The sequence below is a fragment of the Megascapheus bottae genome, chromosome 7 (genome assembly GCF_031878675.1).
Source record: "Megascapheus bottae isolate mThoBot1 chromosome 7, mThoBot2.hap1, whole genome shotgun sequence".
In the NCBI taxonomy this organism is placed as follows: domain Eukaryota; kingdom Metazoa; phylum Chordata; class Mammalia; order Rodentia; family Geomyidae; genus Megascapheus; species Megascapheus bottae.
In genome coordinates this window covers 13,289,078-13,433,256 of record NC_143515.1, presented here as the reverse complement: position 1 = coordinate 13,433,256, position 144,179 = coordinate 13,289,078, and the positions used below count along the sequence as shown (strand labels likewise).

At 44.4% G+C, this 144,179-nt stretch overlaps 1 pseudogene; it reads right to left on the bottom strand.

Moving 5' to 3' along the window:
- Positions 1-79,319: 79,319 nt before the first annotated feature.
- Positions 79,320-135,176, bottom strand: LOC150060343 (ubl carboxyl-terminal hydrolase 18-like; annotated as a pseudogene).
- Between the last annotated feature and the right edge of the window lie 9,003 nt (positions 135,177-144,179).

The window sequence follows — 144,179 nt, the reverse complement described above, 5'->3', positions numbered from 1 at the left end:
AGTTTTAGGTTAACGGTTAGGGTTAGGGTTAGGGTTTTAGGGTTAGGGTTATTGTTAGGGATAAGGTTAGAATTGTAGGGTTAGTGTTAGGGTTAGTGTTATGGTTAGGGTTAGGGTTAGTGTTAGGGTTAAGAGATAGGGTTGGGGTTAGGGACCCTTAGGGTCACGGTTAGGATAAGGGATAGGGTTAGTGTTAGGGACTCTTAGGCTTAGGGTTAGGATTAGGGTCAGGGTTAGGGTGAGGGTGAAGTAGAGGATAAGGTTTAGTGTTAGGGTTAGGCTCAGTTTTAGGTTCATGGTTAGGGTTACGGTTAGGGTTTTAGGGTTAAGGTTAGTGTTAGGGATAGGGTTAGAGTTGTAGGGTTAGTGTTAGGGTTAGGATTAGGGTTAGGGTTAAGAGATATGGTTGGGGTTAGGGACCCTTAGGGTTAGGGTTAGGGTTAGGGTTAGGGTTAGGAGGAGGGATAGGGTTAGAGTTGTAAAGTTACTGTTAGGGTTAGGGTTAGGGGGAGGGCTGAGGGTGAAGTAGAAGATAAGGGTTAGCATTAGGGTTAGGCTCAGTTTAAGGTTTATGTTTAAGGTTAGGGTGATGGTTTTAGGGTTAGGGTTAGGGTTAGGGATAGGGTTAGAGATGTAGCGTTAGGGTTAGGATAAGGGTTTGTGTTAGTGTTAGTGTCAGGGTTAGGGTTAGGGTGAAGTAGAGGATAAGGTTAAGGGTTAGGGTTAGGCTCAGTTTTGGATTTATGGTTAGGGTTAGGGTTAGGGTTTTAGGGTTAGGGTTAGTGTTAGAGATAGGGTTAGGGTTGTAGGGTTAATGTTCGTGTTCGTGTTAGTGTTAGGGTTAGGGTTAGTGTTAAGAGATAGTGTTGGGGTTAGGGACCCTTAGGGTTAGGATTAGGATTAGGATTAGGGTTAGTGTTAGGGTTTGGGTGTGGTTAAAGTAGAGGGTAATGTTTAGGGTTATGGTTAGGCTCAGTTTTAGGTTTATGGTTAGAGTTAGGGTTAGGGATTTAGGGTTGTTCTTAGTGTTAGGGATAGGGTTAGAGTTGGAGGGTTAGTGTTAGGGGTAGGGTTAGGGTTAGGGTTAAGAGTTAGGGTTAGGGTTAGGGTTACTGACCCTTACTGTTAGGGTTAGTGTTGGTGTTAGGGTTAGGGTTCGCGTTAGGGTTAGGTTAAGGGTCAATAATATGGTTAGGGTTAGGGCTAGGGCTAGGGTTAGGGTTCGGGTTAGGTTTAGGTTTATGGACCCTTAGGGTTAGAGTTAGGGTTAGTGACCCTTAACGTTAGTGTTAGTGTTAGGGTTAGGTTTAGGGACCCTTAGGGTTAGCGTTAGGGTTAGGGATCCTTAGGGTTAGGGTGAGAGTTATGGTTAGGATTAGGGACCCTTAGAGTTAGGGTTAGGTTTTGTGTTCGGTTCATGGTCAGAGTCAGGGTCAGGGTCAGGGTTAGCGTCAGGGTCAGGGTTAGGTTCAGGGTCAGGGTCAGGGTCAGGGTTAGGGTGAGCGTCAAGGTTAGGGTTAGGGTTAGGGTTAGGGTTAGTGTCAGGGTCAGGGTCCTGGTCAGGGTTAGGGTTATAGTTAGTGTTAGGGTCAGGGTCAGGGTCAGTGTCAAGGTAAGTGTTAGGGTTAGGGTTAGGTTTAGGGACCCTTAGGGTTAGGGTTATGGTTAGGGTTAGGGTTAAGGCCCTTAAGGCTAAGATTCGTGGTAGGGAACCTTAGGGTTAGGGTTAGGGTCAGGGTTAGTGTTAGGGTTAGGGTGAGGGTTAGGATGAAGTAGAGGATAAGGTTAGGTTTAGAGTTATGGTTAGGGTTAGGGATATGGTTAGAATTGTAGGGTTAGTGTTATTGTTAGTGTTATGTTTAGGGTTAGGTTTAGGTTTAGGGTAAAGGATTAGGGTTAAGGTTAGAGTCAGGGACCCTTAGGGTTAGGGTTTGGTGTTAGGGTTAGGGTTAGGGTTAGGTTTAGGGTTAGCGTTAGGGTTAGGGTTAGGGTCAGGGTTATGGTTAGGGCTAGGACTAGGTTTAGGGTTAGGGTTGGGGTTAGGATTAGGGACTCTTATGGTTAGGGTTAGGTTTATGGACCCTAACGTTATGGTTAGGGTTAGGGTTAGGGGTTAGTGGTTAGGGTTAGGATTAGGGTTAAGGGTTAGGGTTAGCGTTATTGTTAGGGTTAGGGTTATCGTCCTTTAAGGTTAGTGTTAGGGTTAGTGTTAGGGTTAGGATTAGGTTTAGGTTTACAGACCCTTACGGTTAGGATTAGTGCTAGGGACCCTTAGGATTAGCGTTAGGGTTAGGGTTAGTGTCAGGGTCGGGGTCAGGCTCAGGGTTAGCGTCAGGATCAGTGTTAGGTTCAGGGTCAGGGTCAGGTCAGGGTTAGGGTTAAGGTCAGTGTCAGGGTCAGGGTCAGGGTCAGGGTCTGGGTGAAGGTTAGAGTTAGGGTTAGAGTTAGGGTCAGGATCAGGGTCAGGATAAGGTTTAGGGTTAGATTTAGGGTTAGGGTCATGTCAGGGTCAGGGTCAGGGTTAGGGTTAGGGTTAGAGTTAGGGTTAGGGTTAGGGTTAGGGACCCTTAGTGTTAGTGTTTGATTAAGGGTCAGGGATAGGGTTAGGCATTAGGGTTAGCGTTAGGGTGAGGGTTAGGGTTAGGGTTAGGGTTATGATTAAGGTTTGGGTTACGGTTAGGGTGAGGGTGAAATAGAGAATAATGATTAGTATTAGGCTCTGTTTTGGGTTTATGGTTAGGGTTAGGGTTACAGTTTTAGGGTTAGGAATATGGTTAGAGATGTATGGTTAGTGTTATGGTTAGGAGTAGAGTTAGGGTTAGGGTTAGGGCGAGGGTGAGGGTGAAGTAGAGGATAAGGTTTAGGCTCAGTTTTCGGTTTATGGTTAGGGTAAGGATTAGGGTTTTAAGGTTAGGTTTAGGGTTAGGGATATTGTTAGAGTTGTAGTTTTCAGGTTAGGGTTTGGGTTAGGATTAGGTTTAGGGTTAGAGTTAGGGTTAGGGACCCTTAGGGTTAGGATTAGGGTTAGGGTTAGGGACCCTTAGGATTAGGGTTAGGGTTAAGGTTAGGGAACCTTAGGGATAGGGTTATGGTTAGCGCTGCGGTTAGGTTTAGGGCTATGGATAGGGCTAGGTTTAGGGTTAGGTTTAGGATTAGGATTTTTGTTCTGATTAGGGTTAGGGTTAGGGTGAAGATGAGGGTGAGGTTGAATGTGAGTTTGAGGGTTATGGTGAGGGTGAGAGTTTTTGTTAGGGTTAAATTTAAGGTTAGGTTTAGGGTTTAATTGAGGGTTAGGGTTAGGGTGAGTTTAGGGTTAGGGTTAGTGTTAGGGTTGGCCTTAGGTTTAGGTTTAGGTTAAGGGTTAGTGTTAGGATTAGGGTTAGGGTGAGGGATAAGGTTTAGGATTGGGGTTTTAGGATTAGGTTTAGAGTTAGCCTTTGGGTTATTGTTAGGGTTAGAGTTAGGGTGAGGATGTGGTGAGACTGAGGCTCGGGTTGATGTATAGTGTTAGGGTAAGGCTTAGACTTATGGATAGGGTGAGGTTGAGTGTGAGCATGAGGGTGAGGATTAGGGTTATGTTTATTATTATGGTTAGGTTTAGGGTGAGTTTGAGGGTTAGGATGTATATGAGAGTTAGGGTGAGGGTTAGTGTTAGGGTTAGTGTTATGTTTAGACTTAGGGTTAGGTTTAGGATGAGAGTGAGGTTGAGAGTTAATGATAGGGTTACAGTGCCTGTGAGGGTGAGTGTGAAGGTGACGATTAGGGTGGGGGTTCAGGTAAATTTTAGACTTAGGGTAAGGGTTAGTGGGAGGTTGAGTGTGAGGGTGAGGGTGAGGGTTAGGATTAAGGTTAAGGCTTGGTTTAGTGTGAGCATGAGGGTAAGGGTAGGGTTATGGTTAGGTTTAGGGTGATGTTGAGGGTGAGTGTTACAGTGATGATTAGGTTTAGGGTGAGGGTGACTGTGATGGTGAGGGTGAGATTTAGGGTTACATTTAGGGTTAGGCTTAAGTTTTGGGTGAGGGTGAGAGTTAGGGTTAGGGTTAGGGTTATTTTGAGGGTGAAGGTTAGGGTTAGAGTTAGAGTTAGGGTTAGGGTTAGGGTTGGTTAGAGTTAGAGTTAGGGTTAGGGTTAAGATTAGTGGGAGGGTGAGTGTTAGGGTTGGGTTACGGTTATGGTTAAGGTCGGGATAGGTTTAGGGTTATGGTTTGCATTAAGGATAGGTTTAGGGTTAGGTTTAGGTATACGGTTACGGTTAGGTTTAGTAATTCAAAGTTAGGGGTTTAGGATTAGGGTTAGGTTAGGGGTTAGGCTTAGGATTACTGTTAGAGTTAGGGTTAGTGAGGGAATTGGGTTAGTCTTAGAGATTGGTTAGTGTTCGTATCAGGGTTAGGGTTGGTTTTAGGGTTAGGGTTAGGGTGAGGGTGAAGTAGAGGATAAGTTTTAGGTTTAGGGTTAGGGTAAGGGTTAGCATTAGGATTAGAGTTAGCGTGAGGGTGAAGTAGAGGATAATGTTTAGGGTTAGTGTTGGGCTAAGTATTTGGTTTATGGTTAGGGTTAGGGTTAGAGTTGTAGGGTTAGTGTTAGGGTTTGTGTTAGGGTTAGTGTTAGGGTTAGTGTTAGGTTTAGGGTTAAGGGTTAGGGTTAGGGTTAGAGTTAAGGTTAGGGTTAGGGACCTTTAGGGTTAGTTTAGGGTTAGGGTTAGGGTAAGGTTTAGATTTCGTTTTAGGGTTAGGGTTAGGGTTAAGTTTACAGTTAGGGTTAGTGCTATGGCTATGGCTAGGGCTCGAGTTAGGGTTAAGGTGAGGGTTAGGGTTCGGGCTAGGGTTAGGGTTAGGGTTAGTGTTAGGTTTAGGGACACTTACGATTAGGGTTAGGGTTAGGGTTAGGGACTCTTAGGATTAGCTTTAGGGTTGGGGTTATGGTCAGGGTCAGGGTCAGGTTCAGGGTTAGCGTCAGGATCAGGGTTAGGTTCAGGGCCAGGGTCAGGGTCAGGGTTAGGGTTAGGGTCAGGGTCAGTGTCAAGGTCAGGGTTAGAGTTAGGGTCAGGGTCAGGGTCATGATAAGGTTAGGGTTAGATTTAGGGTTAGGGTCAGGGTCAGGGTTAGGGTTAGGTTTAGGGTTAGGGTTAGGGTTAGGGACCCTTAGTGTTAGTGTTAGGTTAAGGGTCAGGGATAGGGTTAGGGGTTAGGATTAGTGTTAGTGTTAGGGTTAGGGTTAGGGTTATGGTTATGATTAAGGTTAGGGTTATGGTTAGGGTGAGGGTGAAGTAGAGGATGATGTTTAGTGTTAGGCTCTGTTTTGGGTTTATGGTTAGGGTTAGGGTTACGGTTTTAGGGTTAGGGTTAGGGTTAGGGATATGGTTAGAGATGTAGGGTTAGTGTTAGGGTTAGGAGTAGAGTTAGGGTTAGGGTGTGGGTGAGGGTGAAGTAGAGGATAAGGTTTATGGTTAGGGTTAGGCTCAGTTTTAGGTTTATGGTTAAGATAAGTGTTAGGGTTTTAGGGTTAGGGTTAGGGTTAGGGATATGATTAGAGTTGTAGTTTTCAGGTTAGGGTTTGGGTTCGGGTTCGGGTTAGGGTTAGGCTGAGGGTGAGGGTGAGGGTGAGGGTGAGGGTGAAGTAGAAGATAAGGTTTAGGGTTAGGGTTAGGCTAAGTTTTAGGTTTATGGTTAGGGTAAGGATTAGGGTTTTAGGGTTAGGGTTAGGGTTAGGGTTAGGGTTGGGGTTAGGTTTAGGGTTAGGTTTAGGGTTAGGGTTAGGGTTAGGGCTAGAGCTAGGGTTAGGGTTAGGGTTAGGGTTAGGGACCCTTAGGATTAGGGTTAGGATTAGGGTTAGGGTTAGGGTTAGGTTGAGGGTGAAGTAGAGGATAAGGTTTAGGGATAGGGTTAGACTCAGTTTCAGGTTTATGGTTAGGGTTCGGTTTAGGGTTTTAGAGTTAGGATTAGGATTAGGGATAGGGTTAGAGTTGTAGGGTTAGGATTAATATTATGGTTATGTTTAAGGTGAGGGTGAAGTAGAAGATAAATTTTAGGGTTAGGATTAGGCTCAGTTTAAGGTTTTTGGTTAGGGTTATGTTTTTAGGGTTAGGTTTAGGGTTAGGGGTAGATTTGTACGGATAGGGTTAGGGTTAGGGTGAGGGTGAAGTAGAAGATAAGGTTTAGGGTTAGGGTTAGGCTAAGTTTTAGGTTTATGGTTAGGGTAAGGATTAGGGTTTTAGGGTTAGGGTTAGGGTTAGGGTTAGGGTTGGGGTTAGGTTTAGGGTTAGGTTTAGGGTTAGGGTTAGGGTTAGGGCTAGAGCTAGGGTTAGGATTAGGGTTAGGGTTAGGGACCCTTAGGATTAGGGTTAGGATTAGGGTTAGGGTTAGGGTTAAGTTGAGGGTGAAGTAGAGGATAAGGTTTAGGGATAGGGTTAGACTCAGTTTCAGGTTTATGGTTAGGGTTCGGTTTAGGGTTTTAGAGTTAGGATTAGGATTAGGGATAGGGTTAGAGTTGTAGGGTTAGGATTAATATTATGGTTATGTTTAAGGTGAGGGTGAAGTAGAAGATAAATTTTAGGGTTAGGATTAGGCTCAGTTTAAGGTTTTTGGTTAGGGTTATGTTTTTAGGGTTAGGTTTAGGGTTAGGGGTAGATTTGTACGGATAGGGTTAGGGTTAGGGTTAGCGTTAGTGTTTGGGTCAGGGTTAGGGTGAGGGTGAAGTAGAGGATAAGGTTTAGGCTCAGTTTTAGATTTATGGTTATGGTTATGGTTAGGGTTTAGGGTTAGTGTTAGTGTTAGGGATAGGGTTAGAGTTGTACTGTTAGTGTTATTGTTAGTGTTGGGGTAGGGTTAGGTTTAGGGATTTAGGGTTGTTCTTAGGTTTAGGGATAGGGTCAGAATTGTAGGGTTAGTGTTAGGGTTAGGGTTAAGGGTTAGCGTTAGGGACCCTTAGGGTTAGTGTTAGGTTTGGGGTTAGCTTTAGGGTTAGGGTTATGGTTAGTCTTAGGGCTAGGGCTAGGGTTAGTGGTAGGGTTAGGGTTAGGGTTAGTGATCCTTAGGGTTAGTGTTAGGATTAGGGACCCTTAAGGTTAGGGTTAGGTTTAGGGCTAGGTTTAGGGTTAGGTTTAGGTTAGGGTTACTTTTACGGTTAGGGTTAGGGTTATGGTTTTGATTAGGGTTAGGTTTAGGTTAGGGTGAAGCTGAGGGTGAGGTTGAATGTGAGTTTGAGGGTTATGGTGAGGGTGAGAGTTTTTGTTAGGGTTAAATTTAATGTTAGGTTTAGGGTTATATTTAGGGTTAGGGTTAGGGTGAGTTTAGGGTTAGGGTGAGTTTAGGGTTAGGGTTAGTGTTAGGGTTAGCCTTAGGTTTAGGGTTAAGTTAAGGGTTAGTTTTATGGTTAGAGTTAGGTGAGGAATAAGGGTTAGGATTGGCGTTTAAGGATTAGGTTTAGAGTTAGCCTTATGGTTATTGTTAGGGTTAGAGTTAGGGTGAGGATGAGGTGAGACTGAGGCTGGGGTTGATGTATCGTGTTAGGGTAAGCCTTAGGCTTAGGGTTAGGGTGAGTTTGAGTGTGAGTGTGAGTGTGAGGGTTAAGGTTAAGGTTAAGGGTAGGTTTAGTGTGAGTATGAGGGTAAGAGTAGGGTTACGGTTAGGTTTAGGGTGATGTTGAGGTTGAGTGTTACAGTGATGGTTAGGGTTAGGACGACGGTGATTGTGATGGTGATGGTGAGATTTAGGGTTTTGGTTAGGGTTAGGGTTACGTTTTGTGTGAGAGTGAGAGTTAGGGTTAGGATTAGGGTTAGGGTTAGACTTTTATTGTTAAGGTTGAATTATGGTTATGGTTCAGTTCAGGATAGGTTCAGGGTTAGGGTTTGCATTAAGGTTAGGGTTAGGTATAGCGTTACATTTAGGTTTAGGGATTTAAATTTAGGGTTTTAAGATTAGGTTAGGGTTAGGGTTAGGTTTGGGGTTAGGCTTAGGATTAGTGTTAGAGTTAGTGTAAGGGTGGTGGTTAGGTTATTGTTAGAGATAGGGTAGTTTTCTGGTTAGGGATGGGGTTAGGGTTAGGGTGAGGGTGAAGTTTAGGTTTAGGGTTAGGGACCCTTAGGGTTAGGGTTTTGCTTAGGGTTAATATAGGGTTAGCATTAGGGTTAGGGTTAGGGTTAAGGTGAGGATGAAGTAGAAGATAAGGTTTAGGGTTAGTGTTAGGCTCAGTTTTAGGTTTATGGTTAGTGTTAGGGTTATGGTTTTAGGGTTAGGTTTAGGGTTAGGGATAGGGTTAGAGTTGCAGGATTAGTGTTAGGGTTAGGGCTAGTGTTAGTGTTAGGGTTCAGGTTAGGGTTAGGGTTAGGTTGAGGGTAAAGTAGAGGGTAAGTTTTAGGGTTAGGGTTAGGCTCAGTTTTAGGTTTATGGTTACGGTTAGAGTTAGGGTTTTATGTTAGGGTTAGGGTTAGGGATAGGGTTAGAGTTGTAGGGTTAGTGATAGGGTTAGGGTTAGGTTGAGGGTTAGGGATAGGGTTAAGGTTAAGAAATAGGGTTAGGGTTAGGGTAAGTGTTAGGGTTAGGGACCCTTAGGGTTAGAGTAAGGGTTAAGGTCAGCGTTACAGTTATGATTAGGGTTAGGGGTAGGACTAGGGTTAGGGTTAGGGTTAGGGACCCTTAGGGTTAGAGTTACGGTTAGGGACCCTTACGTTTAGGGTTAGGTTTAGGGTTAGCGTTAGGGTTAGGGTTAGGATTAGGGTTAGGGTTATATTTAGGGTTAGGGCTAGGGCTATTGCTATGTTTAGGGTTTGGGTTAGAGTTAGAGTTAGGGTTAGGGTCAGGGATAGGGTTAGGGGTTAGGGTTAGGGTTAGGTTTAGTATTAGGGTTAGGGTCCCTTAGCTTTAGGGTTAGGGTTAGGGCTAGGGTTAGGGTTAGGTTTAGGGTTAGGGTCAGGGTTAGCTTTATGGGTAGGATTAGGGTTAGGGTTAGGGTTAGGGCTAGAGCTAGGGTTAGGGTTAAGGTTAGGAATAGGGTTAGGGACCCTTAGGGTTAGGGATAGGTTTAGGGTTAGGGACCCTTATGGTTAGGGTTAGGGTTAGGGTTAGGTTTAGGGTTAGGGTTAGGTGAGGGTGAAGTAGAGGGTAAGATTTAGAGTTAGGGTTAGCCTCAGTTTTAGGTTTATGGTTAGGGTTATGTTATGATTTTAGGGTTAGGGTTTGGATTAGGGATAGGGTTAGAGTTGTACGGTTAGGGTTAGCGTTAGGGTTAGGGTTAGGGTTAGGGTTTAGAGTTAGGGTTAGGGTTAGGGTTAGCGTTAGTGTTAGTGTTAGAGTTAGGGTAAAATAGAGGATAATTTATGGTTATGGTTAGGCTCAGTTTTAGGTTTATGGTTAGGGTTAGGATTGGGGTGAGTTTAGGGTTAGGGTTAGTTTTAAGGTTAGCCTTAGGTTTAGGGTTAGGTTAAGGTTTAGATTTAGGGTTTGTGTTAGGGTGAGGGATAAGGGTTAGGATTGGCGTTTTAGGATTAGGTTTAGAGTTAGCCTTAGGGTTATTGTTAGTGTTACAGGTAGGGTGAGGATGTGGTGAGACTGAGGCAGGAGTTGATGTAAGTGTTAGGGTAAGGCTTAGGCTTATGGTTAGGGTGTGGTTGAGTTTGAGGGTTAGGGTGAGGGTTAGAGTTATGTTTATTATTATGGTTAGGTTTAGGGTGAGTTTGAGGGTTAGGGTGAAGGTGAGAGTTAGGATGAGGGTTAGTGTTAAGGTTAGTGTTATGGTTAGGGTTAGGTTTAGGATTAGGGTGAGATTGAGGTTGAGAGTAAAGGTTAGGTTACGGTGAGTGTGAGAGTGAGTGTGAATGTGAAAATTAGGGTGGGTGTTAGGGTAAATGTTAGGCTTAGGGTAAGGGTTACAGTGAGGTTGAGTGTGAGGGTGAGGGTGATGGTTAGGTTTAAGGTTAAGGCTAGGTTTAGTGTAAGGATGACCGTAAGGATAGGGTTACAGTTAGGTTTAGGGTGATGTTGAGGGTGAGTGTTACAGTGATGTTTAGGTTTAGGGTGAGGGTGACTGTGATGGTGAGGGTGAGATTTAGGGTTACCCTTATGGTTAGGGTTAGGTTTTAGGTGAGGGTGAGAGTTAGGCTTAGGGTTAGGTTAATGTGGGGGTGAGGGTTCGGGTTAGAGTTAGAGTTAGGGTTAGGGTTAGGGTTAGGGTTTTTGTGTTAGGGTTGGGTTATGATTATGGTTAGGGTGGGGATAAGTTTAGGAATGGGTTTGCATTAAGGTTAGGGTTAGGGTTCGGATTAGGTATAGGATTACGGTTAGGTTTAGGGATTTAAATTTAGGGTTTTACGATTAGGTTAGGATTAGGGTTAGGTTTGGGGTTAGGCTTAGGAGTAGTGTTTGGTTAGGGATAGGATGGGGTTTGGGTTAGGTTTAGAGATAGGGTAGTATTCCGATTAGGGATAGAGTTAGTGTTAGGGTGAGGGTGAGGGTTAGGTTTAGGTTTAGGGACCCTTAGGGTTAGGGTTGGATTAGGGTTAGGGTTAGGCTCAGTTTTACATTTATGGTTAGGGTCAGTGTTAAAGTTTTAGGGTTAAGGTTAGGGTTAGGGTTAGGGTTATAGTTGTAGGACTAGTGTTAGGGTTACGGTTAGCATTAGGGTTAGGGTTCGGGTTAGGGTTTGGGTTAGGGTGAGGGTGAAGTAGAGGATAAGTTTTAGGGTTAGGGATAGGCTCAGTTTTAGGTTTATGGTTACGGTTAGAGTTAGGGTATTAGGGTTCGCGATATGGTTAGGGATAGGGTTAGATTTGTAGGCTTAGGGTTAGGGATAGGGATAGGGTTAGGGTTAAAGTTAAGAATTAGGGTTAGGGTTAGGGTTAGCGTTAACATTAGGGTTAGGGTTAGGGACCCTTAGTGTTATAGTAAGGGTTAGGGTTAGCGTTACTGTTAGGGTTTGGGTTAGGGTTAGGGCTAGGGCTAGGCTTAGGGTTAGGGTTGTAGGGTTAGTGTTAGGGTTAGGGTTAGGGTTAGGTTTAGGGTTAAGTGTTAGGGTTAGGGTTATGGTTATGGTTAGGGATCCTTAGGGTTAGGTTTAGGGTTAGCGTTAGGGTTAGGTTTAGAGTTAGGGTTATGGTTAGGGTAAGGTCTAGGGCTAGGGTTAGGGTTAGGGTTATGGTCATGGTCAGGTTCAGGGTCAGGGTCAGGCTCAGGGTTAGGTTCAGGGTCAAGGTAAGGATCAGGGTCAGGGTAAAGGTTAGGGTTAGGTTTAGGTTTAGGATTAGAGTTAGGCCTAGATTTAGGCTTACGGTTAGGGCTAGGGTTAGGGTTAGGGTTAGGGTCAGAGTTAGGGTTTGGGTTTAGGGTTAGTGTTACAGTTAGGGTTAGGTTTATGGTTATGGTTATTATTAGGGTTAGGGTTAGGGTTAGGGTTAGGGTTAGGTTGAAGGTGAGGGTGAGGGTGAATATGAGTTTGAGGGTTATGGTGAGGGAGAGAGTTTTTGTTAGGGTGAAATTTAAGGTTAGGTTTAGGGCTTCATTGAGGGTTAGGGTTAGGGTGAGTTTAGAGTTAGGGTTAGTGTTAGGGTTAACCATAGTTTTAGGGTTAGGTTAAGGTTTAGAGTTAGGGTTTGGGTTAGGGTGAGGGATAAGGGTTAGGATTGGCATTTTAGGATTAGGTTTAGAGTTAGCCTTAGGGTTATTGTTAGGGTTAAAGTTATGGTGATGATGAGGTGAGAATGAGGCTGGGGTTGATGTATAGTGTTAGGGTAAGGCTTAGGCTTAGGGTTAAGGTGAGGTTGAGTGTGAGGGTGAGGGTGAAGGTTAGGGTTATGTTTATTATTTTGGTTAGGTTTAGGGTGAGTTTGAGGGTTAGGGTAAGGGTGAGAGTGAGGTTGAGAGTTAAGGTTAGGGTTATAGTGCATGTGAGGGTGTGTGAAGGTGACGATTAGGATGGGCGTTAGGGTAAATGTTAGGCTTAGGGTAAGGGTTACGGTGAGGTTGAGTGTGAGTGTGAGGGTGAGGGTTAGGGTTAAGTTTATGGGTAAGTTTAGTGTGAGGATGAGGGTAAGGGTAGGTTTACAGTTAGGTTTAGGGTGATGTTGAGGGTGTTACAATGGTGGTTAGGGTGAGGGTGAGGGTGAGATTTAGGGTTAGGGTTAGGGTTAGGGTTGGGTGAGGGTGAGGGTGAGAGTTAGGGTTAGGGTTAGGGTTAGTTTGAGGTTGAGTTAGGATTAGAGTTAGAGTTAGGGTTAAGTTTAGGGTTAGGTTTAGGGTTTTAGTGTTAGGGTTGGGTTAGGGTTATGTTTAAGGTCTGGATAGTTTTAGGGTTATGGTTTGCATTAAGGTTAGGTTTAGGGTTAGATTAGTTAGGGTTAAGTTTAGGGTTCGGCTTAGGATTATTGTTAGGGTAAGGGATAAGGTGGGGGTTGGGTTATGGTTAGAGATAGGGTAGTGTCCTAGTTAGGGTTAGGATTAGGGTGAGGGTGAGGGTGAGGGTGAGGGTTAGGGTTAGGGTGAGGGTGAAATAGAGGATAAAGTTTAGGGTTAGGGTTATTCTCAGTTTTAGGTTCATGGTTAGTGTTAGTGTTAGGGTTGGGTTAGGGATAGGGTTAGAGTTGTAGCATTAGGAGTAAGGTTAGTGTTAGGTTTAGGAGCAGGGTTAGGGTTAGGGACCCTTAGGGTTAGGGTTAGGTTAAGGGTCAGGTTTAGGGTTAGGGTTAGGTTTAGGGTTATGGTTAGGGTATGGGTTAGGGTTAGGGTTAGGGTGAGAGTGAAGTAGAGGATAAGGTTTAGGGTTTGAGTTAGACTCAGTTTTAGGTTTATGGTTAAGGTTAGCATTAGGGTTTTAGGGCTAGGGTTAGGATTAGGGTTAGGTTTAGTGTTAGAGTTAGGGTTAGGGTTAGGGTTAGGGTTAGGGCTAGGGTTAGGGTTAGGGTTAGGGTTAGGGTTAGGGTGAGGATGAAGTAAAGGATAAGGTTTAGGTTTAAGGTTAGTCTCAGTTTTAGGTTTATTGTTAGGGTTAAGATTAGGGTTTTAGGGTTAGGGTTATTGTTAGGGATAGGGTTAGAATTGTAGGATTAGTATTAGGGTTAAGGTTAGGGTTAGGGTTAGGGTAAAGTAGAGGATAAGTTTTACGGTTAGTGTTAGGCTCAGTTTTAGGTTTATGGTTAGGGTTAGGGTTAGGGTTTTAGGGTTAAGGTTAAGGTTAGGGATAGGGCTAGAGTTGTAGGGTTAGGGTTAGGGTTAGGGTTAGCCTTAGGGTTAGGGTTAGGGTTAGCATTAGGGTTAGGGTTAGGGTTAGGGCTAGAGCTAGGTTTAGGGTTAGGGTTATGGTTAGGGTTAAGGTTTGGGTTAGTGTTAGGGTTAGGGTTAGGTTTAGGGTTAGGGTTAGGGTGAGGTTGAGGGTGAGTGTTAGTGTGGCGGTGAATGTGAGGGTGAGGGTCAGGGTTAGGATGTGGATGAGGGTGTGGGTGAGGGTGAGGATTAGGTTTAGTTTTAGGTTTAGGTTGGGTTTAGATTTAGGATTAGGGGTAGGGTTAAGGTTAGGGTTAGGGTTACATTCAGGGTGAGAGTGCGGGTGACGGTTAGGTTGAGGCTGATGTTGTGGTTTAGGGTTACTGTTAGGGTTATGGTCAGTGTCAGGATTGGGTTTTGATTTAGGATTGTGCTTATTGGTTTAGGGTTAGGGTTAGGTTTGGGTAAGGATGAGCTTGAAAGTTAGATTTAGGATGAGGGTGAGGGTGAGTGTGAGGGTGAGTTGAGGGTTAGGGTTAGGATTAGGAAAAGGGTTACGATTTTGGTGAGGGCTAGGGTGAGTGTGAGGATTAGGGTTAGTGTTAGGGTTAGGGTTAGGATTAGGGTGAGGGTAAGCGTATGGCTCAGGTTTAGGGTTAGGGTAAGAGTTAGTGTGAGGCTGAGGGTGAGGTGTAGGTTTAGGGTTATGTTAGGGTGAGGATGAGGGTGAGGCTGATTGTGAGAGTGAGGGTGAGGCTTAGGGTTAGGCTTGGGCTTAGTGCAATGGTTAATATTAGGGTTAGGTTTACGATTAGGATAAGGGTTAGGAGTAGGGTAAGGGTTAGGGTGTATGTGAGGGTTAGTGTTAGTGTTAGGGTGAGGCTGAGGGTGCGTGAGTGGGTGAGCATGAGGGTGTGGATAATAGCATTAGGGTTCGTGTTAGAGTTAGAATTAGGAAAAGAGTTACTATTAGGATTTAGGTTAGGTTGAGTGTGAGGATTAGGGTTAGGGTTAGGGTCAGTGTTAGGGTTAGGATTGGGGTGAGGATGCTGAGGTTGAGTTTTAGGGTTAGGGTAAGGGGGAGCGGTGGATTGTTGTGAGGTTGAGGGTGAGGCCAAGGTTGAGGGTGAGTGTGAGGTTTATTTTTACGTTTAGGGGTAGGGTTAGGGTAAGGGATAGAGATAGTTTGAGGATGAGGTGAGGTGGAGGGCTAAGGTGAGGTTGAGGATTAGGGTTTGGGTTATGGTTAGGGTTAAGTTTAGGATTAGGGTTAGGGTTAGTTTTAGGGTTAGTATGAGGTTGAGCGTGAGGTTGACGATTAGGTTTAGGTTTATGGTTATGTTTAGGGTGAGGGTGAAGGTGATTGTGAAGGTGAGGGTTATGGTTGGGGTTAGGGTTAGGGTGACATTGAGGGTGTGTGTTAGGATTAGGGTGAGGGTGAAGGTGAGGGTGAGGGTGAGGTTTACGGTTAGTGTTAGTGTTAGGATTAGTGTTAGGATTAGGGTCAGGGTGAGGGTTACGTTTAATGTTACTTTTAGGGTTAGGTTTATGGTGAGGGTGAGGTGAGGTTGTGGATTAGGGTTAGGTTTAGGGTGTGTGTAAGTGTTAGGTTTAGGTTTAGGATTAATATTATGGTAAGGGTGAGGGTGAGGGTGAATGTGAGGGTTAAGGTTAGGGATAGGGTTAGGGTGAGGGTGAAATTGAGGGTGAGGGTGACCTTAGGGAGAGAGGGAGGGAGAGGGTTAGGTTTACGCTTAGTGTTAGGATTATGTTTAGGGTTAGGGTTAGGGTTAGGGTGAGGCTGAGGGTGAGGGTGAGAGTGAAGGTGAGGTTTAGGGTTAGGATTAGGGTTACTGTTAGCATTAGAGTTAGGGTTAGAATGAGGCTGAGGGTGAGGTTTAGGGTTAGAATTAGGCTTAAGGTTAGGGTTAGGGCGAGGGTTAGGGTTAGGGTTACTCTCAGGTTCAGAGTTAGGATTAAGATGATATTGAGAAGGAGGTTTAGGTTGAGCGTGAGTGTTATGTTTAGGGTTACTGTTAGGTTCAGGGTTAGGGTTAGGATGACATTGAGGGTGAGGTTAAGGGTTAGGGATAGGGTTAGGGTTAGTGTTATGGTTAGGGTTAAGGTGAGTGTGAGGTTTAGGGTTAGGGTTAGGGTTAGGTTGAGGGTGAGGTTGAAGTTAGCGTTAGTGTTAGGGTTAGTGTTAGGGTTAGGGTGAGGGTGAGGGTGAGGGTGAGGTTTAGGGTGAGGGTGAGGGTTAGTGGTAGGGTTAGGTTTAGTATTAGGGTGAGGGTGAGGGTTAGGGTTTGGAGTAGGTTTAGTGTTAGGGTAAGGTTTAGGGTTATGATTAGGGGGAAGAGTAGGGTGAGGTTTAGGGTTATGGTTAGGGTTATAGTGGGGGTAGGTTTTGGGTCAGGGTTAGGGTTAGTTTTAGGGTTAGGATTATGTTTAGGTTTAGTATTAGGGTTAGGGTTAGGGTCAAGGTTACAATTAGGATTAGGCTTAGTTTTAGGATTTGAGTTAGAGTTAGCGTGAGGGTAAGGGTGAGAGTCAGGGTGAGTGTGAGGATTAGGGTTAGGGTAACTTTAGGGTGAGGGTGAGGGTGAGGGTTAGTGTTACTGTTAAGGTTAGGGTTATGGTAAGTGTGTAAGACCCCCGACTCAACGGGACGTCTACAGAAGGAGACCCTTCCCAAGGAACAACGAGACCACGCAGTCGGATGCAAACAGCAAGAGGTTTATTCGGGTACACGGGCTCCCGGGGCGACAAAGTCTCCTAGAAGACTTGCGCGCCGAAGCTTGGGGAAGGGGAGTATTTATGGGTAGCAGAAGCACGGTTACAGAAGCAGAAGCATGGTTACAGTGTAGGGATTGGTTAATTCAAATAAGGCTGGGGGTTTACTCTGGGCAGAAGTGGAATTTTCCTTTTTGGCTAGAGAAGGGCTTACGTGTCCTTCTTCTGGTCACAAGATGTTTTTCACATACTCCTTATCCTACTCCTTATCCTGGAATTTCCCTGTTTATACAATTCCAGTTCTCGGTGACCCTGACCGCGAACATCTTGTTGGTTATTTTTCAATTTCTTTTTATAGCTAAACACCAGCTGCTACACAAAATGGAGGCACTTCTGCTATCCTGGTAATTACAGTTAAGGCTATACATTTCTCAAGTGTGAGGGTGAGGATGAAGGTGAGGTGAGGTTAGGGTTTTAATTAGGCTTTGGGTGAGGGTCAGTATGAAGTTTATGGTGAGGGTTAGGGTGAGGGGTGAGGGTTATTGTTATGGTTACTATTTGTTCGGGGTTAAGGTTAGGATGATGTTGAATGTGAGGGTTAGGGTTAGGGTTAGGTTTAGGGATAGGGTTAGGGTTAGGGTGAGGTTAGGGTGAGGGTTAGGTTTAATGTTAGGGTTAGGTTAAGTGTTAGGGTGATGGTGAGGGTGATGGTTAGGGTTACAATTATGTAACAGTTAGCCTTATGGTTATGGTTAGGGTAAGGGTGAGGGTGAGGGTGAAGGAGAGTGTGAGTGTTAAGGGTAGGATTAGGGTTAGGGTTAGGATTATTGTTAGGGATAAGGTGAGAGTGAGGAGGTGGTAGAGGGTTAGGGTTAGGATACGGTTAGGGTTAAGGTTAGGATTAGGGTGAGTGTGATGGTGAGGATGATGGTGAGTGTTAGGGTGACTGTGAGTGTTAGCGTTAGGGTTAGGTTTACAGTGTGGGTGAAGTGAGGGTGAGGGTGAGGTTGAAGTGGACTGTTAGGGTTAGGGTTAGTGTCAGTTTAGTTAGGGTTTGGGTGAGGGTTGGGGTGATGGTGAGGGTGAGGGTGAGGGACAGCATGAGGGTGAGGGTTAGGGTTAGGATTATGGTTAGGGTTAGGGTTAAGGTGAGGGTGAGAGTGAGGGCAATTGTTACGGTTGGTGTAAGGTTTTAGTTGAAGGTGAGTGTTAGGGTGAGGGTGAACCAGAAGGGTGAGTGTGAGGGTGAAGATTATGGTTAGGGTTAGTGTTAGGTTTAGGTTTAGTGTTAGGGTGAGTTAAGCTTAATGTTAGGGTGAAGGTGAAGTTGAGAGTAAGGGTTAGGGTGAGGGTGAGAGTTAGGGTGAGGATTAGGGTTAGTGTCAGGGTTAGGGATAGAGTGATGATTATGGTTAGGTTTAGGGTGAGGTTTGTTCTGAGGTTGAGGTGAGGGTGAGGTTGAGGTTGAGGATGAGGGTTAGGGCTAATGTTATGGTTAGGTTAAGGTTAGAGTTAGGGTGAGGGTTAGGGTGAGTGTGAGGTTGAGGATTAGGTTGAGGGTAAGGGTTAGTGTTAGGCTTAGGTTTAGGGTGAGGATTAGGAGTAGGGATAGGGTTTGGGTTAGTGTGAGGGTGAGGGTGAGGGTGTGTGTGAGGATGAGGGTTTGTGTTAGGATTAGTGTTAGGGGTATTGTGAGGGCAAGTGTTGGGGTAAGGGTAAGGTTTAGAGTTAGGGTTAGGGTTAGGGTTAAGGCTAGAATGAGGGTGAGGTTGAGGGTCAGGGTGAGGCTGAGTGTGAGGGTAAGAGTTCAGGCCAGGGTTAAGGTTATTTTTCGAATTAGCATTTGTTTAAGGTGTAGGGTTATTGTTAGAGGATTAGTGTTCTAGTTAGGATTTGGGTTAGTGTAAGGGTTAGGGAGAGGTTGAGTGGTGAGTAAGGGTGGGGGTTTGGGTGAGTGTGAAGTGAGTATGAGTGTGAGGTTTATGGTGAGGGTGAGGGTTAAGGTTAGGATGGGGGTGAGGGTGAGGATAAGGGTGAGAGTGAGGGTTAGGGTTAGGGTTAGATTTAGGTTAAGGTAAGGGTTAGAGTGAGGTTTAGAGTGATGGTGAAGGTGAGGATGAGTGTGAATGTGAGGGTTAGCGTTAGGATTAGGGATAGAGTTAGGGTTAGGGTTAATATTTGTGTGAGTGTTAAGGGTTGGGTTGTTTAGGATTAGGGTTAATGTTAGGGTGAAGTTGAGAGTGAGGGTGCGGGCGAGGTGAGGATTAGGTTGAGGGTGAGGGTGAGGCTGAGGGTTAGGGTCAGGGTTAGGGTTAGGGTAATGATAAGGGTTAGGGTTATGGTTAGGGTAGGGTGAGGATGAGGTTGATTTTGAGGGTGAGGGTTAGGGTTAGGGTAAGGTAGGGTGAGGGTGAGGGTTAAGGTTAGTGTTAGGATGAGGGTGAGGTTGAGCGTTAGAGTTAGTGTGAGGTTTAGCTGGAGGGTTAGGATTAGGGTTAGGCTAAGGGTTAGTGTGAAGGTGAGGTTGAGGGTGAGGGTTAGGGTTATGTTTAAATTTAGGGTGAGCGAGAGGGTGAATATGAGGGGGAGGATGAGTGTGACGGTGAGTTTGAGGTATAGTTTTAGGGTAGGCTTAGGCTCATGATTAGGGTTATGTTTAGGGTTATGGTTAGTGTTAGAATATTAGGGTTAGGTTTAGGGACAGTGTTAGGGTTAGGGTTACAGTTAGGGTTTTAGGGTAGGGTTTTAAGGTTAAGGTTATTGTTAGGGTGTGAGTGATGGTGAGTCTAGGGTGAGGGTGAGCATGAGTGTGAGGGTTAGGGTTAGGGTGAGGGTGAGGTTGAGGGTGAAATTTAGTATGAGGTTGAGGGTTAGGGGTAGGGTTAGAATTAAGGTCAGAGTTTGGGTTAGGTTTAGCTTTAGGGTTTTAGGGTTCACTTTAGTGTTAAGGAATGGGTTATGTTTTTAGGCATAGAGATTTAGGTTTACAGTCAGTATTAGGGTTAGGTTTAGGGTTAGGGTTAGGGTTTGGGTATTAGGGATAGTGTTGTGGTTTTGGTTAGGGTTAGGTTTATGGTTTTTGGTTTAGGGTTTTAGGGTTAGGGTTATTGTTAGGATGAAAGTTAGGGTGAAGGTGAGGTTGAGGGTGTCGGTGAGGGTTCGGATTTGGGTTAGGGAAGGGTGAGGGTTTGGGTTAGGTTTAGGGTGTGGTTGTGGGTGAGGGTTAGGGTTAAGTTGAGAGTGAGATGGTGGGGAAGGGGGAGGGGGAGATTTAGGTTTGGATGAGGCTTATGTTTAGGGTTACGTTTAGAGTTAGGCTTAGGGTGAGGGTGATTGTGAGGGTGCAAGTGAGGGTTTGGGTGAGAGTGAGGGTGAGAGTGAGGGTGAGGGTGAGGTTGAGGGGGAGATTTAGGTTTGGGTGAGGCTTAGGGTTAGGGTTCTTGTTAGGTTAGGTTTGTGTTATGGTTAGGATGAGGCTGAAGGTGAGGGTGTGGGTTAAGTTTAGGGTTAGGTTTAGTGTGAGGGTGAGGGTTAGGGTTAGGGTTAGGATTAGGGTTAGGTTAGGTTTAGGGTTCTTGTTGGGTTAGGTTTGGGTTAGGGTTAGGGTGAGGCTGAAGGTGAGGGTTTTGGTTAGGGTTTGGGTGCAGAGGAGGGTGAGGGTGAGGGTTAGGTTGAGGATTAGGTTAGGTTCAGGGTTAGGGTTACGATTATGGTTAGGGTTAGGTTTAGGTTTAGGGTTAGGTTTAGGTTTAGGGTTAAGCTGTGGGTGAAAGGAGGGTAAGAGTGAGGGTGAGGGTGTGGGTTAGGTTTAGTGTTAAGGTTACGCAAGGGTGAGGGTTAGCTTTAAGTTTAGGGTTAGGGTGAGGATTATGGTTAGGGTTAGAGAGAGGGTTAGTGTTAGTGTTAGAATGAGGATGAGGGTGATGTTAAGGGTGAGGGTTAAGGGTCAGGGTTAGGGTTAGGGTTAGGGTGGGGTTTGGGTTAGGGTTAGAGAAAGGGTAGTGTTCGGGTTAGGAATAGGGTTAGGGTTAGGGTAGGGTGAGGGTGAAGATTAAGGTTAGGGTTAGGGTTAGGGTTTGGGTTAGGGTTAAGTTTGGGGTTATGCTTAGGGTTTGTGTTAGGGTTAGTGTTAGGGTTAGGGTGGGGGTTGGGTTAGGGTTAGAGAAAGGGTAGTGTTTGGGTTTGGGATAGGGTTATGGTTAGGATAGGGTGAGGGTGACGATTAAGGTTGGGTTAGGGTTAGGGTTAGGGTGAAGGTGGAATTGAGGATAAGATTTAGGATTAGGGTTAGGCTCAGTTTTAGGTTTATGGTTAGGGTTAGGGTTTGGGTTTTAGGGTCAGGGTGAGGGTTAAGGATAGGGTTAGAGTTGTAGGGTTAGTTTTAGGGTTAGGGTTAAGGTTAGGATTAGGGACAGGGTCAGGGTCGGGGTTGGGGTTAGAGTTACGGTTACAGTTATGGTCAGCGTCAGGGTCAGGATCAGGGTTAGGGTTAGGGTTAGGTTTAAGGACCCTTAGGGTTAGGGTTAGGTTTAGGGACCCTTAGGTTTAGGGTTAGAGTTAGCGTTAGGGTTAGGGTTAGGCTTATGGTGAGGGTGAAATAGAGGATAAAGTTTAGGGTTAGGGTTAGGCTCAGTTTCAGGTTTAATGTTACGGTTTTAGGGTTAGGGTTAGGGTTAGGGTTAGGGTTAGCGTTAGGGTTAGGGTTAGGCTTAGGGTGAGGGTGAAGTAGAGGATAAGGTTTAGGGTTAGGCTTATGCTCAGTTTTAGGTTTACAGTTAGGGTTAGGTTTAGGCTTTTAAGGTAAGGGTTTGTGTTAGGGATAAGGTTAGACTAGTAGGGTTAGGCTTAGGTTTTGGGTTAGGTTTAGTGTTAAGGGTTAGGGTTCAGCTCAGTTTTAGGTTTGTGGTTAGTTATGGTTTTAGGGTTACGGTTAGGGTTAGGGATAAGGTTAGAGTTGTAGTTTTAGTGTTAGGGTTAGGGTTAGCGTTAGAGTTAGTGTTCGGATTAGGGTTAGAGCTAGGGTGAGCGTGAAGGTTTAGGGTTAGGGTTAGGCTCAATTTTAAGTTTATGGTTATAGTTATGGTTATGGTTTTAAAGTTGGAGTTAGGGTTAGGGATAGGGTTAGAGTTGTAGGGTTAGCGTTGTAGGGTTAGGATTAGGGTTAGGGTTAGGGTTAAGGGTTAGAATTAGTATTAGGGTTAGGGTTAGGTTTAGGGTTAGGGTTTGGGACCCTTACGTTTAGGGTTTGGAGCAGGGTTAGAGTTAGGGTTAGCGATAGGGTTAGGGTTAAGGTTAGTGTTAGGGTTAGGGTTAGGGTGAGCGTGAAGTAGAGGATAAGGTTTAGGGTTAGGCTCAGTTTTAGGTTTATGGTTAGGGTTAGGATTAGGGTTTTAGGGTTAAGGTTAGGGGTAGGGGTAGGGATAGGGTTAGGGTTATGGTTAGGGTTAGGGCTAGGATTAGGGTTATGCTTAGGGTTAGGGATAGGGTTAGGGAACCTTAGAGTTAGGGTTAGGGTCAGGGTTAAGTTTAGGCTTAGGGACCCTTAGGGTTAGGCTTAGGTTAGTGTTAGGTTTTGGGTGAGGGTGAGAGATAGGGTTAGGATTAGGGTTAGTGTGAGGGTGAGGGGTAGGGTCAGTGTTGGAGTAAGGGATAGGGTTATGGTTAGGGTTTGGGTTAGGTTTAAGGTTAGGTTTGCGTTAGGGTTAGGGTTAGGGACTCTTACAGTTAGGGTTAGGGTTAGGGACCCTTAGAGTTAGGGTTAGGGTTAGGGTTAGGTTTAGGCTTAGGGACCCTTAGGGTTAGTGTTAGGTTTTGGGTGAGGGAGAGATTTAGGGTTAGGGTTAGGGTTAGTGTGAGGGTGAGAGTTATGGTCAGTGTAGGATTTAGGGTTAGGGTTAGGGTGAGGGTAAGGGATAGGGTTAGAGTTGAAGCCTTAATGTTAAGGTTAAGTTAAGGGTTTTAGGGTTAGGGTTAGGGATAAGGTTAGAGTTCTAGGGTTCGTATTAGGGTTAGGGTTAGGGTTAGCGTTAGGGTTAGGGTTTGGGTTAGGGTTAGGGTTTGGGTGAGGGTGAAGTAGAAGATAAGGTTTAGGGTTAGGGTTCGGCTCAATTTTAGGTTTATGGTTAGGGTTAGGGTTAGAGTTATAGGGTTGGTGTTAGGGTTATAGGTAGGGTAAGGGTTAGGGTTAGGGTTAGGGTTAAGCGTTAGAATTAGTGTTAGGGTTAGGGTTAGGTTCAGGGTTAGGATTAGGGACCCTTAGAGTTAGGGTAAGGATTAGGGTTAGGATTAGTGTTAGCGTTAGGGTTAGAGTTTGGGTTAGGTTGAAGGTGAGGTAGAGGATAAGGTTTAGTGTTAGGGTTAGGTTCAGTTTTAGGTTTATGGTTAGGGTTAGAGTTAGGGTTAGGGTTTTAGGTTTAGGGTTAGGGTTAGGGATAGGGTTATAGTTGTAGGATAAGTGTTAGGGTTAGGGTTAGCATTATGGTTAGGGTTAGGTACCCTTAGGGTTAGGGTTAGGGTGAGGGTGAAGTAGAGGATAAGGTTTAGGGTTAGGGTTAGGTTCAGTTTTAGGTTTATGGTTAGGGTTAGGGTTTTAGGGTTAGGGTTAGGCATACAGATAGGGTTAGAATTGTAGGGTTAAGGTTAGGGTTAGGTTTAGGGTTAGGGACCCTTAGGGTTAGGGTTAGTGAGGGTTAGGGTTAGTGTTTGGGAACCTTAGCCTTAAGGTTAGGGTTAGGCTTAGGGTTAGGCTTAGGAACCCTTAGTGTTAGGGTTAGGGTTAGATTTATATTTTGGGTGAGGGTGAGAATTAAGGTTAGGATTAGGGTTAGTATGAGGGTGAGGGTTATAGTTAGTGTTAGAGTTAGGGTTCGGTTAGGGTTATGGTTAGGGTTAGGATTAGGGATCCACAGGTTTTGCGTTATGGTTATGGTTAGGGTTAGGGTTAGCATTAGGGTTAGGGTTAGGGTTAGGGTGAGGGTTAGGGTTAGGGTTAGGGACCCTTAGGGTTAGGGTTAGGGTTAAGGTTAGGTTTAGGCTTAGGGACCCTTGGGGTTAGGGTTAGGGTTAGGGTTAGGTTTTGGGTGAGGGTGAGATTTAGGCTTAGCGTTAGGGTTAGGGTTAGGGTTAGGGTTAGGTATTCTTAGGGTTAGGGTTAGGGTTAGGGTTAGCGTTAGGGTTAGGGTTACTGTTAGGGTTAGGGTTAAGGGTTACAGTTAGCGTTAGCATTAGCGTTAGGGTTAGGTTTAGGGTTAGGGCTAGGGCTAGGGTTATGGTTATGGTTATGGTTATGGTTAGGGTTAGGGTTAGGGTTATGGTTAGAGTCAGGGTCAGCGTCAGGGTCAGAGTCAGGGTTAGGGTCAGGGTCAGGGTTAGGGTCATGGATAGGGTAAGGGTCAGGGTAAGGGTCAGGGTAACGGTCAGGGTCAGGGTTAGGTTTAGGGCTAGAGTTAGGGCTAGGGCTAGTGTTACGGTTAAGGTTAGGGCTAGGATTAGGGTTAGGGTGAGGGTTAGGGTCAGGGTCAGGGTCAGGTTTTAGGTTAGGTTCAGTGTTAGGCTCAGGTTCAGGATTAGTGTCAGGGTCAGGGTTAGGGTCAGTGTCAGGGTCAGGTCAGGGTTAGGGTTAGGGTTAGGGTCAGGGTCAAGGTCAGGGTTAGTGTAGAGTTGGTGTTAGGTTCTGGGTCAGGATCAGGGTAAAGATCAGGGTTAATGTTAGGGTTAGGTTTAGGAACCTTAGGGTCAGGGTTAGGTTTAGGGAACCGTAGGGTTAGGATTAGGTTTAGGGATAGGGTTAGGGACCTTTAGGGTTAGGGTTAGGGTTATTGTTAGGGTTAGGGCTAGGGCTACGGCTAGGTTTAGGGTTTGGGGTACAGTTCGGGTTAGGGTTAGGGCTAGGGCTAGGTCTTGGGTTAGGGTTAGGGTTAGGGTTAGGGCTAGGGGTAGGGTTAGGTTTGGGGTTAGGGTTAGGGTTAGTGCTAGGGTTAGAATTAGGGTAAGGTTTAGTGTTAGGGTCAGGGTTATGATTAGTGGTTAGGTTTAGGGATACGGTTAGTGTTAGGGTTAGGTTTATTGGCATGATTAGAGTTAGGGTTAGGGTTAAGGTGAAGATAAGGGTGAGAGGTTTTGTTAGGGTTTAATTTAAGGTTAGGTTTAAGGTTACATTTAGTGTTAGGGTTAGGGTGAGTTTTGGGTTAAGGTTAGTGTTAAGGTTAGCCTTAGGTTTATCTTAGGTTAAGTGTTATTGTTATGGTTTGGGTTAAGTTGAGGGATAAGTGTTTGGGTTGGCGTTTTAGGATTAGGTTTAGAGTTAGCCTTAGGGTTATTGTTAGGGTTCGTGTTAGGGTGAGGATATGGTGAGACTGAGCCTGGGGTTGATGTATAGTGTTAGAGTAAGGCTTAGGATTAGGGTTAGGTTGAGGTGGAGTGTGAGTGTGAGGGTGAGGGTTAGGGTTATGTTTATTATTATGGTTAGGTTTAGGGTGAGTTTGTGGGTTAGGGTGTGTGTGAGGATGAGTGAGAAGGTGACGATTAGGGTGGGGGTTAGGGTAAATGTTAGGCTTAGGGTAAGGGTTATGGTGATGTTGAGTGTGAGTGTGAGGGTGAGGGTTGGGGTTAAGTTTATGGGTAAGTTTAGTGTGAGGATGAGGGTAAGGGTAGGTTTACAGTTAGGTTTAGGGTGATGTTGAGAGTGAGTGTTACAATGGTGGTTAGGGTGAGGGTGAGGGTGAGATTTAGGGTTACAGTTACAGTTAGGGTTAGGTTTTGGGTGAGGGTGAGAAATAGGGTTAGAGTTAGAGTTAGAGTTAGGGTTTGGGTTAGGTTTAGGATTTTAGGGTTAGGGTTGGGTTAGGGTTAGGGTTAGAGTTGTAGGATTAGTGTTAGGGTTAGCGTTAGAGTTAGGGTTAGGGACCCTTAGGTTTAGGGTTACGGTGAAGGTGAAGTAGAGGATAAGGTTTAGGGTTAGGTTTAGGTTCAGTTTTAGGTTTATGGTTAGGGTTTGGGTTAGGGTTAGTGATAGGGATAGGGTTACAGTTGTAAAGTTAGGGTTAGGGTTAGGGTTAAGGACCCTTAGGGTTAGGTTAGGGTTAGGGACCCTTAGAGTTAGGGTTAGGGTTAGGGTTAGGGTTAGGGTTAGACTTAGGGACCATTAGTGTTAGGGTTAAGGATAGGTTTAGGTTTTGGGTGAGAGTGAGAATTAGGGTTAGGGATAGGGTTAGTGTGAGGGGGAGGGTAAGGGTTAGTGTGAGTTAGGGTTAGGGTTAGGGCCAGGGTTAGGGTTAGGGTTAACGTTAGGGTTAGGGTTAGGGTTAGGGTCAGGGTTAGGGTTAGGGTTAGGGTTAGGGTTAGTGGGAGGATGAAGTAGAAAATAAGGTTTAGGCTCATTTTTAGGTTTATGGTTAAGGTTAGGTTTAGGGTTTTAGGGTTAGGGATAGGGTTAGAGTTGTAGGGTTAGGGTTAGGGTCAGGGTTAGGGTTAGGGTTAAGGGTTAGGGTTAGGGTTAGGGTTAGGATTAGGGTTAGGGTTAGCGTTAGGGTTAGGGTTTGGGTTTTAGGGTTGGTGTTAGGGTTAGGTATAGGGTTAGAGTTGTTGGGTTAGGGTTAGGGTTGAGGTTAGGGTTAGGGTTAGGGTTAAGGGTTAGAAGTAGTTTTAGGGTTTGTTTTAGGTTTAGGGTTAAGGTTAGGGACCCCTAGGGATATGGTTAGAATTAGGGTTTGGGTTAGGATTAGAGTTAGGGTTAGAGTTGTAGGGTTAGTGTTAGGGTTAGTGTTAGGTTTAGGGTAGAGTTAGGGTTAGTGTTAGGGTTAGGGTTAGTTTTATGGTGCGGGTGAAGTAGAGGATAATGTTTAGGGTTAGGGTTTGGCTGAGTTTTAGGTTTATGGTTAGGGTTAGGGTTAGGGTTTTAGGGTTAGGATTAGGGTTAGTGATAGGGTTAGAGTTGTAGGATTAGTGTTAGGGTTGGGTTAGTGTTAGGGTGAGGTTTAGGGTTAGGGTTAGGGTTAGGGTGATGGACCCTTAGTGTTAGTATTAGGGATAGGTTTAGGGTTAGCGTTAGGGTTAGGGTTAGTGTTTGGGTGAGGGTGAAGTAGAAGATAAGTTTTAGGGTTAGGGTTAGGCTCAGTTTTAGGTTTATGGTTAGGGTTAGGGTTAGGGTTTTTGGGTAAGCGTTAGGTTTAGGGATAGGGTTAGAGTTGTAGAATTAGTGTTAGGGTTAGGGTTAGCGTTAGGATTAGGGTTAGGGACCCTTAGGGTTAGGGTTAGGCTGAGGGTGAAATAGAGGAGAAGGTTTAGGGTTAGGTTTAGGTTCAGTTCTAGGTTTGTGGTTAGGGTTAGGCTTAGGGTTTTAGGGTTAGGGTTAGGGATAGGGATAGGGTTAGAGCTGTAAGTTTAGGGTTAGGGTTAGGGTTAGGGTTAGGGTTAGGGTTAGGATTATGGTTAAGTTTAGAGTTAGGGAACCTCAGGGTTAGGTTAAGGGTTAGGGTTAGGGTTAGGGTTAGCGTTAGGTTTAGGGTTAGGTTTAGGGTTAGGGTTGGGTTTAGGGAGAGGGTTATGGTTAGGGACCCTTAGGGTTAGGTTAGGGTTAGGGTTAGAGTTACTGTTAGAGTTAGGATTAGGTTGAGGGTGAAGTTGAGGATAAGGTTTAGGTTTGGGTTAGGCTAAGTTTTAGGGTTATGGTTCGGGTTAGGGTTACGGTTTTAGGGTTTGGGTTAGGGATAGGGATACAGTTAGAGCTGTAGGGTTAGTGTTAATGTTAGTGTTAGGGTTAGGGTTAGGGGTCGTGTTCGGGTTAGGGTTAGGATGAGGGTGAAGTAGAGGATAAGGTTTAGGGTTAGGGTTTGTAGGTAGCCAGAAAATCGCCATTACAAGATGGCGCCGATTTCTGCTGTTTGCCTTGTTGTTTTGAGTCTGTTGATCCGTGAAGTTAAGGAAGTGGAATGCCTAGTCACGCTCCTCCTGCGTGATCGGAAGTCTGCCTGCCGCCATATTAGGGTCTGCCCAAAGTGTGCTATATGATTGGCTTGTTTATAAGAGGAAGCAAAACTGATTGGTTAAGAGAGCCTTATAAGGCGAGGTTAAGAGGAAGTGGGAGGAGAAACGAAGGAGAAACGAGAGAGAGATGGGAGGAGAGAGAAACTGCGAGCTTGCTGAATAAAATGTTGCTTGAGAAGAAGTCCTAATTGTTGCGATTTTCCTTGCCGGCCGAGGGGATCGCAACAAGGGTTAGGCTCAGTTTTAGGTTTATTGTTATGGTTAGGGTTAGGGTTTCAGAGTTAGGTTTAGGGTTAGGGATAGGGTTAGAGTTGTATGGTTAGGGTTAGGGTTAGGGTGAGGGTTAGGGTAAAATAGAGGATAAGGTTTAGGATAAGGCTCATTTTTAGGTTTATGTTTAGGGTAAGGGTTAAGGTTTTAGGGTTAGGGTTACGGTTAGGGTTAGTGTTAGGTACCTTTAGGGTTAGGGTTAGGTTTAGGGTTAGGGTAAGCTTTAGGGTTAGGGTTAGGGTTGGGGCTACAGCTAGGGTTAGGTTTAGGATTAGCTTTAGGGTTAGGGTTAGGGAACCTTAGGGTTAGGGTTAGGGTTAGAGTTGTAGGGTTAGCGTTAGTGTTAGGGTTAGGGTTAGCGAGAGGGTGAAGTAGAGGATAAGGTTTAGTTTTAGGGTTAGGCTCAGTTTTAGGTTTATGGTTAGGGTTATGTTAGGGTTTTAGGGATAGGGTTAGCATTAGGGATAGGGTTAGAGTTGTAGGATTAGTTTTAGGGTTGGCTTAGCATTAGTGGTAGGTTTAGGGTTAGGGTTAGTGTGAGCGTGAAATAGAGGATAAAGTTTAGGTTTAGGGTTATGTTCAGTTTTAGGTTTATGGTTATGGTTAGGGTTAGGGTTTTAGGGTTAGGGATAGGTTTAGGGTTGTAGGGTTAGGGTTAGGGTTAGGGTTTACGGTTACGGTTAGGGTTAGGTTTAGGATTAGGTATCCTTAGGGATAGGGTTAGAGTTATGGTTAGTGTTAGCGTTAGGGTTAGGGTTAGGGTTAGGTTTAGGACTAGGGCTAGGGTTAAGGTTATGGATGTGCTTATGGTTTGGGTTAGGGTTAGGGACCCTTAGGGTTAGGGTTGTGGTTTGGTACCCTTAGGGTTAGGGTTATTGTTAAGGTTAGGTTTAGGTTCAGGGTCAGGGTCAGGGTCAGGGTTAGAGTCAGGGTCACTGTTAGGGTTATGGTTAGGGTCAGGGTCAGGGTCAGGGTCAGGGTTAGGGTTAGACAGGGCTAGGGCTAGGGCTCTGGGTAGGGTTAGGGTTAAGGTTAGGGCTAGGGTTAGGGTTATGGTTAGGTTTAGGTCAGGGTCAGGGTCAGGATTTAGGTTATGGTCAGCGTCAGGGTCAGGTTTATGGCTAGTGTCAGGGTCAGGTTTAGTGTCAGTGTCAGAGTCAGGGTCAGGGTTAGCGTTAGGGTCAGGGTCAGGGTCAAGTTTTGGTTTAGGGTTAGGGATAGGTTCAGGGTCAGGGTCAGGGTTAGTGTTAGAGTTATTGTTAGGGTCTGGGTCAGAATCAGGGTCAGGGTAAGGATCAGAGTTAGGGTTAGGGTTAGGTTTAGGGACCTTTAGGTTTAGGGTTAGGGTTAGGGTTAGGGAACCTTAGGGTTAGAGTTACGTTTAGGGTTAGGGTTAGGGTTAACCTTAGCTTTGGGGTTAGGTTAAGGGTTAGTGTTAGTGTTAGGGTTAGTGTGAGGGATACGGGTTAGGTTTGGCATTTCAGGATTAGGTTTAGAGATAGCCTTAGGTGTAGTGTGAGGTGAGGGTTAGGGTTTGAGTTAGGGTTAGGGTTACAGTTAGGGTTAAGTTTAGGGTTTTAGTGTTAGGGTTGGGTTATGGTTATGGTTAGGGTCAGGATAGGTTTAGGGTTATGGTTTGCATTAAGTTTAGGGTTAGGGTTATGTTTAGGTATAGAGGTACAGTTAGGTTTAGGGATTTATAGTTAGGGTTTTAGGGTTAGTTTAGGGTTAGGGTTAGGTTTGGGGTTAGGCTTAGGATTAATGTTATGGTTAGGGTTAGGGTTGGGGTTGGGTTAGGGTTAGAGATAGGGTAGTGTTCAGGTTAGGGATAGGGTTACGTTTAGGTTAGTGTGATGGTGAGGGTGAGGTTTAGGCTAAAGTTTAGCGTTAGGGTGAGGGTGAAGTAGAGGATAAGGTTTAGGGTTAGGGTTAGGCTCAGTTTTATGTTTATGGTTAGGATTAGGGTTAGGGTTTTAGGATTAGTGTTATGATTAGGGTTAGCATTAGGGTTATGGTGAGTTTGAGGGTAACCATGAGGGTGTGGGTGAATGTGAGTGTGAGGGTAAGGCTTAGGGTTAGTGTTATGTTTAGGGTTAGTGTTAGGGTGAGGTTGAGGTGAGTGTTATGTTTAAGGTGAGGGTGAGACTTAGGATTAGGTTTAGGGTTAGCTTAAGTTTGAGTGTGAGGGTGAGTTTTAGGTGTTTGGGTCAGCGTTATGATTATGATTAGGATTTGGTTTAGGGTTAGGGTGAGGGTGAGGTTGAGGGTCACTGAGATGGTGAGTGTGAGTGTACCTCTGAAATTTAGGTTTAGGGTTGAGGATAGAATGAGGATAATGGTGAGGGTGATGGTGAAGGTGAAGTTTAGTGTTATGTTGAGGGTGAGGTTGAGGGTTAGTGTTAATGTTAGGGTAAGTGTTAGGGTTCCGTTTACAGTTATGTTTAGGGTGAGGATTACCTTTAGGGTTAGGGTTAGGGTTAGGGTGAGAGTTAGGGTGCAGATTAGGGTGAGAGTCAAGGTGAGGGAGAGGGTGAGGCTGAGGGTGAAGTTTAGAGTTAGGGTGAGTTTGTGGGTGAGGTTTAGGGTTAGGGTTAGTGTTAGGTTTATGGTTAGATTGAGTGTTAGTGTTTTAGTGTTAGAGTTAGTTTTAGGTTTTGAGTTTTAGGGTTATGCTTAGTCTTAGGGTGAGAGTAGGGTGGGGTTAGGGTTAGGTTGTGTGTTAGGGTTAGGGTTACAGGTAGAGTAAGGGTTAGGGTTATTGTAAGGGATTTAGGGTTAGGGTTACGGTGAGGGTGAGGGTGAGATTTAGGGTTAGGGATAGGGTTGGGGTTAGTGTGAGGGTGAGTGTGAGGGTGAGGGTTAGGGTAGGGTTAGTATTAGAGTGAGGGTGAGGGTGCAGTTGAGGGTAAGGGTTTGGTTTAGGTTTAGTTTGGGTTTTAGGGTTAGAATTAGGGTTAGGGTTAGGGTTTTATGGTTAGGGTTATGGTTAGGATTAGTGTTAGGATTTTAGGGTTAGAGATAGTCTAAGCGTTAGTGTCAGGGTTAGGGTGAGGGTGAGGGTGGAGATGAGGGTGAAGGTGAGGATGAGGGTTAGGGTTAGTGTTAGGGTGAGGGTGTGGGTGATGATGAGAGTGCTGCTGAGGTTTCGGGTTAGGGTTAGGTTTAGGGCAAGGGTGAACGTTATGGTGAGGTTTAGTGTGAGGGTGAGGTTTTGGGTGAAGGTTAGGGTTAGGGTTATTATTATGGTTAGGATTAGGGTTAGGGCTACTTTTAGGGTTATGGTTAGCGTTAGTGTTCGGTTGGGGTTAGGGTTAGAGTTAGGTTTAGGATTAGGGTGTTAGGTTAAGGGTTAGGGTTAGGTTTATAGTTTGTGTTAGGGTTTTAGGGTTAGGGTTAGGGTTAGGATTAGCGTGAGGATGACCATGAATTTGACGGTGAGGGTTATCGTTAGGATTAGGGTTAGGTTTGGATTAATATTAAGGTTAGGGTTCGGTAGGATTAGGGTTAGGGTTATGGTTAGGTTTATGGTTATGGTTAAAGTTTAGGGTTATGGTTAGGGTCAGGGTTAGGGTTAGGTGTTGGGGACTGACTGTGGGGTCAGTGACCGTGACTGTGGGGTCAGTGACCTTGGACCCACACAATTGAGTACACAAGGAAGTAAGCTCTTATCATGATTTTGGGCTGTGTCAATAGCTTCTCATTTAACCTGTTTGGGACTTGATAGCTTCTCATTCAACCTATTTCAGACTTGACACTGTTTATACGAATGTAGCCCCTGGCAGTTTCCTAGTTTAAAGAAGTGTATTTAAGATTGAGAACTGGAAATAAACTGGGCTACGGTCTTGGGCTACAGGCTTCTTAAGCTGTGGTTCCTGATTTGGGCTGTAGCCCTCCTGAACCCCATCTTTTTGTCTCTCTTCTATTTTTTCCTAGTTCTTGCCCCCTATTTCAGGAATCCCAATCTGCGAACCCTGGTTTGCTGCCGGTTGGCCCCGGCATCTGGCGCCCGAACAGGGACCCTGAAAATCTGGGACGAAGGTGAAGGACCCCTCCGTGTGGTGAGTAACACATCGTAGGACTATTAAGAGAGGATCTTAAGAGAGTGTAGTCAGGAGTAAAAATTATGGGTCAAGTTAATAGCCATAGGTTATTTCTACCGATCTTAACAGGCCTACTTGAAGCCCACGGAACGTGGGTGGAAAAAGGGGTGCTTCAGAGCTTCCTACAGTTTGTCGAGGAGGCATGCCCGAGGTTTATAGAGGAGGAATTCCAAAAAACCTGGCAGCGGATAGGAAAAAGAATTCAAGATTATTATAATGTATATGGCCCCGAAAAGACCCCAGTAGAGGCTATTGATGTATGGAATTTAGTAAGTGAATGCATAGATCCTCAACATGAGAATGCTGAACTTAATCTTGAATTAAGGGAACTTTATGAATTAAAGGACCCTTCTGAAAACCCTGAGGCTGAGCCATATGCTGCAGCCCAAGAGAGTCTAAGTGAGATCTTGAAAAGGGAACAACAACCAGTAGATATTGAGTATCAGAATTCAGGTTTGAATATCAAGGAGGAAAGTTATGATGAGTCAATGGAGGGCCGGATGGCTACGGTGGAGAAGTTAGAAGAAATGCTACATTTTCTATCGAAAATGGGGATGGAGCAGAGAGCCCCCCCAGAAGTAGGAAAGAAAGATGACCCTCAGGCCACTATGGTGTCTGATTCTAAACCTTACCCCTCACACCCACCGCCACCGGCTGCAGCCTTACGGCCTCAATCCCTTTTTCAACCTTTAGGCAAGCCTAAAGGCCCTAGCAACAAGTCCCTTTTAACAGGCACTACAACCAGGCACAGTGCATGGCAATTAAACCTGACTCAGGCTGCTAGAGAGAGGGAAGATATTTCAGGGCCTCGATGCTTCCCTAGTTTAGTTGATCATGATGAACAAGTATACCATCAACCTGTTCCTGTTAAACTGTTACAGGATTTAAAGAGTGCCTGCTCCCAATATGGGCCAACTGCCCCTTTTACTCAAGTAATATTGGAGGCCGCGTGTGCTGGTATTGCATGCCCAAATGACTGGAAGCGGCTTGCCAGAGCATGCCTAAGTGCAGGAAAGTACTTATTATGGGAGACAGAGTTCACTGCACAGTGTCGGGCTAAAATTGAAACAAATAGGTCTAAGAACCTACCTTACACTGTTGATCAGTTGTTAGGAGAGGGAACCTATAAAAACACCGAAGATCAATTGGGTTATGCAAAGGAGGCCTATTTGCAAATAAATGCTGCGGCGAGAGAGGCTTGGAAAAGGTTACGCAATTCCAATCTTACAAAAAATCTAGTAGAAGTTAAAAAGGGATCGAATGAACCTTATCTAGAATTTTTGTCTCGATTAATGGAGACTGCAGACCGCCTACTACAAGATGAGAATGCAAGGAAGATTATAGTTAGACACATAGCCTATGGAAATGGAAACGCCGCCTGTCAGGCGGCTATCAGACCCCATAGGAATAAGGGAGGAATCATGGACTTTATTTCACTGTGTGCTGATATTGGACCCTCCCATGTACAAGGCCTTACCTTAGCCGCTGCTCCTCAAGGAAAGACTGTTACTGAGTTTCTAAAATATAGAGGTCAGCGGCATTCTCGGGATGCTAGACCCCCAGGGCGTTGCTTTTCTTGTGGACAAATAGGACATTGGATGACGCAATGCCCACGCCAGGCCAGGCAAAAGAGAGAAAAATCACCTGGCACATGTCCACGCTGTGGTAAAGGGAAGCACTGGGCTAAAGATTGCAAGTCAGCAACAAATCGCAATGGCTGCCCGTTTTTGGGAAACTGGAGAAGGGGCCAGCCCCTGGCCCCGCAAAACCATGGGGCAGTCCCTCCCTCTTCTTGGCCACAAGTGCATCTTCTAACAACCCCCCAAGATCAGTCTTCAGCCTCCTCCATGCCACCCCAGGCAGTGCAAGATTGGACCTCTGTTCCTCCACCTGCTCAGTATTGACCCCAGAGATGGGGACACAATCTCTCCCCACGGGAGTCTTCGGCCCCCTTCCCCCGGGAGTGGCTGGATTGCTGTTAGGGCAAAGTAGCTCAGCCCTTAAAGGGATACAGATTACACCTGGCAAAATTGACCAGGATTTTACTGGAGAAATCAAAGTTATGGCCTCTTCCCCGAAACACGTGGTATCGATTCCAGCCGGTCAAAAATTAGCACAACTAATAATTGTGCCTTTACCTCCCGGGGAGACTGCTAATTCCCCATGTGGACAGAGAGGATTTAGATCTTCTGATATCTAGTGGGTACAAAGAATAAAACAAGAGAGGCCTGAGATGACTATATTTATACAAGAAAAGCCCTTTAAAGGAATATTAGACACTGGAGCAGATGTGTCTGTGATATCTAAAAAACATTGGCCAGCCCAATGGCCCCTGACAACCTCTATGACTCCCTACAGGGGATTGGGCAAGCAACTGACCCACAGCAGAGCAGTGCGATCCTTGTTTGGAGAGATGAGGAAGGGCACTCTGGTCATTTTCAGCCATTTGTCCTGGATCATCTGCCAATTAATTTATGGGGTCGTGATATCATGGAAAAAATGGGAGTGTATATGTTTAGTCCTAGTGCTGCGGTCACTAAGCAGTTACTTGATCAAGGCCTACTCCCCTTTAGGGGACTAGGTCGAGCAGCACAGGGGGAGCTAGAGCCACTCCAACCCCAGTCTCACCCCCCGAGACAAGGATTAGGGTATTCTTTAACGGGGGCTGTAGTTTGTCCTGCCCCTCATGCTGATCCCATAAATTGGCTCTCTGAAGAACCGGTATGGGTCGAACAGTGGCCTCTTTCACTAGAAAAGATCATTGCAGTACAGCAGTTGGTACAGGAACAGCTGGACTTGGGACATGTGGCCCCTTCTAACTCTCCATGGAATTCTCCAATTTTTGTTATAAAGAAAAAGTCAGGTAAATGGAGGCTGTTACAGGATTTGAGGAAAGTCAAAGCCACTATGGAACTGATGGGGGCCCTACAGCCTGGTTTGCCTTCACCCATGGCAATCCCAAAGGATACTTATAAGATTATTATAGATTTGAAGGATTGTTTCTATACTATACCCCTGGCGCCTCAAGACTGTAAGCGCTTTGCCTTCAGCGTCCCCTCTGTTAATTTTAAAGAACCCATGAAGCGATATCACTGGCTTGTGTTTCCACAGGGCATGGCAAATAGCCCAACTTTATGTCAAAGTTTTGTAGCTAGAGCCATTTCTTCCACTCGTGAAAAATTTTCTTCTGTTTATATTGTTCATTATATGGATGACATCTTGTTGGCTTGTTCTGACCCTATCGTCGTACAACAAGCCTTTGGACAACTAAAGCAAGATCTGAGCCTTTTTGGCCTTATAATAGCAGCTGAAAAGGTTCAGGAACACCCCCCTTTTACATATCTAGGCCATATATTAGGCCCACACTATTTTAAAAGCCAAAAAATACAATTAAAAACTTCACACTTAAGAACTCTTCATGATTTTCAGCAATTCTTAGGAGATATAAATTGGCTTCGGCCTTATCTAAAGCTGTCCACAGGAGAGTTAAAACCCCTCTTTGATCTCTTAAAAGGAGATACCAACCCTACATCCTTGCGCGAATTAAACCCTGACTCCAGGAGGGCCATCCAAAATGTAGAAAAGGCAATTTCCCAGCAACAAGTGACCTATTGTGACTATTCTAAACCATGGGGAGTTTACATTTTAGCTACTTCTCACTCCCCAACTGCTGTATTGTGGCAGGATGGCCCACTTTTATGGCTTTATCTACCATCAACACCCGGCAAAGTGCTGACCCCCTACTACGAATTGGTAGCTAATCTGATACATATGTGCCGAGTGGATTCCCGTAAATATTTAGGTCAGGAACCTCATTTTATCTGTGTCCCATATAATTTACAACAACAAGATTGGCTATTCGCCCATTGCGATCCTTGGGCCATTGCTTGGGCCAATTATACGGGAAAAATTTTGCATCACTACCCGTCTAACAAACTTCTCCGATTTGCTGCATGTCATACGTTTCTATTTCCTTCCATAGTACAGGCCTCGCCTATATCTTCTGCCGCTTTGGTATTTACAGATGGATCCTCTAATGGAACGGCTGCTTTGACCATTAATGGGAAAACTCAATCTTGGGTTACGGGTTTTTCCTCCGCCCAAGAGGTGGAATTAGAGGCTGTTTTACAAGTACTCGTCCTGTTACAAGACGAGCCCTTTAACTTATACTCAGACAGTCAATATGTAATTCGTGCTCTTCAAGTCATAGAAACTGTTCCCTTTATTGGAACTACTAACTCCAATATTCAGACCCAATTTCGCCAAATACAAACTTTGCTTTGTTCTCGCAACCACCCTTGTTTTTTTGGCTTTGTTCGAGCTCACACTAATCTTCCTGGCCCTTTAAGTGAGGGCAATGCGGTTACTGACTCTGCCACCAGAGTTTACTTAACTCAGGTTGAACTTGCTAAGCAGTCACATGCCATCCACCATCAAAACAGTCGAGCCCTGCGCCGACAGTTTAAATTATCTAGAGAAGCAGCACGACAAATAGTTAAGACTTGCTCCAACTGTGTCCCTTTTTCACCAGCCCCCCATTTAGGTATAAATCCACGAGGACTGCTTTCTAATCACATTTGGCAGAGGGATGTCACGCATGTTCCATCATTTGGGCGATTAAAATATGTTCATGTTACTGTAGATACTTATTCTAATTTTATCTTGTCCACCCCCCTTGCTGGGGAAGCCACTAAACATTGTATTTCTCACTGCATTCGATGTTTTGCTGTGATGGGGATTCCCTCGCAAATAAAAACAGATAATGGCCCTGGCTATGCAGGCCGAGCATTTCAATCCTTCTGCCATTCCTATAATATCACTCATATTACAGGCATTCCTTACAATCCTCAAGGTCAAGGCATCGTGGAGAGAGCTAATGGATTATTAAAACATCAAATTGCTAAAATACAGAAAGGAGAGTCGTATCCCGCTACCCCTGTGAATATACTTAATCATGCTTTATTTGTTTTAAATTTTTTGAATTTGGATTCAGATAATTTATCTGCTGCTCAGCGATTCTGGGAAAAAAGAGAGCAGCATGCTTTTACCTTAGTAAAGTGGAAGGATCCCCTAACTGGTGTTGGCATGGACCCGATCCTGTTCTAACCTGGGGTCGAGGGCATGTATGTGTTTTTTCACAAGGAGAAAATGACGCCAGCTGGCTGCCTGAATGCTGCGTTCGGATCGTGGAGAGTGACAGTGGCCATCCAAGCAGCGACTCACTAGGCCTACACCCCCAACCCTCCAGTGGTGCATCCTGCGACGTGGGAAGGACCTGAGTTATTTGTGCATGTCAATCGGGACTGCTACTGATCCAATTGTTCCACACATTCATATGAGCTGTGTTTCTCCTCCTTTTACTATTATGTAGGGACCTTTTAACATATTCATTGACTCTACACAATTTAATATGTGACATTATTTTGTCTTTACCATCCCTCTTCTTAATAACCTTTTTTGTAAAAGATGCCCAGGTGAAAAGCAAAGGCCTCCAGAGGTAAGTAGACGTCGGCCGACCCCCCTGTATGTCTGCATTTTATTTTATTTTATTTTATTTTATTTTATTTTATTTTATTTTTGTTTGTTTGTTTGAAAAGGTGCACTGTGGGCCTAAAACAGAGGCCTGGGTGGTCAAGGGACGCCTTGACCCCCCCTCCCCTCCTGAGTTTCTTGTCAATAACAAGGCATACCTGAGAGTCCCACCAGCAAGACATGTCTAAATCTAAAAATAACTGTTTGGTGAAAACATTCATTTGAGCTCATGTTTTTTTTTGTGTTAAGTGTATCTGATTGAGTCTAATTTTCTTGTTATATGTCAATGTCTGATTATTTAAACGTCTCCGTTTCTCTGTCTTGTTCGTGTTACATATTTTTCCTTGTCCAGTTTTGTCTTTAAAATTGGTACCATTTCTAACTATGGATCCGTATGGTTTTTCTGTGCGTACTCAAGCACACATCCTTGTTATTTTTTTGAACATTTCTGGGCCTAGCATGGCCGCTCCCCCATGTCTGCAGTTGTAACAAGCCCTGGAAAAATAAATTCCAGCTAAGTTGCCTTGCAAAAAGTTTTGTTTTGAACCTGGTTCTCACCTGTAAGTAAAATTGGCAAAACTCTCTTGACACAAACTTCCGGAAATTGAACAGCCGATATTAATTTTGCCTGCTTTATGATCTTTGAGTATGAATGTGTGTGAATGAGTGAGTGAACATGTTCAAGGTTAAATTGTCAGCATGCTGTATAAAACAATGGATAAATTTATACTTAAACACAAAGACAATTGGGTAAATCTAAGCTTAAAACTTCAACAAAAATATTAGGTTTGAATGTTTACTATGTCTCAAAGGATTATTGCATTGTCTTAAAGAAAAACTGGTAAATATTTTTCTAGATCCTGAAATCTGCATTTTGTTGCAAGGCATACAGCTGTTTACATTGTAAACATTGTATCCTGTTTAGCACAGAGGTGTTAGGAAATTTGGGATTTATTACTTTAAGTTAAAGCTTGGAGACATGTATTAGAGATTTAAATGTAAAATTGTTCTTTAACGTAAGGAACTTTGTCTGTCTGTCTTTTCTTGCAAACTGACACTAGAAATCTAATGGTAAAATGTGGATAATGTGATTAGTATTTTAAAGGAATGTTAAAAGGTTTATCTCTGTATGATTTGGTTTCATGTTACTGGATTGCAATTGGATGTATCTTAGAAAAAGGAGGAAACTAAGTTCAGACTTAGATTTTTGGTGCACTGATGATGTTTGTAGTTCTTGCATTAAGGAAAAACATATTTGGGTTTAAACTGTGGGAGTTCTAGGCAGCATTCTTAACTGAAGGAAAAAAAATGCCTCTTCTAAAAGGAGGCCTGAAGGCAAAGGGCGTTCCTTGAGCCCAAGGAGACCGGGAGAAAAGGGAGTACCTTGAGCCCTTAAAGGTTTCTCAAATGCAAATGAAGACTAAAATGTTAACTGTTTAAGTTAAAAAGTGTAAATGTTTTAAAGAACATTAGAAATGGGTTTCTGAATAATATTTGAAAGTGAAGTTGTCTTAAATGTTTTAAGAAAGAGAAAAAAGGAAAATCAGGACTACCAAAGTAACTTCCAGCTAGCCCATGGAGAAGAACAGCAATCCTTATTCAGATGTAACTTTGGCTTTTACCAGGTTCTAGGTAAGCTCATGCTTAGAGACTATTTCTGTGTTGACCACCTTGTTGCTTTAATTGGAGTAACGTGGGCTTTTGTAGGACTCACTGATCTGAAAACTGCAGTTCTGAGCCAAGCCCGGGCAAAGCAAAGTCCCTGTGAGACTGTGGTGTCTAATCTGGCAGCAGAGTGCTAATTGAGGCAGAGTTGCTTTGGAGCTCAAAGTGGCAGAGTGCTAGCCTTGAGCTGGAGAAATGAGGGACAGTACCCAGACCCCGAGTTCAAGTCCAGCAACCAAGCAAGTGAAATGCCCATGGGATGTTTATCCCTGTGTGGAGAGACCCTACTGGGACAATGAAGTATCCAGATGCAGAAAGCCTCTGCGTGGATGGCAGAGATGGTGTCAGATCCTAGAGTCACTCGTGCTTGGCCATTCAATATTAATCAGAGCCGGGAGGTCATAGAATAGTTTGTAAGCATGCCTTACTAATGCCCGTGCCTTTCATAACTGGGCAGGAACTTGTCTATCTTCTGTGATAGTGGGTAATTTAAAGTCCTAATTGAGTGAAATTTTTATTTTTTATTTTTGACACCAGCCACAAATTCAGGAAAAGTTTGTGGATCTGAGGCTTGTGTCTCTATTAATCTGTTTAGATCTGACAACTGAAGCATTGTTAAGGTTGCAGAAATTTAGTTCCCCAGACAATCAAGAAAAAGCCTTTGCAAATGGGTGCCATGTAAGCTACACTATTGTAGCCAAAGATGGTTTGTGCAGTTGTTAAATGTCAAATGTGATCTCTAGTTTGGAGTAATTATTGTTCCTAATATTTAATCCTTGCAACCCCTTGATAAAACAGGCTCTGCTTCTTAAGGTCCCTGGTCAAGCACAGAGACAACACCCCTGAGTCAGCTTGAAGAAGTCACAGAAGTTGAATCTCTGCCCATCAATCCCCGTTAGACCATGGGACCAAAGTCATTTTTGGAAAATGTGACAGGATAAATTAGGGGTATAGAAAAGAGTAAAAAATTGCACTTGTGTTTCTTTTAAAATAAAGACGGGGGAGATGTTGGGGACTGACTGTGGGGTCAGTGACCGTGACTGTGGGGTCAGTGACCTTGGACCTGCACAATTGAGTACACAAGGAAGTAAGCTCTTATCATGATTTTGGGCTGTGTCAATAGCTTCTCATTTAACCTGTTTAGGACTTGATAGCTTCTCATTCAACCTATTTCAGACTTGATACTGTTTGTATGAATGTAGCCCCTGGCAGTTCCCTAGTTTAAAGAAGTGTATTTGAGAACTGGAAATAAACTGGGCTACGGTCTTGGGCTACAGGCTTCTTAATCTGTGGCTCCTGATTTGGGCTGTAGCCCTCCTGAACCCCATCTTTTTGTCTCTCTTCTATTTTTTCCTAGTCCTTGCCCCCTATTTCAGGAATCCCAATCTGCAAACCCTGGTTTGCTGCCGGTTGGCCCCGGCAGTTAGGGGTAGTGTTAAGTTTAGGGTGAGGTCCAAGGTGAGGGTGAGGGTGAAGGTGAGTTTTAGGGTTAGGGTTAGGGTTAGGGTTAGGGTGATGTTGATGGTGAGGGTGAGGCTGAGGGTTAGGGTTAGTGTGAGGGTTCGGGTTATGGTGAGGGTGAGCGGGGGTTGAGGGATAGGTATTTAGGGTTAGGCATTTTGGGTTAGGGTTAAGGTTAGGGGTAGTGCTACCCTTAGGCTTAGGATTAGGTTTAGGGTTAGGGTGAGGGTGAGGGTGAGGATGAGTGTGAAGGGGTGGTTTAGGGGTAGGGTTAGTGTTTTGTTTATGTTTAGGGTAAAGGTAACAGTGAGGGTTAGGTTGATTGTGAAGGTGAGGGTTAGGGTTAGTGTTAGGGTTAGGGTTATGATGAGGGTGAGGGTGAGTGTTACGTTTAGGGTGAGGATGAGGGTGAGGTTTAGGCTTAGGGTTAGGTTTAGGGTTAAGTTTAAGGTTAGGTTTAGGGTTTGGTTTATGGTGAGGATGAGGTTGAGGAATAGGGTGATATGAGGGTGAAGGTGAGTGTGAGAATTTGGGTTAGGGTTAGGATTAGGTTTAATGTTAGGGTGACGTTTAGGGTTAGGGGTAGGGGTAGGTGAGAGTGAGTGTGAGGGTAAGGGTGAGGGTTAGGGTTAAGGTTAGGTTTTTGCTTAGGTTTAGCCTTAGTGTTAAGGTTAGCATTAGGGTGAGTGTGAGGGTGAGGGTGCGTGTGAGGGTGAGGGTGTGGTTTAGGTTTAATGTTAGGAATGGGTTAAGGTTTAAGTTTAAGGTTAGAGGATTAGGGTTAGGATTAAGGGGAGAGTTAGGGTGAGGTTGAGGGTGAGTGTTAGTGTGGCAGTGAATGTGAGGGTGATGGTCAGGGTTAGGATGAAGATGAGGGTGAGGGTGAGGCTGAGGCTGAGGTTTAGGTTTAGGTTTAGGTTTAGGATTAGGGTTAGGGTTAGGGTTAGGGTTGGGTTACTTTGAGGGCGAGGGTGCGGGTGACAGTTAGGTTGAGGCTGATGTTGTGGTTTAGGATTACTGTTAGGGTTATGGTCAGTGTCAGGATTGGGTTTTGGTTTAGGGTTATGCTTAGAGGGTTAGAGTTAGGGTTAGGGTTTGGGTAAGGATGAGCTTGAAAGTTAGATTTAGGATGAGGGTGAGGGTGAGTGTGAGGTGAGTTGAGGGTTAGGGTTAGGATTAGGAAAAGGGTTATGATTAGGGTGAGGGCTAGGGTGAGTGTGAGGGTTAGGTTAGTGTTAGGGTTAGGATTAAGGTGAGGGTAAGTGTATGGGTCAGGTTTAGGGTTAGGTAAGAGTGTGAGGGTGAGGGTGAGGTTTAGGTTTAGGGTTAGGGTTATGTTAGGGTGAGGGTGAAGGTGAGGATGATTGTGAGAGTGAGGGTGAGGGAGAGGTTGAGGTTTAGTTTTAGGGTTAGGTTAGGGTTAGGGTTAGTGTTATGATTAGGTTCAGGTTTAAGGTGAGGGTGAAGGTGATTGTGAAGGTGAGAGTTATGGTTGGGGTTAGGGTTAGGGTGACATTGAGGGTGTGTGTTAGGGTTAGGTTGAGGGTGAGGGTGAGGGTGATGATTAGGTTTAGTGTTAGTGTTAAGATTAGGGTTAGGATTAGGGTGAGGGTGAGGGTTACATTTAGTGTTAATTTTAGGGTTAGGTTTATGGTGAGGGTGAGGTGAGGGTGTGGATTAGGGTTAGGTTTAGGGTGTGTGTAAGTGTTAGGTTTAAGCTTAGGATTAATGTTAGGGTGAGGGTGAGGGTGAATGTGAACGTAAGGGTTAGGGATAGGGTTAGGGTGAGGGTGAACATGAGGGTAAGGTTGACCTTAGCTAAAGAGTAAGGGAGAGGGTTAAGTTTATGCTTAGTGTTAGGGTTATGGTTATGGTTAGGGTTAGGGTTAGGTTAAGGCGGAGAGTGAGAGTGAAGGTGAGGTTTAGGGTTAGGGTTAGGATTAGGGTTAGTGTTAGCATTAGAGTTAGGGTGAGAATGAGGCTGAGGGTGAGGTTTAGGGTTAGGTTTAGGGTTAAGGTTAGTGTTAGGATGAGGATTAGGGTTAGGGTTACTCACAGGTTCAGGGTTAGGATTAAGACGATATTGAGAATGAGGTTTAGGGTGAGTGTGAGGATTATGGTTATGGTTACTGTTAGGTTTAGGGTTAGGGTTAGGATGATATTGAGGGTGAGGTTAAGGGTTAGGGATAGGGTTAGGTTGAGGTTAGTGTTAGTGTTAGGGTTAGTGTTAAGGTTAGGGTGAGGGTGAGGGTGACTGTGAGGGTGAGGTTTAGGGTGAGGGTAAGGTTTAGTGATAGGGTTAGGTTTAGTGTTAGGGTGAGGGTGAGGTTTTGGGGTAGGTTTAGTGTTAGGGTAAGGTTTAGGGTTATGGATAGGGTGAAGAGTAGGTTGAGGTATAGGGTTACGGTTAGGGTTATGGTGGGGGTAGGTTTTGGGTTATGGTTAGGGTTAGGGTTAGTTTTAGCATTAGGATTATGTTTAGGTTTAGAGTTAGGGTTAGGGTAAGGGTCAGGGTTATGATTAGGATTAGGGTGAATTTTAGGGTTTGAGTTAGAGTTAGCGTGAGGGTAAGGGTGAGAGTCAGGGTGAGTGTGAGGGTTAGGGGGTTATGTTTATGGGGTTAGGGTTGGGGGTTAGGGTTTGGTGGTTGGGAAAGGGTTAGGGTTTTGGTTTAGGGTTTGGGGTTAGGTGTTAGGGGTGGGGGTGAGGTTCAAGAGGGTTAGGGTGAAGAGGGTTAAGGTGGAATTTAAGAAGGTTAGGGTTTGGGTCAGAGGGTTAGGATTATAGGGTTAGGGTTAGGGTTAGGTTTAGAGATTAGGGTTAGGGTTAAGGGTTTAGGGTCAGGGTTAGGGTTGGGGTTTGGGATTAGGGATTAGGGGTGAGGGTTCAGTTTAAGAGGGTAGGGTGTAGAAGGTTAAGTTTAGGGTTAAGAATGTTAGGGTTAAGTGGGTTAGGGTTAAGGTTGAAGTTAGGGTTAGTGTTATGTTTAGAGGGTTAGGTTTAGAGGGTTAGGGTTAGGATTAGGTTTAGAGGTTAGGGTTAAGGTTAAGTGTTTAGGGTTAGGGTTAGGGTTTAGGTTTGTGGTTAGGGGTTAGGGGTGAGGGTTAGGTTTAAGAGGGTTAGGGTTAAGAGGCTTAAGGTTAGGGTTAAGAAGGCTAGGGTTAGGGTTAAGAGGGTTAGGGTTAAGATTGGAGTTCGAGTTAGGGTTAGGCTTAGAGGGTTAGGTTTAGGTTTAGATGTTAGGGTTAGGATTAAGGGTTTAGGGTTAGGGCTGGGGTTTGGATTTAGGGATTAAGGGTTAGGGGTGAGGGTCAGGGTTAAGGGTAAGTGTTAGGGTATAGGGTTAGGGTATAGTGTTAGGGTTAGGGTTAGGACTTAGGTTTAGGGGCTTAGGGGGTTAAGGTTAGGGTTAGAGGGTTTGGGTTAGAGGGTTAGGGTTACAGTTAGAGGGATAGCGTTAGAGGGTTAGGGGTAGTGGTAGGGTTAGGTTTAGGGTTATGGTTTAGGGTTGGGGATGGTGTTAGGGGTTAGGGGTCAGGGGTCAGGGTTGGAGTTATAGGGTTATGGTCATGGTTAGAGTCCAGGTTAGGGTCAGGGTCAGTTTCAGGGTCAGGGTTAGGGTTAGAGGTTTAGGGTTAGTGTTAAGGTTAGGGGTTAGGGTTAGGTTAGTGTTAGGTTGTTAGGGGTAAGGGGTTAGGGTAAGGTTACGGTTAGGGAGTTAGGGCTAGGGTTACGATGTTAGGGTATTAGGGTTAGGGGTTAGGGTTCAAGTGTATTGTTAGAGTTAGAGTTGGAATGGTTATGGTTTTAGGATTAGGGTTTTAGGGATATGGGTAGGGTTGTGGTCAGACTCAGCACCACTTCCAGCTTTTTTCTATGTAAGTGGAATCAAACCTGGGTCTTTTTGCATGCTAGGAAAGCACTCTACCACTAGGCTTTCCACTTCTGGTTTTTCTTTGTAGGCTCATTGAAGATAAGGGTTGTATTGACATTCTTGCCTGTGCTGATTTTGAACGGTGACCCTCAAGTCTGTGTCTTGAGTAGCTAGGATGACAGGCGGAAGCCCCTGGTACCCAGCTTCTTTTCCTCATTTATAAGGATGGAAGATTTAGGTGGGGCTATATTTGTTCAGTACTTTGGGGCCTGTGTTTAGAATTGGGATGAGCATATACCTTCAGCACCCTCTTTTCTGGTAGATGTGTACACAGTCTTCCTTCAGCTGTACTCTCTGGGCCTTTCACAGAGAGATCCGTTTCACTTCCCTTACTTTGATCTCCTTCTTCCTCCAGGTCCTTTGCAGCCAGCCCGAACTTTTCTTTTGGCCCTCCGAGATGCCCACCTGGTGGTATTACTACATTTAAAATATTTATTGGACATTTGAATTTGCACATTAATTAATTAATTAATTTTTTGTGTCTATATAGTTATGTTTATATTTCCATTACCATGTCCATAGCTTTGGGTATGCAGTTATTGAGTCCTTGCTCTTGCACTCTTTGGATTTAATAGCCACATATTAATGACACCATGCGCCTTTTGTTCCTTAGGGCTTGACTTGTCTCACTCAACATGATTCACTCTAGATTCATCCATGTCCCTGTGAATGCCATTATTTTATCTTGTCTGTTGGCTGTATAGAATTCCATTGTGTATTTATACCACATTTTCTGTATCCATTCATCTGCAGTAGGGCATCTGGATTGTTTCCATCGCCTGGCTATTGTGAATTTAGTGCAGAGATGAACATAGTTGAGCAGGTGTCCTTATAATATCTTGGGTCATGATGTTCAGGATAGATGCCCAGAAGTGGTATGGCGGGATCATAGGAAAGGTCTATTTTCAGTTCTTTAAGAAACTTCCACACTGCTTTCCAGAGTGGCTGAACTAGTCTGCATTCCCACCAGCAGTGTAGTAGGGTTCCTTTATCTCCACAACCCCGCCAGCAACTGTCATTGTCTGAGTTCAAAATCTTGGCCATTCTTGTTGAGGTAAGGTGGTATCTTAGGGTTGTTTTTACTTGCATTTCCTTTATGACCATAGATGATGAACATTTTCTCATATGCTTTTCTGCCATTTTAATCTCTTCTTCTGATAAGTCTCTCTTTAGTTCCCTTGCCCATTTACTGAATGGTTTATTGGGTTTGGGGGGATTCGTTTCTTGAGTTCCCTATAGATACTGGATATTAAGCATTTGTCAGATGTATTGTTGGTGAATATCTTTTCCCAGTAGGTTGCCTGTCTCTCTACTTTGGCGAGTATGTTTTTATCTGTACAGAAACTTTTTATTTTTAGGTAGTCCCATTTATCGAGTCTCTCTCCAATCTGTTGTGACTCTGGGAATCTTTTGCCTGTGCCTATGAGTTCCAGTGTCTCTCCTACCTTATGTAGCAGTCTCATGGTTTCTGGTCTGATGTTGAGGTCTTTGATCCACTTCGAGTTAATGCTTGTGCATAGTGAAAGGCTAGGGTCAATTTTTGGTTTTCTGCATATGGTTGCCCAGTTTTTCCAACACCAATAATTGAATCTACTTTAGTATTTCAATAATTCTTTTACAATGTGGATGATCATGTCAGGATAACAGGCATTTCTATCACCTCAACTATTGTGCTATTGCACTGGAAATATTAGCTGTTTTGAAATATGCCACATACCGTGCTATAGAATGTTAGAAGCTATTGTACCTAGGAGTGCCTTTTCCTCACTAATAATCAATCAGTCCTCACACTCTATGCTTTCCAGTTTCTGGGAACCTCTGTTCTGTCCTTGGAGATCCTAGGTTTTTTTTTCTTTTTAGCTTTTACATATAAACAGTACTTTAAGAATTTGTCTTTCTGTACCTGACTTATTCCACTTAGTATTATGTCATCTAGAAATATCTACATTGCCACAGATGATAGGAGTTCATTATTGTGATCACTTAATAATTTATTTCATTGTATATCCTCACTACATTGTCTTTATCTGTGTCTTTGCTGAGTAACAAATGTAGCCACATGTAGGGCTTTCATGTGTCAGTCCAAAGTCTTCATACAATGGTTAGCATGTATGTAGATGCTGTGTGACTTTCCATGTCTTCCAAAGGCAGGAATTCTATTGGGACTTGGTTGTCTGTAGGTGTATTCCAGGCAGCCCATGGTGTGGAGAGCAAGGAGTCTGCCAGCAACAGTTGTCTGGTGTAATAGAAAGCCCTTATCATTGACAGGCTTGAGTGTGATGAACATGGATACAACTCTGGTCTGGACCCTATGGTTCATGATGAAAGTGGGAGATACAGGGGTAGGGAGAGGTTGTTCAGTGTTAGGAAATGGAAGCTCTTTCCGAGCAGGAACATATGGAAATGTGAGGGTCCAAGGGCTGGTGTCCAGCCTGTTGCATTTTCCAAATTTAGAGCTTTGTACTCCAGCTTCTCACAGGGACCACCCTCTCTGAGAGCGAACTGTTTGAAATCAGAACTGAATGAAAGATGTTACCTCTCTGCTATATGTTTTCACAGAAGTTCCTCTGTCCCTGGCTCATGGAAACCTTTGCTGGCGGTAAAATTATGGCATCTTGAGCACCAGCCAGGCATCCCTGGCCTGGGGATTTTAGGGTGATTACAAGTGGGCAACAGGTTTGGGTTCCTGAGGAAGAAATGCCAGTCAATCCTGGATGAGTCTCACCCTGCCCAGGAGAACTGTATGAGACAGATGAACACAACAGCATGAAGAGAAAGAATAGAGTGCAGAGAACATCTCAATCCCTGGGACTAAACTCACCGTCAGGAGATACTCATTTCTCTCTTTCTCACTGTGCAGCAACATTTTTCTCACTGACAATATTCTGAAGCCTCAGAGCCTGTGATTAGTAGGTTCTTGATTTCTGTACTTCAACTTCTACATCTGAAATGGAGTGAACAGTTTCTAGCCTAGTAGGTTGGGAAGATTGAGTGAAGTAACCTGTGGCATTGCTTTCAATGAATATGTGGCAGATAGCAGCCATTGTGTTACTTCTAGATGCAAGCTGCTGCTGCTGACTTGGGAGCTGGAATCTGGTTTGGGAGCTGTACTTCCTTTTGCTTTTCACATTTTTTAATTTAATTTAATTTTTTTGCCAGTCCTGGGCTTGAGCTCAGGGCCTGAGCACAGTCCTTGGACTTTCTCAAGGCTAGAGCTCTACCACTTGAGCCTCAGCACCACTTCCGGCTTTTTTCTATGTATGTGGTACCGAGGAATCGAACCCGGGTCTTCATGCATGCTAGGCAAGCACTTTAACCACTAGGCCAAACTCCCGGCCTCTAATTTTATATTTTTTATTAAAAATTTTATTAACATTGATCCTTACATCATACTTCAAATGACGTATTTAACAAACAAGTATTCAAGAAGGGAATCTCTCTATATAATCACTGGCCCTTAGATTTTAAACATAATTAAAATTAGGGTAAGGGTTTGTATGTCATAGATACATATTAATCTACGTAATACAACATTAGGTCTGTAGAGTCATAGTTTTTATGTCTATGTAGTTGTGTTTATATTTCCAATACCGTGTCCATAGCATTGGGTGTTTAAATATTGAGTCTTCACTCTTGTACTGTTTTCGTCTAATAGCCACATATTAAGCTTTTCATATTTTTATGTCTTCCTCTGATAGGCACCAAAGCCCTTTCCACAGGAATTATGAGATCACCTGCATTCTCCCCTTTTTTCTTTTCTTTTTTTCTTTCTTTTTTTGCGTTCTTCCCCTTTTCAAAGTTTTATCTTTGAGAGCTCCTGAGCTTATGGCTGGGAGATTGGTTGCTAGTGTGTCAGGTTTGGTAATAGCCCTTAAAGTTGTTTTCGGTTTTTTCATCGCTTAACTAGAAATGTTGCAGCAGGTGAACCTTCCTTACTCAGAGATGTCTTGTTTGTTTTCTTCTTCCTCTCCCTCCTTTCCTTCCTTTCTTTCTTTTCTTTTTTTTGTGGGATACGGAGACTGAACTCTGGGCCTGGGCACTGTCCCTGAGCTCTTCAGCTCAAGGCTACCGCCCTACCCTTTAGCAACAGCCCCCTCCCTGTTTCCTAGAGGTTAATTGGAGATAAGAGTCTCACTGTTTTTAGTGCCCACGCTGGCTTTGAACCTGATCTTCAGATCTCAGCCTCCCTAGTAGCCAGGATGACCGGTGTGAGCCACTGTGCCCAGCATATTTCCTCCCCATTTCTGTGGTGGGGACTCTTCCACTGGAGTTTGACACAGACAGACTGATATTTTCCTGTCCCAGAGACCCAAGGACCCATGAATCCCTCAAATAAGCATTCAGTAATTTTTTTTGCCAATCCTGGGTCTTGAAATCAGGGCCTGGGCACTGCTCTTGGCATTCTCAAGGCTAGAGCTCTTCAACTTGATCCACAGCACCATTTCCAACGTTTTCTTCATATGTGGTATCAAGGAATTGAACCCGGGACTTTATGCATGCTAAACAAGCACTCTACCACTAGGCCAGTCTCTCAGCCCTAATGTTTGCTTTTTAAATTTTCTCTTTCCATAAATGCTTATGCTACTATTTCTTTTCAATACTCTTTTAATGACATCTGTTTTTTCCTAATAGGCTATTCAAACTTACCTCATCAGTTAGCATTCCAAAGTTTCATGCATGATATCATCTCTCCTAATTATTTAAAGGTTCCCTATTGAATTCTTTGTATCTCAGAGAGAATTTCACATTTCATGGAATTAGTAGACTCTAGAAAAACATCTGATTTTTGACGAATGCTTTATCTTTCTTTTTTTGCCATTTCTGGGCTTGGGCTCCGGGCCTGAGTACTGTCATTGGACTTTCTCAAGGCTAGAGCTCTACCACTTGAGCTTCAGCACCACTTCCAGGTTTTTTCTATGTATGTGGTACTGAGGAATCAAACCTGGGTCTTCGTGCATGCTAGGCAAGCACTCTACCAGTAGGCCAAACTCCAAGCCCGTGCTTTATCTTTCTTTTGGCATTATTTTCTTGCTCCTTTACAGGCCCAGTTGGTTTACACAACATTGTAGAGACTTGTCTTATCACCCTGATTCAGGTATTCATTATGAACATGGACTACACAAAGATATTGAAGAGGTATTACTTTTATTCATTATGATAAAGTTGTGGATTAGTTTTTTCTTTCATAGTCACCTGGACTTTTAGAGCTTTCTGTCATAAATTGCCAGAATTGGGAAATTCTTTCTTGTGTATTCTGGAGCACAAATTAGAATCACTTAAGCGTGTGTGTCTGTGTGTGTGTGTGTGTGTGTGTGTGTGTGTGTGTGTCTGTCTGTCTGTCTGTCTGTCTGTCTGTCTGTCTTGGGCTTTAACTCAGAGCCTGGGTGCTGCCCGTGCGTGTTTTTTTTTTGTGCTCAAGGGTCATGCTCTACCTAGCTTTCGTGATAGTAAATTGGTGCTAAGAATCTCACAGACTTTCCTGCCTGGGATTGACTGTGAACCAGGATTCTCAAGTCTCAGCCTCTCAAGAAGCTGGGATGGCAGCTGTGAGCCCCTGGGACCTGGCAGGATTGTTTAAGAAAAGTAAAAATATTTTGTGTCATCTTCAGTTATCTATGTTCAGGTGGCCAGGGTTGGGGTTCAGACAATTGCTCCTTCCCTTTCTCTTCCCCTCCCCCTTTCCCTCCTTTCCTAGTTCCTCATTCTACTAAGGCAGACACACCTTCTATGCCTAGCCGCTGGTACTTTAGAAACTGCGGCATATGGCTCAGCCTCAGGTTTCTCAGAAGGGGTCTTTAATTCAAGATTAAGTTCAGCATTCTCATTTACTAAATTCCATAAAGTAATAGCCTCTGCAGGGGTCTTTTCAGGGCCATTTATACCATAATAATCTTGAATTCCTTTCCCTATCCTTAGCCAGGTTTCTAAACTTAGGGTTCCCTCCTCTGGAAACCATGGGCCTGCCTCCTTGACAAACTCTAGGAGGCTCTCAAGCTGCCCTTGTCCCACCCGCGTTCCGCGGGCTTCAAGTAAGTTTCATAGGAGTGGCACATATAGCCTGAGGCCATCTTGATCCATAATTTTTTACTCCTGAAAATACAGCCTCCCGTTCTCTCACTCTCTTAAGATCCTCTCTTAAGAGTCCTATGACCCATTACTCACCACAGCGGGGTCCTCCACCATCGTCCCAGATTTTCAGGGTCCCTGTTCACGCACCACTTGCAGGTGCCTGCTGGCAGCAAACCAAGATTCCTGAAATAGGGGGCAGGGACTGAAAAAAATAGAAAAGAGACAAACAGATGGGGTCCGGGAGGTCTGCAGCCCAGGTAAAGACTACAGCCCCATTTATTTCCAACTCAAGGCTTATATCCCTTCTTGAAACAAGGGAACTGCCAGGTGTTACATCCAGATGGTAAATCAGGGAACTGTTGGGGGTTACATTCATATGGTAAATCTGAGATCAATTCAACAGAACAAAGGCCAAAAAACAATAAGACAATAAAGCAATTATCTGATGTAAATCAAAGTACAGTTTGATTCCAGTCTGGCTCCCTACAATGTGGTACCAAGGAATCAAACCCGGGTCTTCGTGTATGCTAGGCAAGCACTCTACCACTAGGACAAACTCCCAGCATGATAATCCATTTTTAACACTGACTTCCAGATATTACATAGTACTAAAAATCTCATTGATTCAATAAATGTCCAAATAATTACAATAGGCAAAGTTCAGTTGGTATGTGAGAACTGATGTTCTTATATAAGACAGTAGGAGACTGGAAGAATAAAAGTTGGCTGGGTGCCAGTGGCTCATGCCTGTAATTCTAGGTACTCAGGAGGCTGATATCTGAGGATCGCTATTCAAAGCCAGTCCAGGCATGAAATTCCCTGGAACTCTTACTTCCAATTAACCACCAGAAACCGGGAAATGGGCTGTGGCTCAAGTGGTAGAGCTCTAGCTTTGAGCTAAAGAGCTCAAGGACAGTGATCTGCCTGTAGTTCAAGTCCCATGGCTCTCTCACACACACACATACACACAATAAGTAAACACTTGCTATGGCAAGAAAAGCTAGGGATAAAGAAGGAAAAAAGGAAGGTAGAATAAATATATAGTAGAATGCTTTGTAAGTATAAGACAGGTAAAGTGAAAAGAAAAATCTACAGAGAATGAATATTTTAAAAAGGCATAAAGGGTAAAACATTATAAACAAATTCAGACACCTGTGGACCATGCCTGTAATCTTAGCTACATGGGAGGTTGAGATATTAGGATCACCATTGAAATCAGCCAGGTAAGTGAGTCCATGAGATTCTTCTACCAAAAAGAGCCTTGAAATGAGGCTGTAGCTGTAGATGAAGAGTACTAGCCTTGTGCCAAAAAAACTCAGGGCCAGTGTCCAGGCCCTGAGCTCAGCGTGAAGAACCAGTATTAATTTTTTTTCTTTGAATGAACGCGTGTGGGCTCTATCAGCAAGATTTTAGCTGCAGTGTTGTGGTCTCTGTGTCCTTTCGGCATTCTGGCATGACAGGACGTGCCCAGGATGCAGTGTCCTATGGACAGGGAGCCAGGACAGCTTCTGGGATGCGGTGTGGACAGCCGTGAACGTAGATATCCCTGGAGGTGGTCTGTCCTCCTGGAACTGAATGTGTCCACCATAGCCCTGCCAGGCAGCTGCTGTCATAAGTTTAACAGGAACTTTCCAATTCAGTACCATGAATATTTTTCATGTCCCCAACAGCTCATAGGTAGTACATGCTGACATTTGACAGAGTTGGGGAAAGAGAGTAAAAGTGGTGAGTATTGGTGCAGCCAGGGTGTCTGGTCCTGGGACAACTCCAGCCCCCTCACTACTGTGCTAACCGGTGTTTGTTCAGCATGATGCCACTCAGCTTTACCTCACATTCTGTAACCTAATTAAGGATCTAATACCTGATGTGGACTTGGTAAGCGCCTGAAGCTGGAGGAGTCAGAGAACCCGTGGAAGTCTCTCACCATTGTTTATGCCACATGCAGTGAGGGTACCTCAGAAACCCAGTGTTCTTCCCTCCACCCACTGCACCCTTGTATGTAGGGCAAGCAGTGTAAGGGGCTAGGCAATCCAACAGGTCCAGCTCTGGACATAGCCTAACCTGTCCTTGGCTCCTCCTTAGAGGTGGAGAAGCTGCAGGCCCTGCGCTCGATGCAAATCAAGGATTCCTTGTTTTGCCTCACCTTTAATGGAGGGAGCAGTTGGACCAGCTGTGTGCTGACCCTCCCTCCTCCTCTGTATGGCATGGACTCAAAACCTGTGAAAGCGCTGGTGAGACCTGGTGTATCCACACACTCCAATTTTCCAGTGTCCTGTTGTTTGCATCATTTCCCCTTGACATAAAAAATAATTCTATTTCACTTGCCTAGTTCTAGAGGGTCAATTTCAATGATCAGAAAAAGTTCTCCTATTTCTGCTTTTCTTATACAGTTCTACTAACAAGGGCCCTCCTGTTTTTTCCCCCTCCAATTGATGGAAGATCCTGGCAGAGGTACACTAGTAGTGGGGGCTATTTAGAAGACTGCTGGGGAAAGTGGAAGCAGAGCTTGAACCATCACCTTTGGGGGAAGGCTGATTTCTTGATGGAAATGGTCCGCTAACATTGCCTGTCCCTTGTTCCCTTCCACCGGGCAGGAAGATGTCCTGAATGGCTTTTTCCATCCTGGGGAGTTTGCCAACAAAAGCAAGTGGTTCTGTGATAACTGTGGGATGAAGACACGTGGAAACCAGGTACTCACACCTCAGATTTAAATACTTCCACTGTGGTTTTCCTGGCCAAGGCTTCCCAGAAACTTCAGTGCCATTCATGATGCGTGGTGGGGTGGGGTCCGGGTAGGGCTAATGCCAGAATCCCTGGGCTTCCCATGTAGCTTCACCGAGAGGTGAAGGGCAGGGAGAGTGCGGGGCCAGGGGGTGGTCAGTGGGTGGCGGTGGAATTTTCTCTCCAGTTTTAGAGCAGCTCCCGACGATAGAGCCTGCTCCTAAGGTTTCAGGGCCGGTGTGCAGCCCTGGGAAGCTCATGGTTTTTGTCTGAGATCTGTAGTGCTGTGACAGTCAAGTGTCACTTGAGTCTTGGAGGAGCTGAACAGATTCCCCGATGGGAGCCTTTAGCTGTGTAGTGTGTCTCCTACACACCTCTTCCTGGGGAGAAGAGTAAACCACAAACACTGGCATTTTACAGTGATTTTGGCTTTTGCAGGTCTTGAAGATGATGCATTTGCCCCAAACTTTGACCATTCACCGTATGTGATTCTCCATTAGAAATTCACAGACTGAGAAAATCTGCCACTCATTGCATTTCCCTCAGAACTTGGATCTCAGTCATGTTCTCCTGACTGAGCAACAAGACCTCAGTGAGGCCACAGGGCAGGTGAGGTATTCTCACCTTTCTGGATCCACCTCACCAGACAGGAATTCCTTCAGACTCAGCTGCTGTAACCCCTCAGCTGTTAGATGGCACCTACTCAAGAATTCTCCAGTTCTAGATTCTTATCAGCCAAGGCCAGTGATTGGGTCTCTTGCTGGCTTCCACTGCTGAGTGAGGTGCGGCAAGCAGCTGTGCTGGGCGCACACTGACTGAGGAAGGTCAGCATCTCATGCAGTGAGGTCTGCCTCCTCTGAGCACTGCTGTCATCTGAGAATGTATGCTGTATTATGGCCAGGTAGGGGGTGTACCGAGGAAGACAAGTGGTCCTGTGGTTGTTGTGAGTCACAAGAGCTAGGTGTATTTTAGGTAGAGTATTTATTCATTCATTTTTTTATTTATTTTACCAAGCATAGTGGAACTGCCTATATTCTTTGCAATTGGGAGACACAGGCCAGAGGAACCTTAGTTCAAGGCCAGCTTGGGTTACATTGCTTTCATTGCTTTTTGAGCCTGCCTCCTTTATTACTTCCAAATTTTTTTTAATTATTATGACTCTCCCCCCACAGCAGACCACTTACTCTTCTTAAAATTATTGGTGCTGGTTCTGAGGTTTGAAGTCCAGATCTGGGCATTGTACTGAGCTTTTTGCTCATGTTAGCTCTCTACCACATGTCTTGCTTTGGGTGGGTAATTGGAGATTAAGGCACTAAAGACTTTCCTGTTCTGCTGGCTTTGAACATAAATCCTGAATAACTAGGATTACAAATATGAGCCATGGTGCCTAGCAGACGAAGGGACAGGACCACTCTTCTCATCTTTCCCAGTCTGCACTCAGTAAACATGAAGACATAATTTTAATGTCTATGCAGGTGAAACTAGAGAGAAAAGCTGAAGAAAATTCAGGCAGAGGGGTTTTATATGTACCATAGTGGCACTGGAGGTGATACTGGAGTGCATGCTGAGCCACACAAGGAGGCTTGATTAATTCACAATTAATGGGTTAGGTGCTGTTTATTTTTGATGCTCACCTCTAACCTACTTTTCATGTTTTTCTTTCATTTATCCTGAGCATTTCTTTTAGGTACATGTTCTTACCCAATTTTGGCTTATTGACTCCTCTCTGTGATTTAGAACAGGGGTTAGCACACTTTACATAACCATGGCTAGAGAGAAAGACCTTCAGATTTTGTAGCTTACAGATTTTTCTGTCCAGGCTGGCTTCAGACTGTGATCCTCAGGTGTGAGCCATCTAGCATCAGGCTGGCTGTGATTTGTGCTAACTAACAAGAGTGTAGAAGTGACTGTTCCATGTCACTGTCCTCTCCTTGATGAGATGGATGGTAGGTGATTGGATGAAGACTTGTTCTAATAGCCTGGTTCCTGCTGTCCTTTCACCTCAGATGTTTAATTTTACTATGTTCATAAATCTCTTGATTTCGGCGGGAAATTGCATATCTTCTGGTGTATAGGAAGAGTGGAGGCAATGGAAATACTTCAGACTTTCAGAGACTGATACATTCATTTCCTTTTCTGTCCTGGAATCTGCTAAGTCTTCTAGGAGATTCTACAATGAAGAAAAAATAATTTAAACAATTATGTAATAATATATATCTTAAGTTCTAACCACGGGTGATTGTTGATGTGATTTGAATGAGGGTTGTCTAAAAGGTCATGTGACAGGAGCCTGGTCCCTTGTATAGCAGTGTTGTGGGGCATAATTTTGTCAGCAATGAGGCTTGTGTAGGGCATCTGGCTCATGCTTATAATCCTAGCTACTCAGGAAACTGAGATAGTTCAAAGTCAGATAGGGTAGAAAAATTCAGGAGACAGACTTTTGCTGATAACAGAAAGAAAAAGCTAGAAGTGGATTTGAAGTGGTAGTGTGTGACTTGAGTGAAAAAGCTATAGGAAAGCACCTAAACCCTGAGTGCAAGGCCTATTGGTGTGACCCAAGTGAACAATTTCTTTCAGCCAGCTCCCATTCTGGAGTCTCCAAAACCCTTGAAATTACCACTGCCATCTGGGGAGTAAACATTGCTCACATGGGCCTGTGAAGAACATATCTTATTCAAATCATCTCATTCGTGAAATAGGCACCATACGCAAATAATGTAATTCATCATGTTAATGCCATAAAGACCAAATTCTCACAAAATTCTTGGATCAGAGCTTAAGAAATACACTGATACACAACAATGTTCATTGCAGCACTATTTACCATAGCAAAGATATGGAACCAACCTAGATGTCCATCAGTTGATGAGTGGATCAACAAGATGTGGTATTTGTACTCAATGGAATTCTATGCTGGTGTCAGAAAGAACGACATCGCCCCATTTGTTAGGAAATGGAAAGACTTAGAAAAATCATTTTAAGTGAGGGGTTACAGCTACATTTGTAATATTAGTATTTGTCAAAGTGAGTATTCTATAGTTGTATTATGAAGAAAACAGACAACTCTTATCAAAATCAGTAAGTAGTGAAAATTTTACTAAAATTATACTTTACATTGGTTTCTAAATTTTGTCTGGAGAGTGGTAAATCTAGAAGAAACATTATTAATGCTGAGAAATTAGTGATTTTGAATCAAATTCTTTAAGCTTTTGGTGGTATTTATATAGATTTTTAAATTGGGTTACTTCCAGGGGGGAAATTTCAATATAATAGCTTAAAATTCCTGCCTACAAACAAAAAAAAGATCAGTTTACCAGATTGCCCCTCTGTATATTTCTCTCAGTGCTGCTTATGATTTATATTGCTCTTTAATACTTCTGTGCAGAGAACTGCAGTGTCTACAGCTCTTTTTTAGCAAGGTAGAATTGACATTAAAAAAGACCAGCCTCTGAGATATAGTTTAAATAAAGGTAATTTTTTTTCAATTCAGAGTTTGATGACTTTTTAAACTGTCACTAGTTAACAAAAATTAAGTACTCAGTGCAACTGTATCAAATCGGTTTCCCACAGTAGTGTTTGGTATATGCATGGCCTATTGAACTTTCCGATACACACACACACACACACACACACACACACACACACACACATATGTATATATATATATATACATATATATACATGTATGTGTGTATATATATATTTTTTATTTTAATCTTTTTTCTATGTATGTGGTACCGAGGAATCGAACCTGGGTCTTTGTGTATGCTGAAACTGGAAAATAAATCCAGATAAAGCTTACATCCAACTATCTCATACAGGGGCCGGGAGTTTGGCCTAGTGGAAGAGTGCTTGCCTAGGCTGCACAAAGACCTAGGTTCATTCCTCGGTACCACATACATAGAAAAAAAGGTGGAAGTGGTGTTGAGGCTCAAGTGGTAGAGCTCTAACCTTGAGAAAGTCCAAGGACAGTGCACAGGCCCTGAGCTCAAGGCAGCACTGGCAAAAATATCATCCAACTATCTCATAGAATTTGAAATGCAAGAACCCCTTTCCTACCCCTCACCATTGGTTCCAAGCCATGAAAGCCAGGGCTGAAGGCACTGGGCTGGGAAGCCCCAACTGCCACAAACACCACCATAGACTGGGTGAGCAAGCGGCAGAATCCAGACGCAGGAACCAGCACAGACAAGGCCATCAAGTAGCAGAACCCAGAGGCAGAGCACAGGTGACAGCTGAGATCAGAGGGGAGTGAATGATTCTCCAACACCGTTGAGTAGCTCATAGCAAAACACAGCAGTGAGTAGCCCAGCGCATAGACCAGCGGGTACTCCAGAGGGTTCCCCAAAACCACTGGGAAAGTAGAGTGGGTGGCGAGCTACAGAACTTTAACTCAGATCACTCCACACCTCCTGAGAAAAATTGGCAAGTGCAGGGGCGCAAGGAATTTAGAACCCTGTCCCTTCCCAGACAGCCTCCTCCACCAGGCCATTGACTGGAGACAGACAGGTGGGCGGCGCTATCATCCAGCACCCCACCAAGGAGGGCAGAGGTGTCCCTGCTCCCACCCACTCAACAGGTTCTTCTCCAAGGCCACTGGATCTGGAAACTGGGAGGCACTGAGACCTTGACTTGCAACAGTGGGTAGGGTGTGCGGGAGTCTAGGGGCCATCATCTGTCCCACCCAAACCTTCAGGGGGGCACCCTCCTGCTGGGAATCTCCAGCAAGACAGCACCAAGGGGCCCCACACAGTCACAGACAGCCTCTTGGCCAAAGGGGCTGAAACGTAGCAGTGAACTGAATGGCAGACTAGTAGCCAAGCTCGACTTCTGAGAGTCAGAAAGGCATGGCTCTGCCCTTGGAGACCAAGTCCTCAGCTAGGTCCCACCCATGGGAATAGAGTGGAAACTAGCTGGTCTAGCTGAGAGCTCCCAGAAACTCCCAAACCCCAGACACTTGGCCGAGGACTGCCGCTGGAAGCAGGGTAGGAAAATCAAATACCGCCCAGCACACTGAGAAGGAAGCTCTCAGATCCATTCCACGGCCCACTGTGAGGCCACTGGTTGGGCTGAGAGTTAGTCATGCAGCAGCACACAACCTCCAGGAACAGGCCTAACACCTGCAAAAACTGCAAACTCTGACATAGTCAACAGCAGAATAAATTTGGCCAAGAACCACAGGTATACACAGATTCCCAGAACCACCGGTCCTAATACAAGTAAAGACTGCCACCTACTGACCACAGAGCATACCTACAGCAATAGTTCCAGATGCCTAGGAGAGTGCAAAGATGAATTACATCATACATAAATAATCAAAGTCCCACACAAGAGTGAAGGGATGATACAGATGTCACCATCACAAGAAATGTCACCTGAAGAGACACGAAATATGACTCTAATCAAGAAGATGATTTTGGACATGACTAATGAAACTAAGGCAGAATTCCAAAAACAAAAGCAAGAAATTTCCAAGGAACTCCTCGAATTCAAAAGAGAAGTGGAAGGAAAGTTCAATACCCCCTCAGCAGACATGATCAGCTCAGCGTCCACAATTCAAGCAAAAATGGAGGCATTAAGCAGCAGATTGACTGAGATGGATAATAGAAGATCAGGAACGGAAGATAAAACAAATGAGCTGGAACAGAGAAGTGCCACCCAGGAAAGATTAGTCAGAATCCACCAGATAAAACTCCAGGACCTGGCAGATGCAGCCAAGAAATCGAATCTTTCTATAGTAGTGATTGACAGGGGCACTGAATTCCAGGACAAAGGAATTTAACCCTTATTCACCAAAATCATAGCAGAGAACTTCCCCAACCTCAAGAGGGAAAATACTCACATTGTTGAAAGTTTAAGGACTCCGAACAGGCAAGATCCTAGAAGGAACTCATGTAGACATATCATAGTAAAGACATAAGACTGAATAACAAGGAAATGATCTTAAATGCTGCAAAAACAAAGAAAGAGCTATACTACAATGGGAAAAAAAAGAATTACAGCAGATCTCTTCACACAAACCCTAAATGCAAGAAAAGCTTGGAAAACATCATTCATGTCCTGAAGACCAACCAGACTGATATATCCAGCAAAACTAGCATTTACATTTGAGGGAGAAACAAGAATATTTCACTCCAAAAGAAGCTTCATGAATACGTGCACACTAAACCAGCATTACAAAAGATATTAATTAATCGAGAACAAATTGTAGAACATCAAGAACCCCAATCAAGAAGTAAATATCTATAATTCACTAAACACAAAAGGGGAAAAAACAGAGAGAGAGAGAAGGAAACTTAGAAGTAAAAATAAATAATGACAATGCACACGGACCACTTCTCCATAATCTCCTTAAATGTGAACGGGTTGAACAATCCAATCAAAAGACACAGAGCAGCAGACTGGATTAAGAAACACCACCCATCCATATGTTGCCTCCCAGAGACACACCTCACTGCCAAAGACAGAAACAAATTCCAAGTGAAAGGATGGAAATGAATTTTCCACTCCAATGCACCATGCAAAAAAGGAGGAGTAGCAATCTTAATCTCCTACAAAATTAACTTCTCAGTAAAATCAGTACATAATGATAGAGGCAGCCATTACATATTAGTAAAGGGTACAATCAATACCCACAATATTACAGTTATAAACATTTACTCCCCAACACGGGAACACCCAAATTCATCAAACAATCTCTCTGAGAATTACAGAAAAAGATAGACTCAAACACAATCATAGTGGGAGACCTAAATACACCACTCTCAACAAATGACAGGTCAACTCAACAAAAGTTAAGCAAAGACTCCATTGACTTAAATGACACCATAGCCCAGCTGGGCTTAATAGATATACACAGAGTCGTCCACCCAAGGGCAAAACTTTCTACATTTTTCTCAGCAGCACAGGGAACACACTCCAAAATAGATTATATAATTGTTCATACAGAAAACTTAAGCAGATACAAGAGGACTGATATAATCCCATGCATTCTATCCGACCGCAGTGGAGTCAGACTAATTCTGAACAATGCCGTCAAAGTCAAGAAACATTCAATCACTTGGAAGCTGAACAACATAATTCTGAATAACTCCTGGGTAACAGATCAGATCAGAAAAGAAATTAAAAAGTTCTTTGAATGTAATGACAATCAAGAGACATCACAAAGGAACTTATGGGACACAGCAAAGGCAGTTCTAAGAGGCAAATTTATTGCACTAGGACCACATATTAAAAAGACAGGAGAACAGGACGTAAATAACTAAAAAAACAGAAACACCTAGAGGATCAAGAAAAAGTTAATTCTAAAACAACTATAAGGACAGAAATAATAAGAATAAAATCAGAAACATCAGAGATTGAAGTAAGATCTACTATACACAAAATTGATAAATCAAAGAGTCGGTTCTTTGAAAGAGTCAACAAAATAGACAGACCCCTGGCAAGATTAATCAAAAAAAAGGAGAGGGGAGACTCAAACAAGATTAGAGACCCCACGGAAACAATCACAACTGATATCCAAGATATTCAGTCCATAATGAATAAGTACTACCAGGGCCTATCTTCAAAGAAACAAGAAAATCTAGTAGAAACACAGGCTACCCACACTGAACAACAAAGAGGTAAACAAATTGAAGAAACCAAACTCTTACAATGAAATTGTGGAAACAATCATGGAAAAGCAAACCAAAAAGAGCCAAGGTACAGATGGTTTCATTGTGGAATTCTACAAGATGTTTAAAGATGAAATAATAGCTATACACTTAAAACTTCCCAAAAATAGAAACAGAAGGAGCAATACCAAACTCATTTTTTGAAGCTAATATTACTCTCATCCCCAAACCAGCAAAAGACCCAACAAAAAGGAAATCTATAGACCTATCTCTCTAATGAACACAGACGCAAAAATCCTCAATAAAATATTAGCCAACAAAATCCAGAAACAAATAAAAAAATCATATGTTATGATCAAGTAGGCTTCATCCCACAGATGCAAGGCTGGTTTAACATTCGTAAATTAATCAATGTAATACACCACATCAATAGAGCTAAGGGTAAGAATCATATGATAATTTCTCTGCACATGGAGAAGGCATTTGACAAAATACAGCATCCATTCATGTTGAAAGCACTAGAAAAAATAGGAATAAGAGGTACATTCCTCAAAATAGTTAAAGCCATATATGAAAAAACCAACAGCCAGTATTATACTCAATGATGAAAGACTGGAACCATGTACCTTAAAATCAGGAACTAGACAGGGATGCCCACTCGCTCCACTTCTCTTCAATATAGTGATGGAACCCTTCGCCAGAGCAATAGGCAAGAAAATAACATCAAAGGGATCCACATAGGGAACGAAGAAATTAAACTATCCCTATTCGCAGATGACATGATCCTCTACTAGAGTGACCCAACAAACTCCACTCCCAAACTCCTAGAATTAATAAACTACTTTAGCAAAGTGGCAGGATACAAAATTAACCTTCAGAAGTCAGTAGCCTTCTGTTTCTGTACGAAAAAAATACACAAACAGAAGGCCAAATCAAGAAACTGATCCCATTCGCAACAGCCCCCAAAAGAATAAAATACTTAGGAATTAACTTAACCAAAGATGTATAGGAATTATTCAATGAAAACTATAAAAGCCTAATGAAAGGAATTAAAGTGGACACTAGGAAATGGAATGACATCCCATGCTCATGGCTAGGGAGAACCAACATAATGAAAATGGCTACATTGCCAAAACTGATATACAAATTCATCTATTCTTCTTTTTCTTCTGCCTTCTTTTCTTCCTTTCTCCTTCTATCTTTTTATTGTTCTTCTTCCTTATTTCTTCTTCTTTCTCCTTCTTTCCTCCTCCTCCTTTTTTTGCAGTCCTGTCCCAGGGTTGAACTCAGAGCCAAGGCACTGTCCTTGGGCTTTGTCAAGACAAGTGCTCATCCACTTGAGCCACAGAACCACTTCTGACTTTTTCTGTCTGTGGTACCAAAGACTGGCTTTTTTCTGTTTGTTGTACCAAAGAATTGAACCCAGAGCTTTGTGTATACTAGGCAACCACTATTCCATTAGGCCAGGCTCCTGGCCCCTCTCCACTTGGTCTGCTGAAACTGGGTACATTTTCTCCTCAGAGTGCTCACAGGCAGAGTTATTCAACGCACCACAGAGGCTATGCATCCTGGAGGCTGGTTAAGGATAAACAGGACCTGGGAGGTCTGACAGAGAAGGAAAACTGCTAGGATATGCCTTCTGCTTCCCTCCAAAGATTTTTATTAGAAACTTGACAAAACCCCACTTCTGAGGCATAAAATGAGGGGCTTAGTTTGGAGTTGCTGACCTAGTCTGTGTAGAGCTGTGAACATAATACCACTGGAATTCACCCATGCAAATTGAAATACCTTGGACTGCATGATAAAAATGTATATAAGCTGTACATAATGAAACATAAGCATCAGTCACACATCCCATCACTCCCTAACCCCCATGCCCTGTACAGGACATTGCTAAAAGCTCAATGAAGACTAAAAGCTGAGGATACAGACTTATAATAAGCCTACTGTGGCAAAAGGTGTTCTGACAAATACCAACTTAACAAGCAGGAAAGCATAGACTGCCCTTCCTGACATGAGTCTTCATTCCGTTCACAAGGCTTTGGTATGAACATGCATGGAAGCACAGAGAAAAACCAGGTACAATCTTATGACATGAGGTTGGAGACCTAAATTTGGTACGAGTCTATGAAAGCATGTTTGGGGTAGGAGGTGTCAGTCAGGCCACTTCAACATTAGACCACAAAATCAGATTCTTCACACACATTTGCAAGTGTCTGGACTCCATATTTTTATCTGATAAACAGCATGTTTTGCCCCCAAAATCCTTATGGTCAGAAGAAATCACCATGTAACATGAAGATGCTAGAACTGCTCCACAGGTCAGTGGGCAAAACAGAAGACAAAACAGAAACAGTCACACAGAAGATCCTACTAGAAAACTGAAATATAACATCAGTCTAAAGGAAGTGTTTGACTCACTAGACAGAAAGGGGTAAGGCTCAGCGTTGAGGTCCTTGCCTAGGTTATAGGAGGCCCTGAAATACAATAAAATTTAAATTCACCACAAAAAAATTAAATGCATTGATATGCTGAACAAAATGTGTATATAACCTATGTAATTAAAAACGAAACTTCCCGCATTCTCTCAGCCCCAAGCCACAGGCACTGAGAAGGACATGACCAAAATAGAATTGAAAACACGATGAAGACCCGGCTAGGGGCCTAGGGTTATCAAAGTAATTCTGACAACAATTCACCAAGCAGGGAGGGAGAGACTACCCTTCCTTACACATGATCTCTCCCCCTTCTCTAGGCCCCAGGATGATCAAAGTATAGATGAAAATTTGATGACACCTGGAGAGAGGCCAGGGGCCTGGGCAAGGCATGAATTCACCAGAACAAGTTCAAATGAAGTCCATCCAGGCTATTCTACGTTGGGCCATATCCACTAAACCTGTATTCACAATCCCAAGCTTCCGGTATCTCCACATTTTACCCTGACACTGTGCATTTTCTTCGCAAAGTGCTTATAGTCACAGGAGGACAACATGCAGTAAAGGCTGGAAATAGTGAAAATCAAAGGCTGAGGTGCTTGGCCAGCTTGTGAGAGACCCTGGAACACAATATCACAGGAATTCACCAAATAGAAATTAAAATACCTTTGTGTGTCTATTGGACCTATACATTAAAAACAAAAATCTTTCTGTGCTGGTCCTGGGGCATGAACTTAGGACCTAGGTGTTCTTCCTGACAAATGTTTGTTCAAGGCTAGTGTTCTGTCACTTGAACTCCACTTTATCTTTTTTACCCATTATTGGAGATAAAGAGCCTCAAGAACTTTTCTTCCAGGGCTAGGTTTGAACTGCAAATCTGAGATCTTGGACTCGTTAGCAGCTAGGATTAAAGACCACCAACAGCTGGCAAAAAGAATGCTTTCCACACATCCCCTCACACCCTAATTCACATGCCCTATGCAAGACGTGTGCTGGGAGCAAGATGTGTTGGAATCCATACAGCCCAGCCTATGTTTTAGTGTACACCAAGATCCTACACTTATGATTGATTCAAAGGTTCTGGATTAGTCATTTTTTCTCATCATAGCACCAAAATGAAAGGAGTCACTGAAGAACAAAGGCTCAGCATCCTGAAGCCTCTCTTCTGCTGAGCAGGATCTTGGGTAGAGCTGACAGAAGGAAAAAAAGAAAGAGCCATGTAGACCACACTTTCTGCTTCTGCCTTCTGCTACCCTAACAAGCTCCTCATGAGGCCGGTCTCTGGGCAAGCCTGAGGCAATGATGGTGTCCTGAGACCAACAGGGGCCATTTGTCAGCATCAAGGAGCTTGTCTGGCTGGGGAAACATGCAGCAAAATCTAGACAAAATCCTGATATGCCCAGTACAATATGGAGAAGCCCTCAATACTGGAGGATGAATGAATGATGTCCACAAGAATGTCTACACTGGAGAGTGAATGATGTTCCCAACAATGTCCACACTGGAGAAATGATGAATGATGTCCCCAACAATGACCCCAACCACCAGGCCTCAGGCCCTGAGAGGGGCATTGAGGGGACAGAAGGGACAGGAGATGTGGAGAGGACAGGAGATGAGGAGGAACAGGTGATTGTGATGGTACTGGACATGAGGTGAGGACAGGAGAAGGGGAGGGACAGGAGACAGGGAGGGGACAGGAGACGCAGAGAGGCAGGAGATGGGGAGGGACAAGCGAGGGGAGGGACAGGAGACAGAGAGTAACGGGAGACAAAGAGGGGACAGGAGACCAGGAGGGATAGGAGACAGGGAGAGACTGGACATGGGAGGGGACAGGACATGGGGAGGGGACAGGAGACCTGGAATGGAAAAGAGACAGGGAGGAGAAAGGAGACAGAAAGGGACAGGAGACGGGGAGGGCCTGGAGACAGGAAGGGGACAGGACCAGAGAGGGACAGGACACTGGGAGTGGACAGGAGAAAAGGAGGGGACAGAAGAAGAGCAGGGACAGGAGTCGGGGATGGGACAGGAGACTGGAGGGTCAGAAAAAGTGAAGTGACAGGAGAGGGGAAGGTAGACGGGGAGGGTACAGGACACCGGCAGGGGACAGGAGAGGAGGAGGGACAGCAGATATGGAGGGAGAGGAGGCAGGGAGGGGAATGTAGAGGAGGAGGGGACATGAGATGGGGAGGGGACAGGAGATAGGAGGGAAAGGAGACAGGGCTGGACAGGAGAGGGGGAGGGGACAGGAGACAGGGAGGAGACCAGAAATGGACAGGAGACAGGAGACTTGGAAGGACAGAAGTCGTGGAGGACATGAGGGGACAGGATACAGGAATGGACAGAAGACAGGGAGGGACAGGAGACGGGGAAGGGACAGGAGGGGAGAGGGGAGTGTACAGGAGAGGGGAGTGGACAGGAGGAGATAGGCAGGGGACAGAAAATGGGGAGGGACAGGAGATTGGGAGAGAGAGGAGAGAGGGAGGGGAGAGGAGACAGGAAGGGACAGGTGACCCAGAAGAGACAGGAGACGGGGCGGTGACGGAGAGGGACAGGAGATGGATAGGGAGAGGAGACGTGGAGGGGCCAAGAGACTGAGAGGGCACAGGAGACAGGAAGGTGACAGGAGATGGGGGGGGAGAGGACAAAAGGAGGGAGAGGAGACAGAGAGGTACAGGAGAAGGGGAGGGAGAGGAGAGGGGAAGGGACAGGAGACAGGGAGGGAGAGGAGATGGGGAGGGTACAGGAGACAGGAGGGACATGCGACAGGAAGAGAAAGGAGACGGGGAGGGGAAAAGAGATTGGGAGGGGACAGGAGATGGGGAGGGGTCCGGATATGGGCACGGGCCAGGAGACGAGGAGGGAAAGGAGATGGGAAGGGACAGGATACAGGGAAGGACAGGAGGGGACAGGAGTTGTGGAGGGCACAGGAGATGGGGGGGACAGAGGACAGATAGGGACAGGAGAAGTGGAGGGATAGGAGATGGTGAGGTACAGGAGATGGGAAGAGACAGGAGCCAGGGAGAGGACAGGAGACAGGAAGGGGACAGGACACAGAGATATGGACGGGACACAGAAACAGGGAGGGGACAGAGGATGGGAAAGGATAGGAGACGGGGAAGGAACAGGAAACGGGGAGGACAGGACATGGGGAGGGGATAGGAGATGCGGAGGTGACAAGAGACTGGGAGGGGACAGGAGATGGGTAGGGACAGGAGAGAGAGGAGGTGGTGAGGGACAGGAGATGGGGATGGTCCGGTGGGACAGGAAACAGTAGAGAAAGGGTACAGGGAGGGACAGGAGACAGGGATCGACAGGAGACATGGAGGGTCAGGAGATGGGGAGGGGACAGGAAATGGGGAGATACAGGAGAGGACAGGAGGTGAGGAAGGGACAGGAGGGGACAGAAGATGCTGAGGGGAAAGAAGCAGACAAGTGTAGTCTAGAGGAAGAGCGGAGGTGGAGCAGACCTCATCTCACACCTAGACTGAGGCAGGGAAGAGACAGAAAATGAGGGAGGGAGGGAAGGAGGGGCAGCTTTTCCAGGGCACACAGAGGATGGAAGTGAGGGGGGAGCATTACACGAGTGGACAGAGAGTAGAAGTGAGAGTGGGGAACATTATGGGAATGGACAGAGACCAGAAGTCAGGTGGGGGAGCATTATGGAGGCGGATAGAGATGGGAAGTCAGGTGGTGATTGACTAAGCACAGTCCCGGTCTGCACTGACTGCTTCCTGCCATGGTGGTGCCGTCCCTGGTTCTGGAATGAGAAAAGTAAAATAAAAGAGGAGGCAGTGGCGGGCGAGCTGCTATGCCTCTCCACTCTCGACCAGGCCCTGGGCCTGCCTACACAGGCAGCTCACTGCTGACTGGGAACTGGCTCCTGAGGCCTGGCTTAGGCCTATCATGGACAAAGCCACTTCAGGAAGAGGACAGACGGAGCAGCAGGCCCCACTTCACACACCTTCACAGCCACCACACACCCAGGCCCTGGGCCTGCCTACACTGAAAGCTCACCGCTGACTAGGAGCTGGCTCCAGAGGCCTGGCTTAGGCCAAACATGGCCAAAGCCAATTCAGGAAGAGCACAAAGGATGAACAGGGTGCGGCAGGCCACACTTCACACGCTTTCACAGCCACCACATGCCCATGCATTGGTATAGACCTATCAAGAAGCACCTCTTTAGTTCAAGAGCCCTGGCCTTGCTCACACACACGAGGCATCTGGGTAGAGACAGCCTCCTTCAGCCAATTCCCCACGAAGAAAAGCTTCTGGCTCCTGACAGGACCTGTGAAAAGAAAACAGATGCTCAGCCTCAGGCTGAGAGTGCCCCACCCAGGTCTGTAGGGCTGGACCAAATGCCGCCATCTCAGAGGAAGGTGGCTGCCCAGAGCCTCTCAGTGGTCTGAATTGTTCCAGGCAGAATTCACCTGAACCAGATCAGAGTCCTCAACCTGCCCTCAACCACTCATGTCCTCGCTCTGCCCCACTCCTCACCAGGGTGGGCATGGAGAGTACCTGTGGACTGCTCCAGATCCTGAGGCTGAGTGCCGCTGCTTTCTTCTACCCGGGAAAGCATGGAGGCCCACGCTGTGAGCACCTGGCAGGGAGAAGTGGCTGGCCAACTGCTCAGGTCCAGTGTCTGAAACCCCACAGCCACTCCAGACTTCCTGGAGGCTCAGTACCGGCTGAGGAAGACGAGCCTCCCAGCCCGGTTCTTCCCCCAAGGAGGTTCCTGCTTCACTGCCTGCCTGCTAATCTGCCTGCCTAGCAGAAGACCTGAGATCAACCCCTGACTGTGCAGCAGGCCACAAGCCTCCGGGAACACTCTGCTGCCACTAGAACTGGAGAGGCAATGGGAGAGGCAGGCCTGGACCTTCCACGGACACTTAGTAAGGAGAGTCACTTAGGGCCTTGCATGGCCTCTCTCGTGCATCCTGGATTATCAGTATGTTAGGGCCCGGCGTGGGGGGGGGGCGTTGAGTGGAGAACAGGGAGGAAACTAGACCAGAGAGCAAAGCAAGACAAGAAAAAACAGGCTGAATTGTTGATGTTTCCAGTTTTCAGGTAGGAGTGGGGAAATAAACCTTTACAGAATCCAGTTGGTAAAGGATGAATTTAAATTAAAACATTCAAACTCTATTAACAGTGTGTGTGCTACACGCACGAGCGTGCACACACACACACACACACACACACACACACACACACACAAAGAATTAATGTAAGGAAAACTATGGATGTGTGACTACCACACTATTCCACACAGGGTGTTCACATGCCACACTCACATTTCCCACGTGAACAGCAGAGGAAGCCCTCCAAGGTGCAGTGGGCTCAGCTTCCCACCAGAGGGCTGTCTGTGCCCGAACTCACCACCCTCCTCCCCTACCTCCGTGGTATACTGAGCACTACTTCCCACCAAATGGTGCTCTGGGAGAATGCTCACCACCTTCCTCCCCTCCATGGAGCAGTGAGCTCCACTTTCCACCTCAGGGCACTCTAGGTGAATGATCACCGCATTTCACCCCTCCGTGGTGCAGTGAGTTCAGCTTGCCACCAGAGGGCACTCTGCATGACTACTCACCACGTTTCCCCACCACGCCCCTGTGGTGCAATGAGCTCTGCTTTCCAACAGAGGGCGCTCTGGGTGAATGCTCACAACCCTATATTCCTCCGTGGTGCAATGACCTCTGCTTGCCACCAGTGGCATTCTGAGTGAATGATCACCACCCTCCTCCCCTCCATGGTGCAGTGAGCTCTGCTTCCCACCAGACAGTGCTCTGGGTGAATGCTCACTGCCTTTCAAACCTCCATCGAATAGTGAGCTCTGATTGCCATGAGAGGGCAATCTGCATGAATGCTCACCGCCTTCCCCCGTTGTGGTTCAATGAGCTCCGCTTCCCTACAGAGGGTGCTCTGGGGGGATGCTCACCACCCTCCTCCCCTCTGTGATGCAGTAATCTCAGCTTGCTTCCAGAGAACTCTTTGGGTGAAGGCTCACCGATTTCTTCCCCCTGTGGTCCAGTGAGCTCCACTCACCCCAGACGGTGCTGTGGGTGAATGCTCACCGCTATTCTCCCCTCCGTGGTGCAGTGAGCTCCCCTTCCATCCAGAGAGTACTGCGGGCGATTGCTCACAGCCCTCCTTCCCTCTGTGGTTCAGTGAGCTTCCTTTCCCATCAGAGGGCACTCTGGGTTAATGCTCACCACCTTTCCCCACACCCGTGTTGCAGTGAGCTCCACTACCCACCATAGGGCACTCTGGGTGAATGCTGACCACCCTCCTGTCTTCCCTGGCACAGTGAGCTCCCCTTTCCAACAGAGGGCACTCTGGTGAATGCACACTGCTCTACACCCTCGATGGTGCAGTGATCCCTGCTTGCCACCATAGCGTGCTCTCAGTGAATGCTCATCGCCTTCACCCCCCTCCTTGGTGGTGCAGAGAGCTCCACTTGCCACCAGAGGGAGCTCTGGGTGAACGTTCACCACCCTCCTCTCCTCCATGATTCAGTGATTTCCGCTTGCCACCAGAGGACGTTCTGGGTGAATGCTCACCTCCATCCTCCCCTGCATGGTTCAGTGAGCTCCACTTATCACCAAAGGGCGCTCAGGGTGAATCCGCACTTCCTTACACCAATCTGAGGTCAGTGAGCTCCACTTCCACCCAGATCACGCTCTGGGTGAATAATCACCGCCTTTCACCCCTCCGTGGAATAGTGAGGTCTGCTTGCCACTACAGGATGCTCTGGGTGAATATTCACTGAGTACAGCCCCCGCAGTGCAGTGAGATCCACTCACCACAGAGGGCACTGTGGGTGAATGCTCACTGCCATTCTCCCCTCCGTGGTGCAGTGAGCTCCCCTTCCCACCAGAGGTTGCTCTAGGCAAAGGCTCACAGCCTGCCCTCCACCCCCATGGTGCAATAAACCCCGCTTCCCAACAGAGGGACCTCTGTCTGAATGCTCACCACCTTTGATGCCTCTGTTGAGCTGTGAGCCCCACTTCCCAGAAGAGGGCACTCTTGGTGAATGTCACTGCCTTCCCCGTCTTCCCGTTGTGCAGTGAGCTCCACTTGCCACCAGAGGGCGATCAGGGTGAATATTCCACCGACCTCCACCCCACTTGGTGCAATGAGCTCCGCCTGCCATCAGAGGGCACTCTGCGTGAAGTGTCAGTGCCTTCCCCGCCCTGGTGGTTCCATGAGCTCCACCACCCACCAGAGGGCCCTCTGGGTGAATGCTCACCACCTTTCACACTTACGTTGTTCCTTGAGCTCTACTACACACCAGAGGGCCCTCTTGGTGAACTCTCACTGCCTTTCACCACTCTGTGGTGCAGTGAGCTCCGTGTCCCACTAGTGGTCGCTCTGGGTGAATGTTCACCACCCTCCTCCCCTCCATGGTGCAATGAACTCCCCTTGCCAGCAGAGGATGCTCTGGGTGAATGCTCACCACCTCCCCCACCCATGTTTCAGTGACCTCCGCTTCCCATCAGAGGGCGAACTGGGTGAATGCTCACTGCCTTTGACACCTCCGTGGTGCTATGAGCTCCACTTCCCAACATAGGGAGCTCAATGTGAATGCTCACCGCCTTCCCCGCATTCCTGCTGTGCAGTGAACTCCTCTTGACATCTGAGGGTGCTCTGAGTGAATGTTCACCGCCTTTCACACCTCCATGGAGCAGTGAGCTCCACTCGCCACCAGAGGGCACTCTTGCATGAAGGGTCACTGCCTTCCCTACCCCTGTGTTGCAGTGAACTCCACTACCCACCTGAGGTCATTCTGGGCTAATGCTCACCGCCCTCTGCCCCTCTGTGGTTCAGTGAGCTTCCCTTTCCACCAGAGGGCGCTCTGGGTGAATGCTCACCGCCTTCTCCCCCCACCCTGTGATGCAATGAACTCCGTTTCCCAACATAGGGCGCTCTGATTGAATTCTCACCACTCTCCTCCCCTCTATGGTGCAGTGAGCTCTGCTTCCCACGATATGGCAAGCTATGTAAATGCTCACCACCTGACACCCCTATCTGTTGTGCATTGAGCTCCACTACCCACCAGAGGGCCCACTGAGTGAATGCTCAGCACCATCCTACCCTCTGTGGTGTAGTGAGATCAGCTTTGCATCAGAAGGCACTCTGCATGAAGGGTCACTGCCTTCCCTACCCCATGGTGCAATGAGCTCCACTACCCACCAGAGGGTGTTCTTGCTGAATGCTCACCAGCTTTCACCCCTCTGTGGAGAAGTGAGCTCCCCTTCCCACCAGAGGGTGCTCTGGGCAAATGCTCACTGCCTCCCCCTCCGTGATTCAATGAGCTCCGATTCCCAACAGCACTAGACCAATCCGTGGTACAGAGACCTCTGCTTACCACCAGAGGGCTCTCTGGGTAAATGCTCACAGCCTTCCCCCAAACCCCGTGGTGAAATGAACTCTGAATCACACCAGAGAGGTCTCTGGGTGAATGCTCACCTCCTTTGACGTCTCCATGGAGCTGTGAGCTCCACTTCCCACCAGAGGGCTCTCTGGGTGAATACTCACTGACCTACACCCCTCCATTGTGCAGGGAGCTGTACTTCCCAGCAGACGATGCTCTGGGTGAATGCTCACCACCTTCCCCACCTTCCCGTTGTGCAGTGAGCTCCTCTGGCCACAAGAGGGCGCTCTGTGTGAATGCTCATCGCCTCCCCCTACCATGTTGCAGTGAACACCACTTGTCAACAGTGGGCGCACTGAATGAATGCTCACAGCCCTAGAACAATCCGTTGTGCAGTCACCTCCGTTTACCTCCAGACGGTGAACTGGGTGAATGCTCAGTCTCCCCCTCCCATGTTGCAGTGAGCTCCGCTTCCCACCAGAGGGTGCTCTGGGTGAATGCTCACTGACATTCACCCCTCCATGGAGCAATGAGCTCCAGTTGGCCCCAGAGGGCTCTCTGGGTTAATAGTCATTGCACTAGAACATTCTGTGATGCAGTGAGCTCCCCTTCCCACCAGAGGGCTTCCTGGGAAAATGCTCATTGTCTCCCCCGCCCCGTGTTGCAGTTAGCTCCGCTACCCATGAGAAGGCACTCTGGATAACTGCTCACTGTTTCCCTCCCCCCATGGCACAATGAGCTCTGATTTCCAACAGAGGTTGCTCTTGGTGAATGCTCATAGCTCTAGACCAATTCGTGGTGCAATGACCTCTGCTTAACTCCTGAGGGTGCTCTGGGTGAATGCTCACCACCCTGCCCCCCTCCGTGGTGTAGTGAGCTCTGCTGGACACCAGAGGGCACTCTGGGTGAATCTCACCGACCTCCAACTATCTGTGGTCCAGTGAGCTCTGCTTGTCAACAGAGGATGCTCTGGGTGAATGCTTGCCGCTTTCCACCTCACCCGGTGATGCAATGAACTCTGCTTACCAAGAGAGGGGCTCAGGGTGAATGCTCACCATCTACTCCAGTGTTGCAGTGAGCTCCGATACCCACCAGAGGGCACTCCGGGTGAATGCTCACTACCCTCCTACCCTCCGTGGTGCAGTGAGCTCTGCTTGCTACAGAGGGTGCTCTGCATGTAGGGTCACTGCCTTCCCCCCCGCTGTGTTACAATGAGCTCCACTACACACCAGGGGGCACTCTGGGTGAATTTCACCACCCTCCAAACCTCCGTAGTCCAGTGAGCTCCGCTTGTCACCAGAGGATGCTATGCATGTATGCTCACTGCCTTTCACAATTCTGTGAGGAGTGAGTTCCCCATTCCAACAGAGGGTGCACTTGGTGAATGCTCACCGCCTTCCAATTCACCCCGTGATTTAATGAACGCCTCTTCCCAAGAGGGCGCTCTGGGTGATGCTCACTACCTCCCCACCAAGTTGCAGTGAGCTCCACTACCCACCAGAGGGTGCTCTGTATGAATGCTCACCACCTTTCACTCCTCTTGGAACAGTTATCTCCGCTCGCCACTAGAGGGCACTCTGCGTGTAGGGTCAAAGCCTTCCCACTCCTGTGGTGCAATGAGCTCCACTATGCACCAGAGGGTGCTCTGGGTGATTGTTCACCACCTTCCTCCCCTCTATGGTTCAGTGACCCCTGCTAACGATCAGAGGATGATCTGGGGGAACGCTCACCACCCTCCTACTCTCTGTAGTGCAGTGGCCTCCGCTTACAGTCACAGGATGCTCTGGATGAATGCTCACCGCCTTTCTCTACTCAGGGAACAGTGACCTCCACTTGCCACCAGAGGGTGCTCTGTGTGAAAGCACACCACCCTACTCCCCTCCATGGTGCAGTGAGGTCCACTTACCACCAGATGGCGTGCTGGGCTAGTGCTCACCATCCTCTCCTCTGTGAAATGAATGAATCTAGCTCTCAACCTAACCAAGTTTTGTGGATTTCTGTGACCTTCTCAACTATGTCTTTGAATGAATTTTCTGAGTATATGGACTATCCTAATCCCGAAACCTCTCTACAGCCTGTAGATTACTACAAAAGAAGGAATCCCAGCATTTTTCCATTTTTTCATTCCAGTCCTGGCTTTGAACTCAGGGCTTGGGTACTTGGGCTTTCTCAAGGCTAGGGATCTACCACTTGAGCATAAGCACCCTTCTGTTTTTTTTCAATGTATGTGTTACTGAGAAATTGAACCCACGTCTTTGTGCATGTTAGGCAAGCACTGTACCAGTAGGCCAAACTCGCAGCACTTTTTCCAATTTCCATAGCACCAGTCCTTTGCATCTTATGCGTTTTCATTACCCCCAGATTAGGCTGTACACTCTATACTCTTTTTGAGAGAAACAACTATATTTGCGTGCAGTGCCTATTTCTCTAATGAGAAAGTTTGAATAAGATATGTTCTCCACAGGCTCCTGTGAAGAATGCTTAGTGTACAGATGGCGGTGATATTTTCAAGGGTTTTGGAGACTCCAGAATGGGGGCCTAGCTGAAAGAAATTGTTCATTTGGGTCACACCACTAGGCCTTGCACTCAGGGCTTAAGTGCTGTCCTAGAGCTAATTCACTCAAGCTTCTCACACTACCACTTCAACTCCACTTCTACCTGTTTCTTTCTGTTGTCAGCTGAAAGTCTGTCTCACGGAGTTTTCTACCTTATCTGGCTTTGAACTATCTCAGGTTCCTGAGTAGCTGGATTACAAGCATGAGACAAATGTCCTACACAAGCCTCATAACTCACAAGATTATGCCCCACAACACTGCTATACAAGGGACCAGGCTACTGTCACATGACCTTTGAAAGACAACCCTCATTCAAATCACATCAGCAATCACCCATGGTTATAACTTAAGATATAGATTATTACATAATTGTTTAAATTATTTTTTCTTTATTGTAAAATCTCATAGCAGACTTAAAAGATCCCAGAGCAGAAAAGAAAATGAATGTGTCAGTATTCGAAAGTCTGAAATATATCCAATGCCTTCCCCCGTCCCGCGGGTTCAGCTATTCATCAGGCTCGAGGAGGCACCTTCTAAAAGAAGAAAACCAATGGGGGAAAGAGAGGAAGGAGACCAGGCGCATAAAGAAAGACAGAGACAATCTGAGTCGCGTCAAGGTCTCATTTATTAAAAGTAAAGCAGGGTTTATATACCCTGAGTGTAAGGAAGGGAGTATAGAGGGGGGGATGGAGAGTTTTTGCGATAACAAGAACGGGAAATCTCAAGGTTAGGGGTGGGTCAGGCTGTTCTTTTGGCCATTGTGCTAACCCAAGCAACAACCTGCGGTTATTCCGAGAAGTATTTTGTGCAGATGACTCAACCAGATGCGATTTGCTCAAGGCTAGAGGGTCTTTGCTTTGTTCGGTTTAACTCCTTGGTCTCTGACAATGCCTCTAGTCTTCGTATAAACCAGAAGATGTGAAGTTTCCCGCCTAAAAGGAGAGATTTATGAGCAAGTAAACTTAAACATCTGAGGTGAAAGGACAGCAGGAACCAGGGTCAGCAAGTGCCAGGGCCTACCGGCAGCAAATTGGGGTTCCTGAAATAGGAGGCAGGGACTGGAAAAAATAGAAGAGAGACAAACACATGGGATCCGGGAGGTCTCCAGCACAGGTAAAGACTGCAGCCCCGTTTGTTCTCAACTCAAGGCTTATATCGCTTCTTGAAACCAGGGAACTTTCAGGTGTTACATTCATATGGTAAATCTCAGGTCATTTAAACAGAATAAGGCCAGAAAACAATAAGACAATAAAGCAATTGTCAGATGCAAATCAAGGTACAGTTTGATTCCACTCTGGCTCCCAACATATCCCCCGTTTTTATTTTAAAAGAAACACAAGTGCAATTTCTACTCTTTCCAATACCTCTAATTTATCCTGTCTCACTTTCCCAAAATGACTCTGGTCCCTTCATCTAAAGGGGATTGATGGGCGGAGATTCAGGTTCTGTGACTTCTTCAACCAGACTCAGGGGCATTGTCTCTGTGCTTGACCAGGGACCTTAAGAAGACTAGCCTGTTTTATCAAGGGGTTGCAAGGATTAGATATCAGGAACAATAATTTGTTCCAACTAGAGATCATATTTAACATTGAACAACTGCACAAACCATCTTTGGCTACAATAGTGTAGCTTACTTAGCACCCATTTGCAAAGGCATTTTCTTGATTGTCTGGGGAACTCAATCTCTGCAACCTTAACAATGCTTCAGTTGTCAGATCTAAACAGATTAATAGAGACACAAGCCCCAGATCCACAAATATTCCTGAATTTGTGGCTGGTGTCAAATAAAAAATTCGCTCAATTAGGACTTTAAACTACCCACTATCACAGAAGATTGACAAGTTCCTGCCCAGTTATGAAAGGCACAGGCAGGAGTAAGCCATGCTTACAAACTATTCTATGACCTCCCGGCTCTGATTAATTTGAATGGCCAAGCACAAGTGAGTCTAGGATCTGACACCATCTCTGCCATCCAAGCAGAGGCTTTCTGGATTCTCTATCACTTTGGTCCCAATAGTGTCTCTTCACACCAGGACAAACATCCCATTGGCATGTCACTTTGTTGGTTGCTGGATTTGAACTCAGGGTCTGGGCACTGTCTCTCAGCTCTCCAGCTCAAGGCTAGCACCCTGCCACTGTGAGTCCCGAGCTTGGTGCTTGAGTGCTTCCCCCCAGCTTTTCAGCTCAGAGCTAGCACTCTGCCAATTCGAGCTCAAAGCAACTCTGTCCCAGCATGCTGCTGGCAGATTAGACACCACAGTCTCACAGGGACTTTGCTTTGCCCGGGCAGGCTCAAAACTGCGGCTTTCAGATCAATGAGTCCTACAAAAAGCCACTTTATTCCAATTAGAAGCAACAAGGTGGTCAACTCAGAAATAGTCTCTAAGCATGATCTTACCTGGAACTTACATCTGAATGAGGATCTGCTGTCCTTCTCCATGGGCCTGCTGGAGATTACTGTAAAGTAACTTACAAGAGTAAGCTGAAATAGCAATTAAGCAACCATTTTGGTAGTCCTAATTTTCCTTGTTTCTTTTTTTGAAACAAAACTTTAGGACAACTTTACTTTTAAATTTTGTTAGAAACCATTTCTAATTTTCTTTAAAAGTTTTACACTTTTTAACTTAAACTCTTAACAATTTGGTCTTTATTTGCATTTGAAAAACCGTTAAGGCTCAAGGAACTACCTTTGCCTCCAGGCCCCGTAGGGCCCAAGGCCCTCCCTTTGCCCGTTAGAAGAGGCTTTTTGTTTTTTCCTGCAGTTTAGATTATTACTGCCTAGAACTCCATCAACAGTTTAAACTCAAATAACAGTTTTTCCCTAAAGCAAGAATTACAAACATCAGTGCACCAAAAGTCTAAGTCTGGACTTAATTTCCTTCCCCCCCCTTTTTTTATCCACATTTTATCATCAGATTTCCAGTGTCAGTCTGCAAGAAAAGTCCGATAGGCAAAGTTTCTTACATTAATGAACAATTTTACATTTAAATCTCTAATACATGTCTCCAAACTTTAACTAAAGGTAATAAATCCCAAATTCCCTAATACCTCTTGGCTAAACAGGATACAATGTTTACAATATAAACAGCTGTATGCATTGCAATACCAGATTTTTAAAATGCAGATTTCAGGCTCTTTAGAAAAATACTTTTTACCAATTTCTCTTTAACACAATGTAATAATCCTTTGAGACATTGTAAAACATTCAAACCTAATACTTTTCTTGATGTCTTAAGCTTAGATTTATGCAATTTCCTTTGTGTTTAAGTATAAATTTATCCATTGTTTTACACAGCATGCTGATAATGTAACCTTGTACATGTTCACTCACTCATTCACACACATTCATACTCAAAGATCTTAAAGCGCGCAAAATTAATATCGGCCGTTCATTTTCCGGAAGTTTGTGTCAAGAGAGCTTTGCCAATTTTACTCTTGCAGGTGAGAACCAGGTTCAAAACAAAACTTTTTGCAAGGCCCAGAAATGTTCAAATAAATAACAAGGATGTGTGCTTGAGTATGCACAGAAAAACTATAAGGATTCATATTTAGAACTGGCACCAATTTTAAAGACACAACTGGATAAGGAAAAATATGTAACACGAACAAGACAGAGAAGCGGACACTTTTAAATAACTTCTAATGGCATGCCCTCTTAGCGACAAGAAACTCAAAAGGGGGGTCAAGGTGTTCCTTGACCACCCAGGCCTCTGTTTTAGGCCCACAGTGCACCTTTTTAAAAAAAAACAAAAGCAAAAAAATAAAAACAAAACAAAACACAGACATAAAGGGGGTCGGCCGACTTCTACTTACCTCTGGAGGCCTTTGCTTTTCACCTGGGCATCTTTTACAAAAAAGGTTGTTAAGAAGAGGAATGGTAAAGACAAAATAAAAAGAACAATCCTTTATCTCAATAGCATACAATTTTTAAAAGAACAATTGTCACATATTAAATTGTCTAGACTCAATGAATATGTTAAAAGGTCCCTACATAATAGCAAAAGCAGGAGAAACACAGCTCATATGAATGTGTTGAACAAGTGGATCAGGAGCAATCCCATTAACCTGCACAAATAACTCAGGTCCTTCCCACGTCGCAGGATGCACCACTGGAGGGTTGGGGGTGTAGGCCCAGTGAGTCGCTGCTTGGATGGCCACTGTCAATCTCCACAATCCGAACGCAGCGTTCAGGCAGCCAGTGGGCATTTTCTCCTTGTGAAAAAACACATACATGCCCTCGACCCCAGGTTAGAACAGGATCGGCTCCATGCCAAGCACCAGTTAGGGGATCCTTCCACTTTACTAAGGCAAAAGCACACTGCTCTCTTTTTTCCCAGAGTTGCTGAGCAGCGCATAAATTATTTAAGTCCAAATTCAAAAAAATTTAAAACAAATAAAGCATGATTAAGTATATTCACAAGGGTAGCAGGATACAATTCCCCTTTCTGTATCTTAAAAATTTGATGTTTTAGTAATCCATTAGCTCACTCCACAATACCCTGGCCCTGAGGATTATAAGGAATGCCTGTAATATGAGTGATGTTATAAGATTGGCAGAAGGATTGAAATGCACGTCCTGCGTAACCAGGACCATTATCTGTTTTAATTTGTGAGGGAATCCCCATCACAGCAAAACAGGGAAGGCAGTGTGAAATACAATGCTTAGTAGCTTCCTCAGCAAGGGGGGTGGCCAGGATGAAATTAGAATAAGTATCTACTGTAACATGAACATATTTTAACTGTCCAAATGATGGAACGTGTGTGACATCCATCTGCCAAATGTGATTAGAAAGCAGACCCTGTGGATTTACACCTGTATTGGGGGCTGGTGAAAAGGGACACAGTTGGAGCAAGTCGTAAACGCCTCTGTAGATAATTTAAACTGTCGGCACAAGGCTCTACTGTTTTGATGGTGGATGGCATGTGACTGCTTAGGAAGTTCAACCTGAGTTAAGTAAACTCTGGTGGTAGAGTCAGTAACTGCATTGCCCTCACTTAAAGGGCCAAGAAAATTAGTGTGAGCGCGAACAAAGCCAAAAAAACAGGGGTGGTTGCAAGAACAAAGCAAAGTTTGTACTTGGCGAAATTGGGTCTGAATATTGGAGTTAGTAGTTCCAATAAAGGGAACAGTTTCTATGACTTGATTGACTGTCTGTGTATAAGTTAAAGGGCTCGCCTTGTAACAGGACACGTTCCTGTAAAACAGCCTCTAATTCTACCTCTTGGGCGGAGGAAAAACCTGTAACCCAAGATTGAGTTTTCCCATTAATGGTTAAAGCAGCCGTTCCATTAGAGAATCCATCTGTAAAAATTAAGGCAGCAGAAGACAAAGGTGAGGCCCGTACTATGGAAGGAAAAAGAAACTTATGACACGCAGCAAATTGGAGAAGTTTGTTAGATGGGTGGTGATGCAAATTTTTTCCTGTATAATTGGCCCAAGCAATAGCCCAAGAATCACAATGGGCGAATAGCAAATCTTCTTGTTGTAAATTATATGGAACACAAATAAAATGAGGTTCCTGGCCTAAATATTTGCAGGAATCCATTCGGCACATATGTACCAGATTACCTACTAATTTGTAATAGGGGGTCAGCACTTTGCCAGGTGTTGATGGCAGATAAAGCCATAAAAGTGGTCCATTCTGCCACAACACAGCAGTTGCGGAGTGAGAAGTAGCTAAAATGTAAGCTCCTTATGGTAACGAGTAGTCACAATAGTTCACCTGCTGCTGGGAAATTTCCTTTTCTATGATTTGGATGGCCCTCCTGTCATCGGGCTTTAAATCGCGCAACGATGTAGGGTCGGTATCTCCCTTTAAGAGATCAAAGAGGGGTTTTAACTATGCTGTGGATAGTTTTAGATAAGGCCGGAGCCAGTTTACATATCCTAAGAATTGCTGAAAATCATGCAGAGTACTTAAGTGTGAAGTTTTTAATTGTAGTTTTTGGCTTTTAAATTAGTGAGGGCCTAATGTATGGCCCAAATATGTAAATGGGGGGTGTTCCTGAACCTTTTCAGCTGCTATTATGAGGCAAAAGAGGCTCAGATTTTGCTTTAGTTGTCCAAAGGCTTGTCGTACGACAGTACGGTCAGAACAAGCCAACCAGATATCATCCATATAATGAACAATATAAACAGAAGAAAATTTTTCAGGGATGGAAGAAATGGCTCTAGCTACAAAACTTTGACATAAAGTTGGGCTATTTGCCATGCCCTGTGGAAGCATGAGCCAATGATACCACTTTATGGGTTCTTTAAAATTAACAGAGGGGACGCTAAAGGCAAAACGCTTACAGTCTTGAGGTGCTAGGGGTATAGTATAGAAGCAATCTTTTAAATCTATAATAATTTTATAAGTATCCTTTGGGATTGACATGGGTGAAGGCAAGCCAGGCTGTAATGTCCCTATCAGTTCCATAGTTGCATTTACTTTTCTTAGATCTTGTAACAGCTTCCATTTACCTGATGTTTTCTTTATAATAAAAATTGGAGAATTCCATGGAGAGTTAGAAGGGATTATATGTCCCAAATCCAGCTGTTCCTGTGCCAGCTGCTGAGCTGTAATGATCTTTTCTAGGGAGAGGGGCCACTGCTCCACCCACACCGGTTCCTTTGCAAGCCAATTTATGGGATCGGCGTGAGGGGCAGAACAAACAGCAGCCCGCGTTAAAGAATACCCTAATCATTGTTGGTGGGCGAGACGGGCTGGAGTGGCTCTGGCCCTCCCTATGCTGCTCGGCCTAGTCCCCCAAAAGGGAGGTGGCCTTGATCAAGCAGCTGCATAGTGACCGCAGCACTAGGACAAAACATATACACTCCCATATTTTCCATGATATTACGACCCCATAAATTAATTGGCAGATGATCCAGGACAAATGGCTGAAAATGACCAGAGTGCCCTTCCTCATCTCTCCAAGCAAGGATCGCACTGCTCTGCTGTGGGTCAGTTGCATACCCAATTCCCTGTAGGGAAGTCATAGAGGTTGTTAGGGGCCATTGGGCTGGCCAATGTTTTTTAGATATCACAGACACATCTGCTCCAGTGTCTAATATTCCTTTAAAGGGCTTTTCTTATATAAATAAAGTCATCTCAGGTCTCTTGTTTTATGCTTTGTACCCAATAGATATCAGAGGATCTAAATCCTCTCTGTCCACATGGGGAATTGGCAGTATCCCTGGGAGGTAAAGGCACAAGCACTAGCTGTGCTATTTTTTGTCCTGCTGGGATCGACATTACATGTCTCGGGGCAGAGGCCATAACCTTGATTTCTCCAGTAAAATCCTGGTCAATTATGCCAGGTGTAATTTGTATCCTTTAAGGGCTGAGCTACTTTGTCCTAACAGCAATCCAGCCACTCCTGGGAGAAGGGGGCCAAAGACCCCAATGGGGAGAGCTAGTATCCCCATCTCTGGGGTCAATACTGAGCAGGTGGAGGAACAGAGGTCCAATCCTGCGCTGCCTGGGGTGGCATGGAAGAGGCCAGAGACTGATTTTGGGGGGTTGTTAGAAGATGTACTTGTGGCTGAAAAGAGGGAGGGATTGCCCCATAGATTTGTGGGGCCAGGGGCTGGCCCCTTCTCCAGTTTTCCTAAAACAGGTGGCCATTGCGATTTGTTGCAGACTTACAATCTTTAGCCCAGTGCTTCCCTTTACCACAGCGTGGACATGTGCCAGGTGATGTTTCTTTCTCAAACTTGGCCTGGCGTGGACATTGCGCCATCCAATGTCCTATTTGTCCACAAGAGAAGCATCGCCCTGGGGGTCTAGCAGCCCGAGAATGCCACTGGCTTCTATATTTTATAAATTTAGTAACAGTCTTTCCTTGAGGAGCGGCGGCTAAAGTGAGGCCTTGTACATGGGAGGGTCCTATATCAGCACACAGTGTAACATAGTCTGTAATTCCTCCCTTATCCCTATGGGGTCTGATAGCCGCCCGACAGGCGGCGTTGGCATTTTCATAGGCCGTATGTCTAACTATAGCCTTCCTTGCATCCTCATCTTGTACTAGGCAGTCTGCAGTCTCCATTAATCGAGACAAAAATTCTTGATACAGTTCATCAGGCCCCTGTCTAATTTCAAGTAGATTTTTAGTACGGTTAGAATTTGGTAACTTTTTCCAAGCCTTTTTCGCCGCTGAATTTATTTGTATATAGGCTTCCATTGCATAGCCCAATTGATCTTTCGAGTTTTTATAGGTTCCCTCTCCTAGCAACTGATCAAAAGTGTAAGGCAGGTTCTCAGCCTTATTTGCTTCAATTTTAGCTCGACACTGTGCAGTGAACTCTGTTTCCCATAATAAGTACTCTCCCCCACTAAGGCATGCTCTGGCAAGCTGCTTCCAGTCATTTGGGCATAAAATGTCAGCACACGTGGCCTCCAATGCTACTTGAGTAAAAGGGGCAGTTGGTCCATATTGGGAGCAGGCACTCTTTAAGTCCCATAATAGTTTAAATGGAAGAGGTCGATGGTATACTTGTTCATCATGATCAACTAAAATGGGGAAGCATCAAGGCCCTGAAATATCTTCCCTCCTTTTAGCAGCCTGAGCCAAGTTTTGTTGCAATGCACTGTGCCTGGTTCTAGTGCCTGTTAGGAGGCACTTGTTGCTAGGACTTTTAGACTTGCATAAAACTTGAGAAGGGAGTTGGGGTTGTAAGGCTGCTGCGGACGCAGTGGGAATAAGGGGTAAGGATTAGATTCGGCCAAGGTTGTGGCCGAGGGTTCATATCTATTTCCTACTTCTGGGGGGATCTCTGCTGTATCCCTATCTTAGATAGTAGATGGAGGATTTCTACTAACTTCTTCTCCACTGTTGCCAGCCAGTCCTCATCATATCTTTCCTTCCTGTTATCCAAACCTGAACTCTTATACTCAATATCTGCTGGCTGTTCCCTTCTCAAAATCTCAGTTAGATTCTCTTGGGCTGTCGCATATGGCTCAGCCTCAGGTTTCTCAGAAGGGTTCTTTAATTCAAGATTAAGTTCAACATTCTCATGTCGAAGATCTAAGCATTCATTTACTAAATTCCATAAAGTAATAGCCTCTGCTGGGGTCTTTCCAGGGCCCTATACACTATAATATTCTTGAATTCCTTTCCCTATCTCGGCCAGGTTTCTAAATTTAGGTGTCCCTCCTTTGGAACCACGGGCATGCCTCCTCGACAAACTGTAGGAAGCTCTCAAGCTGCCCATGTCCCACCCGCGTTCCATGGGCTTCAAGTATGCCTCTTAGGACCGGTACATATAACCTACGGCCATTAACTAGACCCATAATTTTTACTCCCAAAAATACAGCCTCCCGCTCTCTCACTCTCTTAAAATCCTCTCCTAATAGTCCTAAAATGGGTCACTCACCACAGCGGAGTCCTCCACCTTCGTCCCAGATTTTCAGGGTCTCTGTTCGGGCGCCACTTGCCGGGGCCTATGGGCAGCAAATTGGGTTTCCTGAAATAGGGGGCAGGGACTGGAAAAAATAGAAGAGAGACAAACACATGGGATCCAGGAAGTCAGCAGGCCAGGTAAAGATTACAGCCCCGTTTATTCTCAACGCAAGGCTTATATCCCTTCTTGAAACCAGGGAACTTCCAGGTGTTACATTAATATGGTAAATCTCAGGTCATTTAAACAGAATAAGGCCAGAAAACAATAAGACAATAAAGCAATTCTCTGATGCAAATCAAGGTACAGTTTGATTCCACTCCGGCTCCCAACAAGCAAGCTTCCAGGTTAGCACAGGAAGTCTTCATCCAATCACCTACCACCCATCTCATCAAGGGAGAGAAAACAGTGACTTGGGAAAGTCACTTCTACGCTCTGGTGAGTTGGTAAATTTTCATCTACCCATCACCTAACATCCATCTCATCAAGGAGAGAACAGTGACCTGGAGTAGTCACTTCTACACTCTTGTTAGTTAGCACAAATCACAGCCAGCCTGATGCTAGATGACTCACACTTGAGGATCACAGTTTGAAGCCAGCCTGGACAGAAAAATCTGTGAGACTCTAATCTGCAATAAACTACTCAGAAAAAGCCAGAAGTAGCACTGTGGTTAAAGAAGTAGAGCTCCAGTCTTTAGTAAAAGAAGCTCAGGGATAGCACCCAGGCCCTGAGTTCAAGATCCATGACAAGCAAATTAAATAATATAAAATAAAGGGCCTGGAGTTTGGACTAGTTGCACTGTGCTTCCCTAGCATGCATAAAACCCTGGGTTCCATTCCTCAGTACCACATACACAGAAAAAGCTGCAAGTGGTGCGGTGGCTCAAGTGGTAGAGCTCTAGCCTTGAGAAAGTGCAAGGAGAGTACCACACCCAGTGCCACTATGGGCACATATAAAACCCCTCTGCCTTAACTTTCTTCAACTTTTCTTTCTAGTTTCACATTCATAGCCATTAAAAGTATGTCTTCATGCTTACTGAGTGCATGCTGCTATGCCAGACTGGGAAAGATGAGAAGACTGGTACTGTCCCTTGGGCTACTAGGCACCATGGCTCATAAATGTAATCCTAGTTATTCAGGAAGCTTAGATCTAAGGATTTATGTTCAAAGCCAGCAGAGCAGGAAAGTCTTTAATGCCCTTATCTCCAATTACACACCAATAAGCAGGTCGTGTGGTAGAGAGCTAGCATGAGCAAAAACTTCAGGGACAATGACCAGGACTGGAATTCAAACCTCAGAACCAGCACCAAAAACTTTTTTAAAAGTACATGGTGTACTGGAAATGAGAGTCTTACAATCAAAAAAAATTTTTGGAAGTAATAAAGGAGGCATGCTCAAGAAGCAAAGAAACAATGCAACTCAACGCTGGCCTTGATCCAAGGATGCTCTGGCCTGTGTCTCCCAACTACAAGGAGTATAGGCAGTGCTACTATGCTTGGTAAAATAAATAAATGAATGAATGAATAAATAAATAAATAAATAAATACCCTGCCTGAAATACACGTTAGCTCCTTTGACTCACAACAACCAAAGGACCACTTGTCTTTCTCGGTACACCCTGGCCTGGCCAGCAAACAGCAAACATTCTCAGATGATATCAGTGCTCAGAATAGGCAGACCTCACTGCATGAGATGCTGACCTTCCTCAGCCAGTGTGTACCCAGCACAGCTGCTCACCTCTCCTCTGCAGTGGAAGCCAGCAAGAGACCCAATCGCTAGCCTTGGCTGGTAAGAACCTAGAACTGGAGAATTCTTGAGTAGGTGCCATCTAACAGCTGAGGGGTTACAGCAGCTGAGTCTGAAGGAATTCCTGTCTGGTGAGACTGATCCAGAAATGTGGGAATACCTCACCTGCCCTGTGGCCTCACTGAGGTCTTGTTGCTCATTCAGGAAAACCTGACTGAGATTCAAGTTCTGAGGGAAATGAAATGAGTAGCAGATTTTCTGTCTGTGAATTTCTAATGGAGAATCACATATGGTGAATGGTCAAACTTTGGGGCAAATGCATCATCTTCAAGACCTGCAAAAGCAAAAATCACTGTAAAATGCCAGGGCTGGTGTTTTACTCTTCTCCCCAGGAAGAGGTGTGTAGGAGACACACTACTCAGCTAAAGGCTCCCTGGCGCCGCACTCTCCCTGCCCTTCAGCTCTCAGTGAAGCTCCATGGGAAGCTCAGCCATCCTGGCACTAGCCTTACCTGGATCCGACCCTACCACACTTCATGAAGGGCATTGAAGGTGTCTGGGAAGCCTAGGCCAGGAAACCCAAGTGGAAGTTTTTGAATCTGAGGTGTGAGTACCTGGTTTCCACGTGTCTTCATCCCACAGTTATCATAGAACCAATTGCTTTTGTTGGCTAACTCCCTAGGGTGGGAAAAATTCACTCATAGCATCTTCCTGCCTGGTGGAGGGAAACAAGGGACAGGCAATGTTAGCGGACACTTTCCTTCAAGAAAGCAGCCTTCCCCCGAAGGTGAGAGTTCAAGCTTTGTTTGCACTTTCCCCTGCATTCTTCTAAATAGCCCCCACTACTACTGCTACATTTGCCAGGATCTTCCATCAATTGGAGGGGAAAAATAGGGGAGGGTCCCGTGTTAGTAGAACAGTATAAGAAAAGTAGAAATAGGAGAGAGAACTTTTTCTGATCAATGAAATTGACCCTCAAGAGATATGCAAGTGAAACAGAATTATTTTTGATTTCAAGGGGAATGAGGCAAACAAGAGGGCACTGGTAAAATGGAATGTGTGGATTCCCCAGGTCTCACCAACGTTTTCAGAGGTTTTTGAGTCCATGTGATACAGAGGAAGAGGGAGGGTCAACACAAAGATGGCCCTACTGCTCACTCCGGTAAAGGTGAGGCAAACCAAGGAATCCTTGACATGCAAGGAGTATAGGGCCTGCAGCTTCTCCACCTGTAAGGATTAGCAAAGGACAGGTTACGCTAGTGTCCAGAGCTGGACCTGTTAGATTGCCTAGCCCCTCACACTGGTGGCCATACATACAAGGGAAGAACACTGGGTTTCTGAAGTACCCTCACTGCATGTGGCATAAACAATGGTGAGAGACTTCCATGGGTCCTCTGACTCCTCCAGCTTCAGGCGCTTACCAAGTTCACATCAGATATTTGATCCTCAGTTAGGTTCTAGAATGTGAAGTAATGTTGAGAGGCATCGTACTGGACAAACAATGGTTAGAAGAAGTAACAGCACAGTAGTGAGGGTGCTGTAGTTGTCCCAAGACCAGATACCTTGGCTGCACCAACACTTACCACTTTACTTTTACTCTCTTTCCCCAACTTTGCCAAAGGTCAGTATATACTACCTATGAGCTGCTCAGGGCATGAAAAGTATTCTTGGTACTGAATTGAACAGTTCCTCTAAAATTCATGACACCAGAATGGAACAGGTCTCAAAGTCTGCAACCTATCTGCTCTACATGCTCTTTAAGATCTGTTCAACTGACATGCCGGCTGTGTTCTCAGACACCACCAGCAGCACCAGCAGCTGCCTGGCAGGGCCAGGGTGGACAACTCCAGGGATGTCTACTGCACAGGACTGTCCACACCCCACCACAGGACAATGCACCCGTGTCACACCCAGTCATGCCAGAACTCCGAAAGGACCCAGAGACTACAACACTGCAGCTAAAATCTTGCTGATAGAGCCAACACGCATTTATTATGAGAAAAAATTAATACTGTTTCTCCAGGCTGAGCTCAGGGCCTGGACACTTGCCCTGAGGTTTTTGGCTCAAGGCTACTACTCTACAACTACAGCTACAGCCCCATTTCCAGGCACTTTTTGGTAGTTAATTGAAGCTAAGAATCTCATGGACTCATATACCTGGCTTATTTCAATGATGATCCTAATATCTCAGCCTCCCAAGTTGCTAGGATTACAGGCGTCAGCCACAGGTATCTTTTTTATTGTTTTTTTATTGTTTTACCCTTTATGCCTTTTAAAAATTGTCATTCTCTGTAGTTATTTCTTTTCACTTTACCTGTCTTATACTTACAAAGCATTCTACTATATATTTATTCTGCCTTCTTTTTTTTTTGCGCCATTCCTGTGCTTGAGCTCAGGGCTTGAGCACTGTCCTTGGACTTTCTAAAGGCTAGCACTCTACCACTTGAGCCTCAGCACCACTTCTGGGTTTTTGTTATATATATGGGGTACCGAGGAATCGAACTCAGGTCTTCGCGCATGCTAGGCAAGCACTATATCACTAGACCAAACTTCCGGCCCAATTCTACCTCCTTTTTTCCTTCTTTATCCCTAGATTTACATGCCATAGCGATTCTTTACTTATTTTGTGTACGTGTGTGTGTGTGTGTGTGAGTGTGTGTTTGTGTGTGTGTGTGTGTGTGTGTGGCATGGGACTTGAACTCCAGGCAGAGCACTGTCCTTGTGCTTTTCAGCTCAAAGCTAGTGCTCTACTACTTGAGCCACAGCCCCACTTCCAGGTTTCTGGTGGTAATTGCAAGTAAGAGTTCCATGGACTTTCATGCCTGGACTGGCTTTGAACAGTGATACTCAGATCTTAGCCTCCTGAGTACCTAGAATTACAGGCATGAGCCACTGGCACCCAGCCAACATTTATTCTTCCAGTCTCCTACTGTCTTATATAAGAACATCAATTCTCACATACCAACTGAACTTTACTTATTGTAACTATTTGATCAGTTAGTGAATCAATGAGATTGCTAGTATTAAGTTATATCCCTAAGCTTGCCTTTGCAGACTGAGGCATTAGGAAAAGAGGGAAGGGGGGGCGGGAAGAGAAAGGAAAGGAGCAAATGTCCAGACCCCAACCCAGGCCACCTGAACATAGGTAATTGAAGATGACAGCAACAATATTTACATTTCTTAAATAAATCTGCCAGGTCCCAGGGGCTCACAGGTGTCATCCTAGGCTGAGAACTAAGAATCGTGGTTCACAGTCCATCCAGGCAGAAATAACTGTGAGACTCTTAGCACCAATTAACTATCAAGAAGGCTAGGTAGAGCAGGACCATTGAGAAAAGAACACCATAGGGCATCACACATACTGTGAGTTCAAGTCCCAAGACAGACAGACAGACAGACAGACAGACAGACAGACACACACACACACACACACACACACACACACACACACACTTACATGAATCTAATTTGTAGCAAAGAATACACACAGGAAAGTATTTCCCTATTCTGGCAATTTATGGCAGCAGCTCTAAAAGTCCTGGTCACTATGAAAAAAAAATTATCCACAATTTTATCGCCATGAATAAAAGGCTTACCTCTTCAATATCTTTGTGTAGTCCATGTACATAATGAATACCTGAATCAGCGCGTTAAGACAAGTCTCTCCAATGTTGTGTAAACCAACTGGGCCTGTAAAAGAGTAAGAAAGTAATGCCCCAAATTAGAAGGTTTTCTAGAGTCTAGTAAGGCCACGAAATGTGAAATTCTCTCTGAGATACAAAGATTTCACTAGGGAACATTTACATAATTAGGAGAGACATATCAAGCAAGAAACTTTGGAATGCTAACTGACGAGGTAAGTTTGAATAACCTATTAGGAAAAAAGCAGATGTCACAAAAAGAGTATTATTGATTGAAAAGAAGTAATAGTGTAACATTTACAGAAAGAGAAAATTTAAGAAGCAAACTTTAGGGCTGGGAGTTAGGCCTAGTGGTAGAGTGCTTGCTTAGCATGCAGAGTCTCGGTTTCAATTCCTCGGTACCACATATACAGAAAAGTTTGGAAATAGTGCTGTGGCTCAAGTGGTAGAGCTCTAGCCTTGAGAAAGCCCAAGAACAATGCCCTGAAGCTGAGTTCAAGGACTAGGACTGGCAAAAAATTACCGAATACTTATCTGAGGGATTCATGGGTCCTTGGGGCTCTGGGACAGGAGAAATGTCAGCCTGACTGTGTCAAACTCCAGTGGAAGAACCCGGGGCACAGTGGCTCACACCTGTCATCCTCAGTACTAGGGAGGCTAATATCTGAAGATCAAGGTTCAAAATCAGCGTGGGCACTAAAAACAGTCAGACTCTTATCTCCAATTAACCACTAGGAAACGGGGAAGAGGGCTGTGGCTCAAGGGTAGGGCGGTAGCCTTGAGCTGAAGAGCTCAGGGACAGTGCCCAGTCCCAAAGTTTCAGCCCTGTATCCAACAGAAAAAAAAGAAAGAAAGGAGAAAGAAAGAAAGAAAGAAAGAAAGAAAGAAAGAAAGAAAGAAAGAAAGAAAGAAAGAAAAGAAAGGAGGAAAGAAAGGAGGGAAAGAAAGGAGGGAAAGGAAGGAAAAAGCAAACAGGACAGCTCTGCAACATTTCTAGTCAAGTGATGAAAAACCAAAGACAACTGTAGGGGCTACTAAGAAACACTAGCAACCAATCTCCAAGCCATAAGCTCAGCTGCTCTCAAAGATGAGACATTAAAAGGGGGAAGGACGCATAAAAAGAAAGAAGAAAAAAAGAAAATAAAAAGGGGAGAATGCAGGTGATGTCAAAATTCCTGTGGAAAGGGCTTTGGTGCCTATTAGAGGAAGACATAAAAATGTGAAAAGCTTAATATGTGGCTGTTAGATGCAAACAGTACAAGAGTGAAGACTCAGTATTTTCACACCAATGCTACGGACAGGGTATTGGAAATGTAAACACAACTACATAGACATAAAAACTATGACTCAACAGACCTAACGTTGTATTACATAGATTAATATGTATCTGTGACTACAAACCTTCAACAGGAGATACTTGGTGGGAAATTCCCAGAAAAGGAGACTTGTTAATAATAAAAAGACAATCTAAACCCCCATGAATCAAAGGTCAAGACTTACCGCTAGCGCCTCCAGTAATGGGAGGGGGAGCAGCGCTACTCTGGAGCTATGCTTCCTCTAGACAGAGGCAAAAAAAATGAGTGTAACCCTGTGTGTATTCAGTTCACAGATGCCTGGAAAGAGAATCGGATTTGGACAGGAGGGATACCATGGGGGGTAAGGATTTGTGATGAAAGCAGGCTTGCCCTCAGAGACCCAGGGGGGCTTCTAGAAGTAAGACTAAGAATAACCCCGACCTGTCCAATGGTGGTGGGACCCAAACAAGTACTCAAACCTTCCTCTATTAAAATACCTAAATCTGAAGTGAAGGGCACTAAAAGGTCACAGCAACCACATACAACTTCCCAAAGCCCACTGCCAGTGACGTCCAGTGATTTGGCAGTCCACCACACAGTTCCAGTAGCTCCAGTATTCCCAGACACAAATCCCCTTTTTCAGCTCTTAGTGTATACTTATGCAGTCCTTAATCAGACTCACCTGGACATCACAACTTCTTGCTGGATGTGTTTCAATTTACAGTATCCCTTTTATAAAGGTCTAGCAACAATGCAAGATGATTCACAGTGTAGGTGGACGCAGAAAACTGCCCTATTGACATTGCAAACGGTGATGGGACAAGGCCTATGTGTGGGTACACCATCAGCCAAGTATTCTCAGCTTTGTAACAAAACTTTCATCCCTTCTAATACTTCTGCTTATGTGTTGCCCGCACCCCAGATGCCTGGTGGGCCTGCACCACCGGACTTACTCCATGTCTCTCCTCAGCGGTGTTAGGGAAAGATGGGACGTTTTGCATCCTAGTGCAATTACTACCCAGACTTGTGTATCATATTGAGGAGGAGGTCATGGCAAGGCTAGACTCCCACCCAAATGAGAAGGTTAAGAGGAAACTGATTACAGCTGTTACTATAGGGGGTCCAATTGGACTAGCTGGAAAAGGGACTGGTGTAGCTTCCTTAGTCACCCAGAAATCCTCTTATAATATGCTGCGTGCAGCCATAGATGAAGACATAAAGGAATTAGAAAGTTCTATCTCTTTCCTCCAAAAATCGCATGAGTCATTTGCTGAGGTAGTGTTACAGAACAGAAGGGGATTTGACTTAGTATTCCTACAGCAAGGAGGGTTGCGTGTAGCCCTAGGAGAGAAATGTTTTTATGCAGACCACTCTAGATTAAAGAATCCCTAGCTAAAATCCGTGATGGCTTGACCAAAAAGAAAAAAGAACGAGAACAACAGGAAAGCTGGTATAAATCGTGGTTCAATTTTCCCCCTTGGCTCACAACCTTATTGTCTTCTCTTACAGGTCCTATCATCCTGCTCTTTCTTGCTCTCACAATTGGACCTTGTATCATTAATAAGTTGATTTCATTTGTTAAAGACCGGATCAACATGGTTCAGCTTATGGTCCTTCGCTCTCAATATCAGCCTGTTGACCCAATTCCCCTCCTAATCTATCCTCTGACTATCCATCCAAAGTTGAGATTGCCTCCTAATTAAACTCCTGATTACTCATTGTAAGGAAGGGAGGGGTAATAGACTATATAGGATAAAGTTCTTAAAACTAAGATTTGAACTTAAACTTTAAAGTAAAGTTTAAATCTTATTAAAATGCTTTAGTGTTAAACGCACTGTAAAAAAATCAACTCCACGTGTGGACATGCTTGGAAGCTACTTCTATGCTGGCCACCTTGTGGCTTTAATTAATGAGGCCTCTTATGCAACCCTTTGATCTGCAAACTGGTCTAAAGCCTCTCCAGGCAGAAAAGATCCCTGTGAGACTGTCGTCTCTAAATTGGTCAGCTAAATTGCTTCAAAACTTATGGTGATGGAGAGCTAGCTCTGAGCTGAAAAGCTGAGGGATAGCACTCGAGCACTAAGATTGGAACTCAGAGTGGCAGAGTGTTAGCCTTTAGCTGCAGAGTTGAAGAACAGCACTCAGGCCCTGAATTTAAAAATGGCAAAGTGCTAGCCCCAAGCTGGAAAGTTGAGGGACAGCACCAGGCCCTAGGCTTAGGTCCAGCAACCAGTGACTGACAAAGGGAGACACTCCAGGGCCATGGAAGCAACCATGAAAGTTACTAATGCCACCTGATCTTAGGGCCATGCGTGTATGGCCTATCTAAAAACAATCAAGCCAGGAGGTCATAAGGAGGCACCTCGTAAGCATACCCATTCTAAGAGTCAAAGATTCTACTCATTGTAAAAGACAGGGGGGAATGAGGAGCATAGAAAATATTTACACATATATTTTTATAAACCTATGTTAACCATCATTTGTATTCTTATATTGTATTTTTCTATATGAACTTTTTTTGGTAATTGTATTTCTTTAACTTGCCTTTCTGCTTCTGTATATCTGCTTGCTAATACCCTGAGAAATGCAACTGCTGTCCTTGTGGCCAATCTACAACCATCCATTTGTCCTTGGTTCCCAGACTGAGCTACACTGTAGTAAGGAGTATACACATTCCAAGCTGGGAGCTAGAGATAGTAGCCATCTGGTACCTGCAAGTTCGGACTTGTGAGGGCCAGCAAACTAGGGCAGATGTCAACCAATCACAAGCCCGTTACCATGGAGATTCCCCTAGACTCATATCTGGCCTAAAACCATCCTCCTAAAATGACAGCCAGCTAGACTGACCAATGATTAGTCATGACCCATTTCCTGCATTGTGTTGCACCAATCATTTAATGAAATATAATATAAAATCTCCCACGTGGTGTATTGATTGGTTGCTGGAACCTTCCCCCTACCAAAAATGTATAAAAAGTGTTGTAATCTTGTGCTCGGGGGCTCTGGTCTGCACTCGACTATCAGTGCGCAGAGACCTGTGCTCGAGCTCGTCAATAAACGACTCATTGCAATTTGCATTGACCTTTGGTCTCTGGCTATCAGGGGAGGGTTCAAGTTTCTGGGCACAATAATGCAACCTTTATTCACAAAAATCATAGCAGAGAACTTCCCCAACTTCAAAACCTTCACATTATTGAAGGTTTCAGGACTTCAAAAAGGCAAGATCCTAGAAGGAATTCAACTAGACATATCATAGTAAAGACACTAGACTCAAATACCAAGGAATTGATCTTAAATGCTGCAAAAAAGAGACAGAGCTATATTATAATGGGAAGAAAATTCGAATGACAGCAGATCTCTCAATGCAAACCCTAAATGCAAGAAAAGCTTGGAAAAACATCATTGATGTCCTGAAGACCAACAACTGCCAACCCAGACTGATATATCCAGCAAAATTAGCATTTACATTTGAGGGAGAAACAAGAACATTTCATTCCAAACAGAAGCTTTATGAATACATGCACACTAAACCAGTATTGCAAAGAATACAAATTAATCGAGAACAAATTGTAGAACATCAAGGACCCCCATCAAGAAGCAAACATCTATAATTCACTAAACACAAAAGGGGAAAAAAGAGAGAGAAAGAAACCTAGAAGTAAAAATGAATAACGACAATGGACACTGACCACTTCTCCATAATCTCCTTAAATGTGAATGGGCTGAGCAATCCAATCAAAAGACACAGAGCCGCAGACTGGATTAAGAAACACCACCCATCCATATGTTGCCTCCAGGAGATCCACCTCACTGCCAAAGACAGAAACAAATTCCAAGTGAAAGCATGGAAACAAATTTTCCACTCCAATGCACCATGCAAAAAAGAAGGAATAGCAATCTTACTCTGCAACAAAATTAACTTCTCAGTAAAATAAGTAAATGAAGATAGAGACTGCCATTACATATTAGTAAAGGGTACAATCAATACCCACAATATTACAGTCATAAACATCTACTCCCCCAACATGGGAGCACCCAAATTCGTCAAACAAACTCTTTTAGAATTACAGAACAAGGTAGACCCAAACACAATCATTGTGGGAGACCTCAATACACCATTCTCAACAAATGAAAGGTCAACTCAACAAGAGTTAAGCAAACACACCATCAACTTAAATGACATCATAGCCCAGCTGGGCTTAACATACATAAACAGAGTCTTCCACCCTATGTCGAAACTTATTACATTTTTCTCAGTAGCACATGGAACACACTCCAAAATAGATCATATCATAGTTCATACAGAAAACTTAAGCAGATACAAGAGGTCTGATATAATCCCATGCATCCTATCAGACCACAGTGGAGCCAGGCTAATTCTGAACAATGCAGTCAAAGTCAAAAAACATTCAATCACATGGAAAGTGAACAACACACTTCTGAATTACTCCTGGGTAACAGATCAGATCAGAAATGAAATTAAAAACTTCCTTGAATATAATGACAATCAAGAAGCATCACATAGGAACTTATGGGACACAGGTAAGGCAGTTCTAAGAGACAAATTTATCACACTAGGAGCTCATATTAAAAAGACAGAAGAAGAGCACGTAAATAACCTTAAAAAACCTGAAACACCTAGAGGAGCAAGAAAAAGTTAATTCTAAAACAGCTAGAAGCACAGAAATAACACACAAAAAATCAGAAATTTCGAGGATTGAAATAAGATCTACTATACACAAAACTGATAAATCAAAAAGTTGGTTCTTTGAAAGAGTCAACAAAATAGACAGACCCCTGGCAAGATTAATCAAAAAAGGAAATTGGAGACTCAAATAAACAAGATTAGAGACCCCATGGGAAAAATCATAACTGATTCCCAAGAAATCCAGTCCATAATGAATAGGTACTACCAGGGCCTATATTCAAAGAAACAAGAAAATCTAGTAGAAATGGATGATTTCTTAAATAAATATAGGCTACCCACACTGAACAATGATGAGGTAAACAAATTGAACAGACTGATTTCTTACAATGAAATTGTGGAAGCAATCAGGGAAATGCCAACCAAAAAAAGCCCAGGTCCAGATGGAATCACTGCGGAATTCTACAAGATGTTTAAAGATGAAATAACACCTATACTCTTGAAACTCTTCTGAGAAATAGAAACAGAAGGAGCAATACCAAACTCATTTATGAAGTAATATTACTCTCATCCCCAAACCAGGGAAAGACCCAACAAAAAAAGAAAACTACAAACCTATCTCTCTAATGAACACAGACGCAAAACTCAATAAAATATTAGCCAACAGAATCCAGAAACAAATTTAAAAAAGCATACGATATGATCAAGTGGGCTTCATCCCACAAATTCAAGGCTGGTTAACATTCGCAAATCAAACAATGTAATATATCATATCAATAGAGTTAAGGATAAGAATCATAGGATAATTTCTCTGGATGCGGAGAAGGCATTTGACAAAATACAACATCCATTCATGTTGAAAGCACAAGAACAAATAGGAATTAGAGGTACATTCCTGAAAATAGTGAAAGCCATATATGAAAATCCTACAGCCAGTATTGTACTCAATGGTGAAAGACTGGAACCATTCACCTTAAAATTAGGAACTAGAGAGGGATGCCCACTCTCTCCACTTCTCTTCAATATAGTGCTGGAACACTTAGCCAGAGCAATAAGGCAACAAAGGACATCAAAGTGATCTACATAGGGAAAGAAGAAATTAAACTAAATTATCCTTATTCGCAGACAACATGATCCTCTACTTGAGTGACCCAACAAACTCCACTCCCAAACTTCTATAATTAATAAACCACTTTAGCAAAGTGGCAGGATACAAAATCAATCTTCAGAAGTCAGTAGCCTTCTTATACACCGACAATACACAAACAGAAGGCCAAATCAAGAAAATGAGCCCATTGGCAATACCCCCCAAAGGAATTAAATACTTTGGAATATACTTAACCAAAGATGTAAAGAAATTATTCAATGAAAACTATAAAAGCCTAATGAAAGAAATTAAAGAGGACATTCGGAAATGGAAAGACATCCCATGGTCATGGCTAGGGAGAATCAACATATTGAAAATGGCTATACTGCCAAAAATTGATATACAAATTCAATGCAATCCCCATCAAAATCCCAAAGACATTCTTTACGGAAATTGGAGGCATAATCCAAAGATTTATATGGAACAAGAAAAGACCTAGAATAACCAAAACAATTCTAGGCAAAAAGAGCAATGCTGGTGGTATTACAATACCAGACTTCAAACTCTACTATAGAGTCATAATAACAAAAACTCGTTGGTACTGGCACAAAAACAGACCAGAAGATCAGTGGAACAGAATAGAAGACCCAGAAATAGAACTACATACCTATAGGCAACTTGTATTTGACAAAGGAGCCAAAGATACACAATGGAACAAACACAGTCTATTCAATTATTGGTGCTAGCAAAACTGGGCAGCCACAGGCAGAAAACTAATAATTGACCCTAGCCTTTCGCCATGCACAAGCATTGACTCAGAGTGGATCAAAGACTTCAACGTCAGACCGGAAAACGTGAAAATGCTACATGATAAAGTAGGAGAGACACCGGAACTCATATGTGCAGGCAACAGATTCCTGAACAGAATCCCAGGGTCACAACAGATTGAAGAGAGACTTGATAAATGGGACTACCTAAAAATAAAAATTTTCTGTACAGATAAAAACATAGTTGCAAAAGTAGAGAGACAGCCAACCAACTGGGAAAAGTTATTCACCAACAATATATCTGACAAATGCTTAATATCTAGTATCTACAGGGAACTCAAGAAACTAATCCCCTGAAAACCCAATAAACCATTCACTAAACGTGCAAGGGAAATAAAGAGAGACCTATTAGAAGAAGAGATTAAAATGGCAGAAAAGCATATGAGAAAATGTTCATCATCTATGGTCATAAAGGAAATGCAAATAAAAACAACCCTAAGATACCACCTTACCCCAACAAGAATGGCCAAAATCTTGAACTCAGACAATGACAGTTGCTGGCAGGGTTGTGGAGAAAAAGGTACCCTACTACACTGCTGGTGGGAATGTAGACTAGTTCAGCCACTCTGGAAAGCAGTGTGGAGGTTCCTTAAAGAACTGAAAATAGACCTTCCCTATGATCCCGCCATTCCACTTCTGGGCATCTATCCTGAACAGCATGACCCAGGATATTATAAAGACACCTGCTCAGCTATGTTCATCTCTGCACTATTCACAATAGCCAGGCGATGGAAACAATCCAGATGCCCTACTGAAAATGAATGGATACAGAAAATGTTGTATATATACACAATGGAATTCTACATAGCCAACAGACAAGATTAAATAATGGCATTCGCAGGGAAGTGGATGAATCTAGAGCGAATCATGTTGAGTGAGACAAGTCAAGACCTAAGGAACAAAAGGAGCATGGTATCCTTAATATGTGGCTATTAAATCCAAACAGTACAAGAGCAAGGACTCAATAACTGCATACCCAAAGCTACGGACATGGTAATAGAAATGCAAACATAACTATATAGACATAAAAACCTATGCGTCTATAATGTTTTATTTCATAAATTGATGTTTCTATGACATACAAACCCTTAGCCTAATTTTGATTAAGTTCTAAATACTAAGTCCCAGAAATTGCAATTAGAGATTCCCTCCTTGAACACTTGTTTGTTAAACTTGTCATTTAAAATATGATGTAAACATAAGCCATATAATGAATGATTGTTGTTCTTAAGTTACTATGTTATCTCTCATCACTTTTGCTGTCCCTTGGTTACCTCATATTGTTACACTATCTCACTTTGTTACCTGATATGTCGGATATATTTGTATTTGGTTATCTGAATTTGGCTAGGGAATGGGGGAAAAAAAGATGAGGGGTGGGGATGGGGGGAAGGGAAATGGGGACCAAGACATGTGAAAGGGTATGAATGTATGGAAATTAATGCACCATCTTGCAAATATCATGTAACCCTTCTATTAATTACAATAAAAATATATGGAAAAAATTAAAATAAGACAAGTAATGACAAAAAAGGAGGATAGATGTGTCAAGAAATGGATTCAAAATGGAGAAATGCTTATAAGTCCTGATCAGTCAGATTTTCAACAGGTCTTCAGCAGAACCTTCCCACTTGGGTGGCCCTTACATCACAGCCCCAGATGTGAGCTGACTTTCTGACTAGGATAAACCACAGATTCTGAAACCTAGTTTGATTCTCTCCTCCCTTTTAATTTCATTTTTTCTTTTAGGTTCCTAAGATGATATTTTGTTGTATGAAGGGGTTACCACCCCAAATCAGTTTGTAAGTACAATGGCTCTTGACCCACACCACTGGTTTTCATCGTTCTCCCTCTTCCTTTTCAATCCAACACTTACATCCTCTTTTGGCTTTCAATATAATGAACCTTTTCTCAGAAAGAGAGACCAATCCTTTTCTTAGAAAACAGTCTTACTGTTCTATTATTGACTAACAAGTAAAGTAATTTCCATGAGTTGAAGTTTAAAGGTCTATATGCAGCTACCATTTTGTGAAATCTTGGAAGCCATTTTGAAAATTGCATAAATTTGTATTTCCTGGATTGTAATTATAATTAGACACAAATAGAAGTTTGTTTTTGTTCTCACATAGGTTAATTTTCTTCTCTGTTGGCAGTAGCACAGTGGTATTTAGAATGAAAAATTCAAACTAATTGTAAAGAAGTACTAAAGACTTGACTGATAAAAATGTTCCAGATTTAAGAAAGCAATTTAATACTTAAATTAGTAGATTGTTTACTACATATTATTCAAATTATCTAATAATTATTTTAAATACTGTCATTAAATTAAAAATTAACAAAAAATAAAGAAAAAATATCGAATGGTTGGAAGATGTCACTGAAACAATAGGGACCCAGCCTAGCTCTCCTACAAAAAGAGAGAACCAGGGAATCCCATGAGCCAACTACCTTAACAAATCCACACAAACAAATTAAAGAAGCAATGGAGAAGGACTCAAACAGGAAAATAAATCCAGATAAAGCTTACATCCAGCTATCTCATAGAATTTGAAACACAAGAATCCCGTGAAAGCCGCAACAGAGGGCGTTGAGCTGGAACCCCAGACACGGGAGTGAATGATTCTCCAACACCGCGGAGCAGCTCACAGCCAAAAGCAGAGGAGTGAGTAGCCTAGCGGGTAGACCAGCAGGTAGCCTAGCGGGTTAACCAAACCCATTGGGAAAGCAGAGCTGTTGACGAACTTAATTCAGACCCCTCCCCCCTGCCCGAGAAAGAATGGGAAGTCTAGGATGGCAAGGAATTTAGAACTCGGTCACTTCTCCCAAGAGCCCCTCCCCACCAGGCCATTGACTGGAGACAGACAGGCGGGCAAGTGCTAAGACACAGCAACCCACCAAGGGGGCAGAGGTGTCCCTGCTACCACATGCCCAACAGCCTCCTTTGCCAGACCATTGACTGGAGACTAACAGGTGGGAGGGCCTTAAGATCCAGCACCCCTCCAAAGGGGGCAGAGGTGTCCCTGCTCCCACCCACCCAATAGGTTCCTCTCCCAGGACACTGGATCTGGAGACTGTGAGGCGCTGAGATCTTGCCTTCCAACAATGGGTGGGGAGTGCAGGATTCGAGGAGCCAGCAAATGTACCACCCAAATATTGAGCCGGGCACACTCCTGGTGGGAATCTCCAGCAAGACAGCACCCAGGGGCCCCACACAGTCACAGACAGAATCTAGGCCAAAGCGGCTGAAGCACAGCAGGGAACTGAAGGGCAGACCCGTAAAGCTCACCTTCTGAGAATCAGAAAGGCATGGCTCCTCCCTTGGAGCCCACATCCTCAGCTGGGCCCCGCCCTTGGGAATAGAGTGGAAACCAGTTGGTCTAGCTGAGATCTCCTGGAAACTCCCAAACCCCAGACTCTTGGCAAGGGGCCTGCCTCTGGAAGCAGGATAGGGAAATCAACCCTCCGCCCATAGCGCTGACACCGAAGCAAGCAGATCCATCCCACAGCCCACTGTGAGGCCACTGGTTGGGCTGAGAGCTAGTCATGCAGCAGCACACAGCCTCTGGGAACAGGCCGAACACCTGCAAAAGTTGAAAACTCTGACCTAGCCCGCAGCGGAATCAATTTGGCCAAGAACCACAGATTTATACAGATTCCCAGAACCACCAGTCCCAATCCAACTAAAGACCGCCACCTACCAACCACAGAGCGAACCTACAACAACAGTTCTCAATGCTTAGGAGAGTGCAAAGACAAATTACTACATACATAAATAATCAAAGTCCCACACAAAGCCCAAAAGGAAACAAGAGCAAAGGGACAAGAGAGATGTCACCATCCCAAGAAATGACACCTGAAGAGGCATGAAATATGACTCAAATCAAGGAGATGATTTTGGAAATGAAGGCAGAATTCCAAAAGCAAAAGCAAGAAATTTCCAAGGAACTCTTCCAATTCAAAAGAGAAGTGGAAGAAAAGTTCAATACCCTCTCAGCAGACATGATCAGCTCAGTGTTCACAATTCAAGCAAAAATGGAGGCATTAAGCAGCAGATTGACTGAGATGGAGAACAGAACATCAGGAATGGAAGATAAAACACAAGAGCTGGAACAGAGAATCGCCACCCTGGAAAGATTAGTCAGAATCCACCAAAGAGAATTCCATGACCTGGCAGATGCAGCCAAGAAATCTAATCTTCGTATAAAGGGATTGACGAGGGTGTCGAATTCTAGGCCAAAGAATACAACCCTTATCACCAAAATCATAGCAGAGAACTTTCCCAACCTCAAAAGGGAAAATACTCACATTATTGAAGGTTTCAGGACTGCAAACAGGCAAGACCCTAGAAGGAACTCATCTAGACATATCATAGTAAAGACACTAGACCTGAATTTCAAGGAATTGATCTTTTTTTAAAAAGCGATGGTGTTTTATTGTGAAGAGAAAATAAATTAATGTGGAAAGGCATTTGCCAAGAGACTGCTACTTCTTAAATTCTTAACAAAGCTCTGTTTGATGATAATGATTATGGTGATCATTGTGACAGTTATGATGATGAGGATGGTAGTAATTGTAGTGATGATGACAGTGGTGGTGATATTGCAGGAGGAATACTTAAATCTACAATGGGCTGAAAAGCATGATTGTTCATTTTGAGTGTGTTGCATTTTTCCCAAAGAAAGCATCTCAGAGGAAAGAAAACTTACATGAACAAAATGTAAGAGAACAAAAAACAAAAGTCCCTCAAAAAATGGCGCAGATGTCACACACAGAAGAAGACAAAATGTCAAAACTGGATAGAATCATTAGATGTATGATCTACTATTTTGTCATCACACATTGTTTCTTTCTCTTTTTTTGTGCTGTTTCCAGAATTTGAACTCACGGCCTTGTAATCTCATTTGCCTTCTCCACTCAAGGCAGCTCTACCAGTTCCGGTACAACTCCTTCCCCCACCTATTTGGTCAATTAGAGTTAAGAGTCTCTCAGAATTTCAGTTTCCTTACAAATGGTCAATGTCATTCTTTCTGATGAAAGCCTAGAATTCCATTTTGTCTATGTACCGTCTCATTTTCTTCCATTGAGGAGCCTCTTGGTTGATTCCATATCTGTACAATGGTAAACAATGCTGCAATGAACATGATTGTGCTGCAATGAACATGATTGTGCTGTTGTAGTTTTAGTGTGACCTATTTTGTTGTCAATTGTAGTGCCCAGGAGTGGGGTTGCTGTATCATAGGAAAGCTCTATGTTTACTTTTCCAGGGAAACATACTGCTTTTTTTCCAGAATGCTTGATCAAGTTTACATTCCAACCAATAATGCAGTAGTGTTTACTTTTGGCCACATACCCACCAGCATCTCCTATTGCTAGTTTTCTTGATAAGGGCCACTGTAACTGGGGTGAAGTGGAATTGCAATGTTTTCTTAATTTTCATTTCTTTTCTTTCTCTAGAGATGTTAAAACATTATATTAAGTGAAGTAAGCCAGACCCGAAGAAGTGTAGGTTGCATGGTTTCCCTCATTTGTAATGATTAAAATGTGCCTATAACCCTAAAAGAAAATTCAATGAAGAGTAAAAGACACAAATTACAGGTGGACATGATAAAACAGGACTCTAAACATTCTCACAAAGGAGGATATTTTCAGGAGAGGATCACGCCAGCTTAGTGCATATGATCACATAAAATAATGTTTACTGAAATCATCTCCAAGAATTGGAAACTAGAGGGTTTTTTTGTTTTACATTTTGAGGTTGTATATTTTTTGTTTCTTCCCAACTTTGTCACATTTTTATTTACATATATTTTTCATGGTAATTAATAGAAGGGTTACATTATATTCGCCAGATGGGAGGTGCATTACTTCACATACATTGATACCCTTTCTCATGTCTTGGTCCCCATTTCCCTCCCCCCACTCCCACCCTCACATTTCCTATCCAATCAGTAGAAACCTTGGACTCTTCTAGCAGAGATTTGCAATAGAGCAAAACCTAGATACATAAGGCCATACAGTATGATGCTTAATGAAAGTACCTCTAGGATATAGAAACAAAAGCCATATAAAGTGTGATTGCTGTCCTTAATGTACTATGTTATCTCTCATCTCTTTTGCTATCCCTTGGTTACCTCATATTGCTACAGTATTTTGTTATCTGATATATTAAATATATTCATATTTAGTTATTTGAAATTGGAATTTATCTTAAAAGCTGCAAAAATTAAGAAAGAGCTATACTACAATGGGAAAAAATAGAATTACAAGAGATCTCATCACACAAACCCTAAATGCAAGAAAAGCTTGGATAAACATAATTCATGTCCTGAAGACCAACAACTGCCAAGCCAGACTGATATATCCAGCAAAATTAGCACTTACATTTGAGGGAGAAACAAGAATATTTCACTCCAAAGAGAAGCTTTATGAATATGTGCACACTAAACCAGCGTTACAAAAAATTATTTTTAATTGAGAACAATTTGTAGGACATCAAGAACCCCCATCAAGAAGCAAATATCTATAACTAACTAAACACAAAAGGGGAAAAAACAGAGAGAGAGAAAGAAACTTAGAAGTAAAAATAAATAATGACAACGGACACTGACCGCTTCTCCACAATTTCCCTAAATGTGAATGGGCTAAGCAATCCAATCAAAAGACACAGAGCAGCAGACTGAATTAAGAAACACCACCCCTCCATATGTTGCCTCCAAGAGATCCACCTCACTGCCAAAGACAGAAACAAATTCCAAGTGAAAGGATGGAAACAAATTTTCCACTCCATGCAAAGAGCAGGAGTAGCAATCTTTTTTTTGCCAGTCTTGGGCTTGTGCTCAGGGCCTGAGCACTGTCCTTGGACTTTCTCAAGGCTAGAGCTCTACCACTTGAGCCTCAGCACCACTTCCAGCATTTTTCTATGTATGTGGTACCGAGGAATTGAACCCGGGTATTCATGCATGCTAGGCAAGCACTCTACCACTAGGCCAAACTCCCGGCCCCAGGAGTAGCAATCTTAATCTCTGACAAAATGAACTTCTCAGAAAAATCAGTACATAAAGATAGAGACGGCCATCACATATTAGTAAAGGGTACAATCCATACCCACAATATTACAATTATAAACATTTACTCCCCAACACGGGAGCACCCATTCGTCAAACAAACTCTCTTAGAATTACAGAACAAGATAAACTCAAACACAATCATAGTGGGAGACCTCAATACACCACTCTCAACAAATGACAGGTCAACTCAACAAAAATTAGGCAAAGACACGATCGACTTAAACGACACCATATCCCAGCTGGGCTTAACAGATATACACAGAGTCTTCCACCAACAGCGAAACTTTCACATTTTTCTCAGCAGCACATGGAACACATTCCAACATAGACCGTATAATAGTTCATACAGAAAACTTAAGCAGATACAAGAGGACTGATGTAATCCCGTGCATTTCATCACACCAGAGTGGAGTCAGGCTAATTCTGAATAATGAAGTCAAAGTCAAAAAACATTCAATCACTTCTGAATAACTCCTGGGTAACAGATCAGATCAAAAAAGAAATTTAAAACTTCCTTGAATGTAATGGCAATCAAGAGACATCACAAAGGAACTTATGAGAAACAGCCAAGGCAGTTCTAAGAGACAAATTTATCTCACTAGGAGCACATATTAAAAAGATAGAAAAAGAGCATGAAAATAACCTAAAAAAACCTGAAACACCTAGAGGAGCAAGAAAAAGTGAATTAAAAAAAACAACGAGGAGAGAAATAACAAAATAAAATAAAAAATCAGAGATTGAAATAACATCTACTATACACAAAATTGATCAATCAAAAAGTTTGATCTTTGTAAGATTCAACAAAGTAGACAGACCCCTGGCAAGATTAATTGAAAAAAGAAGAGGGGAGACTCAAATAAATAAGATTAGAGACCCCACGGGATCCAGGAAATTCAAGTCCATAATGAATAGGTACTAGCAGGGCCTATATTGAAAGAAACAAGAAAATCTAGTAGAAATTGATGATTCCTTAAATAAATATAGGCTACCCACAGTGAACAACGAAGAGGTAAACAAATTGAACAAACCAAACTTAAAATTGAAATTATGGAAGCAATCAGGGAAATGCCAACCAAAAAAAGCCCAGGTCCAGATGGTTTAGCTGCAGGATTCTACAAGACATGTAAAGACGAATAATCAAACACATTTTATGAAGCTAATATTACTATCATCCCAAAACCAGGGAAAGACCAAACAAAAAAAGAAAACTACAGACCTATCTCTCTAATGAACACAGACGCAAAACTCCTCAATAAAATATTAGCCAACAGAATCCAGAAAAAAATTTTAAAAATCATACACTACGATCAAGTGGGTTTCATCCCACTGATGCAAGGCTGGTTTAACATTCGCAAATCAATCAATGTAATACATAACATCAATGGAGCTAAGGATAAGAATCATGATAATTTCTATGGATGCGGAGAAGGCATTGGACAAAATACAACATCTATTCATGTTGGAAGCACTAGAAAAAATAGGAATAAGAGGTACATTCCTCAAAATAGTGAAAGCCATATATGAAAAACCTACAGCCAGTGTTATACTAAATGGTGAAAGGCTGGAACCATTTATCTTAGAATCAGGAACTAGATAAGGATGCCCACTCTCTCCACTTCGCTTCAATATAGTGATGGAACCCTTAGCCAGAGCAATAGGCAAGAAAAGGACATCAAGGGATCCAAATAGTGAAAGAAGAAATTAAAGTATCGCTATTCTCAGATGACATGATCCTCTAGTTGAGTGATCCCAAAAATTTCACTCCCAAACTCCTAGAATTAATAAACTAGTTTAGCAAAGTGGCAGGATACAAAATTAAACTTCAGAAGTCAGTAGCCTCTTTGTACACAAACAATACACAAACACAAGTCCAAATCAAGAAAATGATCCCATTTGCAATAGTCCCCAAAAGAATAAAATCCTTAGGAATTAACTTAAACAAAGATGTGAAGGAATTATTCAATGAAAACTATAAAAAAAAACGACTAACGAAGAAATTAAAGAGGACACTAGGAAATGGCAAGACATCCCATGCTCCTGAAAAGTGAGAACTAACATAGTGAAAATGGCTATATTGCCATAATTAATATGAAAATTTATCCATTCTTCTTTCTTTCTTTCTTTTTACTTCTTTCTTTATTCCTTTTCCTTCTTTCTTCTTCTTTCTTCATCCTTCTTTCTGCATTATTTTTCTTCTTCCTATTTTCTCCTTCTTTCCTCCTCCTCCTTTTTTGGGGGCCAGTCCTGGGGCTTGAATTCCGAGCCCAGGCACTGTCCTTGGGCTTTGTCAAGGAAAGTGCTCAACTACATGAGCCTCAGCACCACTTCCAGTTTTTGTGGTTTGTGGTACCTAAGACTGGCTTTTTTCTGTTTGTGGTACTAAAGAATTGAATCCACAGGTTTGTGTATACTAGGCAAACACTCTACCATGATGCCAGGCTCCTGGCCCATCTCCAGTTATCTTATGACACTGGGTACATTTTCCCCTCAGAGTGCACACAAAGGGAGAGGACGTCAACGCACCACAGAGGCTAGGCATCCAAGAGCCTGGTTAAGCATATACAGGACCTGGAAGGTCTGACAGACAAGGAAAAGTGCTAGGATATGCCTTCTGATTCCCTCCAAAGATTCTTATTAGAAACTTTACAAAATCCCACTTCTGAGGCATAAAATGGAGGGCTTAGTGTGGAGTTGCTGACCTAGCCTGTGGAGAGCTGTGAACATAATACTACTGATATTCACCCATGCAAATTGAAATACCTTGGAATGACTGATAAAAATCTATGTAAGATGTATATAACGAAATTGTAAACAGCTATTACAAATCCCCTCACTCCCAAATCCCCATGCCCTGTACAGGACATGGCTAAAAGCTCAGTGAACACTCAAAGCTAAGGATACAGACTTAGGATAAGCCTGCTGTGGCAAAAGGTGTCCTGACAAGTACCAACTTAACAATCAGGAAAGCATAGACTTCCCTTCCTCACATGAGTCTTCATTCCATTCACCAGGCTTTGGTCTGAACATTACTGGAAGCACAGATACAAACCTGGTACAGACTTAAGGCATGAGGTTGGAGACCTAAATTTGGCATGAGTCTATGAAAGCAGGTTAGGGTTAGGAGGTGTCAGTTAGGCCACTTCAACATTAGACCACAATTTCAGAATCTTCACATAAAATTACAAGGGTCTGGACTCCAATTTTTTTATGATACTCAGCACTTTTTGCCTCCAAAATACTTATGGTCAGAAGAAATCACCATGTAACAAAGGGTGAAGATTCTAGAACTGTTCCAAAGGTCAGTGGGATCCTGTATACTGAGAGAGGAAGACAAAACAGAAGCAGTCACACAGAAGCTCCTAGTAGAAAACTGACATATAACATCAGTCTAAAATAACTGATTGAGTCAGTAGACAGAAGGCAGTGAGGCTCAGTGTTGTGGTGTTTCCTTAGATTATGGGAGGCCATGAAACACAATAAAATTTAAATTCACCAAAATAAATTTAAATGCATTGATAGGTTGAACAAAATGTGTATATGATCTATGTAATTACAAATGAAACTTCCTGCATTCCCTCAGCCCCAACCCACAGGCACTGAGAAGGACATGACCAACAGCAGAAGTGAAAAAACAATGAAGATTCAGAGACCTGTGTAGGGCTCCAGGGTCATCAAAGTTATTCTGACAAGCAGCAACTCTCCAAGCAGGGAGTGAGACATTACCCTTCTTCACATATGCCCTCACCCCATTCTCTAGGCTCCAGGATGATCAATTTAGATGAAAACTTGATGACAGTTGGAGAGAGAACATGGGCCTGGGCAAAGCATGAATTCACAGGAACAAGATCAAATGGAGTCCATCCAGGCCATTCTACTATGGGCCATACCCACTAAACCTGTTTTCACAATCCCAAGCTTCCAGTCTCTCAACATTTTACCCTGGCACTGTGCATTTTCTTCTCAAAGTGCCTATAGTCACGGGAGGGCAACATGCAGCAAAGGCTGGAAATAGTGAAAATCAAAGGCTAAGGTGCTTGCCCAGCTTGTGAGAGAACCTGAAACACAATATCACAGGAATTCACCAAACAGAAATTAAAATACCTTTGTGTGACTATTGGACCTATACAATAAAAACAAAAATCTTTCTGTGCTGGTCCTGGGGCTTGAACTAGCTGTTTTTTCCTGACAAATGTTTGTTCAAGTCTTGTATTCTACCACTTGAACTCCATTTTAGCATTTTTACCCATTATTGGAGATAAAGAGCCTCAAGAACTTTGCTTCCAGGGCTAGGTGTGAAATGCAAACCTCAGATCTTGGACTCCTTCGCATTTAGGATTACAGACCACCAACACCTGGCAAAAAACAATGATTTCCACACATGCTCTCATACCCTTCCCTCATGCACTATGCAAGACATTTACTGGGAGCAAGATATGTTGGGATCCATACAGCCCATCCTGCATTTGATTGTACACCCAGATCCTACACTTAGGATTCAAAGGTTCTGGATTCTCCATCTTTTCTCATCACAGCACAGAAAGTTAATGGAGTCTCTGAAGAACAAAGGCTCAGCATTCTGATGCCTCTCTTCTGCTGAGCAGGATCTGGGGAAGAGCTGAAAGAAGGAAAAAAGAAAGAGCCATCTGTACCACACTTTCTGCTCCTGCCTTCTGCTACCCCACCAGCTCCTCAGGTGGCATATCCTGGACCAGGCCTGAGGCAGTGTTAGTGTTCTGAAACCAATAGGAGCCATTGCTCAGCATCAAGGTGTTTTTCTGGCTGGGGAGGCCTGCACCAAAGTCTAGACAAAATCCTGATATGCCCAGTACAATGAGGAGAAGCCCTCAATACTGGAGGATGAATGAATGATGTCCACAAGAATGTCTACACTGGAGAATGAATGATGTCCACAACAATGGCCCCAACCACCAGGCCTCAGACCCTGAGAGGGGCAGGGAGTGTACAGGAGGGACAGGAGATGGGGAGAGGATAGGAGATGGGGAGGGACAGGAGATTGTGAGGCGACTGGACTTGAAGAGAAGACAGGAGAAAGGGAAGGACAGGGGAAATGGAGGGTATAGGAGATGGGGAGAGGTAGGAGATGGGGAGGGACAAGAAACGGGAAGGGACAGGAGACAGAAAGGGACAGGAGACGGGGATGGACAGGACACGGGGAGGGACAGTTCACACGGAGGGACAGGAGACAAAGAGGGATAGGATCCAGGGAGGGACTGGAGTCGGGGAGGGGACAGGACATGGGAAAAGACAGGACACTGGGAGTGAACAGTAGACCAGGATGGGAATGGAGATGGGGAGGGTACAGGAGATAGAAAAGGACAGGAGACAGGGAGGGGGCTTGAACAGGACATAAGAGGGAACAGGCCACAGGAGGGGACAGAAGATGGGGAGGGGAGAGGAGATAGGCAGGGGCAGGAGACGGGTAGGGACAGGAGACTGGAGGATCAGAAAAAGGGAAGGGACAGGAGATGGGGAGGGGACAGGAAAAGACAAGAGGTGGTGACAGGAGGGACAGGAGAAGCGGAGGGGACAGGTGTTGTCTAGAGGAAGAGACAAAGTAGAGCAGACCTCATCTCACACCAGCCTGGGGTGGGTCAGAGGCCGGAAATGAGGGGGGGGGATGAGTGGGAGCTTTACTGGGCAAACAGAGGCCAGAAGTGAGTGTGGAGGATTACACAAGTGGACAGAGAACGGAAGTGAGCATGGGGAGCATTATGGGAGCAGAGAACTGATGTGGGGTGGGGGAGCATTATGGCAGCGTACAGATCCGTGAAATGGGGAAGAGGGAACATTACCAGAGTGGACAGTTATCAGGAGTGGCGGTTGTGGAGCATTACCAGGGCGGACAGAGACCAGAAGTCATGCGGTGACTGACTGAGGGGCCGCAGCACAGGCTTGGTCTGCACTGACCGCTTCCTGCGATGGCGGCCCCATTCCTGGGCCTGGAATTAGAAAAGTAAAAGAGGAGGTAGGGGTGTGCAGCCAGCCATGCGTCTCCACTCTTGACCAGGCCCTGGGCCTGCTTACACTGAAAGCTCACCGCTGACTGGGAGTGGGCTCCAGAGGTCTGGCTAGGCCTAACATGGCAGAAGTCAATTCAGGAAGAGAACAGATGGAGCAGAAGGCCCCACTTCACCCAACTTCACAGCCACCACACACACAGGCCCAGGATCTACCCACACTGAAAACTCACCGCTAACTAGGAGCTGGCTCCAGAGGCCTGGCTTAGGCCTAACATGGCGAAAGCCACTTCAGGAAGAGCACAAAGGATGAACAGGGTGCCCGGCAGGCCCCACTTCACACACCTTCACAGCCCCCACGTGCCCATGCCTTGGTACAGACCTGTCAAAGGGCTCAGCTGTCAAGAGCCCCGGCCTTCCTCACACACACACACACACACACACACACACACACACACACACACACACACACACACACACACGGCATCTGGGTAGAGCCAGCCTCCTTCAGGAGCTTCCCCCCAAAGAGAAGCTACCGGCACCTGACAGGACCGGTGAACAGAAAACATATGCCCGGCCACAGGCCGAGAGTGCCCCGCCCAGCGCTATACGCCCGGAACAAACACCGCCCCGGAGCCTCGCAGGGGTCTGACTCTTCCCAGGCAGAACCGATGTGAACCAGTTCAGCATCCTCACCCTGTCACCGATCCCTCACATCCTCGCTCCGCCTCATCTCGTGGTATGACCCCGCTAGCCCTGCCGCTGACCACTCACGTCCTGGCTCCACCCCACCCCTCTTGGGGTCTGTCCCTACAAGCCCCGCCCTGACCCTTCACATCCTCACTCCACCCCAACCCTCTCGGGTAATGACCCCACAAGCCCCGCCCCCGACCCCTCACATTCTCGCTCCGCCCAACCCCTCTCGTGCTGTGACCCTGAAAGCCCGATCCTCGGACCATCACATCTGTGCCCTGGCTCCATCCCTCTGGAGCTCTTCCGCCAAGCCCCGCCCCAGACTGCTCACCTCCCTTCCTCGTCCTGGCCTCAGCACCCGGTGCCCCGCTCCCCACAAGCCCCGCCCTTCTCAAGCCTCAGCCCCACTCTGGCTTGCAGCCTGCCTTTTTCTCCGGCTGTTCTTCCCACTGCCTTTGGCTGCTCTCTTCTCAGAAACAGGGCTCCGCCTCTGCCCCTCCTCCCACTGGAGAGGCGAGGCAAACACAGCAGCAGCAAGTGTGTGAACCAGGACATCTTCCAGTTGTGGTCTGCTTCAGTGGCTGTAGATGGGGCTTGGAGTCCGTGCTCTAGGTTGCACATGAGGGGGCCCGCTGTTCCTTTCTGGGGTGGTGATTGAGGAATCGGTTGCTTGCCTAGGGGTGGGAATGGAGGGGACCCATGGACCATCCACATCCTGAGGCCGAGTGCTGCCACTTACTTCTATCCGGGGAAGCCTGGAGGCCCAGGCTGTGAGCACCAGGTGAGGAGAAGTTCTTGGCCAGCTGCTCAAGTCCAGTGTCTGAAACCCCACAGCCGCTCCAGATGGCCTCGAGGCTCAGTACCATCTGAGGAAGATGAGCCCGGGCGTGGCCTCCCCTCCCAGCCTGTTTCTTCCCCCAAGAGGTTCCCACTTCACTGCCTGCCTGACAACCTGCCTGCCTAGCAGAAGACCTGAGACCAACTCCTTATTGTGCAGCAGCAGCCCTCAAGCCTTCGGTAACACCCTGCTGCCACTGGAACTGGAGAGCCAATTGGACAGGCAGGCCCAGACCTTCCACGGACACTTACTAGGGACAGTCACTTAGGGCCTTGCATTGCCTCTCTTGTGCATTTCGGCTTATCAGTATGTAAGTGTGGGGCGTGGGTGTGAGTGGAGTACAGGGAGAGAACTAGACCAGAGAGCAAAGCAAGACAAGAAAAAATACAGGCTGAATTGTTGATGTTTCCAGTTTTCAGGAGTGGGGAAATAAACCTTCACAGAGTCCAGTTGGTTAAGGATGAATTTAAATTAAAACATTCCATCTTTTGCCTCCATCAACCAATGTTTCCTTCAAAAATTTAAAAGAGGGAGACACAGCAGCCACGTATTCAGAGGCAACAAGTGCTGCCTCACAGGTCCCATCAAAGATTAGTTTATTTGTTTATTAATGTATTTCATGCTCCATCATAAACTGCAATAAGGAGTGAAAAAAGGAGAGAAGACTAGCTTGCACTGTCCCTCTCTCCCTCTCTTCCTGTCTTCTTCCCTCCCTCATTTCAACAGATTAAGAAGTTCTTAAAGAATGATATGCACATTGGAAACACAGAGAGACAGAACACACACCCATACATACACACATTTAAACAATATAAAGCCAGAAGAAGGGCTTACGCTCAAGTACTGCAGCACCACCTTAAGTGAAAAAGCCAAGGAACAGCACCCAATGTCTATATTCAACCTAATTAACAGTGTATGTGCAATGAGCTCCACTACCCACAAGACGGCGCTCTGGGTGAATGCTCACCACCCTCCTCCCCTCCATGGTGCAATGAGCTCCCCTTGCCACCAGAGGATGATCTGGGTGAATGCTCACCACCTCCCCATCCGGTGTTGCAGTGATCATTGCTTCCCACCAGAGGGTGCTCAGGGTGAATGTTCACAGCTCCAGACCAAGCCGTGGTGTAGTGACATCCGCTTACCACCACAAGGCGAACTGGGTGAATGCTCAACACCATTCCCCCCTCCGTGGAGCAGTGAGCTCCAATTGCCCACAGAGGGCTCTCTGGGTGAATATTCACTGCCCTAGAGCATTCCGTGATGCAGTGAGCTCCCCTTCCCAATAGAGGGCCCTATGGGCAAATGCTCACAGCCTTCCCCCCCCCATCACGTGGTGCAATGATCTCTGCTTACCACCAGAGGGCGCTCTAGGAGAATGCTCATTGCCTTTCAGCCCGCCATGGAGTAGTGAGCTCTGCTTGCCACCAGAGGGTTCTCTGGGTGAATATTCACCATCTTACAGCCCCCCCGCGGTTCAGTGTGTTTCCTTTCCCTCCAGAGGGGGCTCTGGATGAATGCTCACCATCTTTCCACCTACCCTATGGTGCAATGAACTCCGCTTCCCAACAGAGGGTGCTCTGGGTGAATGCTCACTACCCTGCTCCCCTCTATGGTGCAGTGAGCTCTGCTTGCCACGATAGGGCGCGCCGGGTGAATGCTCACCACCTCACCCCCCTACCTGTTGTGCAGTGATCTCTACTACACTACACACCAGAGGGCGCGCTGAGTGAATGCTCAGCACAGTCTGACCCTCTTTAGTGAGTTTAGTCAGCCTCCCACCAGAGCGCGCTCTGCCAGAAGGGTCAATGCCTTCACCCCTGTGGAGCAATGAGCTCCACTACCCACCAAGGGCTCTCTGCATGAACGATCACATCCTTTCCTCCCTCCATGGAGAAGTGAGGTCTCCCTCCCACCAGAGGGCACTGTGGGTAAATGCACACAGGACTAGACCAATCCGTGGTGCAGTGACCTCCAATTACCACCACAGGGCGAACTGGGTGAATGCTCACTATCTCCACCTCCCGTGTTACACAGAGCTCCGCTTCCCATCAGAGTGCGCTCTGGGTGAATGCTCACCGCCCTATACCAATGTGAGGTCAGTGAGCTTCATTTCCCTCCAGATGGTGCTCTGAGTGAATAATCACCGCCTTTCACCCCTCTGCTGAATAGTGAGCTCCGCCCTACAGCCCCCGCAGTGTCATGATCTCCTCTGCCCAACAGAGGGCGATCTGGGCAAATGCTCACAGCCTGCTCCCCCCATCCCATGGTGCAATGAACTCCACTTCCCAGCAGAGGGCACTCTGGGTTAATGCGACCACCTTCCCCTTCTTCCCCTTCTGCAATGAGCTCCACTTGCCACCAGAGGGCGATCAGGGTGAATATTCACCACCCTCCTCAACACTTGATGCAGTGAGCTCCACCTGCCACCACAGGGCGCTCTGTGTGACGGGTCACTGCCTTCTGAACCCCATGGTGCAATGCACTCCCCTACCCACCAGAGGTCATTCTGGGAGAATGCTCACCACCTTTCACACTTATGTGGTTCATTAAGCTCTACCACCCACCAGAGGGCACTCTGGGTAATGCTCACCGCCTTTCACTCCTGCGCATAGCAGTGAGTTCCCCTTCCCACCACAGGGCGCTCTGAATGAAAGGTCAATGCCTTCCTGCTCCCCCCGTGTTGCAAGGGGCTCCACTATCCACCAGAGGGCGCTCTGGGGGAATGCTCACCACCCTCCTCTACTTCGTGGTGCAATGAGCTCGCCTTGCCACCAGAGGATAATCTAAGTGAATGCTCACCGACTCCCCCTCCCATGTTGCAGTGATCAATGCTTCCCACCAGAGGATGCTCTAGGTGAATGCTCACAGCCCTAGACCAATCCCTGGTGCAGTGACCTCCGCTTAAAACCAGAGGGCGAACTGGGTGAATGCTCAACGCCTTTCACCCCTCGTGGAGCAGTGAGCTCCGATTGCTCACAGAGGGCTCTCTGGATGAATATTCACTGCCCTAGAGCATTCTGAGATGCAGTGAGCTCCCCTTCCCAAAAGAGGGCCCTCTGGGCAAATGCTCACCGCTTTCCCCCGCACCCCGTGGTACAGTGAACTCTGCTTCCCACCAGAGGGAACTCTGGGTGAATGCTCACCACCTTTGATGCCTCCGTGAAGCTCTGAGCTCCACTTATCATATAGCGCACTCTGGGTGAATGCTCACATCCTCTCCCTCCCGTGTTGCAGTGATCAACGCTTTCCACCAGAGGGTGCTCTGGGTGAATGCTCACTGCCTTACACCCCTCCATAGAGCAGTGAGCTCCGCTTGCCTCCACAGGGTACTCTGGGGGAATATTCACCGTCCTACAGCCTCCCTCAGTGCAGTGAGCTCCCCTTCCCACATGAGGGCACTCTGGGCGAATGCTCACCACCCTCCTCCCTTCTGTGGTTCAATGAGCTTCCCTTTCCACTAGAGGGCACTCTGGGCGAAGTCTCCCCACCTTCCTCCCACCCTGTGGTGCAATTAACTCAGCTTCCCAACAGAGGGAGCTCTGCATAAATGCTCACTACCGTTCACCCCTCCATGGTGTGTGAGCACCTCTTGCCATCAAAGGGCACTCTGAGTGAATGGTCACCGCCTGCCTCTACTCCCTGTTGCAATGAGCTCCACTTCCCAACAGAGTTCACTCTGGGTGAATGCTCACTGCCTCCCCCTACCGTGTTGCAGTTAGCTCCGCTTCCCTCCAGAAGCTGCTCTGGGTGAAAGCTCACCACCCTCCTACCCTCCGTGGTGCAGTGAGCTCTGCTTGCCACAAGAAGGTGCTCTGCATGAAGGGTCACTGCCTTTTCCATTCCCGTGGTGAAATGAACTCCACTACCCACCAGAGGACGCTCTGTGTGAATGCTCACATCCACCCCCTCCCATGTTGCAGTGATCAACACTTTCCACCAGAGGGCGCTCTGGGTGAAAGCTCACTGCCTTACACCCCTCCACGGAGCAGTGAGCTCCGCTTGTCTCCATAGTGTACTCTGGGTGAATATTCACTGTCCTACAACCTCCCGAGGTGCAGTCAGCTACCCCCTTCCCACATGAGGGCACTCTGGGAGAATGCTCACCACCCTCCTCCCCTCTGTGGTTCAGTGAGCTTCCTTTCCAACAAGAGGGTGCTCTGGGAAAAGGCTCACTGCCTTCCCCCCAGTGAAATCAACTTCCCAACAGAGGGCACTCTGCATGAATGCTCACTGCCGTTCACCCCTCCATGGAGCTGTATGCTTCGCTTGCCAACAGAGGGAGCTCAGCCTGAAGGGTCACTGCTTTTCCCCCTCACCCCCGTGGTGCAATGAGCTCAACTACCCACCAGAGAGGACTCTGGGTGAATGATCACCACCTTTCAGCCCAGCGTGGAGAACTGAGTTCTCCTTCCCACCGTAGGGCACTGTGGGTGAATGCTCACCATTTCCCCCTCCAGTGTTGAACTGAGCTCCGCTTCCCACCAGAGGGCGCTCTGTGTGAATGCTCACCGTCATTCACCCCTCTGTGGAGCAGTGAGTTCCGATTGCCCCCAGAGGGGTCGCTGAGTGAATATTCACCTCCCTAGAGCATTCCGTGAGGCAGGTATCTCACCTTCTCACCAGAGGGGGCTCTGGGAAAATGCTCACCGCCTCCCCCTTGGTGATTCAGTGAGCTCCACTTCTCACCAGATAGAGCTCTGTGTGAATGCTCACAGCCTTTCACAATTCCCTGAGGCAGTGACCTCCCCATTCCAACAGAGTGCGCTCTGGGCGAATGCTTACCGCCCTCCACCTCAACCAGTGGTGCAATGAACTCCGCTTCCCAACAATAGGCACTCTGCTTGAATGCTCACCCCCCCATGAAGTGAGCTTCTCTATCCACTAGAGGGTGTTCTGGGTGAATGCTCACCACCCTCCTACCCTCTGTGTGCAGCGACAACTGCTTACTATCAGAGGGCACTGGGTGAATGCTCACTGCATTTCACTCCTCATAGAACAGTGAGCTCGGCTTGCCACCAGAGGGCGCTATGCATGAGGGGTCACGCAATACCTCACCCCCCTGTGGTGCAATGAGATCCACTACCCACCAGAGGACACGCTGTGTGAATGCTCACCACCCTCCTTCCCTCCGTGGTGCAGTGAGCTATGCTTACCACCAGAGGGCGCCTTGTGTAAGGTGTGACTGCCCTCCCCCTCCCTGGGGTTGCAATGAGCTCCACTACACACCAGATGGCACTCTGGGTGAATGCTCACCACCTTCCTCCCCTCCGTGGTGCAGTGAGAACTGCATACCATCAGAAGGCCCGCTGGGCCGGTGCTCACCATCCTCTCCTCTCTGAATTGACTAACTCTAGTTCTCACCCTAACCTAGGTTTGTGGATTTCTGTGACCTTCTCAGTTGTGTCTTTGAATGAATTTTCTGAGTATATGGACTATCCTAACCCCTAAATCTCTCTACAGCCTCAAGATTTCTACTAAAGAAGGAATCCCAGCATTTCTCCTATTTCTTTTTTTTTTCCAGTCCTGGCTTTGAATTCAGGGCTTGAGTACTTGGGCTTTCTCAAGGCTAGAGATCTATCACTTGAGCCTAAGCACCCTTCTTGGATTTTTTCTATTTAGTGGTACTGAGGAATCGAACTCGCGTCTTTGTGCATGCTAGGCAAGCACTGTACCAGTAGGTCAAACTCTCGGCGCTTCTTTCCAATTTCTATAGCACAAATACTTTGCATCTTACATTTTTTAATTACCCCCAGATTAAGCTGTACACTCTACAATCACTGTGAGAGAAACAACCTTATTTTCATATGGTGCCTATTTCACTAATGAGATGGTTAAATAAGATATGTCCTCCACAGGCTGCACAGGCAATCACTGTGGTTAGAACTTAAGATATAAATTATTACATAATTGTTTAAATTATTTTTCTTCATTGTAGAATCTGCCAGAAGACTTAGCAGATCCCAGGACAGAAAACAAAATGAATGTGTCAGTATCTGAAAGTCTGAAGTATTTCCCTTGCCTCCACTCTTCGTATAAACCAGAGATATGCAGTTTCCTGCCTAAAAAGAGATTTATAAGCATAGTAAAATAAAGCATCTGCCGTGAAAGGACAGCAGGAACGAGAGTCAGCAAGCATCCAGGCTAGTGGAGCAAGTCTTCATCCAATTTTCAGAGTGGGGGTATAAGCCAACTCCAACACTGTTTTTGGAAATCAATTTTTATTGGAACACAGCCAATTATATTCATTCATTCATTCATTCATTCATTCCTGTACTGTCTATGGCAGCCAATGTTTTACAAGGCCAAAGCGAATAACAGCTACAAAGCTGTGACCCACAAACTCTGAAGTTCTTTCTCTCTAGCCATGGTCATGTAAAGTGTGCTAAGCCCTGCTCTAAATTACAGAGGAGTCAATAAGACAAAATTGGATAATAAAAGGTACATAAGAGAAATGCTCAGGATAAATGAAAGAAAAAAAGGAAAAGTAGGTTAGAGGAGAGCATCAGACATATACACCACCTAATCCATTAAATTTGCATCAATCAAGCCTTCTTGTGTGGCTCAATATGCACTCCAGTACCACCTCCAGTGCCATTATGGGCACATATAAAACCTCTCTGCCTTAACTTTCTTCAGCTTTTCTCTCTAGTTTCACCTCCATAGCTATTAAAATTATGTCTTCATACTTACTGAGTCCATGCCACTATGCCAGACTGGGAAAGATGAGAAAAGTGGTCTTGTCCCTTGGTCTGCTAGGCACCATGGCTTATACTTGTAATCCTAGTTATTCAGGATGCTTAGATCTAAGGATTTATGTTCAAAGCCAGCAGAGCAGGAAAGTCTTTGATCCCCATATCTGTAATTACCCACCAAAAAGCACTATGAGTGTAGACAGCTGGCATGGGCAAAAAAGCTCAGGGACAATGCCAAGGAGTGGACTTCAAACCTCAGAAACAGCACCAATATTTAAAACGTACATGGTCCACTGTGGGGGAGAATCATATAATTTAAAAAAATTGGAAGTAATAAATGAGGCATGCTCAAGAAGCAATGAAAGCAATATAACCCAAGCTGGCCTTGACCCAAGGATACTCTGGCCTATGTCTACCAACTGCAAAGACTATAGGCAGTCCCACTATTCTTGGTAAAATAAATAAATAAATACTCTGTCTAAAATACACCTTAGCTCCTGTAACTCACAACAACCTAAGGGCCACCTGTCTTCCTCGGTACACCCCCGGCCTGGCCAGCAAAGAGCATACATTCTCAGATGACAGCAGTGCTCACAGGAGGCAGACCTCACTGCATGAGATGCTGCCCTTCCTCAGCCAATGTGCCCCCAGCACAGCTGCTCACCTCACCTCAGTAGTGGAAGCCAGCAAGAGACCCATCATTGGCCATGGCTGGTAAGAACCTAGAACTGGTGAAATCTTGAGTAGGTGCCATCTAACAACTGAGGGGTTACAGCAGCTGAGCCTGAATGAAGTCCTGTCTGGTGAGATGGATCCAGAAAGGTGGGAATACCTCACCTGCTCTGTGGCCTCACTGAGGTCTTCTAGCTCAGTCAGAAGAACAAGTCTGAAATCCAAGTTCTGAGGGAAATGCAATGAGTGGCAGATTTTTGCAGTCTTTGAATTTCTAATGGAGAATTGCATAGAATGAATGGTCAAAGTTTGGGGCAAATGCATCATCTTCAAGACCTGCAAAAGCAAAAATCACTGTAAAATGCCAGGGCTGGTGTTTTACTCTTCTCCCCAGGAAGAGGTGTGTAGGAGACACACTACATGGCTAAAGTCTCCCATCAGGGAATCTGTTCAGCTACTCCAAGACACAAGTGACACTTGTCTGTGACAGCACTACAGATCTTAGACAAAAGCCATGAGCTTCTCAAGGCTGCAACTGGCCAATGAAACCTTAGGAGCAAGCGGTTGTCATAGGGAGCTGGACTAAAACTGGAGAGAAAACCCCACCAGCCAGCCACCCACCACCCCCTGGGCAGGAACTCTCCCTGCCCTTCATCTCTCGGTGAAGCAACACGGGAAGCCCAGGGATCCTGGCACTAGCACTACCTGGACCCCACCCCACCACGTATCATGAAGGGCACGGAAGTTGCTGGGAAGCCTTCGCCAGGAAACCCACAGGGGAAGTATTTGATATGAGGTGTGAGTACCTGGTTTCCACGTGTCTTCAATCCAGTAATCACAGAACCACTTGCTTTTGTTGGCTAACTCCATAGGGTGGAAAAAGCCGTGCACAGTGTCTTTCTGCCGGGTGGAGGAAACAAGGGACAGGCAATCTTAGCGGACACTTTCCATCAAGAAAGTAGCCATCCCCTGAAGGTGAGTGTTCAAGCTTTGCTTCCACTTTCCACCACAGTCTTCTAAGTAGCCCCCACTACTACTGCTACATCTGCCAGGATCTTCCTTCAATTGGAGGGGGAAAAATGGGAGGAGCTGGTCCTACTGTTCCCTCTGGTACAGGTGAGGCAAACCAAGGAATCCTTGACTGCATCCAGTACAGGGACTGCAGCTTGCCCACGTGTAAGGAGGAGCCAAGAACAGGTTAGGCTACTGTCCAGAGCTGGACCTGTTAGATTGCCTAGCCCCTCACACTGCTTGCCCTACACACAAGGGTGCAGTGGGTGGGAAGAAGAACACTGGGTTTCTGAGATACCCTCACTGCACCTGGGATAAACAATGGTGAAAGACTTGAACGGGTCCTCTAAATCATTCAGCTTCAGGCGTTTACCAAGTCCACATCAGGTATTTGATCCTTAGTTAGGTTCTATAACCTGAGGTAAAGCTGAGTGGCATCATGCTGGACAAACACCGGTTAGAAAGAAGTAACAGCACAGTAGTGAGGGTGCTGCAGTTGTCCGAGGACCATATGCTCTGGGTGCACCAACATTTACCACTTTAATTTTACTCTATTTCCCCAACTCTGCCAAAGGAAAGTATGTACTACCTATGAGCTGCTCAGGACATGAAAACTATTCTTGGTATTGAATTGGACAGTTCCTCTTAAACTTATGACACCAGAATGAAACAGGGCTCCAAGTCTGCAACCCATCCGCTCTACATGCTCTAAAGAATCTGTTAAACTGGCAGCCTAGATGGAAAGGGAAAAGCCTGCCACAGTATAGCCAGAGTAGAAACTGGGTCAACTGCAGGATCCAGGAGAGGCAGAGCACGTTCTGACACACCAGCTGTGTTCTAACATACCACCAGTAGCACCAGCATCTGCCTGGCAGGGTTAACACATTGGGTTCCAGGAGGACACACCACCTCCAGGGATGTCTACTGCACAGGGCTGTTCACACCCCACCCCAGAAGCTGCCCTGGCTCCCTGTCCATAGGGCACTGCATCCGGGGCACATCCACTCATGCCAGAATGCCGAAAGGACCCAGAGACTACAGCACTAAATCATGCTTTAGCCAACATGTATTCATTCTAAGAAAAAAAATAATACTGGTTCTTCAGGCTGAGCTCAGGGCCTGGACACGGGCCCTGAGGTGTTTGGCTCAAGGCTAGTACTCTACTACAGCTACAGCCCCATTTCCAGGCTCTTTTTGGTAGTTAATTGAAGCTAAGAATCTCATGGACTCTCTTATCTGGCTGATTTCAATGGTGATCCTAATATCTCAACCTCCCATGTAGCTAGGATTACAGGCGTGGTCCACAGGTGTCTGCCTTTCTTTTTAATGTTTTACCCTTTATCCCTGTTTAAAATTGTCATTCTCTGTAGTTCTTTCTTTTCACTTTACCTGATTTACACTTACAAAGCATTCTACTATGTATTTATTCTAAGTTTCTTCCTTCTTTATCCCTAGCTTTTCTTGCCATAGCAAGTCTTTACTTATTTTGTGTATGTGTGTGTGACACAGGCATGGGACTTGAACTCCAGGCCTGGGGACTGTCCCTGAGCTCTTCAGCTCAAAGCTAGTGCTCTACCACTTGAGCCACAACCTCACATCCTGTTTTCTGGAGGTAATTGGAAGTAAGAGTTCCATGCACTTTCATGCCTGGACTTGTTTTGAATAGCGATCCTCAGATCTCAGCCTCCTGAGTACCTAGAATTACAGGTATGAGCCATTGGCACCCAGCCAACTTTTATTCTTCCTGTCTCCTACTTTCTTATATAAGAACATCAGTTCTCACATAAAAACTGAACTTTACTTATTGTAAATATTTGGTCAGTGATTGAATCAGTGAGATTGTTAGTACTAAGTTATACCCCTTAGCCAGTGTAAAAAATGGATTATCATGCTGGGAGTTTGGCGTAGTTTTAGAGTGCTTCCCTAGCATACATGAAGACCCAGTTTGATTCCTTCATACCACATACTTAGAAAAAGCTCCAAGAACAGAAATCCAACAGTTTATGAAATTTAACAGTAAAGAGCACACAAAATACCAACTCTTTGGGACACAGCAAAGGCAGTACTCAGAGGAAAATTTATAGCGCTGAGTGCCTACAACAACAAGTTGGAAAAATTACAAACCAACAAGTTAATGTCTCACCTTAAGATCCTGGAAAAAGAGCAACAAACCAACCCTAATCCCAGTAGAAGAAAGCAAATTATTAAAATAAAAGCAGAATTAAATGATTTGGAATCCAAAAAAACTATAGAAAGAATCAACAAAACAAGGAGTTGGTTCTTTGAAAGAATTAACAAAATTGACAAGCCCTTAGCAAATCTTATAAAAAAAAAGAAGAGTTCATATCGAAATAAACAAAATCGCATATGAAAATGGTAATATCACGACACAAATTACCAAGATCCAGAATATCATGAGGGAATACTTCTCAAACCTTTATGCCAACAAATTTGAGAATCTAGATGAAATGGATGAATTCCTAGCCAATATTAACATACCCACACTGAACCAAGAAGAACTAAGCCAACTCAACAGGCCTATTTCAAGCTCTGAAATAGAAATGGCAATTAGAGAACTTCCACCTAAGAAAAGCCCAGGGCCAGATGGATTCACAGCTGAATTCTATAAGGTCTTCAAAGCAGAGCTCACACCAATACTCCTCAAGCTCTTCAACGAAACTGAAAATGAAGGTTCCTTACCAAACTCATTCTATGAAGCCAGTATAACCCTCATCACCAAACCAGACAGAGATTCATCAAAGAAAGAGAACTATAGACCTATATCTTTGATGAACATCGATGCAAAACTTCTCAACAAAATACTGGCCAACCGTCTACAACAACTCATCAAAAAATTATATACTATGATCAAATTGGATTCATCACGGGGAGGCAAACCTGGTTCGACATACGCAAATCAAGTAATATAATTCAACACATCAACAGGAGCAAGGACAAAAATCACATGATTGTCTCAATAGACACGGAAAAGGCATTTGACAGGATCCAACACCCCTTTATGTTAAAAGCTCTGGAGAAACTAGGAATCCATGGAACATTCCTCAATGTAATAAAGGCTGTGTATGAGAAACCTACTGCTAGTATTACACTTAATGGTGAAAATCTAAAGCCATTCCCTCTAAAATCAGGAACGAGACAAGGATGCCCACTCTCTCCACTCCTCTTTAACATAATACTAGAATTCCTAGCCAGTGCAATAAGGCAAGAAGCAAGCATAAAGGGGATGAAGTAGGGAAAGAGGAAATAAAACTACCCTCTTTGCAGATGACATGATTCTGTATTTAAAGAATCCTATACACTCTACTCCCAAGCTCCTTGAGCTGATTCAAAGCTTTGGAAGAGTAGCAGGCTATAAAATCAACCCTCAAAAATCAACTGCCTCCCTTTAGGCCGACAGTGAGAGGAACGAGGCAATAATCAGGAAGGAAACTCCTTTCACAATAGCCTCAAAGAAAATAAACTACCTAGGAAGTAGCTTAAATAAGAATGTAAAGGAACTTTTTGACAAAAGCTTTAAAACCCTAAAAAAGGAAATTAAAGCAGAACTAAGGAAATGGAAAAACCTCCCATGCTCCTGGATTGGAAGAATCAACATTGTGAAAATGACAATCTTGCCAAGAGCTGTCTACAAATTCAATGCAATACCCATCAATATCCCAATGACAGTCTTTAAAGAAATAGAAGAGGCAATCGAAAATTTCATATGGAATAATGAAAGACCCCGTATAGCAAAAACACTTCTTAGCAGAAAGACCAGCGCTGGAGGAATTTCAATTCCAAACTTTAGACTCTATTACAGAGCTATAATTATCAAAACAGCTTGGTACTGGCACAGGAACAGGCCTGAAGACCAATGGAATAGAACTGAGGACCCAGATATTAACCCACAGACCTATGGCCACCTAATCTTTGACAAGGGAGCCAAAAAAATAGAATGGAAGAAAGACAGCCTCTTCAACATGTTGTGCTGGCAGAACTGGTTAAGCACCTGCAGAAAACTAAAGTTGGATCCTTCTTTGCACCTTGCACTAGAATTAACTCCAAATGGATCAAAGACCTGGAGGTAAAAGCTGACACACTGAAAACTTTACAGGAAGGAATAGGAGATACACTAGGCCTCCTTGGCACAGGTCGAAACTTTCTTAATAAGGACCAAGAATCACAACAAATCAGAGAAAGGCTGGATAAGTGGGACTGCATTGAACTGCAGAGCTTTTGTATGGCAAAGGACATAGCTAGTAAACTAATCAGGAAGCCTACAAAGTGGGAGAACATGTTCACCAACCAAACAACGGACAAAGGCCTCATATCTAAAATATATCAACAACTCAAAAAATTGAATCACTCAAAAACTAACCTCCAAAGTAACAACCACCCCATTAAAAAATGGGCCAAAGACTTAAAGAGAGTCTTCTCTGAAGAAGAAACAAAAATGGCCTATAGACACATGAAGAAATGCTCAACATCTCTGGTCATAAAAGAAATGCAAATCAAAACAACTCTAAGATTCCACCTCACTCCAGTTAGAATGGCCAGGATCAGGAAAACGAATAACAAGAGATGCTGGAGGGGATGTGGCCAGGAGGGATCACTACTACACTGTTGGTGGGAGTGCAAACTCATTCAACCACTATGGAAAGCAGTGTGGCAGTGCCTCAAAAGGCTAAACATAGAACTCCCCTATGACCCAGCAATTCCACTACTTGGCATTTACCCAACCATCCAGAAACAAGGACCTACTAAATCCACTAGCACAACAATGTTCATTGCAGCATTATTCACCATAGCAAAGATATGGAACCAACCTTGATGTCCCTCAGTTGATGAGTGGATCAACAAGTTGTGGTATTTGTACACAATGGAATTCTATGCTGCTGTCAGAAAGAATGGCATCGCCCCATTTGTTAGGAAATGGAAAGACTTAGAAAAAATCATATTAAGTGAAGTAAGCCAGACTCAAAGGAATTTAGGCTCAATGGTTTCCCTCATTCATCATAATCAGTAGAAACCTTGGGCTCTACTAGCAGAGATCTGCAATAGAGCAAAATCTTGATACATAAGGCCATATAATCTGAAGCTAATTGAAAGGACCACCAGGATATTGAAACAAAAGCCATATAATGAATGATTGTTGTCCTTAATGTACTATGTTGTCTCTCATCTCCTTTGCTGTCCCTTGGTTATCTCATATTGGTATAGTATCTCACTTTGTTATCTGATATATTGAATTTATTTGTATTTGGATATTTGAAATTTGATAGGGAAGGGGGGAAAACCAAGATGGGTGGGGGGTGTGGGGGGGGAGGGAAATGGGTACCAAGACATGTGAAAGGGTATCGATGTATGTGAATTAATGCACCTTCTATCTGGTAAATATCATGTAACCCTTTTACTAATTACAATAAAATAAATTAAAAAAAGAAAAAGAAAAAGCTCCAAGTGTTGCTGAGGCTCAAGTGGTAGAGCTCAAGCCTTTAGAAAGTCCAAGGAGAGTACCCAGGCCCTGAATACAAGCCCAGGACTGGAACAAAATGGATTATCAACCCAGATAAAATCCATTTCTCTCAGAATACAAATTTTCTTTTTTTTGGATTAAAAACATATTTATTGCAGCATAATTGTCACACTATAGCTTGTAAATATTTTTATATTTTTATTGTAATTAATAAAAGGGTTACATGATATTTTCCAGGTAGAAGATGCATTAATTTACATACATTGATACCCTTTCACATGTCTTGGTCCCCATCACCCTCCCCTCTACCCGCCCATCTTGGTTTTTCCCCTTTCCCTATCCAATTTCAAATAACCAAATGCAAATAAACACAATATATCAGATAACAAAGTGAGATACGTAACAATATGAGATAACCAAGGGACAGCAAAAGTGATGAGAGCTAACATAGTACAATAAGGACAACAATCAATCATTATATGGCTTTTGTTTCAATATCCTGGCGGTCTTTTCAATTAGCTTCATACTATATGGCCTTATGTATCAAGGTCTTGCTCTATTGCAGATCTCTGCTAGTAGAGCCCAAGGTTTCTACTGATTATGACCAATGAGGGAAACCATTGAGCTTATGTTCCTTTGAGTCTGGCTTACTTCACTTAATATGATTTTTTCTAAGACTTTCCATTTGCTAACAAATGGGGCAATGTAGGTTTTTCTGACAGCAGCATAGAATTCCATTGTGTACAAATACCACAACTTGTTGATCCACTCATCAACTGAGGGACATCTAGGTTGGTTCCATATCTTTGCTATGGTGAATAATGCTGCAATGAATATTGTTGTGCTAGTGGATTTAGTATGCCTTACTTTCTGGATGGCTGGGTAAATGCCAAGTAGTGGAATTGCTGGTCATAGGGGAGTTCTATGTTTAGCTTTTTGAGGCACTGCCACACTGCTTTCCATAGTGGTTGAATGAGTTTGCACTCCCACCAACAGTGTAGTAGTGATCCCTCCTGGCCACATCCCCTCCAGCATCTCTTGTTATTCGTTTTCCTGATCCTGGCCATTCTAACTGGAGTGAGGTGGAATCTTAGAGTTGTTTTGATTGGCATTTCTTTTATGACCAGAGATGTTGAGCATTTCTTCATGTGTCTATAGGCCATTTTTGTTTCTTCTTCAGAGAAGACTCTCTTTAAGTCTTTGGACCATTTTTTAATAGGATGGTTGTTACTTTGGAGATTAGTTGTGGAGTGATTCAATTTTTTGAGCTGTTGATATATTTTAGATATGAGGCCTTTGTCTGTTGTCTGGTTAGTGAAGATCTTCTTTTATTCTGTAGGATTCCTAATTAATTTACTCGCTATATCCTTTGCCATACAGAAGCTCTGCAGTTTAATGCAGTCCCACTTATCCAGCCTTTCTCTTATTTGCTGTGATTCTTTGTCCTTATTAAGAAAGTTTCGACCTGTGCCAAGGAGGCCTAGTGTATCTCCTATTCCTTCTTGTAAAGTTTTCAGTGTGTCAGCATTTACCTCCAGGTCTTTATCCATTTGGAGTAAATTCTAGTGCAGGGTGACAAAGAAGGATCTAACTTTAGTTTTCTGCATGTATTTAACCAGTTCTGCCAGCACAACATGTTGAAGAGGCTGTCTTTCTTCCATTCGATTTCTTTGGCTCCCTTGTCAAAGATTAGGTGACTATAGGTCTGTGGTTTAATATCTGGGTCCTCAGTTCTACTCCATTGGTCTTCAAGCCTGTTCTTGTGCCAGTTTTATCTGTTTTGATAATTACAGCTCTGTAATAGAGTCTAAAGTTTGGAATTGAAATAGCTCCGGCGCTGTTCTTTCTGCTAAGAAGTTTTTTTTTGCTATATGGGGTCTTTTATGATTCCATGTGAAATTGTGGATTGCCTCTTCTATTTCTGTGAGGAATGCCATTGGGATGTTGATGGGTATTGCGTTGAATTTGTAGATAGCCCTTGGCAAGATTGTCATTTTCACAATGTTGATTCTTCCAATCCAGGAGCATGGGAGGTTTTTCCATTTTTTTAGTTCTGCTTTAATGTCCTTTTTTAGTGTTTTATTTTTTCATCAAAAAGGTCTTTTACATTCTTAGTTAAGCTAATTTCTAGGTGCATTATTTTCTTTGGGGCTATTGCAAAAGGAGTTGTTTTCCTGATTATTGCCTCGTTCCTCTCACTGTTGGCATAGAGGAAGGCAGTTGATTTTTGAGGGTTAACTTTATAACCTGTTACCTTTCCAAAGTTTTGAATCAGCTCAAGGAGCTTGGGAGTAGAGTCCACAGGATTCTTCAAATACAGAATCATGTCATCTGCAAAGAGGGATAGTTTTACTTCCTCTTTCCCTACTTTGATCCCCTTTATGCTTGCTTCTTTCCTTATTACACTGGCTAGGAATTCTAATACTATGTTAAAGAGGAGTGGAGAGAGTGGGCATCCTTGTCTCATTCCTGATTTTAGAGGGAATGGCTTTAGATTTTCACCATTAAGTGTAATACTAGCAGTGGGTTTTTCATACACAGCCTTTATTATATTGAGGAATGTTCCATGGATTCCTAGTTTCTCCGGAGCTTTTAACATAAAGGGGTGTTGGATCTTGTCAAATGCTTTTTCCGCATCTATTCAGACAATCATGTGATTTTTGTCCTTGCTCCTATTGATGTGTTGAATTATGTTAATTGATTTGTGTATGTTGAACCAGCTTTGCCTCCCTGTTTGATCATAGTGTATAATTTTTTTGAGAAGTTGTTGTAGACAGTTGGCCAGTATTTTGTTGAGAAGTTTTGCATCGATGTTCATCAAAGAAATAGGTCTATAGTTCTCTTTCTTAGATGAATCCCTCTGTCTGGTGTGGGGATGAGTGTTATACTGGCTTCATATAATGAGTTTGGTAAAGAACCTTCATTTTCAATTTCGTTGAAGAGCTTGAGGTGTATTGGTGTGAGCTCTGCTTTGAAGACCTTATAGAATTCAGCTGTGAATCCACCTGGCCCTGGGCTTTTCTTAGGTGGAAGTTCTCTTATTGCCATTTCTATTTCAGAGCTTGAAATAGGCCTGTTTATTTGGGTTAGTTCTTCTTGGTTCAGTGTGTGTATGTTAATATTGGCTAGGAATTCATCCATTTCTTCTAGATTCTCAAATTTGTTGGTGTAAAGGTTTGAGAAGTATTCCCTCATGATACTCTGGATCTTGGTAATTTCTGTCGTGATTTTACCATTTTCTTCTGCGATTTTGTTTATTTCGGTATGCTCTCTTTTTTTTTGGAAAAATTTGCCAAGGGTTTCTCAATTTTGTTAATTCTATCAAAGTACCAACTCTTTGTTTTGTTGATTCTTTCTATAGTTTTTTTTGGATTCCAAATCATTTAATTCTGCGTTGGTTTTAATAATTTGCTTCCTTCTACTGGGGTTAGGGTTGGTTTTTTGCTCTTTTTCCAGGATCTTAAGGTGAGACATTAACTTGTTGGTTTGTAATTTTTCCAACTTGTTGTTGTAGGCACTCAGCGCTATAAATTTTCCACTGAGTACTGCCTTTGCCGTGTCCCAAAGGAGATGGTATTTTGTGTGCTCCCTATTGTTAAATTTCATAAACTTTTGGATTTCTGTTCTGATCTCTTTGATGACCCATTGGTGATTCAACAATGTGTTGTTCAGTCTCCATGAGTTACAGGGTTTTCTTTGGTGGAGATGTGTGTTTAGTTCCAATTTGATGCCTTTGTGGTCTGAGAGTGTGCATGGAATAATTTCAGTGTTTCTGAATCTGTCCAGGTTTGTTGTATGGCCTAAGATGTGGTCTATTTTGGAAAATGTTCCATGTGCTCCTGAGAAAAATGTATATTGTGTTGTTGCTGGGTGGAATATTCTGCAGATGTCTGTTAGATCTAGTTGGTCTATATACTTGTTCAGTTCTAAGGTTTCTCTGTTAATTTTTTACCTTGTTGATCTGTCCATAGGTGAGAGTGGTGTGTTAAAGTCACGAACAATCACTGTGTTTCAATATATGTATGGTATCAGTGAAAGTAATTTTGCTTGATGAATTTTGGAGCTCCGGGATTGGGTGTATAGATACTTAGGATCGTATGTCTTCCTGGAGGAAAGATCCCTTTAGTAGTATGTAGTAACCTTCTTTGTCTTTTCTTACTAATTTTTGTTTGAAGTCTATTTTATCTGATATGAGAATGGCAACTCCAGCTTCTTTATGGGGGCCATTAGCTTGATAGAGTTTATTCCAGCCTCTCACTTTCAAAAGATGTTTGTTTTTTTGGGTAAGATGTGTCTCTTGAAGACAGCAGAACGATGGATCTTGCTTTTTGATCCAACTAGAGAGACTATGCCATTTGATTGGAAAGTTCAGTCAAGATATTGAGAGTTAGGATTGAGAGATATTTATTAGTTCCTCCCATTTTTAAAAGCTTTTATTAGGCCCTGTGTCTTGACAGTTCTTGTGGTCCTTAGATGGTATGATGTTTAGGTGCCATTTCTTTCCCTGTATTACATTTATTTTGGTTTTCTATGTGTAGAACATCTTTTAGAATTTTCTGTAGTGTTGGTTTTGTTGCTACATATTGTTGCAGCTTTTCCCTGGAATGGAATGTTTTTATGTTCCCTCAGTTATGAATGAGAGCTTAGCTGAGTACAGTATTCTTGGTTGGTAGTTATTTGACTTAAGGGCATGACATATATGCATCCAGTCACTTCTTGCTTTCATGGTCTCTGCTGAGAACTCTGGGGTTATTCTTATTGGTTTGCTTTTATAGGTTATTGATCCCCTTCCCTGGCTGCCTTTAGGATCCTTTCTTTGGTCTCTGTTGATCCAATTCGGATTACAATGTGGCGGTGGGATGTTCTTTTCTGGTCAGGTCTGTTTGGGGTTTTAAAGCTTCTTGTATCAGGATGGGCCTGCCCTTCTGGATATTTGGGAATTTCTCAAGATTAATACTAAACTCAATTATAGTTTTTCAGATATAACCAATCTAGACGTCTGTAGCTGGCAGACAGTAGATGTTCATAATTTTTGATTGGTGTTATTACTCTTTGTTTGTGTGCACTTACAGACCAGTCTAATACAACCATTGATAAGTGATTTATGACCAAAACAATAAGGCTCTCAATCCAATCTCTATTGTATTTAAGTCCCTCTGAACACCTAGATATACAGTATTGTTCAACAGCCATCAAGTGTAGATCCATGCATTATAAAGGTTCAAAGATGAACAGGGTACCAGAGATAGAAAAATAGAATGAGAGAGATCAGGGGAGGTACAAGAGGATTAATGTAGGAGTGTAAGATTGTTATAGTAATGAAGAAAATGTATAGCATAAGGATAACTGACCTACGTTGGTAAGTAGGTAGCGTATTTGAGTACAAAGTTTGGAAAGTATTAGATAAAACTTATGTGTTGCTGCACGACTAGCTCTCAGCCCAACCAGTGGTCTCACAGTGGGCCGTGGGATGCATCTGCGAGATTCAGTCTGAGCGCGCTGGGCAGACATTTTCCTGTGCTTCTTCCAGTGGCGGCCCCAGCCAAGGGTCTAGGGTTTGAGAGTTTCCAGGGGCTCTCAGCAGGACCAGCAGGAGACCGCTCTGTTCCCAGGGGCAGGGCCCAGCTGAGGACGTGGGCTCCAAAGGCGGAGCCTCCCTTTTCTGATTCTCAGAAGGCGAGCTTGTCTGCTGGTCGGCCCTTCAGATCCTTGCTGTGTATCCACTGCTTTGTCAGTGAGTCTGTGACTGTGGGGAGCCCCTCGGTGCTGTCTTGCTCAGGATTCCCAGCTGGAGGATGCCCCACTCAAGATTTGAGGGGGACAGATGCTCACTCCTCTTTTCCTGCACACCCCACCTGCTGCTGTAAGGCAGGGACTCAGCGCCCTCCACTCTCCAGATCCAGTGGCCTGGGAGAGGAACCTGTTGGGTGGGTGCACCTGGGACAGCTCTGCCTCCCCTGGTGGGGTGCTGAGTCTTAGTGTAGCCCGCCTGTCAGTCTCCAGCCAGAGGGCTGGGAGTTGAGCCTGTTGGGCTGGTGGGAGTTGGGACAGCTCCGCCTCCCTTGGTGGGGTGCTGGGTCTTAGCACCGCCCACCTGTCACTCTCCAGTCAATGGCCTGAGGGAAGGGGCTGTTGAAGGAAGGGACAGGATTCTAAATTCCTTGCCCCCCTGCTCAAGCCAGTCTTTCTCGGGTGGGGTCAATTGGTCTGAATTAAGTTCTATTGCTTGTCACCAGCTCTGCTTTCCCGATGGGTTTGGGGACCCACTGTGTTACTCACGCCTCTGCGTTCCATCTGGGGGTGTTCCATGGTGTTGGGGAGTCTTTCACTCCCCTCGGGTCTCCTCCGCTGCCTGTGTTCTGCGTCTGGGTTCCTCTGCTTGATGTTCTGGTTCCACGTCCGGGTCCCACTGCTTCTGTGGCTTGCTGGCCCAGTCCTATGCTGGTTTCTGCAGCGGTTGGGGCTGGACGGCCCTGCACCCTCCGCCGCTGCTTTTTGTGGCTCAGAGCCGGCAGCGAGGGGTGGGGGAGGGGTCCTCGCATTCCAAATTCTTTGAAAAATTTGGATGTGAGCTTTATCTGGATTTTTTTTCCGGTTTGAGTCCTTCTCCGTTGCCTTTTGAATTTGTTGCTGTGGATTTCTTAAGGTAGTTGGCTCGTGGGACTCCCTGGTTCTCTCTTTTTGTGAGAGAGAGCTAGGCAGTGTCCCTATTGTCTCGGCGCCATCTTCCATCCCCCCAGAATACAAATTTTCAATGGAAATTTTTCAGACAACCAAAATCCCAAACTACAAATTGAGTTTAAATGAGGAAATCTTTTTTTCTTGATCTCAGGGCCTGGACATTCTCTGTCTTTCAGCCTCTGTTCTCAAGGCTAGTACTCTACTACTGGAGCCACAGCACCACTTATAGCTTCTTCTGACTTGTTTATTGGAGATAAGTGTCTCACTGAGACTTTTCTGCCTGGGCTTACTTTGTACCATGATCCTCAGATCTCAGCCTCCTGAGGAGGTAGGATTGCAGGCGTGAGCCACAGGCACACAGCTGAGCAAAAGATAACATAGGAACACAACAGGTATGAAAAGACATGACACCTCATAAGTAGTCAACAATCACACACAAAGGATCAGAATCACAGTGAAGTAGAGGAGGACTAAATCAATGAGCTGAAGTGATGATAGAATGAACTATGAAAATTGATCATTCTCAAAAGCATCAGAGAATACTGCCCATTTGAACCTTCTCTCCTCCTCCATCTCCCCTCCCCTCATATTCCCCTCCTCCCTCCTCTCCCTCACTCCCTCATTCTCTTCTTCTCCCCTTACCTTTTCTCTACCTCCCACGATTTCTCTCTGGCTTCCACCCTCTTTAGATAAGGAGACAGGAGCCACTGCTTAGAGGAGTATCTTATATGGCACATTGTATTTCTGGAGACAGTAAGCAAGCTCCATGGGTTGCACTGCTTTCTGCTGGCTGTCCTGCTTCTTCTCCAGCAGTAAAAGCAGCTGCAATGGGATGCTTCTCTCTTGCTCTTCTGCTCCTTTTGGCACTGCTATCCTGTTAAGTAAGAACAGCCAGGAGCTTCTGCACACACACCATTCTCCTTGTGAGGCAAGCATTACATCACTTGGAAAAATTTCCATCTACAGTCTATTTCCGCCCTCTTACGAATTACATCTGACAGAGGATGGGGCACCTTAGGTAACTAAGGTTGAGAAGTGCCCCATGAGGGCTGTACAGAGAACACCCCAGCTCCATAGTCATTCCAGTGAAGGGTAACATATGTGCTCAAGGGTAGAACTGAGAGGGGGACAAACTGTGCAAATAAGGGCAAAACAGAACCAGCAGAGTGGAAACAAGCAGAGGTGGGCAGGGACAGTGTGAAGGAGGGCAAGTCTAGGCAAACTAGTCCCAAGTCCCTTTTTATCAAACCAGTGCTGAAAATTAAAGCTGAAGGTTAAAATCTCGAACCAGTAGCTAGGCATAGAAGATGTGTCGGCCTTGGCAGACTGCGGCAGTAGGAAAGGAGGGAAGGGGAGGGGAAGAGAAAGGAAAGGAGCAAATGTCCAGACTCCAACCCAGGCCACTGAACATAGATAACTGAAGATGATACCAACCATTTGTACATTTCTTGGACACTACTGCTAGGTCCCAGGGGCTCACAGCTATCATCCTAGCTTCTTGAGAGGCTGAGACCTGAGAATTGTGGTTCACACTCAATCCCAGGCAGTAAAGTCTGTGAGATTCTTAGTACCAATTAACTATCAAGAAAGACAGATAGAGAAGAACCCTTAATCAAAAATAAAACAAGCAAGGGCAGCACCCAGGGTCTGAGTTCAAGCCTCAAGACAGAGAGACAGACAGAAACACACACACACACACACACACACACACACACACACACACACACACACACAATTAAGTGATTCTAATTTGTAGCCCAGAATACACAGGAAAGTATTTCCCTATTCTGGCGATTTATGACACAATTTTATCACCATGAATAAAAGTCTTACCTCTTCAATATCTTTGTGAATCCCATGTTCATAATGAATACCGGAATCAGGACGTTAAGACAAGTCTCTCCAATGTTGTATAAACCAACTGGGCCTGTAAAGGACCAAGAAAATAATACCAAAAAAAGATAAAGCATTCATCAAAAAACAGATTTTTTTAGAGTCTACTAAGGCCATGAAATGTGAAATTCTCTCTGAGATACAAAGAATTCACTAAGGAACCTTGAAATAATTAAGAGAGATGATATCAAGCATGAAACTTTGGAATGCTAACTGATGAGGTAAGATTGAATAGCCTATTAGGAAAAAAAACAGATGTCACGAAAAGAGTATTTTTGATTGAAAAGAAGTATTAGTGTAAGCATTTACAGAATGAGAACATTTTAAAAGCAAGCAAACTTTAGGGCTGGGAGTTTGCCTTGTGGTAGAGTGCTTGCTTAGCATGCATAAAGTTCCAGGTTCAATTCCTCAGTACCACATATACAGAAAAGGTTGGAAATGGTGCTGTGGCTCAAGTGGTAGAGCTCTAGCCTTGAAAAGGCCCAAGAACAGTGTCCAGGCATTGGGTTCAACACCCAGGACCTGCAAAAAATTTACTGAATGTTTATCTGAGTTATTCATGGGTCCTTGGGGCTCTGGGACAGGAGAAATGTCAGCTGGTCTTTGTCAAACTCCAGTGAAAGAGTCCCCACCACAGAAATGGGGAGGAATAATGCCTGCACAGTGGCTTACAACTGTCATCCTCCCTACTATGGTGGCTAACATCTGAAGATCAAGGTTCAAAGCCAGCGTGGGCACTAAAATCAGTGAGATTCTTATCTCCAATTAACTTCTAGGAAACAGGAAGGGGGATGTGGCTCAAGAGTAGGGCAGAAGCCTTGGGCTGAAGCACTCAGGGACAGGGCCAAGGCACAGAGTTCAAGCCCAGAATCCCACAGGAAAAGAAAAGAAAAGAAAGAAAGGAAGGAAAGGATGGAGAGGAAGGAAAAAACAAACAGGACAGCTCTGAGTGAGTAAGGTTCACCTCCTGGAACATTTCTAGACAAGTGATGAAAAACCAAAAACAACTTTAGGGTCTATTATCAAACCTGACCCACTAGCAACCAATCTCCCAGCCATAAGCTCAGCTGCTCTCAAAGATGAGCCGTTGAAAAGGGGAAGAATACAAAAAAAGAAAGAAAATAGGGGAGAATGCAGGTGATCTCAAAATTCCTGTGGAAAGGGCTTTGGTGCCTATCAGAGGAAGACATAAAAATGTGAAAAGCTTAATATGTGGCTATTAGATGCAAACTGAACGAGACTGAAGATTCAATGTTTGCATACCCAATGCTATGGACACGGTATTAGAAATATAAACACAACTACATAGACATAAAAACTATAGACATAATGCATTACATAGATTAATATGTATCTATGACATATAAACCCTTAGTCTAATTTTAATTATGTTCTAAAATCTAAGTGTCAGTGATTATATAGAGAGATTCCCTTCTTGAATACTTGTTTGTTAAACACATCATTTGAAATATAATGTAAAAATCAATGTTAATAAATTCTTTAATAAAAATATAGGAGCAGCACCTTGCATCTACAGGTAACAGGATGGCTACTATCTGCCACACATTCATTGAAAGCAATGTCACAGGTTAATTCACTCAATCCTCCCAACCTGCTGCGCTAGAAAATGTTCGCTACATTTCAGATGTAGAAATTGAAGTACAGGAGACAAGGAACTACTAATAACAGGCTCTGAATCTTCAGAGTACTGTCATTGAGAAAAATGATGCTGCACAGTGAGAAAGAGAGAAATGAGGCTCTCCTGACCGTGAGTGTAGTCCCAGGAACTGAGATGTTCTCTTAGCTGCACTCTCTTCTTTCTCTTCATGCTGTTGTTGTCACCTGTCTCGTTAAATTGTCCTGGGCAATGCTGAGACTCAGGCAGGATTGACCGACAATTCTTCCTCAGGAACCCAAACATTTTGCCCATTAGTAATCACCCTAAAATCCCCAGGCCAAGGATGCCTGGCTGGTGCTCAAGTTGCCACAATTTTACCACCAACAAGGGTTTCCATGAGCCAGGCACAGAGGAACTTCTTTGAAAACATATAGAAGAGAGGTATGGACAACATCTTTCATTCAATTCTGATTTCAAACAGTTGGCTCTCAGAGAGGGTGGACCCTGTGAGTAGCTGGAGCACAAAGCTCTAAATTTGGAAATACCCACAGTCTGGACATCAGCCCTTGGAGACTCACGTTTCCATTTATTCCTGCTCAGAATGAGCACTGAACCACCTCCCCCCACCCCTCTATATCCACTTTAACATTAGCCATAGAGTCCAGACCGGAGTTGTATCCATGTTCCTCACAATTAAACCCTGCCAATCATAAGGACTTTCTATTACACCAGACATCTGTTGCTGGCATATTCCTTGCTCTCCACAGCATGTGCTCCCTGAAATACACCCACAGACAACCAAGTCCCAATACAGTTCCTGCCTTTGGAAGACATGAAAAGTCTCACAATATCTACATACATGCTATCCATGGTATGAAGATTTTGGACTGACACATGAAAGCCCTACATGTGGCTTTAAAATTGTTACTCAGCAAAGACACAGATAAAGACAATGTAGTGAGGATATACAATATAAAATATTAAATGATCACAATAATGAACTCTTGTCATCCCGACAATTCTAGATGACATAATACTAAGTGAAATAAGTCAGGTACAAAAAGACAAATACTTAAAGTATTATTTATATATATAAGGTAAAATCAAATAACTAATGTCTTCCAAGGACAGAACAGAGGTTACAAGAGACTGGAAAGCATAGAGGGTGAGGAGTGATTGATTATTAGTGAAGAAAAGGCATTGCTATATACAATAGCTTCTAACATTATATAGCAGGGTAGGTGGCATACTTCAAAACATCTAATGCTTCCAGTGCAATAGCACAATCCTTGAGATGATAGAAATGCCAGTTACCCTGACCTGATCATCCACATTGTACAATATTATTGAAATAGTAAACTAGATTTCTTAAAATAAATTCATGTGCAAATTAAAATATCTAAATGTTTTTAAATGTAGTTGTAAACCACTGTTCCTCTACAAAGGACAAACTAGAGGACCTTAGCTAAATTAAGAATGGTGGCAGGCAGAATCAAGCAGTAGAAAACAGGATAATACCACCACGTGGGCAAGTGGGATGGCCCACACCTCAGAGGGGCAACAGAAAGGTTTGGACTGGCTGCAAAGGACCTGGAGGAAGGCAAGAGATCAAAGAACGGGAAGTGAAAATGATCTCTCTGCAAGAGGCCCAGAGAGTACAGCTAAAGGATGAGATTGTGTACACATCCACCAGAGAAGAAACTGATCTCTCTGTGAGAGGCCCAGAGAGTACAGCTGAAGGATGACACCGTGTACACATCCACTAGAGAAGAAACTAGTCTCTCTGTGAGAGGCCCTGAGAGTACAGCTGAAGGATGAGGCTGTGTACACTTCCACCAGAGAAGAAACTGATCTCTTTGTGAGACGCCCTGAGAGTACAGCCAAACGATGAGACTGTGTACACATCCACCAAAAAAGAGGGCAGTGAAGGTGTACGCTCATCCCAACTCTAAACACAAGTCCCAAAGTACCAAACAAACTTAGCCCCACCCTCTTAATATTCCATCTTTGTAAATGAGGAAAAGAAGCTGGGTACCAGGGGCTCCCGCCTGTCATCCTAGCTACTCAGGACGCTGAGAGCTAGGGGTCAGTGTTCAAAGTCAGCACAGGCAAGAATGTCAATAGAACCCTTATCTCCAATGAGACTCCAAAGAAAACCAGAAGTGGAGAGCCTAGTGGTAGAGTGTTTGCCTAGCAAGCACAAAAACCCAGGTTTAATTCCACATACATAGAAAAAAGCTGGAAGTAGTGCTGTGGCTGAACCTGACCTTGACTTGAACCATACCCCTACCCATATCCCTAAAACCCTAACTCTAAAACCATAACCATTCTAACTCTAACACGAACCCTACCCTTGAACCCTAACCTTAATACCCTAATACCCTATCCCTACTGCTAACAACCTGACACTAACCTAATACTAACCTCTAACACTAACACTAACCTTAACCCCCTAACCCTAACCCTGAACCTGACCCTGACCTAACCAAGACCCTAACTCTGACCCTATCTCTCTAACCCAGAACCTGACCCCTGACCCCTAATCCCTAACACCAATCCCAACCCTAAACCCTAATCCTAACACTAACCTCACCACTACCCCTAACCCTCTAACCTTAACCCTCTAACCGTAATCCCAACTCTCTAACCTTAACCGCTAACCCTCTAACACTAGCTCCTAACCCTATATCCTAACCCTATACCCAAACCCTATAACCTAACCCTAACCCTTAAAACTGACCCTCACCTACACCACTAATGCCTAACCCCAATACCAAACCCTAACCCTAAACCTTAACCCCTAAGCTTTACCCTAACCCATAACTCCTAACCCTAACCCAACCCTTCTAACCCTAACCCTAACCCTAACAGTAACCCTAACCCTAACCCACCTAATCCTAAAGCTAACCCTCTTAACCATAACCCTAAACCTCTTCACCCTAACCTTCATAACCTTAACCCTCACCCCTAACCCCTAACCACAATCCTAACCCCAAACCCCTGACTCTAACCCCCTACCCCTACCTTCTAACCCTAACCCAACCCCCTAACCCTAAACTAACCCAAACCCAACCCTAAACCCATAAGCATAACACCCTAACTTTAACCCTCTAACCCTAATCCTAACACCCTAACCCTAAACCCTACCCCTACCGCTGCCCCTGACCCTGACCTTGACCCTAACAGTAATACCTTAACCCTAACCCTAACCTAACAAGGAACCTAACATTGAACCTAAGGACTAAGTTTGGTGGATGGCCTACAATACATCTTAAGGATATGGGTCCCTTAAGCAAATTCTGACCCTACCATTAATATCAACAACCGTGTTCCTGAATCCTAACTTAAACCATACCAACAATAACAATAGTAACCCTAACAATTCCACCCCTAGCGGCACCTCCAACACTTAGAAACCTTCGTTCCTTAACCTACATCCCAATTCCAAATTACCTGGCACTTACCACAGCATCCCGCATCCCTGGAGGTGGATGGCCTTCTTTTGTGGAACCTGCTTAAGGGGGGGGGTCCAAGTTCCAAACAGAGATGCACAGTTCTCGATCCCCATCCATACCCTCACATGTGTCCACATGGCAGATGTGTCAACAGAGTGAAAGCACAGATATGTGCTCCAATCTCCAGTTTCCTCCAAAGATAGGCAGAGTGGGGCCCATACCATCAAGGGGAAGGACCCTGACCATAACAACCCCAACTGCTGAAGACCATCAAGAGGAGTCTGACACAATCTCTAAACCATACAGGTTTGGAATCATGAACACGAACCTGTACTTCAAATATACCCTAACTTTAACCCATCATAACCCTAAGAGATACTCTAATATGTGTGCTAATGCTAACATGTACCTAAAACCTAGCAAGTACCAAAACAGGTACTGTAAACTGTACAAGTATCCGTAACATTTACCCCCCTATATGCACTAACACATACTCTACCATGTACCCTATCAAACTCTAACCCTAATACATATCCTAACATGTATCCTTATCACCAACACATACAGTAACAACTACCCTAATACATCATGTAAACCATGCAGGAACCCTTACATACATCAAAACATCCACATCTTTTGTATCCTAACACATACCCTAACAAGTGCCCTGAAGATATACTATAACAGCATATACCCTAACAAGTACCCTAAACTTCGACCAATGCACATCCTAACATGATGCCTAACCCAAAACATAACCATCACCTTAACACATGCCCAAAAATGTACCCTAAACACATACTGTAAAACTTAAAAGGTGCCCTAACAAGTACACTAACATGTACTGCAATTCCTGTATGTACCATTACATGTACCCTAACATGTGTCTCAAATGTGCCCTCAGGTTTCCTAACATGTAGGCAAAACACTAACTCATATGCTAAAAAGTACCCTAACACAAACTCAAAACCATATGCATACACTTATATACACTGTAACATGTATTCCAAACTAACCTAAGGTATTCCCTAATACTTATTCTAGTTTTAATATGTATTTTCACTATAATACTCTGAAGATGCTCTAGACCCTAATACATATAGTAATGAGTATCTAACACTAACTATAAACCATACAGATAACCCTTACATGCCCCCTGAACGTACCCTACCTTAAATCTAACCTGACATGAATGTACACACTCTAACATGTACCCTAACCACAAATACGTATTCTAACAAGTATCTTAACATGTACCCTGATAAATACAAGTCCCCATACATACATCCTAACATGTACTTCCAGCACATCCTAACACGTTCCTTAATCCTAACATGTACCGTAACACGCACTCTAACAGCCTAGCAAGTAGTCTATTCACACGATACCCTTACATATACCCTAACAGGTATTCCAGTGTACTGTAACACATAGCCTAACGTGAGTTCTAAACCTAACAAACACCACAACCTTCAAAGATCCCTTATAAATGACCCTAACTCTAACACATACCCTAACATGTACCCCATTACATACACTGATACAAATTCTAACACATATCCTAACCCATACTCTATAAACACTGGCATATATAGTAATGAGGACCCTAACATATAGTGTAAGCCATAATTACCCGTACATGTACCCTAACTCATAGCTTAACACAAACCCTGATATCCAAGCCCTAATCCAAACCCTCATATCCTTACACAGACCCTGACCTTAACATGTATCCAATATGTACACTAACCAGTAACATATACAGTAATACGTACCCTAACACATACAGGTACCCTTAAATACATCCTAACGTGTGTTCAGACACTAACACTAACCAATCCTCTAACATATGTCCTAAACCTAATGCATAACTTAACATGTACCCTAATCATATCCTAAATAGTTCCTTACCATGAACTCTAAGACTAGGTACCCTGACCTTCATGCACACTACGTGTACCCAAATGTATCCGAACACGTACCCAAGCATGCCCTAATGCTAACCAGAACCACAACTCTAACCAATAACCTAACAACACATAGTAAATATAACCAATACACGAACACATATCCTAACATGTACCCTAAACTTAATACCTATCCTAATATGTACCCTAACCACTAATACATACTCTAAAACTATATAGGCCACTAACATGTACCCAAATGCATGATATAACACATACCCTAGAACTTGCCCTAACTTTAATATGTATCCTAACATGTTCCCTAACATACACACCATCATGCATTTTAAATCTTGCCCATACTCACACCTTGACATGTACCCTAACCCATATTTTATCGTGTACCTTAGAATGTACCCAAACATTAAAATGTACCTTCAATTAACTTTGAACATTAACATGTACCACCCAGCCTAACAAGAGCAAGTATCCTAGAAATACTCAAAAACACCCTTACAGGCACCATAATGTGTACCCCAAGTGTACAGTCACATATACTCTAATATGAGTCCTCTCCATAACAGGTATCTTAATCCTAACACTCTCTAATGTACCATAACTGTAACATGTACCCTAACATATACCCTAAACATGAAATACATACAGAATCAAGTACTCGAACACACACTGTAAATTGCACAGGTTCCCTTACTTGCACCCTAGTTTGTACCCCAAACCTACAACAACGTTTCCCTAACATTTAAACTAAACTGTAACCCTAACAGGTACCGTAAATGAAACATTATCTTAACATTCTCCCTAATATGTACCCTGCTATACACCCTAACTCTGCCATACTCACCACTTAACATGTGCCCTAACCCAAACTCATACCCTAACAAATTACTGTCAAGCACTACCAATCTTATGCCTCACCCTAAACCATCTGCTAGCCCCAATCCATATGTAACTGCATAACTCACACTATGTACAATCCTAACCCACTCCCAAAACCTACATAATCCTCTGCTCCTCACCTGTTCATTAACACACTTTGAAGACCATTCCATAACATATCCAAAACCCTAACTCATCCCAAAATTTCCTCCTCACAAGTTCCTTAACCTTCAACCATTCCTGAACCCTTATTAGAACACTTTCCTCCACTACATCCCCAACTTCACATTTTGTCTACCATATGCCCTACACTTTGCCCCAACCTTAAACCTGACCTGTTCCATAATCCAAATGCTAATCTTTTTCCACAATGACTACCAGATCCATAACATTAACCAATTCATTAAACACAATGCCATTATCTTTCTGTAACAAGTAACACTAACCATACCTTATTAACATGCTATGTAAGGATAACAGAAAATCCACCACCTGCTCAAACCTGTTTCTGAACCATGATTACAAATTTCATTATAACTTCCATGCTGAGTAACCTCAATAATACCCAACCTTAAGTCTACCCTTAACATCAACAACTCTATACCCGAACCCTAACCTCAATCATACCAACCCTAAACACGATAGCCCTAACAACCCTAACCATGTAATATCACCACTGACACTAAAAATACTATTCCTTAAGCCTACTGCTCCTCCCCTAGGTTTGGGGGATGAGTTGGGGTTGCTGAAATGTGTTTGGAACACATATATGCTACTGATTTGAGTTAGTAAATGGTTTAGGATAAGGCCCAAGATTGGTGGTCAGCTCATGATACATGTTAAGGTTGTGGATCCCCTACACAAATCCTGACTCTACCATTAAATCAACAAGTCTATTCTCTACCATTACATCAACAAGACTATTTTGAACACTAACTTAAGCCATACCAACCTTAACAACTCTATCCCCTACCACCACTCCAGACAAATAACAACCTTAACTCTGTAACCTATATCCCGACCCCAACTTATCTGATACCACAGTGTCCTGCATTCTTGGACGTAGGTGGTCTTCTTTTGTCCAATATTACAGAGAAACATAGCACTCTATACCATACCCTCACACATGTACACACAGCAGGTGTATGAACAGAGTGGCCAGAATTGGTAAATTCATTAGGCAACAGTGAACGTATGGGTTTGAGGAGAGAGAGCGGCATTTGGGCCTAGAGTCTTCACTTGTTCTGACAGTTCACTTGTTATGAAGAAGGAAGGAGTATGCCTCCCTTCCTCATAAATGCTTTCATCCCCTTGTCTCTAGGTACCAAAAGCAAAGACACTGGAGGCCTAAGTTGGACCTCGGTCCACCAAGTAATAATAATACAGAAATAGTGGATGCTGGTGGCTCATGACTGTAATCCTAGCTATTCAGAAATCTGAGATCTGATGATCACCATTTAAATAGAGACAGGGCAGGAAAGTCTGTGATACTCTTAATCTTAATCTTAAGTAAACTACCAAAAGAAGACAGTAGAATTGCAGCCCAAGTGCTAAAGCACTAGCCTTGAGCAAAAGAAACTCAGGGACAATAACCAGGCCTGCAAGTACCAAGACCTGCAAAAATACACCCACAAAAAGGACAAGAAAACACCACCACCATCACCAACAATAAAAAATAGAGACAACCAGACCTAAAATATTTTTTTAAAGGAAGACCTGGAGAAGGGAAAGGAAGAAAGAAAGAAGAAAGATTTTAAGGAGGGGAGGAAAGGAAGAAGGTATAGAAAAAGATGAGGGGAGGAGTATGAAAGGGAATGTTGGATATCCTTATTTTATAACAAAAAAAGTTAAAGTAGAAAACCTAAAGATATTTCACTCTGCTTTTCTAATTACACATTGTTTTTCAAGTTCAGAGCCCTCAAGCAAAAAGTCAGCTATGTCTTGATGAAATTAAACCAGGACTCCCCTTTCCGCAGTCTTCAGGCAGTATTTATGGGCCTTCTTGCCCTCTCCTGGGAGTTGCCTGAGAGCCCAGGTCCATCTGATTGAGCACTTTGAACTCAGGTTCAAAGTCCCCAGAAGACTCAGTGGGGAGACTAGAAAATCACTTATTAGCATGGATTCATAGCCTTTGTGACTTAATCCATAGACTTACTTTGTTTTGCTATCCATAACGAAATGTGTATTATAATTATAGAGCCCTGAGGGACACCAAGGTCTTTCAAACAAAGGATGCGATTTGTTGGCTCAGGAGCTACTCAGACACAGGAGGTATCTATTGGCAAATCCTTTCTGGAAGTTTCTTATCTATGAAGTACAGGTGAATCAAACCTAATTCAAGGTCATCCTAGGTTACAAGATATCTTAGGAACCTCCCTAAAATGCCCCAAGCTCTTGGGAGCCCTGATTTGTAATGCTATTTAGACTTCAGACACCTGTGAAAATATGTTACCTCATCCAACAAAAAAGGCACATTTATTTGATGATGTATAAATGTATCATAAGGCAAGTGCATAGGTATTGGTACTGGCGCCTGGCCCTTGCATGGCTTGCTTGATCATGCTTGATGCTATACCACTTGAGCAGTGCCTGTAGCCTGACTTTTTATTGTTTAACTGCAGATAGAGTGTCTGGGACTTTTCTGCCTGGCCTGGAATTAAGTCTTGATCATCTAAACTTGGTCTTCTGAGCAGCTAAGATTATTGGCCCTTGGCCTAACCCCCGCTTTTTTTTGCCATGCCTGGGGCTTGAACTCAGGGCCTAAGTACTACCCTAGTGTTTTCTCAAGGATAGAGCTCTACCACTTAAGCCACACCACTGCTTCAGGTGTTATCTATGTATGTGGTACTGAGGAACTGAACCTAGGTCTTTGTGCATGCTTGGCAAGTATTCTACCACTAGGACAACCTCCTGGAACCTAGATAGGCTCATTTTAATGAACTTTTTTCTTGTAAACTTGAGGCATGCATGCAGTGTAATCCTATTCCACTCTCTCTATATATATTTATTTTGTCAGTTGTGGGTTTTGAACACAGGGCCTGGATGCTGTCCGGAGC